General features: G+C 32.0%; 5 protein-coding genes across 5 annotated transcripts in view; 2 read left to right on the top strand and 3 right to left on the bottom strand.

The window, feature by feature from the left end:
- The window catches only part of LOC127711962 (solute carrier organic anion transporter family member 1A4-like), a 17,638-nt gene extending 11,311 nt beyond the window's left edge, over nt 1-6,327 (bottom strand). The window contains exons 1-3 of the mRNA XM_052218117.1: nt 6,300-6,327; nt 5,661-5,909; nt 4,519-4,626 (exon numbers count right to left, since the gene is read on the bottom strand). Of these exons, the coding sequence (XP_052074077.1) occupies nt 4,519-4,626; nt 5,661-5,909; nt 6,300-6,327 (385 nt within the window). The remainder of the gene's footprint in view (nt 1-4,518; nt 4,627-5,660; nt 5,910-6,299) is intronic.
- Nucleotides 6,328-8,574: 2,247 nt separating this feature from the next.
- LOC127710632 (zinc finger protein 431-like) lies at nt 8,575-16,127 on the bottom strand. The gene is made up of 2 exons (XM_052216571.1): nt 16,007-16,127; nt 8,575-11,723 (listed from the first exon to the last, which is right to left on the bottom strand). The coding sequence occupies exons 1-2, from the start codon at nt 16,062-16,064 to the stop codon at nt 9,112-9,114; spliced, it is 2,670 nt and encodes an 889-aa protein (XP_052072531.1). The 5' UTR covers nt 16,065-16,127; the 3' UTR covers nt 8,575-9,111.
- Nucleotides 16,128-16,131: 4 nt separating this feature from the next.
- LOC127710633 (selenoprotein M-like) lies at nt 16,132-22,479 on the top strand. The gene is made up of 4 exons (XM_052216572.1): nt 16,132-16,297; nt 19,063-19,133; nt 19,956-20,034; nt 21,221-22,479. The coding sequence occupies exons 1-4, from the start codon at nt 16,190-16,192 to the stop codon at nt 21,356-21,358; spliced, it is 396 nt and encodes a 131-aa protein (XP_052072532.1). The 5' UTR covers nt 16,132-16,189; the 3' UTR covers nt 21,359-22,479.
- A 2,018-nt stretch (nt 22,480-24,497) lies between these two features.
- LOC127712515 (eIF-2-alpha kinase activator GCN1-like) lies at nt 24,498-100,604 on the bottom strand. The gene is made up of 51 exons (XM_052218990.1): nt 100,373-100,604; nt 100,180-100,282; nt 98,249-98,447; nt 97,850-97,958; nt 95,853-95,951; nt 94,334-94,468; nt 93,144-93,212; nt 91,549-91,657; nt 89,794-89,868; nt 88,539-88,667; nt 87,866-88,018; nt 83,339-83,436; nt 81,588-81,663; nt 77,295-77,447; nt 76,774-76,866; nt 70,973-71,048; nt 70,208-70,367; nt 69,622-69,802; nt 67,427-67,551; nt 65,207-65,385; nt 63,837-63,933; nt 63,052-63,174; nt 61,239-61,431; nt 59,554-59,870; nt 52,976-53,328; nt 52,331-52,523; nt 50,848-51,084; nt 49,297-49,491; nt 48,535-48,781; nt 48,067-48,188; nt 47,629-47,743; nt 46,686-46,865; nt 45,931-46,151; nt 45,318-45,525; nt 44,419-44,615; nt 43,597-43,786; nt 43,179-43,249; nt 42,500-42,715; nt 41,818-41,982; nt 40,621-40,782; nt 39,664-39,756; nt 37,857-38,000; nt 37,044-37,313; nt 36,571-36,684; nt 35,941-36,171; nt 31,744-31,937; nt 31,065-31,276; nt 30,212-30,357; nt 29,187-29,288; nt 28,403-28,615; nt 24,498-26,350 (listed from the first exon to the last, which is right to left on the bottom strand). Exons 1-51 carry the CDS (start codon nt 100,394-100,396, stop codon nt 26,222-26,224), a joined length of 7,995 nt encoding a protein of 2,664 aa, XP_052074950.1. The 5' UTR covers nt 100,397-100,604; the 3' UTR covers nt 24,498-26,221.
- A 6,480-nt stretch (nt 100,605-107,084) lies between these two features.
- LOC127710870 (toll-like receptor 13) lies at nt 107,085-109,300 on the top strand. The gene has a single exon (XM_052216829.1). The coding sequence runs from the start codon at nt 107,106-107,108 to the stop codon at nt 109,179-109,181; it is 2,076 nt and encodes a 691-aa protein (XP_052072789.1). The 5' UTR covers nt 107,085-107,105; the 3' UTR covers nt 109,182-109,300.
- The last annotated feature ends 34,879 nt before the right edge of the window (nt 109,301-144,179 follow it).

The following is a 144,179-nucleotide window of genomic DNA, read 5'->3' on the forward strand; positions in this document are numbered from 1 at the left end:
CCTTGTTTTTTTGGCCCATTTTCTGCCCTTTATTATTAAACGGTTTGGGCCATGACCCCCAAAATCAATCCTAACTTTCCTTTTGAAGTATGGGACCTTAAGGTAAAATTTCATAGAGATCCATACTCTTATACTTAAATTATTGTCCTGAAACATGAAAAAGGTTTGGACCTTAATGTGAACCAGTTCGAAAAACGGGCTCAAAATCAAAAATTTACAACACTGTTAGAATGCACACATTAAAGATCACCAATAAGTTAATTTTTGATGAAATCAAACAAAGTTTAACTTTGGACCCCAATTTGGACCAACTTTAAAAACCAAACCCAAAATTAAAAATCTAAAACACTGTTGGATTGGGCATATCAAATAACACAATAATTCAATTTTTTTAATGAAATAAAACAAAGTAAAATTAAGACTCCAATTTGGACCAACTTGAATACTGTGCTCAAAATCAAAAATCTAAATACACGCTTAGATTCAGCATATCAAAGAACCCCAACCAATTAATTTTTTTTTCAAATCAAACAAAGGTTTAATTTTGGACCCTTTGGACCTTAATGCGGACCAATTTGAAGACAGGCCCCAAAATTAAAAATCTATATAAAGGTTAGATTCAGCATATCAAAGAAAACCGCTGATTCAATTTTTGAAGAAATCAAACAAAGTTTAATTTTGGACCCTTTGAACCTTAATATGGATCAATTCAAAAACAGACCAAAAATCCAAATAATAAATACCCAATTAGATTCAACATATTAAAGAACCCCAAGAATTCAAGACTTTGAATTAAACCCCATTGAAATTGCTAAAGAAATATGCAATTGATACAAAGTATTACAGAAGAATTATTTTTGGCCCCTTTAAACTGAACTGTTACGGTCATAACCCCTAAAATCAATCCCAACCTTCCTTTTATGGTAGAACACCTATTGGCACAATTAGATAGCAATCCATAGACTTATACTCAAGTTATTGTCCAGATACCAGAAAATCCTAGTTTTTTCGGCCCCTTTTCGGGCCCTAATTCCTAAACGGTTTGGGCAATGACCCGCAAAATCAAACTCAACTTTCCTTTTCAAGTATGGAACCTTGTGGTAAAATTTCACAGAGATCATGCATCTTACACACAACTTGTTGCCCTGAAACATGAAACATACTTGTTTTTACCCCCTTTTTGGCCCCTAATTACTAAACAGCTACGACAATAACCCCCAAAATAAATCTCAACCTTTCTATTAAGATAATGAACCTTATGCTAAAATTTAATAGAGATCCATGCACTTATACTCAAGTTATTGTCTGTGATCCAGAAAAATAATTGGTTTTGTTAACCCCTTTTTTGCATCTTTCTGGCCCCTAATTACAAAACAGCTACGACAATAACCCACAAAATCAATCCCAACCCTATTATTAATGTATGGAACATTAAATTTTATACAGATCCATACACTTTTACCAAAGTTATTGTCTGCGAACCAATTTATTTTCTATGAATCAGCAAAACTGACCTTTTTGGTCCCTAATTGCAAAACCGCTAGGACAATACCCCCCAAAAACAATCCCAACCAACCCTTAGTGGTATAGAACCTTGTGCTAAAATTTCAGAGATCCCTACACTTATACTCAAGTTATTGTCTGCGAACCAAAATGTTTTCGGACGCAGACGCAGACAACACCATAACATAATACGAACGCAAATAATTTTGCGGTCGTATAAAAACAAACAAAACAAAACAAAACAAATAAAGGTATTTACTGTCATCGTTAAACTTAATCTCCTTAAGGATGTTTGCTACTCTTGTTTCTGACTTTTTGTCAGATATTCGGAATCCTCTAGTTTTATCCATGTTAGTGCCAATAAAAAATTTGCCCGCTAACCCCTATTTTTCTTTTTATAATTTTATTACATATGGTTTAAATAGCCATATTTGAAAATGCTATAAAATCCTTGTTATTTTTTCATATCTTTTTAAAGAAAAAGGGTGCCAATGTTAAATGTATGAAAAGTCTAGAGAGAATTATTTCCCGCCAAATTTTCAATGGCCTATATCTCGAAAACAAGCACACGGACTCTTAATTTTTTTCTGCTTTTTTAGTTCCTTTATTTATATACTATCAATTTATAACAGTCTTTTAAAAAGCCTGTTATTTTGAAACAGAGTAGCGAACATCCTTAAATAAATACTAGAGATGTCGATAAACAATATTAGAGATAACCGATGAGAAATATTAGAGATACCGATAGAAAATATTAGAGAAACAGATGAAAAAAATATTAGAGATATAGATGAAAAATATCAGAGATAATGATGAAAAATATTAGAGATACTAATGAAACATAACTGAAATATCGAGACATTTAATTGTGACCATGCCTAGGACTGAAAACTATGTAATCTTTGAGTATCATTTGAGAAGATGGCTCTTTCATAAAACAGAGGGAAGAATCGCTTAATATATATTGCAGACTACTATTTTTTCTAAAAAATAAACTTATTTGAATTTTCCCTCTTATTATTCATGTATCAAAGTTATAAATCAAATATTTTGTCTAATTTGTAAATAAATATAATTACAATATAAATATAATCGTATTTGTCTTTTTATATAAAAAAAAAATGTTCTCAAGTAAATTAACATTCCGTACTAACATTTGCATGTTTCATGTTGCAAAGATGTTGGAATATTCTTGTACTTCCTTAATACAAGGTAATTACGATGTAGTCATACTAAATTTGAGAAACAAATTTATAAATAGTACAATGTAAGAAGTAGAATACAAATACCTTGAAGTGTAACATAAATACCTTGAAGTGTAACATGAATACCTTGAAGTGTAACATGAATACATTGTACCCTGAAGTGCAACATAAATACCTTGAAGTGTAACATAAATACCTTGAAGTGTAACATAAATACCTTGAAGTGTAACATAAATACATTGAAGTGTAACATGAATACATTGTACCCTGAAGTGCAACATAAATACCTTGAAGTGTAACATAAATACCTTGTACCTTGAAGTGAAACATAAATACATTGTACCCTGAAGTGCAACATAAATACCTTGAAGTGTAACATAAATACATTGTACCCTGAAGTGAAACATAAATACATTGTACCCTAAAGTGCAACATAAATACCTTGAAGTGTAACATGAATACCTTGAAGTGTAACATAAATACCTTGTACCTTGAAGTGAAACATAAATACATTGTACCCTGAAGTGCAACATAAATACCTTGAAGTGTAACATAAATACCTTGAAGTGTAACATAAATACATTGTACCCTGAGGTGCAACATAAATACCTTGAAGTGTAACACAAATACCTTGTACCTTGAAGTGAAACATAAATACTTTGTACCCTGAAGTGCAACATAAATACCTTGAGGTGTAACATAAATACCTTGAAGTGTAACATGAATACCTTGAAGTGTAACATGAATACCTTGAAGTGTAACATAAATACCTTGAAGTGTAACATGAATACCTTGAAGTGAAACATAAATACATTGTACCCTGAAGTGCAACATAAATACCTTGAAGTGTAACATAAATACATTGTACCCTGAAGTGCAACATAAATACCTTGAAGTGTAACATAAATACCTTGAAGTGTAATATAAATACCTTGAACTGTAACATAAATACATTGTACCCTGAAGTGCAACATAAATACCTTGAAATGTAACATAAATACCTTGAAGTGTAACATAAATACCTTGAAGTGTAACATAAATACCTTGAACTGTAACATAAATACCTTGAAGTGTAACATAAATACCTTGTACCTTGAAGTGTAACATAAATACATTGTACCTTGAAGTGTAACATAAATACCTTGAAGTGTAACATAAATACCTTGAAGTGAAACATATGAATACCTTGAAGTGTAACATAAATACCTTGAAGTGTAACATAAATACCTTGAAGTGTAATATAAATACCTTGAACTGTAACATAAATACATTGTACCCTGAAGTGCAACATAAATACCTTGAACTGTAACATAAATACCTTGAAGTGTAACATAAATACCTTGAAGTGTAACATAAATACCTTGAACTGTAACATAAATACCTTGAAGTGTAACATAAATACCTTGTACCTTGAAGTGTAACATAAATACATTGTACCTTGAAGTGTAACATAAATACCTTGAAGTGTAACATAAATACATTGAAGTGTAACATAAATACCTTGAAGTGTAACATAAATCCCTTAAAGTGTAACATAAATACCTTGAAGTGTAACATAAATACCTTGAAGTGTAACATAAATACCTTGTACCTTGAAGTGTTACATAAATACATTGTACCTTGAAGTGTAACATAAATACCTTGAAGTGTAACATAAATACCTTGAAGTGTAACATAAATACCTTGAAGTGTAACATAAATCCCTTAAAGTGTAACATAAATACCTTGAAGTGTAACATAAATACCTTGAAGTGTAACATAAATCCCTTAAAGTGTAACATAAATACCTTGAAGTGAAACATATGAATACCTTGAAGTGTAACATAAATACCTTGAAGTGTAACATGAATTTGGCTAAAATAACCTCCAAGACCATAACTAACAGCCGGTCCAAGTATAGCTAATGATGATATTACGCCTAAAGAGTAAGAAACTTCAATTGTAATAAAGGAGTAAATATGACAAAGACATTTGTTTTGTTTTTTTCTTAAGTTTTCTATTTTCTGTTTTGTTCGGGTTTTTTGTTTTGTTTGTTTGTTTGTTCAATCTGTATGTTTGTTTGCTTGGGTCTTTTATTTTTATTTGAACATTGATTATTGAATGATTGTGTTTCATTAAATATTTTGTCATAACGTTCTGAATAAATTGAATAGACAATCAAAGATCTACAATCAACTTACAATTGAACCAACTTTAAAATAGAAATATATTTTAATAATTTTTCAATAACAAAAGCAAAAACTGTCACATCATTTTTAGGTAGTATAGCAACTACAATGGAAGGCTAAAGATTGCTGCACAGTTATGCTAAACTGAAACTTCAGACATCTATTTTTCCTAAAACTGTAATGTCACAGTTAGTAATACGCATATTCACACCTCTTTATAATTTTACATCTTATTTCGTTATTAATTTCATGAGCCTACAGGAAAATGACTGGTTTGTAAAACGTAAATTCGTGTAATTTGCAAATTGAGATCTTATACTTTTTCGAATATCATATTCATTGATAATAATATTACTATGACCATCTTGAAATTAAAACTTCTCCATGTTTTACGTATTGTTATAACTCCCTGTATATGTACTTCAAGGGGATACAAGTTGGTTGTAGTGAATTTCTTCGACTGTGGTTCGAAGGACTTCCATTAACTGATACGATGAAGGGTCACAATAAAGCACTGTTCTATATGGTTCTTTGTCAGTATGACGTGAAAATACTGTCACATTTACCCCATATCCTTTCTTTTTCATGCAAACAAAATATGTTTTACTCGTTCCTTTTCTCCAAAAAATGGTTTTATGACTATTTTCACCAAGTTTCATTTTTGACTAATAGAAAATAATGCAATTGTTTTTTGTTCGTTTTTTTTTAATATAAATAAGACTTACTTTCTGATATAATAGATACTCGCATTATTACTTATCATTAAAACTGATCATTTTAATACCTAAATAAGCTGCAGTACTGGACTGTTTTACATTGGTGTCTATATAATCAATTAGGTATGGTTCAACTGGCGATCTCACTATTCCTTGTAGTATCATCCCGGAAGCTATGATTGCCATAGCAACAACTGTATAAGGTGTAGAACTTCCAACCCTTGTTGTTATGTCTGAATTATCCTCACACTGGTCCAGTCTATAGGATGTGTTTGTCTTTGACTGTAAACCTTCTAGGTTGTACGTATGACACAGGTCTTCAGAATGAACATCGATTAAAGAAACATTTCCGTGGGATGTTTTGTTTGATAATTTAAATTCGTATTTTAAAGGTGATGCAAAATATGATATAGAACAAAGATAGGCTGCCAGTCCAGCTAATACGTTGGAAATACACAGAGCACGTGGTTTGTGAACTTTCCCAGAAAAGAAACTAACAAATAATATAAAGGATAGAAACCCAATATCAAATGTACTTATTAATAAACCACTCTGAGTACTAGAGAATCCAAACTGTTTCTCTAAAGTTGTTATCTGTGTCGACACAAAAACTGTCAGAGTGTTCGCAAACAAGTTAGAAATGGCACAGAAGGCACAAAATACTTTCATACTGGCAAATCTTTGCAAAAACTGTGGGGAAAACCCACCTATTCCACATCTGGTTGTAGGTATCATTATGTGTGTCTTAATCTATAGCTGCCTCTTTCCAACCTGATTCACCAAGGCAATTTTATCTGGTGAAGAAATCAAAATTATTTCTTAGTTTAAAACATAATGTATGTTGACACGAATAGGCATGGCGTCACTGTAACGCAGACTGCGGTAAATTGACAACAAGATTATGAGATTTTTCAAGTTGAGACCTTTAATTTGCGTCAGGAATTCATTTATATAATAAGATGTACATTGATATATACAGTTTTTGGATATTTTCATCTTTGAAATTGTTTCGTGTTACAGATTAATAAACAGCTCCTTGTTTAATCCTATACAATGACGACCATCGTCTTTTCATTTCTACCGTAGTTGTAACATTTACGTGCGCACAAAGTACTGTAACATCAACTTTTGTAAAACGATGGTTAGAGGAAAACAAGATAATGTAAATTAATTACTGTCGATTTATTAATACATTTAATTAGCCGGATACTAATTTTCTTGAATTTCCTGAATATAATGAAGCCTTGGAATTTTTAAGTGTTCAAAAACTGCTATAAACTTGAAGGAAGAATTTCTCAAAACAACGAAATCGCGTATTCGGAAAAATACAAAATTTCCTCAATCCACGAAAATTGATACCCACGAAAATTAATGAATCCACAAGACTCGAACTAACCTCGATTAATACAATTAAAAGTAAAAATCATGAAATTAAGCATTCAAATAAATCTATCTTTTGTTTTTGAAATTGCTTTTTATTGTCTTTAAGCAAAACAATTCTCTGGTCGGGTAAGAAATGCCAGTATTGTATGCAGTGTATGTATCGTTGCTAAAAGAAATAGTCTTTTCATGTGTTGTAATCTGGTGGACTTAAGCTTTCCTGTATTGTAATCTTGTGGACTTAAGCTTACAGACGGTGCTGTCTAGTCTATGCCAATTTGGGTTTAATTCTCACAAGATTTTGTGTAATTGACCTCAAAAACTTTGTTTCGAGCGTATCTGATACAGGTTATTTTGGAAACACTTTTCGTTTCGTGTACAATGAAATCAATTTGTATACGTTTCTTTTTTCGTATACAATGCACCTGTAATATTTACCTGCACATCAACGTTAGGTTTAGGTACTGGTGAATGTCAAAAGGTACGATGATGGCTAATCTTATCCATCTGTAAGATGGATTGATTGATTTTTGTTTGTTTAATGTCCAGTGGCAAATATTTCATGGATATTCAGAACGAGAGCATTTCCTGAAAGAATTCCTAGTATCTTTCTGTAAGACTTCCTCAGCTGATCTTTAAACACCTTCAAAGAACTTTCAATCAGAAGCTTAAGACACCGTTATAAACGTTTTCTATTTTATACCTTGTTTTTCTGAATACATATTTGGAATGTCGATCGTCTCATTTACATCGCCAAATACCTTTTCCATCCCCTCGAGCGCCTCAAGTATCCCTAACCCCCCATTTTTATCCTCCATTCAACAGTCTCAATCAAAAAGAAATATAACATAAATCAAAATATTACTCACGTAGTCTCAAATATCTAGGTAAAGACTGAAGTAATGTGATAAAGACATAAAAGGTTGATAAATTTCTATATCATATATGCATAATGTAAATAAGAACGTGACGATAACAACATTTCATTGTTTTGAGTTTTTATCCTTATTTATTGACAAACACAAGACTTAGTGTACATGTAAGTTATATGTTATCATTTTCAAGATTATAGCCATAACTGCAAATAAAATAAAAAATCTTTTAGGGCAATAATTCCTGTTAGGAGTCAACTGATGATTGCATACAACGAAATCATGTTTGTAGATCGTCATTGAAAAGCAATACCTCGTAAAAGGGGTGGTCATTTCATGTTGGTCATGTTCATCTATCTATAGATCTTTTTCCTGTTAAATTTTGCTCTTCACAGTTTTCTCTATGTCTTCTCTAGTTTTTGCAAAATACAAATGGGTAAAGTTGTTTTTAACGGGCAATAACTCGTAAGAGGAGGAACTACCGATTACGGACTTGTTGTTTTTTATATCGTCTCTTGCTAGTCACGTTTACAATTAAAGAGTTTTTTCTTTATTTACTAGTTTTCAAGACGATAACCAAAAACTACTCACTTTGGTAAAATGGGACTTCCAGCATGAAAACCCTCTAATAAGTTGTCCAATGTCTCTGAAAATTTTAAGATGAACAGATCTTGACGTTATTATTTTTTAATCAAATATAAAAGTTAATGTGATAACAATGTCAAGAATATTCATTTGTAAACCTTTATTATTAAATATTAAAAAAAAAAATAATGTCAGGAAATTTAAAGGAAATATCTCAAGTTAATGTTACTCGTATTAACCTAATGAATTTTGTAGCAGTTCAAACGGGCAATCCTTTGAAATATATTTCTATGCGATCGGATACTTAATAAAAAGGGCCTGGATATAATTTACATGGTACACATTGAATTTGTCTTGATACCGACTCAGCACAATAAATCCTTCTATACTCAACATTTATATACAATCAATGGTCTATACATGTGCAGTTGCACATGTTATCCTATTTGTTTGCTGCTTGAAAATGCTCAGATTTTATCTTAATTAAATAATCGTTAGAATTAATTCTAAAACAATGAATTATCTTGTGATAAACATAAACAGATTTCATTTTCATATGATCTAATACAAACATCGAACATTCGCACGTTTCCAAGGTTCCATCCCTACACCTTGTTATTGCTCCATGCATTATACCACTGGTTTTTAATTCTTCTCCTTAAAGGATCTTAAACAATTTGTTCTATTCTCCTGTATGTAGTTTTCCGTGTTGCTTCAGATATTTTTTCTGCTTGAATATTTTGTTACATACGGGACATTCTAAAGATTCTCCGTTACCATGAGTCCGTTCGTGTGTCTTCAAATTAGCATTTAACCGGAACGTTTTCTTACACACAGAACACTTGTACGGTTTTCTGTCAGAGTGAATCATCAAATGTTTTCTTAGTGATGAATCGTCAATAAAAGCTTTCCCACAAATCTCACAAACATATGGTTTTTCACCAGTATGTGTCCGTTCATGAATTTTTAAACTGCTCTTAAAATTATATCCCCTCTGACAAACAGGGCAACTAAAAAGTTTTGTATCAGAATGAATACGTTCATGCACGTGTAGTGTTCCTACCAGATAGAAACCTTTATTACAAGTCGAACATTTGTGTGGTCGGTCACCCCTGTGAACTCTCAGGTGATTTTCAAATTCCCCTTTTGTGCAAAATCCCTTTTTACAGAGAGAGCAAATAAAAGGTTTCACTATACTGTGTGTAATCTCATGCTGTTTTAATTTATATTTTGTACAAAATCCTTTTTCACAAACGCTACATTGAAGTGGTTTATTCTTTACATGTACATATTTATGAGTATTCATTTCTATCTTGCTCTTAAAACTTTTATTGCATACTGGACAGATAAAAGGGCGTTCTCCGCTATGTATTCTCTCGTGAAGCTTACAGCTAAAGTTGTTAACAAACTTTTTCTGACATACAATGCACTCATAGCGTTTGTCTCCATTATGTATCTTTTCATGCCTTTTCATATTCGCTCTCCATGTGAATTCTTTATTACATATGGAGCATTGGAATGGTTTCACACCGGTATGTACTTTTTCGTGTTGTAACAACACATGCACTGAGGTGTAGCTCTTTTCACAAAAGGAACATTTTGTTGAAGTGCGCGTGTGCACAACTTCATGCTTTGTAAGTTGTGTTTTAGTGAGAAAACCTCTACTACATGACTTACATCGAAACGGTAGTACACTTTTGTGTATTTTTGTGTGTAAAATAAGAGTGCTCCGTAAGCTAAAAGATCTCGAACAAATAGAACAAGAAAAGGGTTTTTCGCCTGAATGTATTCTTTGGTGTGCTATCAATGTTGGTCTTGTGGCAAATGATTTTTCACAAACACCACAGGTATACGGTTTCTCACCTGTATGGATTCTTTCATGGTTTCTCAACTCACCTTTGGAACCAAAACTTTTGCTACATATCGCACAAGAATGAGGTTTCTCGCCAGAATGAATTCTCAAGTGACTGTTTAATTGTTCTTTAGATTTGAATGGTTTATGGCAGACGTGACATGGAAAAGGCCTGATGTCAGAATGTGTTGTCCCGTGTCGCTTTAATTTAGCTTTTGTTTTGAAACATTTATCACAATCAGAACATTGGAAAGGTCTTTCTCCAGTATGTACTAATTCATGGGCTTTCCTGCAGCTGGTACTACTAAAGGTTTTGTCACAAACATTACATTGAAATGGTTTTTCACCAGTATGTTTTCTGCAGTGAATTTTCAAGCTAGATTCATTTGGGAACTTTTTATCGCAAATAGTACAGCTATATACAATTTCACCAGAGCACATTCTTTCGTGAGATAGGCAATGGCTGTTATGGTTGAACCCCTTCTTGCACACCTTGCAAGAAAATGAAAAGCTGTCAGAATGGATTCTTGCGTGAATGTTCAGCTGATGTTTATCACGGAACGCCTTTTTACAGATTTGGCAATTGAACGGCTTGATATCCGTATGTGTTCTTTCGTGCACCTTGAACTCATTTCTCCTTGTAAAACGCTTAGCGCATGTGGAACATTCATAAGGTCTTTCTCCAGTATGAGTTCTTTGATGGTCTCGTCTTTGTTCTTGTGTTTTGCACGCTTTATCACAAAAATCACATTTAAATGGCTTTTCACCAGAATGAGTTCTTTCATGTGCTTTAAGTTTAGATGCACAAGTGAACATTTTACTGCAAGTGGAACACTTAAATCCACCTTTTCCAGAACACATCAGTTCATGAGCTTTATGATGACTTTTGACATTGAATCCTTTCTTGCATACCTTGCACACATATTGAAAAATTTTAGAATGAATACGTTCATGGTTACTTAATGAAGATTTATCAAGAAACGTTTTACTACATATCGGACACGAAAAAGGTTTAGTTTTACTATGTGTATCCTTGTGCCTCTTAGTTTCACTATGTGTATCCTTGTGCGTCTTAGTTTCACTATGTGTATCATTGTGCCTCTTAGTTTCACTATGTGTATCATTGTGCCTCTTAGTTTCACTATGTGTACCCTTGTTCCTCTTAGTTTCACTATGTGTATCCTTGTTCCTCTTAGTTTCACTATGTGTCTCCTTGTGACTCTTAGTTTCACTATGTGTCCCCTTGTTCCTCTTAGTTTCACTGTGTGTCTCCTTGTGCCTCTTAGTTTCACTATGTGTATCCATGTGTTTCTTCAAGTTCTCTTTTGAAGCAAACCATTTACCACAATCTAAACATTTGGCAAGGATTTTTCTACCATTTGCATGATTTGTAAATTTCTTTTCTTGACCAGAGACAGGCAAGTTTGTGTTTTTCGTCATCTCTGTAACAAAACAATAAGAATTAAGATAATATGCATGACTGATTTGCGGTTTGCTAAACGTCCAGCGGCAAATACTTCGTGCAGATTCAAAACCAGAATCAATTACAAAAAGAACCAATGATAGATTCTGATACAAAAAGGGGGCCTAGAGGATAGAATAAATTTAAATGTGTTTCTATTTGAAAAGTGAAGGAATGTTGACTGTATATAGTCAGTAACGTTTGCAACACTACATTTGGTCCATTCAGCAAGGCGTTATAATCAACTAATCTTACAACGTGACACTCGAACAGAATTCCACGCAAGTATTATACTGCTGGAATGCAGTATTGAATGTAAACCTCTTTGTAAAATGTAAAGCGGGTGTCCTCTCATATTTATTTGGATCACGTGATTTTTGTTGGAATGTGTATTTGTATGTTTATTTCTTACAGAGAAAGCGGTTGTTGGTGGTTGGTATTTTACTGCACACTTATCCTATTTATGTAATATATTACGTATTGCCGTTGTTTTGTGGAGATACTGAATATTTTCTTCACACTATAGTTCTGTTATTTTATCTATGTAGCTTGGGATAATTTATTTGAGAAATATAATTATTCTTGTCTGGGTCGCTGTCATTGGTAAGTGATTTTCTGTGAATGTTATATTGCCTTGATGTTGCATCATAACCTGTTTTGAAGCTGATGCAGCTGTTATTGGTTAGTATTTTTCAGCCATAAACACTATAGAAAGTTGAAATACATAATTATGTTCATAAACCTTTCCAAATCATGGTTTCCTGTCGTCAAAACTAGTGAGAAATGTACAGATTTAGTTAATCTCATCGAAGTATTATATTTAATAATTCGATGTTAATTTTAAGATAAGCGATTTAAATTTATACATTCTATGGATAATCATGTAAGTGAAATGAATTCCCACCCTTTTTACCGCTTTATCCCACATCCCAAAAGCTCTTTTCCCATATCACAATGAATTATAAATAAAATACCGAACTCCAGGGTAAATCCAAAAAGGAGAAGTAAAAAAAGCTGACAAAATCAAACGTTATATCAACGAACGGAACAAGTAAAAACAACTGTCATATTCCTGACTTGGTACAAACATTTTCCGAGAAAATGGTGGGTTAAACCTGATTTTATAGCTAGCTAAACCTCCCACTTGTATCACAGCTGTTCATATTAACAAAATTGGGTGAGCAACCCAAGCAGATAGAATAGGTTTATGTGACAATAATTGGGATCCAGCAGCCAAAACTGTGTTAACATACATCACAGACATACAACACAACTGACTACAAAAAATTAAACAAACATAGTCCTGAACTTAAGGTGGCTGGGGTGTTCTTCCTCCATCTTCGATTTTGAAGTAGCAGATAATAATTGGTCTAGATCTTTAATGAAATGTGCAAATTTAGAGAGTAGTATGTAATTCATGTGTAAGACTTTTCATATTTACATATAAAATTATGTGTTTTATCATATTTACGGTTGTATTTTCTAAAAAAACACAATATTTTTGTTTGATTGATTTTTTTTTCAACTTTGCCACATAAGGGGAGATAACTCAGATAAAGTAATTTTTATAATAGAAAGTGTTGTGAATTTACCTATTTTAATATGTAGCAAGAAAACAAGTCCGGTGACCCATTTTTTCTTTTTCTTATCTGAAAGCATTTTATAACAGCTATCTTCTCACATTTTATAAAATTCTATGGTGTAGTTTTCTTTTTATCACACAAAATTGGATTTTCCATGCATAATCTATTCAAAATCTGACAATTTTGCACAACCTGTAGCGTGAAAAAAAGTCCAGTAACCCATACTTTTTTATGACATATTTTGGAAAAAATCTTGATAAAAACTACATTTTGACAAATTATTAAAAATATCTATGGATTTTATTTAAGACACCCGATCCACCTTAACAGATTACACTTTTTTTGTGCAAAATACTTTTGAAAATACAATTTCTATATGGTACTTGATTCATTGTTTATAGGTACTGTTTGTTTACAGTCACTTTCTTTCATACCAAATCAAATTTTGGTAAAGCTCAATCTATATCATGACATATTTGTGGATAGAAACGTTATTTGAATCTATTTCTAACAATATGCAGTAAAATGTTTACTTACCTTAAAAGATAATCCAGACTGCTATAGATTAACAGATTTTTTTATGATAATTTACAGTATAATGAACTAAAAAAGATGAGCGATATTTAAATAGGAAACATGGATTTAACATGACAAGTGAATATTTTTACTCAGGGGAGTTGTTCTTTTTAATTAAAGTATTAATGAGCAATAGGACTGGTAAGATAAAAATAGACCTAATTAACTTTTATTCTAATTGTTCAAATCCATTGTTGAAAAGGAACATTGTATATCTAATTACATTTCCGTCTGTCTAAGCTGTTATAGCTTGTGAGACATTTTGAACTGTTCGATTGTGACAATTCTTATAACTCTTATAAAAACTATATATATATTTGTTCTTTTGTCACACTTTTTCATCTATTAGGCTTTTCCTGTCAATTTCATTACAGTTATTATAACATTTCAAACATATATTCTATTTTCCCTTTCTATACCATATTCCACCGTCCAGTTTCTATAAGTAATCTATAATGATTTGTGGTTCTGAACTTACAAAGTGTATAGATGGCCCGGGGACACAGTTATCGTCCTTTGATTTTCGTTGTCTACAAATAAAGTCCCTAGTGTGGACAGTGTATAACTTGCAAATTTTTTTCATATAACTTCCAAATTTATTTCTTTATATTTTATGCAAAAAATAGTAAGTAGGGGGATGAAATTACATGTAAAAAAATAAGAGTCCCTAGTGTGGACAGTGTATAATTAACTTGCAAATTTTTTTCATATACCTTCCAAATTTATTTCTTTATATTTTATGCAAAAAATAGTAAGTAGGGGGATGAAATTACATATAAAAAAAAATTTGGGGCATTAATTTTTAGGTAAAGTAGTGATTTGGTCCAGTTTGAAAAGGTCAAAAATTAGTATGTCTGACGCTGTCAAACTGAATTACAGATCCCCTTAACATAAAATTATCCATATTTTGAGTTAGGGCTGATAGACTTTTCTATAATTTTGAAATAATTTGTCCCAAAAGTAGTACACTACACTGTTAAAATCTTTTTAGGATAGAGCAGGTGAGATTTTTTAAATTTGTATTTTTTGTCTTAAAGAAATGCACTACGAAATAACAGTGTTCTCGGGCCAGATATCCAAGGGTTTGTATAGTGAGACCATCTCACTATACAAATACTTGAGATATTTTTTATCTTCCAATATATTTAAATAGTTTTCAAACTCAAATGTGTTTTTGAATAATCTATAATTTGTAGATTTTGGTGAATTTATAATAAGTGAATGTCATTCCTGTCTAAATTGATCATGTAGGCGCATCTTTATCGAATAAATAAGCCAAACTGAGCTAGGAAAAAGCTAATCTGAACAAATATAGGAATAGCCAGTATCATCAAATATTTTTCTTATGAACTTTAACCATGGCGATTCAAAATAATTGTCGACCGACAATTTGTATAGTAATTGATACGCTAAATAAGAAGGTTTTGGATCCTTTCCAGATAAAAGTTGTACCCAATAAACGTATTTACACTTTTGGTATTTAGCTATATTTTGCCTCCGAATGACCTTAGATCTACTCCGAATCACCTTTTGACGTCAGGCAACAATCACTTTTTAATTGTGACGTCAAATTTTTTGAATTATGATGTCAAAGTTTACGGGAACCTGTGTGATTTTACGTAATGGCGGACAAATTTGCATACAAGTGTAAATACGTCTATATGTAATCATTTTAGTTTGACATCTAGTTGAACAGGAAAAATGCCAACTTCACCATAAATCATATAGTTTGGGGTGGATGATTTCAAATTAAGTAAGTTTTCTCTAACTTTGCACATCAGAATGACAACTGAAAATGAAAAGTCTAACAACTTTCATTCATCTAGAAATTCTTATCAATATCAATGGACAGTCGTAAGAGGAGTAAAAAACAGTAGCCCAAATTAATGTTTAACTGAAACAGAGAAATGACACCTGACATCATAAACGATAAATCTACTTTTACAGGTAAATTTTATAATCTGTTTCATGTCCCTTAACTATTTATTTCAGACTCTGCAGAGTGGATTGTGTTCTTATATCGAAAAATCAATAAATGGAAAAATATCAATTCTTTTAAATAGACAGTGAAAAAAATAACAAAACACCTGTTATATTTATTTACCTGATGCTTGACCTAGTCTTTTAACCCAACCAAAGAAATTTATACACGTTTTGATCATACATATTTCTCGCGTCACTGCTTTCGTACACGTTTACACCGGATCTGGTTCCTTGTTCTAATACAATCGTTTGCTCACTTACAATACGAACCTTTACTGGTATCAGTATATAAACATACATCGAAATGGATTGGAAGCGAATGCTGGTGCTGCCGGCATTTTTGCTAATCCTGAATTTAGTTAATGCAGATGATGAAGTTGAAGACAAAGTAGTAGTGAAAGCAGTTGTTGAAGTAAGTTTTCTTTTATAAAAAACATCAAGTGTACATACTACAGGGGCAACAGGTCTACTGGAGAGTCTCATATCACGTCTTTAAAAGTTAAATAGGGGGACAAAGCCCATATAGGGCTTATAAATTAATCATAGTCCATAAAGATTAGATTTATACCCCTCGAAAAGACATTGTCAACCTTGGCTTCGCCTCAGTTGACAATGTTTTCTCGGTGTAACAATCTGCTCTATCACCCTCTAGCTATGTTCTGGTTCTGGTAAAGAAAATCCGTCCTTCAAAGGAGCACTTCACACAATGTCGAATAAAAAAGTTGTGTTATTTATATAAGACGTCTTGAAAGACTAATCTATATTAATGTTTTGCTTAAATAAAATTAAAACTACCCCTTACTCTGTACCTAACCATTGGGGGGAGGCACTTAATATTGAATGAGTGGTAGGGATGAGCTGCTGCAATAGGTCACTATTTCATGCTCCATGATATATGAAAAGGGTGAGAAATTCAAATTAAATATATCATTAGGTTGATGTTATCACTTGCTTGATTATATCATAAGTATCTGAAACTAATCAGATGTCCATATTTATTTTTGGTGGGTTAAACGAGGGTAGTAATGCCCTTTAACGTCAGGCGTCAAACAGTCATTTCGGCTACCGTTAGCTTCAAATTGGTTAAAATTTTACCGTGATTCGTAAAACATCCTGGTCGTGATTCGTCAGAGGTCTCAAATAATTATCGTTACCGTCATTTTTGGAAAAAAATTAACGTGATTCGTCAAAATCAGTCGATGTTTTTATCGTCTAAAAGAAAGTGTACATTTAATCGTCATACACCAAAAATTACCGTTAACGTCATTTGGCAAGAACTTTTACCGTTATTCGTCATGAAGGGACCCCCATTACGACCCTCTTAAACCACAGTCGTAAATGCATCAGCTATTTGTCAAAAACAATTAATCTCTATTTATCTTCCAATGTGGTATTTTCACTGATGACAGTAAAGCTATAAATTCGATTATTTTGACATTTGCACCTAATTAACATTCAAAGGTTTGTATACATGAACCATGATAACAATTATCAAAAGAAATTCCATAGTGTCAGTGTCTTTTAAGAGGGAACAGCAATGTAACTTTTTATCAGTTTTTCATTTATATAAAACTGAAATAGTGTAACTCTCTGGGTGTTACTATCATGACTATCTGACCAAACATATTTTATAAATATTGTCTATTGAAATTGAATTTTCTTCATAATGACAGACTTAGAAGGGGTAAATAGAGGGAAGTATTTAAGATGTGACGAATGTGAAGAGTTTATTGGAAAAGCAAGGTGTGACTGTAATGCTACTAAACATGAAGGTGATGATGAGCCAGACCAAAAAAAATTTTGCTATACTAATGTACCAGAAGATGAAAAATATCCAAATATATCTATAGGTCTCTTTTTTTGTTAATTGATATATGACAGGGTATATATTTTTGATAAACAAAATATATGAAAAGGGTGGGGTACTGGATGTCTCAGCTGCTCACCCCTACCAAAGGAAGATTGAAATGGCCCCCCAAGCCTAACCATAACACTAGCCTATAACCTTACTGGATCCCCTTTAAAAGTAAGATTGAACATATTCAATATTTTTACTTACTTTCCCTGCAATGAGGGGGAAATTAAATAAGTCATTAAAGACAATTATCTTATAAATGGGAATATTAAGTAGAAATATTTAAAGAAAATCGAATAAAACAATCTTGAACACAAAAACAGAGAATTGTAAAAGGGGGGTCTATGCACATGTGCATAGGGCAGCATTGATCCTTAATCCCGAGCGGCCAAACCAGAAAATCTCTCTGCACCATAGGCACTTGTCTCTGAAAAAAATTTACCTACCGGGTATATACTTTAATATTGTGTTATATTAAAGTATATAGGTAAATTTTTTTCAGAGACAAGTGCCTGTGCTCTGGACTTCAAAACCTTAAATATATTACAAGGACCCCCTTTCTTCTTGAAATTTTCAATTGAATTTTCTTAATATATTAACTAATTACTAGTATATTTAATAAAAAAAAGGGTGTCCTAAATGCAAATGTATGGTAGTAGTGTCTTCCAGTATTTGCCATTCCCTATTTTATTCTTCATTCAATATGAATACACTACCATGTGCATATGTCATGTATGTATGCATTACAAGTTTTTAAAAATGGTTTAGCAAAAGAAAACCTGGATGAAAAAGGATTTTAGATTCATATGTATCTAAACTTTCATCTAACCGTAACCAAGGACGTATAGTCATGATAGTAGTTATACATCCTTGCCGTAACCCATAAAACCATTGAATAAATTTATGAAATGTAAATAGTACATGTATGGTAATTTAAGTATGTATGTACTTGTAACTACAATTTACTTGATTTAGTTGCAATGAGAGGTAATGTAATACATAAAACACTGAACAGTTAAATGTGTATATATATATACAAATATACTGTAAACCAACTTATTTTCACGAATACTTTATTTTGCATTAAGTCCTTTCTAGCCCATTTCACGGCGATTTAATTTCACGATTTTCATATTTACTTGATGTAGTTAAATAAGAAAAGATCCAAGTTTTACATGTTTGCGACGATTTATATTCTCATTATTTTTCTACTCGCAAAAGTCACGAAAAAAAATTGCTCACGAAAACTAGTTGGTTTACAGTATACATAAGTGTTTGTCTGACAGGGATAACTTACTAAGAATCTTTATTGTTTATTGTAGAGTTGTGGTGGATGACGTTTGAACAGACTTCCAGAGGTCAAGAGATTCATCTATGATGATATCCCTCTGTTGTATCCTTCACTTCTATTCACTAACTTTATGTATTTAGTAATGACTTTGTTGCTTGAATTTAGCTCTTACTGGAACATTCTAATGTTTTCTGTGTAAGTTTCAGCTGAATTCAATGTTTGATAATTCTTTTAGAAAACAGAATAAATTTCCAAAGTATCTCATTCTGTTCTACATGTTCTATGTTTCTTCATCAGTTATGGCTGCCCAATTATTTTTTGGTTCTGTTATACATGATAATGTACACATGTACAACTCTAGAGGTAGTATTTAGAAATTCATTTTTTTCCCTTAAAAGATTCATTAGCAGATACACAATGAATTCTTGAAACAGTTGGTTAACATATGTTGTATTTAAAATTTGACACATGTAGACATGGTAGACATAAGGTCTACAAAATATTTAGTTAAAATTTTACAACAACTGTCATACATTCAACACTATGGAAAATAAAAAGATATCAGGCTTATATTTAGTACGCCAGACACACGTTTTGTCTACTAAAGACTCATCAGTGACTCTCAAATCAAATGTTTACCCAAATAATTTGTTATGACAACTTTGTGTAGCAACAAAAAGAATTAATATTGAAATATAGGAATGTTTATAATTTTCTGAATATTAAAATGTTATAAAATTCATATCTCTTCATGCCTTAAAACTTTTCCAGTTGCACAGGTTTTTGTTCACTCAGAATAAATATTGTGGTGTAAACATGGCCATATTTGCCAAAAGGTTATGCATGATAAAACCATTTGAGCCATACATACATGTTAAATCATTATGTATCTCCATTTAAGTTTTTTCCTTAACAAGGAACCAGTCACAATGTTGAATTCAAGAAGGTGCCTGGTGCTCCTCCAATACTCTGCTTGAAGAATGAAGCAGACCAAGATGTTGAGGTAGGTACAATACACGAGGGTCTGGAATGGGTTTACAGAATAGAGAATAATGGGCAAAAAGTGCAGAATATTATAAAGTGCTAAAAAGTAAAGAATAGAGAAAAAAAGACCATTAAAGAATAGAGAATAATGGGGTGTTAAAATATAAAGAGAATACTGGGCCAAATATATATAAAGAATAGAGAAAAATGGACTAAAAAAGAATACAGAAATGAAGGACCCCCATCACTGAAGTCTAGACACTAGACATATTGTAACTCAATTTACAGCCTATCAAAAATGGTTCAAAATTAAGATGTGGCCCATATACATAAAATGATGGAGTTATTGTTCAAAATTAAGACAGGGCCCATATACATAAAATGATGGAGTTATGGTTTAAAATAAAGACGGGGCCCATATACATAAAATGATGGAGTTATTGTTCAAAATTAAGACAGGGCCCATATACATAAAATGATGAAGTTATGCATGGTTCAAAATTAAGACGTGGCCCTCATACATAAAATGATGGAGTTATGGTTTAAAATTAAGACAGGGCCCATATACATAAAATGATGGAGTTATGGTTTAAAATAAAGACGGGGCCCATATACATAAAATGATGGAGTTATGGTTCAAAATTAAGACAGGGCCCATATACATTGAATGATGAAGTTATGGTTCAAAATTAAGATGGGGTTGATGTTCATAAAATGATGGAGTTATGGTTCAAAATTAAAACAGGGCCCACGTACATAAAATGATGAAGTTATTGTTCAGAACTGTTGGGTTAGAGCTCAAGCCTCATGGAAGTAGCAATAGGTAGAGAAGAATGCATAAACAAAATTGCTACAAATTCCCGATTTCAGAGGAAACACTGTCCTGTATATGTGGTCTTGTCCCATTAAATGATGATTGGAAATCTATTTTAGTAATATATTGGCTTTTATACTGTCAGCTTGATATTTCTGTTTGCAACAAAATACAAATTTAAGATACAGATACTATACAGGTTTTTATGACAATTTTTATTGAAAGATTGCTATTTTGTCAGAAGCGTCCATCTAATATTTAAAATTTTGAAGATAACACATCACAAATGTTATCCCATACTTGAATTGAAATGAAAGACATCGTGATTTTCTTAGATACATATTTTACATATAATAGTCTCTAATCTTGAAGTTAATATTTTTTTTTTCAGAGGATAGACTTGGAACCGCTAAAAAGAGATGAAATAAATGATTTATTAAAAAAATGGAATTTTTATAAAAAGAGTTCTGAAGATGAAGAGGTACCTGAAGGAGCAGATGGACCATACGAACTTAAAGAAGAATTATAAAACTCTCATTTTATGTTTTTTATGTTTTGTGCCATCATCAAATCTACACATCATGACAGTCATAATACAAACGGAAACAAACAGTTTAATAACTCAAAGGAATTTAGGTTGTTTTATTTTATTAAGTCAGATTAACTAGATAAGTTTAATTTTACAGTTATACAGATGGAAAAATTAATAATAATGTACAAATTTTTTTTTAAGTTACTTATGTTTTCATTTTTCTTTCACCACATAATTTTTCTATGCAAATATACATTATGAAATAATTGAGCTTTTGATATTCAATATAGTTAAAGGCAATACTTAAGATCTACACGTTTTACTCAAAAAAATCAGCAAACCAAATTCATCGAAAATCTATGAAGGTATGTGAGTAGTGGACTGCTGGAAATTATTATATCTGGTACAGTTTACATGTGGTAGTGTGATATTTATGTGTGCATTATTTTATATTTATGATTTTACAAAAGATGTGAAAGTGTGTCAAACCGATTCAGTATGTCTGACCATGAGAAAATTATTGTTTATCTAAAAAGAAGATATTTATTTGTTTTATCTGTAAAAACATCATTGAGAATTTCCTGTTCTCTGATTTTGAATATGTTTGTAGAAAAGTTTGACAAAGACAGTATTTAAGTAAAGTTATGAAAGCAAATTCTTAATTGTAAATATGAACTGCCCTTTAAAATTATATGAATTTCAGATGACGTATTTTAAATTTTCAAAATTTTATTGATGTTGTATCTTGTGTCTTCAAGTAAGTTTAATGTAATGAAAAGTTTATTTCCATGGAGGAGAGTTGTAACAGTGATTTTGTAAATGTGTGTGAAAGTTTAATGAAACATTGTGTAAGATTTCGTTGCATACATAACCTAATTCTACAGCTTTTTTGTGTGAAATATGATTATTGTATTTCATTTTGATGAAATTCACAGAGATTTTTGACTCTGACAAGTTGATTTTTCATTTTTCTTTAAGAATCAGTGTATATGAAGTTTCCGGTCAAAAGCTTCGACCAGGAATGGACGCTTTTACTGAACTTATGGGAAAAAGAAATTTGTAATTTCTTAGAGTCATTATGTTGTGAAATATATTTTATAATAAATTATTCCACTCATTTTTATGTAGACTGTTTTTCTTTATGCCAGATTGATTAATTGTTCTTGTTTAACTTGACTTTTACCTCCTTGGCTACATCATGGCAGACAGTTTTTATTGGTAGAGGAAGATAGCATACCAGGAGAGAATCACCATTCTTTGCAAGAACTTGAAGCCAAACTAAATCCTTTTAATTCTTCGGTTTAAACTTTTCTAAGAATGTTAAAATATCTGGGACTGTCATAAGTGAAATGTATACAAATTTATCTGACATATGGCAACATCATAAGGTTGATATATATTGATCTGATATACTTTGAATTATTTATGGGTGATGCTTAGCACGACAACCTGTGCAGTGTTCTCCTCAGGGCCTTTTAGCATCATGGTAATGTGATGCTATATTGCTTGAATGTGATGCTATTAAAATGTTTCCCTTATAGAAAGTGTTATGGATGTGATGCTATAAATTCTAGAAACAAGATGGTATTTCATGGGTTCTTTATTTACCAGGATGCTATATGAAATTTGTAGGGAGAACACTGCCTGTGCATTTTTGTTATCTATAAATCGAGCGTCACTGATGAGTCTTAAAGACGAACCGCCCATCTGTTGTAGAATATTTGAATCCTGGTATCTATGATGAGTTTATTTACTAGTCTATAAAGTCTCATTGACATATGAGGTATGACATGTATTGATAACCTTGCATATTTATATGTAGCACAAGATGACTTATTCTATTTAGAACCAACAATTATCTCCCCTTTACCACTAAAGTTCATTTTGTTGCATTTATAGTGGAGTATCTTTTTTTAACTCATCAGTGACCTATATTCTTTATTGAGTTACTCCACTTAGCTTGTTAAGTGAATTATTTAAGCACAGTCTTACTTCTGTGCAATCTCTTGAGTAATCCAGGACAATGCTGATAAGTGAAGCCAAGTATGCTATTTTTAATTTTTTTGAATTCATACAACTAAATATATATTGGAGACACTTGTATATGGTTGAAGACTGTATGTTAACCTCTGGATGACTTTTCTGTCGTTTGATTGCTGATTCAAATAAATATACCCCATATCTTTTTAATTTTTCTTTTTTAAATAAGACACCTCACAGCTATAACCCTATCCAGATCATATTCATACAAGATTTTTTAACATAGAGTGAGTCTGTGATTGGTTGATTGGCATGGATGGACTCACAGACCAACATAATCCCCCCTCTACTAATTGTAGGCTGGGCATTAAGAATACTTCTAACTAAATATTGGAGATTATTATATGGTACGAGTACCAGTTTACCTATACCAAATGGGCTTAACAAAACCATTCAGATGTGTCATTGCATATAGTCTTGCAAGACTTGCATTATATTTTTTTTCCCAGATATTCTAAAATTCAAATGTCCCATTTCAAGAAATGGAGTTAACACACCAATGGTTTCCACTGATACTTGATGAAAAAGAAAGGATCCGGTATACTGTGGATTCATTATTATTCGAGGGATACCAATTTTTGTGGAGTTTGTGGGTACAAGTGAATCACAAATTTAAACAAGCAACCAAGTACAAATTTTCTATAGACTTGTATACACACTTTTTTAAAACCACAAAATCAAATTTCCATGAAAATACAATTTTTCCTTAATCCATGAAAATTGGTAATCATGAAAAATAAATGAATCCACAGTATTAATTTATGACAAATTTTCTTCAATCATCTAACACTTACTGTCATCAAAGGTATATATATATCTCCAGGGTAACCTAATAAAGAACTATATTTGAAATACCTATTCATAACAGACATGGATCCAGGATTTGATGTTAGGGGTGGGCTAAAAAAATAGGCATATCTTGACAAAAAAGTTGACTAATTTTACCATTAAATTATACATTTTATCTTTTATTTTAGGAGGGTCATGCACCAAGTGCACTTCAGTCCCAATCTGTGCTTGCAGAGAATCAATCTGTGATCATTTGACAACTGTAGTTTCTGTCCAACAGATACATATTAATTATAACAAAAAACAGTTCAAATCAATTTCTTTAATACAGAACTTATCATGTTCTGATATAGGTATATTATAACTCAAAAACAATATCAAATAAACCAACTATTTAGAAAGTTAAATATTGAATGATCAAGAACTATAAGAGAAGTGTATTACATGTAGTATACAGTTTCAATTTTGAAGAAAAAAAAACCACCAAATTTTATAACTGAAACATTGCCAATTCCAAAAGCTCCACGTTTACTTCAAACCATATTAAATAATTTTTGACTTTCAGTTTTTCATATTATAAAATATTAATAATGAACAAAATTAAATCAACTCCATGGTTAAAGTTACTTCAATTACACCGACACAAACATGTTGCTTTTTAAATTATAATTGAATTTGTGGATACATGTATTTACATTCATGATACATTAGCAGAAATAAATAACAGTTAGTCTGTTTATAATCCAACTAACCAAAATAAAATGTACATGTATGGCATATTTAACATCTTGTTAGTTATATGAAGTCTTTCATTCAAAGTGTACTTTAGACAAGAACAATTAAATTGTACTTTTAATAAAAATTGATTGGGGTGGTTATTTTAGACAGATAGCCTTAACAATTATATGAAATAATCAATTTAAATTTTATTCATGGTGGGGGTTAAATAAAAAGTGCCTTTTGACCCCTCACTACGTTTATTTCTGGACAAGCCCATACAAAGACCTGGTTAATAGCTAGTTTTTGACCATGACATGAAGTTATCATAAATGTGGAGATTTTGCATGCAAATTTTTTTTTTATATATTCATTTAAAGCCAGCTAACAAATATGAAACATTTTTTGTTGGCAAATATCTCTAAATCTTTTGTGTTCCAACCAATAAAAAATACTACTGATGGCAAACTTACCCAGACAGGAATAAATACTGTTGATTTGTTAGAAGACTTTTATTGTATTAACAAAGCTTATTTATAAATTAACACTGACTCTGGTATTTGAGAGTCTGTTTAGAAACCTTAAACAATATAAATAATGTACATATAGCACTTATCTGTAATGAAACATATATTTATTCTTCAATTAGCTTTATAAAAATCAGGATTTAATTCCATTACACTTTTACTGGAAGTTCGGACTTTGAACTATAGATTTGGGAGATCATATAGTGTGCTACGTTTAGGCAAAACTTACCATGTTATTCAGGTATGGAATCAATATGGTACGCAATCTTTTCAATAAGTAAGTTTGAAATTTCCATATTTGTTTTATTGAAGACCCCCTGCAGAGGTCAGCAGTAGATTAACACTCCCACATTGTATATGCTATCACTCTTAAATTTCTATACCCAGAAAGCACTAGAAAATTTTTGGGGATAATGAAAGAGCTCCGTTTTACACAATTGGAAGAATACAGACATTTTAACCAAATAAAAGGTTGTATACTTCTAGTTATAACACCTCGAAAAAAGTCTACAAATTCTGAAATATTTATTAAAGCATATTCTGAAAAAAGAATGACTTTATTTTTAGATGACATCTTGTTGGTTTGATTCTAAGCATGCATAGTGAACTTTCCCCTTATTCTGTTAAATCAGAAATAATGAATGTTTGGCCAAGGTCTGCATAATTTCATATAATTTCAATTAAACATTATAAACTTAAAACAAATATGTAAGATATACAAACAATTTGTCAAATCACACAAATTTATAAAATTGTCAATAATCCTATTACACTGTAAAGCATTATGCTATTTGAGGACTGTGTCATCAATGGATTCCAGTGCTGGTTCTGGTTGTTTACATAATTTAACAAGAGATTTATAAACCAGTTCATTTAATGATTCTCTCATCCCTGCATCCAGGCTACCAGAAACACTCTGAAAGTAAAATTAATTTATTTCAATTTAAAGGGGTCTAAACAATTATTTTTTGTCTAAAGTGGAAAGTAACTACTAGAAATGATAAGCTATGTTTTATTATTTGGGGCTTTCCATAATTAAGCACACAGAGGGGTCATACAGCAAAACTTTTTAAATTGTTCTGTCAAGGAGACAAACAGATGTTCTGTCTTTAGATAGAAAAAGTTAATAATACAAAATAAAATGAATTTCTTTATTCAAGTAACTAGTCATAGATATAAGTAGCATTTCTGCATTGGAATTTGTCAGTTTCAGTAAGAATTTGAACGGATCATTTGTGATCCAAATGGCAGAATTCTCCAATGCTACTTTAATATGAAAAAGTGCCTTCTGCATTTAAGAATTGTATTCATACTAAAAATGTGCACATGATCAATGCTTTTACAACCTATAAAATTATACAAAGAAACATTCAATTCTTATAATTACATTTTCATGCTACAACCATAAAATTAAGAGTTATATGAAGCTTTTCGTTTGTTCGTCTATGCACTGTTTTAACATTGCCACGGAAAGCATGTGCAGTCATAGCTATTGTACCAATCAAAATAACATATTCTAATGAAACATATGTGTAATGTAATTATTTGTAAATAACATCCTTTCATCCTGATTCATATTTAATCCAACATTTAAATTTTAATTTTTTTAACTCTCTTCCTTTCTGCAGACAAAAATTTTCTTTGTTTTTTATTAATCATCTGATCTTTTTTTGAGTTACAATAGTTTTATAAGGGAAAATATTTCTCTAATTTGTTAGGGATCCAAAATGATAGAATACTCCCTTGCTCTTTTAATACGAAAATATGCTGTCTGCACATGGGAATAGTCCATTTCACCATGATTTACATTTACTCAATCATTCAAATTGTGAATCTTTTTTTCCCTTTATTCTTTATTGCAGATCAAAACTACATAAATGAAAGCTTACAGACTTTGACTTGTTTGTATTTTTCTTGTCTGATTTTTTTGAGGTACAATGAATTTAAACCTTAAAAACATCCACTTTAAAAACAATTTTGGTCAATATCATTCTCCAGTTTCTAAGCCTCAAATAAAGAATTCTATATTTTCTAAAATTAGGACCTAATATTATATACATGCATGTGTAATGTAGAAGGAATAACTTTGGACTATATTTACCTTTAGAACTGTTTGTATGTATGTGTAATGTAGAAGGAATAACTTTGGACTATATTTACCTTTAGAACTGTTTGTATGTATGTATGTATGTGTAATGTAGAAGGAATAACTTTGGACTATATTTACCTTTAGAACTGTTTGTATGTATGTATGTATGTATGTGTAATGTAGAAGGAATAACTTTGGACTATATTTACCTTTAGAACTGTTTGTATGTATGTGTAATGTAGAAGGAATAACTTTGGACTATATTTACCTTTAGAACTGTTTGTATGTATGTGTAATGTAGAAGGAATAACTTTGGACTATATTTACCTTTAGAACTGTTTGTATGTATGTGTAATGTAGAAGGAATAACTTTGGACTATATTTACCTTTAGAACTGTTTGTATGTATGTATGTATGTGTAATGTAGAAGGAATAACTTTGGACTATATTTACCTTTAGAACTGTTTGTATGTATGTATGTATGTATGTGTAATGTAGAAGGAATAACTTTGGACTATATTTACCTTTAGAACTGTTTGTATGTATGTGCTATGTAGAAGGAATAACTTTGGACTATATTTACCTTTAGAACTGTTTGTATGTATGTTTTATGTAGAAGGAATAACTTTAGACTATATTTACCTTTAGAACTGTTTGTATGTATGTGTAATGTAGAAGGAATAACTTTGGACTATATTTACCTTTAGAACTGTTTGTATGTATGTGTAATGTAGAAGGAATAACTTTAGACTATATTTACCTTTAGAACTGTTTGTATGTATGTGTAATGCAGAAGGAATAACTTTGGACTATATTTACCTTTAGAACTGTTTGTACGTATGTGTAATGTAGAAGGAATAACTTTGGGACTATATTTACCTTTAGAACGGTTTCATTTTTTCTAAGATGGAGTACAGCAACAACAGCAATTTCACTGTTAGTTTTTACAACAGTATTCTTTTCTTTAGTACCCATCACTAATGGTGGAATCAAAAGTTTGACATTATCATCTGTGAGATTTCCCCCACTGGATAAGTGTGGGATAATCTGTGTCACTAACTGTTTAACATCATTTGAATCATTTTTCATTCCCTGAAATAAAGAGCAATGATTTTAACTTTATAAGGGATACATATTAATCTTATTTGTGAGAGATTAGTGTTCCTCAATCTTTTCTTTTCTATTCCTTCAAAAGACTGGGTAACATGTTAAAATGCTGTTATTGTTTCACATGTAAATTGGTTAATGTATAGCAAAAAAAAAAGGTAAAACAACAGCAAGCACCTTTATTTCTAAGTATTCTTAGGTCTCTCAGAATTTTAGATCTTACTTTTCATTTTCACTGAATGCATTGTTTTTATTGATATTTGTTAGCTACATAAACTCTATGGATAATGAAAGAAAAATATAAAGAAATGTCATTGTGTATTCATGGTTATCTTTAAACAAAATAAATAAATATTCATATGTATCTATATCATTGCTTTACCCATTTTTAAGGGAATTAATAGTTGCAAGTGTTAAACACTATGAAAAAGTATCAAAAATTCATAAGCAGAAAAGACTGAATGTTGTTCACTTGTGAGTCAATTGTACTACACAAGGAAAGTGGTAGCTATAGTAACCTTTTTCCATCCATTACCTAATATTCAAAGTTGATTACCTTGATCAGACTAGTTAGTAGTTCTGTTTTCAGTTGACCTTTGGACTGTTGATATATCAGAAGATATCCCAAACATCTGTATCCACAGAGGCATAAGGGAATCTGTAATATGTAAGAATAATTAGAACCAGTACGTGGTCTCATCATTTTCAAATACTGTAAATTCAGAAATTATTGAATGCATTTATTATTGCGATTTTGAAGAAAGGACATAAATGCGAGATCAATTATTGCGATTTTATGAAAATCTGAATACAGATATGTGTAACAGATGTCAGAATGCAAGTTCTTATTATTGCGATTCTTACCCAGTTGCATTATTTGGAAAAATAAAAACCTTGCAATAATTTCTGAATTTACAGTACCTCTAACATAATAAAAGAATAAATTCATTTTTTAAGGCACATAATCTTAATATTGACTGACCCATTCAAACTATGATACCTGTCATGAATATGCAGGAAATGTTTGAAAAAAAATATTAAAGATACCAACTTATAATTTTGTAGGCTAAATGCATGTTTGTAACCGGACATCACATTGTTAAAAAATAAGTTGATTCATTTTTACTCATCTTACAGCTTTCCTGAACTCACAGAAATATTTCATCTTTAAAAAGTTTCTGGTCCTTACAAAATAGAAAGATTTATACCACTCTGAATGTTTGTGCCCTTACAAAACAGAAAGATTTATACCACTCTGAATATGTGCAGTCTGGAAATTTCATCTCATCATTAATTGTTCAAGAAAATTTATTTTTAAAAAGATACTGATATTTTCAATAACTGCACGCTCAACCCTATCCCTGATACATCAAGTTTTTTATTTCTCTAAATACTGATATTTAAATGCAATTTTCAAAGTCATAGGTCCATAAACATTAACAAATGGGTAAACACACAGGTATGCTGCCTTTGTAATACATTGGTAAACATTTCTTAAAATTGGGAGAGGGGCACTAAGAAATATCTTGTGAAGATCAGGAGTAAAGGTACCTGTGATCCCTTGAAATATCTTGTACTTACCCTATCAGATGTAGTTAAATCCAGTACTGTTTTAGTAATATTATCTTCAAACTGTTTACACAATCTGTCAGCTGATTCCTTTAAAGCTACACCTAATGCTATTCCTTGACCATGTTTTACCATCCAGTCTTGACTAGGATCTGAATCTAAATCAGAAATCAAAAACCACTTCCTGTTACTTGTATTACTGTGGACTCATTATAATTCGTGGGATACTAATTTTCGTGGATTTCGTGGGGAAAGATTAACCACAAATTCAAATGTTCAACAAAGTACCAATTTTCTATAGATTTGAATGCAGACTCTGGCAAACCACAAAATAAAACATCCTAGAAAAATCAATTAGTTCGCAATCCATGAAACTTGGTATCAACGAAAATAATTGAATCCACAGTATATCAATTGCTGCATGTAAGGTACATGTATTTCTAATTCAGAAATGACTAAAAACAGATGATATTTGTGGGATAGTTTTGCAACATAAATGTCAACATATTTTTAAACAATAGTTTACAATTTCATTTTGGAAAAAAGATAAGCAGGATTAAATGTTTGCAAGTAATTATATCTCTGCAATGCATGTTTCAAGAAGGTATGACTTGTAGTTCATGATACATGTAACAATGCGACCAATATGTAAAAACCAAAAAATTTGCAATGTTTTATTAAAGAATCATATATTCATATACTCTTCAAATTAAAGAAATTTTGACAAAACAAAATCATTTTATTTTAGGGCTAATGTTGTCCTAAATTAATCCTCCTACTTTGATATATCAGAACAATGACTTTTATAATACAGATATAAGTAATGTTTGTAAATAAGCATTATAATATATATATAATTCCATACCTAACAAATGGCTAATCATTACATCAGTAAGATCTACATCAGAGAGGGACCCACACATGGCCCCTAAACAGGCTGATGCTGCACTTCTGGTAGTTTCTTCCTGGCTACCGAGCATGCTCAGTAAAGCAGAGCTTGCTTGTTTCTTTAAAGGTTCAGCCATCTTAGAACCAGCACCCGTTAAACAAAATCTTAATGCCTGAAGCATTGTGTCTCTAAAAAACAAAGATAGCACTTCATGAATCTTGAATTGTTTCTTTCTCCATTAGAGCAACAAAATGTTAATTGAACTGCACAAGTCCTTTGCCATAAAAGCAGATTAGTTAAGCTTTTTGCCCTGAAATATATGTTCCACGTCAAGAATAAGAAGTTAAGTTTCTATGAATTTCAACTTTTTTATGTTCATTGTTTAACAAAAGTGAAGATGTAGTGATCATTGTGAGATGTCTTAGTTAAAGTTTTGTAGAATTTTTTTTTATAATGCCATTATTGATTTTTAATTTTATTTCAATTATCTATTGACTTGTGAGGTTTTCAAAGTTACAAAATGTTAGTTTTTTTCTCTTTTGCATAAGGCTGACTTATTGTATATACTGTGCATGTATAAACAGAAGGATATCAATATGCCTCAAATTTTTCCCTGTCCATGAACAGGTAAAAAATACTGGTAAAGAGGACCTACCTTACTCCACTTTCTGTAGCATTCTTAATACCATTGAGTAATTCTGTAAATAATGGATCCACTCGTACATGTATGATTATCAACTGTCCTAAAGCTGAAGCAGCTTTCAGTCTAACTGATCGCTGGGGGTCATTTAATGCCTTTAAGAATGTTGTCTGTAACTGTGGCAAAAATGGCTTTAACATCACACCAACCTGTCAAAATATAAAAAGCTTTAACTTTATATCACCCTACAAAAATATGAATGGCTCTAAATTGGTTTAACTCATCCAAATAAAAATCCAATTAACCTTTCTAGGTAAAAATTATCCTTATCAACAAAACTTCAAAACAGAACTTGAAAACTGCTGCTATGAATACACTGTTATTCATAGAGATATTTTTGTGTCCCATTTAACATTTCTAAATGAACAGACATGAGTAGAAATGACAGCTATTCAATACAAGTTTGATGTTTTAAATAATAACGGGACGAAATTCTGCAAAAAGAAGGAATCCAATGTATTTTATATCGTTTGATACAATGTTAAGATGAATAACGAAGGGACAAGGATCATGTGTTACACACCTTATTTATTTATACATTTTGACTAATAAGTAGTTAAACTTAAATTAGAAAAGAATCATTTTCTCAATCAATGTATATATTTTAGTAAATTCATTAAAGCTGCTACTTAGGGCTATTCCATCAAAATGTATGTGGGAGGGTAGGACAGTCAGGGGTACTACTTGTACAAGTAATTTTTATTTACTTGAAGAAGTAAATAAAATATACTTATACAAGTTAATTATATTGTTTGAATAATCTCCCCTTAATTTTCTAAAAAATTTACTTGTATAAGTAAATTTTTTTACAATCCCACAAAAATTCTCAAGTTTTGAGATGTAAAATCATGCCTTTAATAATTTTTCTCAGGTTAGCTCATAATTTTTGATAAGAGTTCAATGTTTCATCTCATTAATTTAACAAAGAAACTGATTGAGCAAAGATCTTAAGTATTTGCGCAAGGCCTTCAAAAATTGCTCCTTGGGGGCTTGTAAATGAGCAGTGTTCTAAAGATAAAAGACAAATGAGATTTTCATTGTCCATGAAATTACACTTAAATGAATAGTAAAGACATCTGCAAAGGACAGACAATTCAAAATTCTGTTAGAGCAAAGAAGTTCTAAGAATTCAAGAAAAGACGATAGGATGACTTTTTTACTTGTATAAGTAAAAAAATCTGAACGCCTAAGGGACATAACTAGGCCAAAAAATAATTTACTTATACAAGTAAATAAAATACACTTGTATAAGTATCCTACAAATTTACTTATATAAGTATATTATAATTACTTCTTCAAGTAAATAATAAAATGCTCCGCAGGGCGCAGCTTGATACGACCGCAGAGGTCGAACCCTGAACAGTTGGGGGAAGTATGGACACAACATTCAAGCTTGATACAGCTTTGGATTTGGATTGTGATTAAATATTTGACACAGCATAGGTTTCTAACACAGATTGAATGTGGTCTAAGAACTTAAAAATTTTAAATTGGACATTCACCTATTATGGTCCAATATCCAAAATCTAAATACATGGTTAGATTCAGCATATCAAAGAACCCCAAGAATTCAATTTTTGATGAAATCAAACAAAGTTTAATTTTGGACCCTTTTGACCTCAATGTGGACAAAGTTGATAACGGGGCCCAAAAATCAAAAATCTAAATACATGGTTAGATTCAGCATATCAAAGAACCCCATTTATTCAATTTTTGTTGAAATCAAACAAAGTTTAATTTTGGACCCCGATTTGGACCAACTTGAAAACTGGGCCCATAATCAAAAATCTAAATACATGTTTAGATTCAGCATATCAAAGAACCCTAAGAATTCAATTTTTGTTAAAATCAAACTAAGTTTAATTTTGGACCCTTTGGACCTTAATGTAGACCAATTTGAAAACGGAACCAAAAATTAAGAATCTAAATACACGGTTAGATTCGGCATATCAAAGAACCCCAATAATTCAATTTTTGATGAAATCAAACAAAGTTTAATTTTGGACCCTTTTGACCTCAATGTGGACAAAGTTGATAACGGGGCCAAAAATCAAAAATCTAAATACATGGTTAGATTCAGCATATCAAAGAACCCCATATATTCAATTTTTGTTGAAATCAAACAAAGTTTAATTTTGGACCCCGATTTGGACCAACTGGAAAACTGGGCCCATAATCAAAAATCTAAATACATGTTTAGATTAAGCATATCAAAGAACCCTAAGAATTCAATTTTTGTTAAAATCAAACTAAGTTTAATTTTGGACCCTTTGGACCTTAATGTAGACCAATTTGAAAACGGAACCAAAATTTAAGAATCTAAATACACAGTTAGATTCGGCATATCAAAGAACCCCAATAATTCAATTTTTGATGAAATCAAACAAAGTTTAATTTTGGACCCTTTGGACCTCAATGTGGACCAATTTAAAAACGGGGCCCAAAATCCAAAAACTAAATACACGGTTAGATTCAGCATATTAAAGAACCCCATGAAATCAAGAATAAAACCCCATTGAAATTGGTCAAGAAATAAGCAATTTATAGGAAGTATCTTCTTTTGCACAATCCTGTGCTATTAAATATTTCTTGCTATTGCGCAATACTGTACAATTGACAATTTCTTGCTATTGCGCAATATTGTGCTATTGGATATTTCTTGCTATTGCGCAATACTGTGCAATTGAAGATTTCTTGCTATTGCGCAATACTGTGCAATTGAAGATTTCTTGCTATTGTGCAATACTGTGCAATTGAAAATTTCTTGCTATTGCACAATACTTATTATATAATAATTTACACATCCTGTTTGGTGTGTATCTCCTACCATATCATTATTATTTGATTTTAAATATAAATCAGAAATAACCAACTTAAAATGGAAAATTTTAAAAGAAACAAAAAAGGAAAAAAAGAAAAAAAAGGGAAAAAAAATAAATCCCCCCCCAAAATTTTTTGAACCCCCATTATGATTCATCACCCCCAAACTCAATCCCAGCCTTCCCTTTGTGGTATGGTACCTTGCAGTACAATTTCAGAGAGATCCATACACTTGAACACAAGTTATTGTCTGGAAACTAGAAAAAAATGTGTTTTTTGGCCCCAAATTCCTAAACGTTTAGGGCAATTACCCCCAAACTCAAACCCAGCTTTCCCTTTGTGATATGGAACCTTGTACAAATGTAGTACAATTTCAGAAAGATCCATACACTTACACACAAGTTATTGTCATGAAACTAGAAAAATGCTTGTTTTTTGCCCCTTTTTTGGCCCCTAATTCCTAAAATTTGGAGGCAATTACCCCCAAAATCAATCCCAGCATTCCTTTAGTGATATGGAACCTTGTGGTACAATGTCAGAGAGATCCATACACTAACACACAAGTTATGTCTGGAAGTTACAAAAATGCTTATTTTTGGCCCCTTTTTGGCCCCTAATTCCTTTACTGTTATTACCATAACCCCCAAAATCAATCCCAACCTTCCTTTTGTGGTATTGAACCTTGTGGTAAAATTTCATAAAGATCCATTCACTTAAACTAAAGTTAGAGTGCGAAAACCAATGTGTCTTCGGACGACGCCGACGACGACGACGCCGGACGACGACGACGCCAACGTCATACCAATATACGACCACAAAAATTTGTTTGCGGTCGTATAAAAATTACTTGTACAAGTAGTACCCCTGACTGTAGGAAGGAACTTTCAAAATATCCCTACAACCAAGAACCATTTTTTAGATAATTTTGCATAATGGTAATAGACGCATACTGAAAAAAGACCCATGACCCACATTCAATAATTAAACTTCCCTTCCTACCCTCCCACATACATTTTAATGGAATAGCCCTTATACATCTTGATTCAATGATAGATGCATACAAAAGCTAATTTACAAACAACTTTGCATCAGACAATATGTTTAAGTCTACAAATGTCTTTATGACTAATTGTAAGGATAATTTTTTAAATACAAATTTGGAATTGGAACTTTTTTTATCTGACCTAGATATGGTTAAACATTCAAACAAATGGCACCCATTTCAATATATCAGCAAAATCTTTAATCAAAAATAATACAGAGCGCTTTTAAGATATACCAGTAATATGACCCATTTTATGCAACTGGTATCATGACTTTCTGAACACCTACCTTAGTCAGTAATTTAGTTAATGTGTCCAATACAGCAACTTTCAAACTCCATACAAATCTATCACCAAGAATACGAATCAGGGGACCAGTTATATTTAAAACAGAAACTTTTAGAGCTTCAGCATTGGTAACATCAATTAATTCTCCCAAACCAACAGCAGCCTGTTCCTTCAGTTCCTGTGTACCGCTTAAGATTCCTTCCCTAAATATTGGCAAGACTGGTGTGATTCCCTGTAAATATAGGAAGTCATTAAGGAGTTCATGAAAAAGAATGACACTTATTTCTATTAATTCAATCCTTTACATGAATAAATTCATTTCATTTGGCATGAGACCAAATACAAGAAATTAAATTTGTGAACATTAACACTTAAATAAACTGCAAGCATATTCAAGCACTTCCTTACATGTACTACTTTCCAAAAGATGTTGATAGTAAATTGTTGCTATGTTATTTATCAAGTTTTTATTTTTAATTGCATTTTATCTGACTCTTGCAAAAATTCACATCCTAATGATGAATACAATATTTTAATTCACCTAAATGGATGAAATTTCATAGTCCAAGAACAAGAATACCAATACTTTTACAAAATTATCTCCAATACAAAACATAAGACGTCTGTTTACCTTTTTAGGAATACTAAATCCTGGAAGTTCTGATCCCTCCATATCAGACACAGCATACTTAACAGCTTGTCTCACATCTGCTATGTATTGTAACATTTCTGTGGCTTCTATTTTCTGTAATAAAGTATAAATATACCTGATAAACTGTCAGAAATTTACTTATTAAGGGAGCAGCTTCTCAAATAATTCAGCCAGACCATATCAATTTGTTAAAAATGATTTAATAAAATTTGGAACTCTGTTGGAGAACTTTGGTAACAAAATTGCCAACTATATGGTAGACATAGTAACCTTTCATAAATCATTTAGATGTTATATTTTTGTCCAATGAATAAGGAACCATTACCGTAGTCACTAAGGACATACACAATCATGATGCGATCTACAAATGATCAATATAAAAATCTTGCCTTAGTTACTGCAGACGATACTCCCATGATGCTATTTACAAATTATCAATATAAAAATCTTACCTTAGTCACTGCAGACAGACACTCCCATGATGCCAGTAATATTTTGTTATTTTTTCTAATAAACAGTGCAATAAGTCCTCTGAATAATTGCACCATGTAATCTGAATAATCCACATCTGTGTATTCACAGAACTGATGAAGCACTGTAATGGCTGCCCAACACAGGTCTTCTTGTTTCTGACTAGAGGCTGATAAGAGTTCTGTAATTATGATTCTCACACCTGTATCATCTTTCACTGATAACACCACCCTTTTACAGTACTCCATCTCCTGTTAAATGAAACCATATATAAAGATACAAGGAAAACTGCCTCAACAAAACTGTGTACACCATAAAAACATGCTGTTTACCAACTTATTATTTCTCAGGTTTATTTGGTGCGGTTAACCTTTAAGTCCACTTTGTGATGATTTACCCATTTTGATGATGTATTCATATGAGAAAAGATAAACACCTAACCTATTTTTTTTATGATGCAACCTTAAACAGACATATATTTTTTTGGGGCCTAATGATAAAACGTTATCATACATGAACTGTTAGAACTTCCAGTTAAACTTTGACAACATAGTGTTCAGTCTTTTTTTTTTCTGTACTACACTTTTTGTTGACTTCTTGGAGGAAAAACCATTTTCTATCATCAGCAAAAATAGGACAATTACAATATTCCTTAGATTTAGATTTTTGTCAAAATCAAAGATAAGGAATATGTAAAAAATAAATAAATAAGACCTACTGAGGGTTCATGATCAGACACACATATTATTTTTCTTGGCAAACCTTAGATTAATTCTGTCATGGCATAAACAAACCTGAGCCTCCTCTGGTGTATCCCATTTCTCACTTAATGATGACAGTAATGCAGGAAGTATTTTAATCAGGTATTTAGTTAATGTTTCTCCAGCAACTGATGACAAAAATGACAAAGCTTTTGTATTCACTGGTGATGCTGTTAGCTGTAAAATAATAATCACTGTTTTCAATTTCTTCTTCAATTACAGCGAGTAAGTTGCCAAAATGCCAAAATTTACAGATAAGATGTGTATAAGACGAATTTAAATTGTGTTGGAAAGTTTAAAGAAAACCAAATGCAAACACTTTATGTGAAAGCACTTGTATTAAAAATACTTTCAACTTCATTGACTTCCTTTCCCCAGTGTCTGCACACTTTTATGCAACACACACTTTCATCTTTTATTTTTAATTGATAAAAGAAGTTCTTTTAACTGTATCTGCACATCTCTGGCAGTAAAAAAATCATTTCTTATTTGAAGCCTATTTTTCGAAAGATATGTATATTTAATATGTACTCGGTATTCTAGAATAGGTGATACTGCACAGATAAGGCAAATAATTATAAAAGTCTTAGGATTTGCGAAATGATACTAATAAAATCTTTTAGTAGTATCATTGAGCAAATCTTAAGACTTTAAATATAAATATATATGTATATATTACAGTGCCTCGTATTGTCCTTAATATCACATTTAACAACAGACAGTCATAAAATATAGTCTATAAATGCAGGTTTATACAAAACAATCTATTCATCACAAAAATATTAATGTTTATAATGAATAATTTTGAATTATCTCCCCTTTTGATCAATTTTTACCATAAATGTTAGTTTTGAACCATTAATCCTAAGATCGTGTCTGCTACATTGCAGATCTGTTCAAAACTTTGTTTTGAAGTTTAGAGTAAAGAATCAATGCACTTATATGTAAATCTTTGGTATTTTTTTGCATTTGCCAAGATAAATACAATACCTGATTTTATGAAACTACTCAAATTTGCTGATATATAAGTAATTAAAACATTAGAATAGCTATGGTGTGATGACAATGCTTGCTTTAGGGGTAACAAACAAGGCACTTGTTGCTAGTATTACCCTTGGGAAGGTCTGAGACATAGGTAATCAACCCTCTTGCAGGGGGTTCTCCTAATGGAGGAGTGAGTCAACAGAAACCAGGCTAAGCTGGGAGTTACAGCATGTGATGTCTGTAGACTGATGCAAAGCTTCCAGTTCTAGTTGAAAGAGACTCATTACCAGCAAAAGTAGTACAATTCGCAAGGTGGTCCAAGGGCCATAACTCAATTCAGACTACTCTGCCATCACACCTTTAACTTTTTAGATGTTCGATGCATGGTTTATAACACGGAAACAAAATAACTGTGGAATGTTGAATGGTAGAGATGTGTACATTTTAGAGAAAAATGAGCTTTAAATTGTGGAATTCAAGATCAAACAAATTAAAGGTAATAATTTAGACTGTACTGTAATAACTTTCAAGTCAGTCTCTTAATAGCAATGAGGACTAGTTAGTCATTCTGTTCAGGCGCACACCAATGATCTCAGAATTTGAGGTTTGGTTGGTGGGTGGGTGGGTGGTTGGTTGGTTGGTGAGCCTATTTATTTAGCATAGCAAAAGGACACAGATTTAAAAAAAAAAAATGTATGCCAAAATATTTTTTTCAAATGTAAGGAGGGGGGACATCATGCTAAACTGTAGCCTTAATCAACTCCTGCTTTTATCTGATCAATGCATCATCAATAATTACAGAATAATTCTGTGCTGTAAAAAAAAGGCTAAGAAGCTACCTGATATTAAGTTTTACCTGTGGTATCAAGTATGGTAGAACAACATAACTTTTAACTGTCATGACTTGTCGTAATCCATCCAAAGCTCTCTCTGCTAAGTCATCATCATCCTGTCAATACAATAAAAAAAAATTATTAAAGTGAATATATTCAATACAGAAAAAAATTTAAAAAATATAAAACACAAGATAGATTGTTATATTGTACTTACAGGTTACAGTTTCAATTTTGGTATTTGAAAAAAAAAACAACAACAAAAACAGAGTTTAAAAGTGTGGTTTTGCGAATTTCAAAATTATAATGGTGAACTCAGTATTTATTGTAATCTAAACAAATGAAACAATCTAATAACAGAATAATAATCACCAAAACAGTTCCTGGTCAACTTTCAGTGAGCACAACTCATGAAAGACAATACAGTCACTTTTACATGTACAGTTTGGTTAATTTGTGATGTCTCATTAACCCATATTTCCTTTGACGATATGACCTTTATGCCATTCCTGTATAAATATGACTGTTCATTTTTGTGTTGCTCACTAGGACCATTTTCTATTCCCAGTGCCATAGGTTGTGTTTTACAAATGAGATTTTTTTTAATGTATGATTTATACCTACCAGTTTTGACAGTAGATAAGGTAAGATCTCATCAAGTGCTCTAGGACCAATATTAGCATGGAGATTTTGAATGTATGATTTATACCTACCAGTTTTGACAGTAGACAAGGTAAGATATCATCAAGTGCTCTAGGACCAATATTAGCATGGAGATTTTTAATGTATGATTTATACCTACCAGTTTTGACAGTAGATAAGGTAAGATCTTGTCAAGTGCTCTAGGACCAATATTAGCATGGAGATTTTGAATGTATGATTTATACCTACCAGTTTTGACAGTAGATAAGGTAAGATCTCATCAAGTGCTCTAGGACCTATATTAGCATGAATATTTTTAATGTATGATTTATACCTACCAGTTTTGACAGTAGATAAGGTAAGATCTCATCAAGTGCTCTAGGACCAATATTAGCATGGAGATTTTCAAATGTATGAGCTGCTGCATCTCTCACTGCAGGTAATGGATCAATCAAGGCTTTCCTCACGGTAGGAATCAAGCTTTCAGCATACACAGCCACCTGAAAACAGTCAAAAAGATCAATACATAATCACTGAAAATTAGGGATCAGCATACATGAACATCAAACAGTAGGGGATCTGTAGACGTGTTAGTAACACATCCCAAGTGTATATATCTATACATATATATATCTTCAGATTTGTATAAGCTGGTAAACATAGTTGATAAATGACATATTCCTGATGTGTCTTTTATCATTCTGCACCCAATAGTTCGATAAGTACCTGTACATGTACTAATATATAGTTGTTTGACATTTTGAAGCTATTTACTACTCCGCACACATGGCTCATATCAGTGGCAATGTCTACTCACCTTTAGATGACCACTGAAAAGTCATGACATGCAAATAACTTTTTAGACCAGCTTGCAAATTGCAGAACCCAAAAATAATTTTTCAAGGCCACTCACTTTTTCTTTTTGATGACTTAGAGTATAAAGCAAGAATATGTGTTCATTGGACACCATGTCTTGCCCAAAAACATATAAGTTTCAAGTTGATGTGACCACAACATCATGGTAAAATACCTTAAACCAAAACCTATAAGATACAGGACTGACAGACAGAACAAACAGACCGGAAAACCATATCAAATACTTTTTTTATGACAGCTGATGGACTGCCTGAACCAGTCTTTTCAAGTTTTGCTACAGATGTTTAAAGCAACACACAACACCACTATTTCTTTGAACTATAAATTAAGTCTTGACTGACATTCTGCAATAATTGTAGATTCAAATATTGTTGTGGTTATTGAAATCTTTTAAAAGAAAATTTATTTACAGTATAACATCTTTGTTCCATTTACAGAACAAAAAATAAATGGGAAATTGTTTATACATGATCCTGGAGTCCAAAACTTACGACTAAGATTGATTATAAGTCATGAACAACTCAGTATACTTACGATCAATCTTAGTCATAAGTATTTTTGTGAAACCAACCCCTGAACTATGAAGTTACCAAATTATGAAATCAGTCCTAAATTAAGAGAAAGTTTCAGGTTGATTTAAGGATCAAGAAGTAACCTACATGATCTCTGCTGGTAGATGCCATGATTTCTGTCAGACCAATACAGACACCTTGCCTCTGGTCAGGTTGATCGGAGTCCAGCCCATGTTCTAAGATGGGTATAATCTCTGGTAATACTCTCTCACCTAACTTCTTAACTAAGTCTCCTAATGTTCTGGCAGCAACCTACAAGGAATTATAAGATAATACATACTATATATATCAAGGGATATTTACCCCTTTTTTAATTATATGCAAACATATATATAATAGTGATGAAAACATCCCTCAGCCCTCTCCAGTGTGAACATATTTCGTGTTAATTCATGAAAACAGTTTTGTCTTTTAAAAAGAAGTATTGTCCTAAGAAGGTTGTATATTACACATTGGAATGGTTCAGGACATTATTTTATATTGAATTTTCCTTGGAGTTCGGTATTTTTGTTGTTTTACTTTTTACATTTTGTCCTTTAATCCTTAATTGATTTTTTGTATTGACCATTGATGTTGTTTTAAAGGTTAAACAGTTTATTAGAAGTAAAAATATACCTACTGCAAAATTTGTGAAAATAAAAAAAGAATGTATACAGTACTCAGCCCTAAGATAGTAATTATCATACAGATTTAAAAAGTGAACTGATAATCATAAAATATAATACTGATATGAGATCCTACTCATGTTTGGAAGGTAGGAAGTGTTTACCTGTCTTTTGTCATGACTGGTACTTGCTAAACATCCAAGCAACAGAGTAAACAATGTTCCCAGGATCTCTCTCAATGTCTGTGGAGTGTGAGCCACAATGATCTTCCACACATGAAGTGCTGACTGGCGGACAAGTAGAGCTGTGTCAGATCGACCCATGTACAATCCTGCCAGTACACGAGCTCGTCTTTCCTTTCCTAAAGCCTTCATAATTGCCTGAAAAAAGCCACTTTCACAGTAAATTTAATGTTTTTTAAAACAATTCCTATTCAGTTATATGTGCATCACATAAGGGCTATTCCAGAAAAAAAAAAAACATTGTGAGGTTGGAAGGCACTTTTTTTATGACCATTACCCATACCATTGCATTTTACTTTGCATACATAACCACATAATTTGAACTTCGTGACCTGCCCCCAACCATACAAAAATAATTCAAGTGCCATCCATTTTTTTTCTCTGAAATAGCCCTTAGATAAAACTTTGAACTTATACACAAACAATTTTATATTCTGATTTTCTAAACTTCAACAGATTGCAGTATTTGATAAACTGCCTTTTCATGTATAAATATTATCGCTTACAACTATATTCCTAAATGTTACAATTCCTTCAAAGGATTCAAATTTGAAATACTTGAATATTTAAAAGTCTATGAAAATAGTTGTGGGAGTTTTACCTTTTGAGAAGTTTCTGTTCCAAAGTTGTCATCGTCATGAGCTGTTTCTGTAGTCATCTTACCAGTGACACCTATATGATAAACATACCGGTACGTAAAAATATCATAAGACTAGAAATTTTACGACCAAGACACCTTAAAAAATTAAATTCTAACAATAGATAAAATCAGGTTACTATTTCATTTTTCATTATTTTTAATTTTTTCTACTTTTTGATTATTTCTGAACTTTTCCAACATTTAGCAGCTTTGAAAGCCTATTCCAATCCACAAGTCTTGTCAGTGGTCGCCCTGTCACATCTTTTTTTTGTTATTTGGAGAATTTGGCAGATTTTTGGTAGTCTCTGTTAAATTTATTCACAACATTTCAAGACTTTTATACCTAGACGTATTATAATATACAATATATAAACTTTACCTGAAATACGATATAATAGATCTCCTAACAACTGTACAGAACTATATCTAATTCTCCAATTATCATCAAATAGTCCTTTTTCTAATTCTGGTAAGAGTAATTCTATAGATTGATCTGCATACAAGTTTATAATTCTCTGTCCAGCCAGTAGGGCAGTCTCTCTTACATATTCTGATTCATCTGCTAAAGCCTTCAAATATCACATTATAAGTTGTATAACAGGTTTCAAAAATTTTGACAAATATGTTTAACCCCACCACATTCTGTATGTCCCTGTCCCAAATCAGAGTCTGCTTTTTCCCTTAGCTGTGACAGTGTCTGATGACACATGAAAACCAGACATTATTTTCTATCTTCTTTATCAAATTTGAACAAATACACATATTTTAAGTATCCAGTATTTTTCCAATTATCTAAACCTCCTCAGTGGCATTGTACCCACCTAAAGTGGAAAGGTTGTGAGTTTTGATCCCCGGCTGTATAAAACTAAAGACTTCAAACTGGTATTTGCTGCTTTTACCCTGAGCATATGGCATTAAGGAGTATGAGCAGACTAGTCGGCTCAGTGTCAGAATAAAGTGTTTAGGTAGGATGACATGTCTTCCTGTGGACTGATAAATCACAAACTAGCATGTTAAAAACCTGGATTAGCTTGTTGGTCTAGAACAAAGCAGGGTTCATACTCATATTGCATCACATGTTCTCGCCTTGAATATGCATTTAATTTGCCACTGGACATCAAACAGCCATCATCATCGAAATTATAATGTATATCGACCAGTACTTGTAGTAAGGATGGATTGATTCAGAACCTGATCTCACCTGTAAAATGGAAGGAATAATGGGTCCAATGTACTCCATGAAATCATCTTTGAAGACAGAAGGTAAATATATGTACAACATGATGTAGCCATCCCTGACAAATGGAGGGATGTCTATTCTCTCAGCTGTCTGTATAATACCAGGCATCAAACGGTTCAACTCCTTCTGTCCTAAACCACCAATAACTTCAGCCAAACCTACGAACAAAATTAAAACATTTTAACAACTAGGCACTTCAACCATACCTAAAAAAAATAGAAGTTCTGTGCGCAAAGTTAAATAAAAAATATACACAAAGCCTCAAGCAAAGTCAAGGATTTTCTAGGGGAACCTCCCCACCCCAAATATAAATAAAAGATAAAAAAAAAAAAAAGGTGCACAGTGGGATTCTGATAAAGTTTTGATAAATTCTGATTTTGGGTTTAGCAAGAAAAGAATCTTGCCTTGCTGTTCATTTATGCTTATTAAAGTTTCTGTCTACCTATTATAGATTTCAAAAACCTAATAAGACAGGTTAAAATTGTCAATTAGGGGGAAAAACTCCAATAAGAAGTCATTTAATCAAAATGGACAATAGGTATATCTAGATATTCAGTACATTCTTGTTTCTGCCAGATTTTTTCTACCTATAAGCGTTTTGAAATTAAAAGACAATACTTTCATTTTACCCCCACATTCTATTTAAAGCAATGGCGGTCATGTTGGTTGGCAAGTGGGATCATCAGACATATCTTTAAACTAGACACCCAAAGGATGACTGTGGCCATGTTTGGTTTTAAATTGGTACAGCAGTTTAAGAGAAGATTTTTTGTAAAACTTATAAGACAGACGATTCATGCCAAGTGATGAGAAAAGCTCACTTGTCCCTTTGGATGACCAATACTGGATTGTTACTATACCTTGAGCAGCACCAGATCTGTCAACAGAGTTAGCCTCAGATTTCAGTGTGTCCATCAGCCATTTTAGTAATTCATCAAACTTAGCCCCACCAATACCTCGTACCATAGCACCAAGGGCCTTTGCAGATACAGTCCTTACTTCTGGGACAGGGTCCAATAAGGACTGCTTCAATCCTGGAATCAATTTCTCTATATAGGGATCCAAATCCTATCGAATAAATGAAATAATTTTTTTTGTGACAAATAATACAATAGTATATTGATTAAATGATTTTAATCAAGAACAGATAAATAACAGGTTGACATATCCTTAGCCAAAAGCCTTTTATACAGTGGTTGTTGGTGGTTGCTGTCTGGAATTGTTTACTTTTTAAATTGTTTAAGTATAAATCTGGCTGTTGATTTACTCTTTGTAAACTGTTTCACATTTTGTTATCCCAAAACCTTTTAAAGCTTACTATATACAGTACAAGTGTTGATCATTGTTAAAGACTGTATTGTGACCTGTAGTTGTTCAAAACCTTGTACTTTGGTCTTAGATGGATATTTTTTCATTGACAATCATACCACATCTCCTTATTTTCAAATAGACAGAAACGTGAATTTTATTGACCTTTTGATCTGTCAGTGATGACATATTCCCTATAATCTGAGCAGCCATTTTCCTTGTTTCTGTCTGTCTGTCCTGGAAAGCTCTCTCCACTACAGGCATGATCAAAGCTAGAGATGGAGCATCAATAAAATGTACAAACTTTGTCTCTAGTAGTGACTTGAGACATCTCAGCGTCTTCTTAGCAGGATCTTGTAAAGCATCTAGTAGCACTGGTACAATTACTGAAAATATAGAAAAATGTTCCAACAAAATGTAATTTACTTTTGAAGGTCTATTTTAATGATCTGAAAATCCTTCAGCTATTATCTTTGGTCTAATTTACAAATGGTGTTTCCCTGTTTGATTCTTTTTATCATTTCAGTCATAGTTATTAGCCTCAATAAAGATGAAGACTTTGAATAGAGAAAGCATCAATCTTTGATTGTTTTCTCAAAAATTTTCTTTAGATAAAGCTTTCTCTCCCCTTTAGCAATTTAAAAAGTTGACCACTATGAATAGAATACAAAAGAAACTGATCTGGAGTTGATCACAGGTCTTTGATAGTCCCTGTTAGATTTATTCACAAACTTTTCTCAGTGCTATTTATAGCTGACATATGCATATTGTATAAAGGTCTAATGTTAAAGATTGTATGTTTATCTCTAGATGTCCTTTTGTTTTTTATGCTGTTGGCTTATAGTAGCATCAATGTTTTCCCCATTTATCATTTTCTCCATACATTGTTTATAATACTATACATAGTTACATGATAATACCTTGAATTTCAGGATTTTTGATAACATCACCAATCTGTCTGAGAGCCTGAGCTCCTGCTTTCTGAACTTTAACATGAGAATCTGTCAATACTTCAGTTAACTTTGGTACAATATTGGGTAAACAGGCAGACAGTTGTTTCGGTGCACAGTAGGCCATAGCTCCCAGTAACTCTACAGCGCCTATAATTTATAGAAATACATTGAGAATTGTATGAATTTTCTTAAAATGTTTTTATTACATGTAAGCATAGTAGTATATCTATAGATAAATGATCACGTTCAATGGTATATTTCTAATTTGCTTTGAAAGCTGTCGATCGCACGTTTCAAATTAAATGCATGTAATTTTGCAAAAAGATGTATCTATGTTAAGGGCTATTCCATTAAAATGTATGTGGGAGGGTAGGAAGGGACTTTCAAAATATCCCTACAACCAAGAACCATTTTGTAGATAATTTTGCATAATGGTAATAGACGCATACTGAAAAAAGACCCATGACCCACATTAAACTTCCCTTCCTACCCTCCCACATACATTTTAATGGAATAGCCCTAATGAGCATGAAATTAAGATATCTTTTTTGTGACTCTTTTCACTGCTTATTGTCAAGTACTTGTACAACTACCAAAACATATTTATAAGATAAATGTTATTCACTTATTTCTAAATAAGTGTCCATTTTGATATTTTTCTTGTCTATTAAAACTAATATGTATGTATGCTCTGTATAAGCCTCTTTTTTAAGGAGCACCACCATGATATATGGTGTAAAGGAGGATATTTAAGAGACTGTATTAGCACAGTTTAATGTGAACATTTACTTATCAAGTTCACAAGCCTGGCCGTGTTTGGTCCTTCTACCAGAAAAGTATGTAATGAATAAAATGTTTTATAATTAATTTCTTCAATGACACCTTTACACAGTATTTCTTTAAATCTTACCTGCTTTCGTTCTCCATGCATCTTCTTCCAACCCTTTAAGTAAAGATGGTAGCACTAATTTAACACCATGTGCAGTGAGCATGCCCATTACACCTCTTGCTGTATCATCAGCTGCCTACAAACACACATCAAAAATAAACAACTATCCTGTAGCTATAGCAACAGTATAGATGAATAAAACCATAGATATTCACAATACAGATTGTTTCATCTAATTAAATACATGATAGAACATTTTCCATTCTGCAAGATAATATTAACTATTGTCATATAGAGTATCTGTTGAAACCTGTTTTAAAAACAAATTTTTTTTAATTGAATTTAACAAGTTAACAATTGAAAGTTCTATAGGTTTATATTCATAACTTAACATTTTGCCTGTACATCAGTTATGTTTAATGAAAATGAAAATATGTATGTATGAGTGGATGGCCTTACCTCTCTCACATACTGGCTACTATCTCCAAAACACAGCAGTAAATGTGGCAATATGTGGACAACATAAGGTTCAAATAACTTGCCTAACATAGTACATAACATCTCATAGGCAAACAAAGCACCTGAAAGTGTATCAAAGGTTTATTATTGACAAATATTTTACCTTTTCTGTCCAGTCAGCTCATAGAGAAGTATTTAACCAAGTTGTCAAACACAGGACACAACATTCACTTTCTTTTTATTAATCATTTGTCTTACTTGTGCTTGTATCACTAGGTTTAGCACTTTATAAGATCAAATATGCTTGACCTGCCAGACTTATCACTAACATCATAATGTTTGACCAGAACTGATTTTTTGTTTTGTTTTTTTTTTAAAGAAGGAAAACTTTTGTCTGAAGACAAAAAAAAAACCCACACAAATACAATCTGATAAATTGAAACAAAACCAGGATGGAACATCTTTTACCTTCTCGTTTTCTGGGATTCTTTTTATCCTTAACAGCATCTTCTAGCCTGGACATGATTTCTTGTTGTTTCAAAGCAGTAATACCAAGACCTCTGACCAGCCCAGCCAAACCATACGCTGCTCCCTTCCTTTCTCCATAATTATCAGAGTCTAGTAATAACTGCATCAGTCTCTGTACCAGTTCTGGAGCATCACTTCTAATTCCAGGGATAAGGGGAGGTAAACAGTTAGCAACAGATTGTTGTACCTAGAAAAAAGTTTATATTTCATACAGTCTTTAATACAGTTATATGTATAAGTGGCTTTTAAAATATTTGGTATAAATGGAGAATGTGTCCATGGGACGCAGATGATGCCACCGCTTGCATATAACGTTATAAAGGGACATATTGGTAAAAGTGACGTAACCCAAATTTGATCTGTGTTTTGTGGTCTTTAGGAAGACATGTAGCCGTTTCCAGACACCTTATTCTGACTCCATGCCAAACCAGTCTTTAATATTATTTCTTAATGCTGTGCTTGGCAGAGAAGAAACAAATATCAATTTTCAAAAAATTGGTTAAACCTGGACAGGGAACAAACCCTAAATTCCCTCACTCCAAGCGGTTCAGGATTAAAAATATAATACGCATAATTCAAAATATTTTAAGCCACTTGGATTTTCAAGTTTAGATTAACCAATTTATATTCACCTTCTCATCCGAACTAAAATTGTCACCTATTTAGCTACAAGCAATAATAAACCTTCTAACACTTTAATACCTCTTGTGAAGGGGTTGATAAAGCACCAATTAACTGAGCCACAATAGGTTTGATTTTCGGATTGTCTTTATCTAAATGTTTAGCCAGACATCCCATCAGGATGACAATACTCTGTCTGACTGCATCGTTACCAGCGGTATCTGGTGCACTACTCAGGAAATCTTCAAATACTGGTAACAATATGTTCACATTCTCCTACAAGTATAAATACTGGTAAAAATGTGTTCATGTTCTCCTACAAATACAAATACTGGTAATAATGTGTTCACGTTCTCCTACAAATACAAATACTGGTAATAATATGTTCACGATCTCCTACAAATACAAATACTGGTAATAATATGTTCACATTCTCCTACAAATACGAATAGGGTAAAAAATGCTTCATAATTAATTTTTTTCACAACAGTTAACAAATTGGTTTAAAATCACCACATCTTATGTGCCTATTCCAAATCAGAAACTGCATCAGTGAATGTTGTCGTTTTTGTTTTGTTTTGTCCATTTTAGAATTGGTGTTGTTGTCAATGCTTTTTTATGTTGAAATTCATTAGTAACTTGTTGACTCAAAAGTTATTTTGAGCTTGTTGTAAGATGTGCACACTTTGACTACTAATGAGAACGTGGACCTTAAATTGACTGTTTAATGGTGTACATATGTAGCTGAATTCATGACTCACTGCCATTTTTACTTGCTCTACTTTAAATATAGAAAAGAACATGAATTTTCCTTATTAGCATTATTACTTTCCTACCAACAGATCATTATATATTGGTTTCAAAAAGAAAAAAAAATAACTGATGGTTTTCAATTTAAATTGTGGAGATTGACTAATTGACTCATAAATGGTACACAACACACTGACACATGATCACTTAAGGTGGTACCTAACACTACAGGGAGATAACTCTGTAAAAATCAGCTAAACGTTTTAATTACGTTGTATTGTTAAGGAAATATTAAGCTTCTCAATGATCAAAATTAGTGTTTGTCAAACTGCTATATAACCAGTGAAATTTTTCTGATAAAGTGGTTGGTTCAAATTTTTTGAAATTTTTATATTTCTGTCAAAGGGTCAAAGTAAACATTTTGTCAAAATTTTATGAAAATTAAACGAGCCAAATTAATATTAGTCAAGGTGTTGGGTATCACTTAAGTGACTTTTTCAGTGGGTTACTTCTCACTTCAACATTCTGGATTGATAAATATTATGAAGTACTAAATCATACCTATTTGGATCTATTGAAGATTTATTATTTACCTTCTTATCAATTTCCGTAGATCCAGGAAAAATTGTGATTTCATGGATACTTCATTTTGTGGTTTTACTTTGAAGTACAAGGCTATTGGCAATTTGCACTTTGTTGAACATTTAAAATTTGTGGTTCAAGTATACCCACAAATTCCATGTAAATTTTTTTCCCATGAATAATAATGAATCCACAGTATAAATAGACACCTTCAAATGATGTCTAAATACTTAAAGTTCAGACAATTTAACATAAACCCAATGTAAGTATCAAATATTTTGGTGTATCTGTTAACCATACCTTTCCATGAGTATTTATAACAGCTAATGCAGCTTCCCTCATACGGGACCTCACTTCTGGTGCCCTGTCTGATAAGGCATCTGGTACATAGAAAGAAAACAACTCTTCTATTTGATCCTGGGGTACCAGTGGAGCTATACTCTCCATGGCATATGCAATACCACTTCTGGACTGATAATTATCTGGTGGTGGCTCTCCTATTACACGACCAAATGTGTCCAGTTCTGGTGGGGGAAGCTATTTGGAAATAAATACAAACATATTTATATATAAATAAGAACCATTTGAATCACTGAAAGGTATTCAGATAAAATGAGATTTTTTGTGATTAAAAATAGGGAATTAAGTATACCAGAGTTCTGCTAAGATTACAGAATATATACTTTGAATGGTGAGTCTTGGCATTGTAACCAAATTACACATAATTTGTATGGACATCTACTTTAATAATGTTATTGATATTTTAATTTGTATGGACATCTACTTTAATAATGTTATTGGAATTTTCCTAAATATGACTTTCATCTTTCTTTGTGATAATTTTCTATCTCATACTACTCTTCTGAGATAAGTTTTCATCAGTTTAGTAGAGTGAAAACATGATGACATCATTGACATTGCCTAGGAAAATTGTGACAAACAGATTATCTATGGTATTTCATACGCGAGGAAGTCTCTGGGCTGCATATCATCTAAGAGTTGTCTCCCTTCTATGAAATTGTAGTTGTGAAGCTCCCTCTACTTTTCATAACCATAGATAATTCAGTATTCAGATTACAGTATTGATGTACCACAGATAATGGTAAATGTTAGTATACTAGAAGAGAATTTGCTGTGATTTTTCATTTTTGAGTTCTGCTATGAAAGCAATGAGTTGTCAGCAATGAGAAGAGTAAATAATGTTATTGTAAATCAATGCTAGGCTTTGCCAATTTTAATGTATTTCAATGTTATCCTTAATGGATTGATAACCTGCTTCCAAATTTCTGACAAAGACATTCAATTTCTGTTCTCGTAGCTATGATGTATACATGATGGTGACCACAGTTTTGTGAATTGCATATAGTTTATGTTTATATTTGTGTCTAGTTTTTCTATACTGTGATTTACTAAGAACAGTTACTCAGAATGTTGTGACTCGTATAACTTATCCTGTGACTAACATAAAACCTATCTTGATATTTATCTTGGAGAGTTTTGCTGTACTGTGATTTACTCAGGTTGTGACTCAGCACTTTTTGACTCGTATAATATATCTAGTGACTTACATATAATTTTTCATTTTATTTATCTTTGAGTTCTGCTATTATAGCTTTTATGTACTCGGAGTTAGGACTCTTGGCTTAATGACTATAATTTATTCTGTGACTTACATATAATTTTTCATTGTATTTATCATTAGTTCTGCTATTGTAGCTGTTATGTACATGTACTCGGTGTTATGACTCTTGGTTTAATGACTATAATTTATTCTGTGACTTACATATAATTTTTCATTATATTTATCTTTGAGTTCTGCTATTGTAGCTGTGATGTACTCTGGGTGGTGACTCAGGGTTTTATGTAGTGCTTTAGCGGCTGCCCTCTGGATAGTTTCCTCAGGATAAACAACATCAGCAGCTAAGGGAGTACACATGTCTTCATAAGGTTCCTCTAACATCAGCTTCTCTCTCAGTCTAGAAAATGTCATCAATTAAGTTACAAGATTTGAAGGAAATACTGGACATTATACAGGGATAATAAAATGTCAACTGTTTTTTTTTCCATAGAAATTTCTTAAACATTAATATGTAACTAGCCTGTTATTTATACCAGTACTGTAAACTTGTAATATTATAGTGTATCAAAAACATAACTTTGTATATCATTGGTTAATAATGTGTGGTATATATCATCTTTACCAATTTATTTACTAAAATCTATTAAATGTTTCCAAATTCCCATATTTTCTCTTTAAAATTAAAATCAAATCTTCGTACTTAAAAAACTCTCAAGTCAGATGCTAATGACCACTAAAAATTTATCATTTTCAGAAACGACACTACCCATGATTTATTTCATGTGAAAAACTCTACCACTTAAATATAATATATCTATCTATTTTTCCAAATACAGTTCTCCTACTTACTCCTCTGCCAGTTTCTGAACATTTTCATCATTATCAAAACATGCCACCCACACTCTCTGTGCCACTTTCAATCCCAGTTCATAATTATCATCGATATTAGGCAGTGTTCCCGACAAACATTTCAAACTTTGAACAGCAGCATCCCTACCAGCTGTACACGGGGACATCAGTGCATCAAGTAATATGTTAATTTCCTCTGGAGTAGCCTTGGCACACCCATCCTCACCAGAAATACTCTCAGCAACTTCTGTTAGTCCTACACTTGCCATTTGTTGTAATTTTGATACACTTGTTGTAATGACTTGTAATAATAATTTCAACATTTGTTCTTGTGGTAGCAGAGATGGATCACTCTGAAATTAAAATGTGTCATAATTTCATAATGCTTCAAAGATAGCTTGTTATTTTCTTCTGTAAATACTAAAATTAAAGTAACATTTGGATTTCAACTTTTGCAGTTTGTTGAAAAATAATCGATTTGTGGATTTTTCAATTTTGTTAGATCTAGATGAGAATGCATTTCATTGGGTCATTTTATCTGTGTCATAAAAGAAAATCATTCCCAAAAAGAAATCTTCTTCATTTACAGTAGTTCTTACAGTGATATTTTAATTTGTGTCCTACTTTTCACATTTTGTCTGGCTGGATTGAAAGTCAAAGGGACATGCAGAATAAGTTTTTCAATCATTAAGAAACTGGCTGGACATAAATCTCTCTTTTTGACTGACTGTCTTACTTGTGTACAGGAACACTTTCTGGTCATAAAAATGACAGATCTGAGTTGTCCTCTGTTTATACCCAGAGATTTAAATTCCTACTGGGGATGCATACATTACAAAAGGGAAGTCCTGATTTATCTGGAGTTCTTTTATTTTCACAGCACACAGCAATCAATCTTTTTAAAACCTTATGGATGGCACTAAAAATTTCTGTATTCATATGAAAATTCTATTCTGCAATGTTTTGTATTTACTGGAATAGAGCACCATTATAAGTGCCAGTCCCAAGTTTTCCCATTTGAATGGTTTTACACTAGTAATTTTTGGGGGCCTTTATAGCTTGCTGTTCGGTGTGAGACAAGGCTCCATGTTAAAGACCGTACTTTGACCTATAATGGTTTACTTTTATAAATTTTGACTTGGATGGAGAGTTGTCTCATTGGCACTCATACCACATCTTCTTATATCTATGATTGACATTCAGGAATTATTCTACAGACGACAGTTTTCCAAAAGTTACCAGTGTACTGTAAATTCTGAAATTATTACAAGGTTTTTATTTATGTGAATAATGCGTCTGGATAGCAATAATCAGAAGTTGCATTATATTATCTGATACATAGATGTATGTCTGTAGACAGCTTTTCCAGAAATCGCAATAATAAATCTCGCATTTTTGTCCATTCTTCAAAAATTGCAATAATAAATGCATGCAATAATTTCTGAATTGACAGTATACATGGTATATGGATAGATCGATAACTTGTCTGTGTTTAATGCTACTTTCAGCACTCTTGGTTATACATGTATCAAGGCGGCCAGCTGTTTTGGAGGAGGCAGGCACAGTACCTTGAGAGAACCACAAACCTTTTGACAAACTGGTAATCCTAGTCAATCTAAATTGCAGTCGCACAAACCTTGCAACAAGCAGGGTTCAAACTAACAACCATAGAGTTGACACGCTAGTGATCACTGTAGACAAACTACTGTGGGTTCATTTATTTTCGTGGATTGAGGAGTATATTTGATTTCATGGTTTTGCCAATGTCTGCGTACAAGGCATTAGAACATTTATAATTCGTTGAACATTTAAATTCGTAGTTCAACTATTCTCACGAAGACCACGAAAAATTAGTATCCAATGCATAATAATGAATCTACAGTACTTAGACCATTTGTCCATCTATGCCCCATGTATATGATATTGAGTACATTAGATTTCAGTGTAAAAAGAATTCTCACTTTCCTTAATTAAAACACTTAGGAATCATAGATTTATTTTTAGGAGCAAGCTCCGAGCATACTCGGAGGATGCTCGGACCTTTTAAGTAGGCTCTTCTCAGCATTTAATGTGACAATAATTATCATGATCCATTAAGATGTCAATCAAATCTACACCACTTCTATGATAAGGAAAGTAGAGCATTATAGAGGAAGCTCCATAAACACCTGTGTAAACATCTGGTCTATTCAAATACATTTTGCATGAAATTTTACAAAACTATAAAATAGATTAGAAATTTTTCAACAGTGCTGTGTAATGCGTGGAAAGAAATCTCAAGTCTCCACAAAAAGTAAAAGTCATTTAAATATATTCTTATTATATTTAATAATCATTCCTTTTTTTATAATAAAAAAATTCTCAAATTTTATAATTATATGATATGATTTAATAAAATGCTCCGCAGGGCGCAGCTTGATACGACCGCAGAGGTCGAACCCTGAACAGTTGGGGCAAGTATGGACACAACATTCAAGCTTGATACAGCTCTGAATTTGGATTGTGATTAAATATTTGACACAGCATAGGTTTCTGACACAGAATGAATGTGGTCTAAGAACTTAAAAATTTTAAATTGGACATTCACCTATTATGGTCCAATATCCAAAATCTAAATACATGGTTAGATTCAGCATATCAAAGAACCCCAAGAATTCAATTTTTGATGAAATCAAACAAAGTTTAATTTTGGACCCCGATTTGGAACAACTTGAAAACTGGGCCCATAATCAAAAATCTAAATACATGTTTAGATTCAGCATATCAAAGAACCCTAAAAATTCAATTTTTGTTAAAATCAAACTAAGTTTAATTTTGGACCCTTTGGACCTTAATGTAGACCAATTTGAAAACGGAACCAAAAATTAAGAATCTAAATACACGGTTAGATTCGGCATATCAAAGAACCCCAATAATTCAATTTTTGATGAAATCAAACAAAGTTAAATTTTGGACCCTTTTGACCTCAATGTGGACAAAGTTGATAACAGGGCCCAAAAATCAAAAATCTAAATACATGGTTAGATTCAGCATATCAAAGAACCCCATATATTCAATTTTTGTTGAAATCAAACAAAGTTTAATTTTGGACCCCGATTTGGACCAACTTGAAAACTGGGCCCATAATCAAAAATCTAAATACATGTTTAGATTCAGCATATCAAAGAACCCTAAAAATTCAATTTTTGTTAAAATCAAACTAAGTTTAATTTTGGACCCTTTGGACCTTAATGTAGACCAATTTGAAAACGGAACCAAAAATTAAGAATCTAAATACACGGTTAGATTCAGCATATCAAAGAACCCCAATAATTCAATTTTTGATGAAATCAAACAAAGTTAAATTTTGGACCCTTTGGACCTCAATGTGGACCAATTTAAAAACGGGGCCCAAAATCCAAAAACTTAATACACGGTTAGATTCAGCATATTAAAGAACCCCAAGAATTCAAGAATAAAACCCCATTGAAATTGATCAAGAAATAAGCAATTTATACGAAGTATCTTCTTTTGCACAATACTGTGCAATTGAATATTTCTTGCTATTGCGCAATACTGTGCAATTGACAATTTCTTGCTATTGCGCAATATTGTGCTATTGGATATTTCTTGCTATTGCGCAATACTGTGCAATTGAAGATTTCTTGCTATTGCACAATACTGTGCAATTGAAGATTTCTTGCTATTGTGCAATACTGTGCAATTGAAAATTTCTTGCTATTGCACAATACTTATTAGATAATAATTTACACATCCTGTTTGGTGTGTATCTCCTACCATATCATTATTATTTGCTTTTAAATATTAATCAGAAATAACCAACTTAAAATGGAAAATTTTAAAAGAAAAAAAAAAGGAAAAAAAGAAAAAAAAAGAAAAAAAAAAAATCCCCCCCCAAATTTTTTGAACCCCCTTATGATTCATCACCCCCAAACTCAATCCCAGCCTTCCCTTTGTGGTATGGTACCTTGAAGTACAATTTCAGAGAGATCCATACACTTGAACACAAGTTATTGTCTGGAAACTAGAAAAATGCTTATTTTTGGCCCCTTTTTGGCCCCCAATTCCTTAATGTTTCGGGCAATTACCCCCAAACTCAATTCCAGCTTTCCCTTTGTGATATTGAACCTTGTAGTACAATTTCAGAAATATCCAAACACTTACACACAAGTTATTGTCATGAAACTAGAAAAATGCTTGTTTTTTGCCCCTTTTTTGGCCCCTAATTCCTAAAATTTTGAGGCAATTACCCCCAAAATCAATTACAGCCTTTCCTTTATGATATGGAACCTTGTGGTACAATGTCAGAGAGATCCATACACTTACACACAAGTTATTGTCTGGAAGTTACAAAAATGCTTATTTTTGGCCCCTTTTTGGCCCCTAATTCCTTAACTGTTGGTACCATAACCCCCAAAATCAATCCCAACCTTCCTTTTGTGGTATTGAACCTTATGGTAAAATTTCATGGAGATCCATTCACTTAAACTAAAGTTAGAGTGCGAAAACCAATGTGTCTTCGGACGACGACGACGACGACGACGACGCCAACGTCATACCAATATACGACCAAAAAATTTTTAATTTTTGCGGTCGTATAAAAATAGTTTATATTATATAATATGCTACATAAAAGTTATCAAGACACAAACAACAGTCAGGTGGCAATACTAAACAAGTAATTTTTTTTTAGTCACTTTTATAAGTATTTTTTGTTTTTAAATTTTTTTTAATAACTCAATAGTTATTTTAAATGTCAAATAAAGCATGGACTAAATGTAGTTTTTAAGAATTTTTATATCATTTCATTAAATAAAATTAAGTATTTATCCAATTTTAGGTGAGTATAGAGAGGTTACTTTAAAAAATAATGACAAAAATATTACTTTAATAAATTATTTTATACAACTTTAAAAAACTTAGTACTTACAATTATTTAAGGAATATATGTAATTGCTTTTGATTTAGATTCAAATTATATATAACTTCAAGTCTTAATTAAAGGTTCCATATCTAGTTATAACTGTCTTTCTCTAAGATTTTAAGGGGAAATGATATCTTAATAGCCCCAAGGGGCCAATCTTTGACCAAGAAGTGTGGCATCAGAAAAGCAATTAGTGCTTGTTGAGGATTTAAATAGTTTTACCAGTATATTTCATGGGGAAAATAACCAGATGTCTGTGAAAATTTGTTAAAGCTAGTAAAACCTGTATGAATGGACACCTATAAAAATAAAATTAACAGAAGTTACTTATTCATGATATAGAAGTAATATTTGAAACAGCCTTGTTTTCAACATAACTTGTATAGGTAATTTTGAAAATTACTTGTTTAAGTAATGCCTCTAACTAAACAATGGTAATATGGTTTTTTTTTAAATAGCAAACTAAGTTCTTTTATAGAAAATTATGGCTACTTTAAGAAAAGTTGTAATTCATTACTGGAAGCCTGGTTTGAGGGGGTAATACCACCATTGTTTTCCCTCTAGTACGTCTCTCTTTACTTGGCTTTTTTTTTAATTGTGCAGATTTAGCTTTGTTTTAAATAAAGAAATATTTGGCATGAGTAAAATTATTTTCCCCCTATAAGTCTTTGTTTAATTGTCATGATTGTTATATTTCCAAAAAAATGTGCAGAATTTATCTATGTTTTAAATAAAGAAATACTTGACATAAATAAATGTCCTGTACTACAGTGAAAATATAGCATAACTTTTCAGTGCATATAAGAAAGTAAACATCACCAGAAGTTAACCAATCAAATTCTCTCCCCCTTTTTTCCCTGTAGAATATAGTATATTTTTATTGCTTTGAAACACCCAAGAAATATGTTTACGACTCAAAAAAACTTTTCTGCAATGAAATGGAGGGTTAATTTCAAACAACTGTCAAATTAAATGGAATATAAAAAAAGATCAACCCTTTTTCGCATGAAACTGAATGTACTATGTTTTGGTAGTATGGTTATAAATCAATAACCATAGTTTGTGTCTTTGATGACATTTATATTTCATTTTATATAGTATAAACTTAAAATATATTTGTATTTCAAATATAAAATTTGAGTGTTCTTTTGTATCATGTGTATTGAAAAAGAATAATTATTAAGAAAATGTTTTAAAATCATTTTCTTTCTGTGAAGACTTGATACCAAGCATTGTACAGTAATATTGAAGAATTTCTCATCTATTTTATAGTTTGTAAAATTAATGCAAGATTTGTTTGATTACACCAGATGTTTACACAGGTGTTAATGAAGCTTCCTCTATAATGCTCTACTTTCCTTATTATAAAAGTGCTAAAGATTTGATTGACATCTTAATGGATCATGATAATTATTGTCACATAAACTGCTGAGAAGAGCCTACTTAAAAAGCTCTGAGCATCCTCCGAGCATGCTCGGAGCTTCCTCGTAAGAATAAATCTATGATCCCTAATATTTTAACATATTAAAATCAAAATAGTAGTCTACATGTTCCTTCTATTTTCATGCAACAGAATTTTCAAATTTATTTTTCTGTTAGCCTGTAAAATTTCATTAGAAGTCAAACTAAAAAATACTTGTAATCCTATACTCACATCAGAACCATCTGTACTTCTCATTTCTGAGTGAGCCGAGATCAGTACTATTGCTTTTGACTGTGGTTCTATGTCCTTTGCAACCACTTCACCGCCACTTCTTAGTACACAACTTAATAAATAGTAAAAGAATGTAAAAGTGAATGCTGGGAAAAGTTTGTTTTCATCATCATTATCATCATTATCAGATATGGACAAGGCATATAAACAGTTGACAACTCTGGTTCCTTGTTCGGCTGGTGATTCTTTTGTCCATTCAGAGTTTACTTCTGATTCTGGTTTCTGTAATCTCAATGTCACATTACTGACCAAATTTCCTAAAATTTAAATAGATTTCTCAATTCAATAGTAAGTTTTTAAAAGAATTTAACTTCTGAATTCAAAGACTAAAGTTTACAGATGAAATTCTGACTAAATTGTTTTTCTCATGATCTATTTGTGAAATAAAACTAAAATACATGCAATTTTTTTTTTCTATTCACGAACCTAGTATTTATTGTTACATGCCTCAGTTTTTATAATCTACAGATATCTGTATGATGTGTAGCATGAACACCTACATTGTAGATTTTTTTATCATGTTTATAAAATGCATATACTGCTGCACTTTTAACTTTCAGAATACAATTTGTTCTAATTACATATATTAATTAATGCATATTAATGATGACTACCAATTATACAACAAAACAATTAGGAAATTTCTGAGAAGTAGATGGTCCAGGAGGGGGGGACTAATACTCCCTCTGATGAGATGCAGAAAGACTTCTTTAACATAGAACAACCAAAAGCAGTTGAGTCATTTTTTTCAATTAAAGAACCTTTGTGAGCACGCTCACATACCCCACATTGTCACTGGACAAACAAAATCTCACCAGATTCCTAAGTTCAAAGACTCATAACTCTACAAAAGTCAACTGATGAAAATTTTCTTGTGGATATGCACAGGAGTTGCGATGACAAACTGTTGCAGTAGTATATTGAGGCCAATAATTTCAAAGGGGCACAAGTCCTTGAAAAAAAATTAAATCATAATTTCCTGTCGATATGCACATTTACATAGTATGTCCTTATTATCTACAAAGTTTCATGAAATTCTGTTGTGTGGTTTCAGAGGAGTTGCGATGACAAGAACAGGACTGACGGACGGACGTACAGACAGACGGACGGGTCAAAAACATTATACCCTCCGCAACTTCGTTGCGTGGGGTATAATTACTCAATAGGAGGCCAATTAATTGGAACATAATTTTTTAAACCATCAAAATAAAATTCTTAGCTCACATGTCTAATAAACATAACATACAATATTTAACAGTGTATTATTAACAAAGGATGTCTGTCATAGAAATGTGAAAGACAATATTTGTCCTTAAGCATTGCTAAGTGTGCCTTTAATCAGAAACTTCTGATCAGATTTGTTCAGTATCTGTATTTGCTGTTTTGTTATTAAACCATGCTATCCATTATACAGCCTTTCAAGATATGTAAGCTTGCTATAAAATGCTACGGATGGTAATGTGCAACTTTTAATAATTTTTTAAATGATCAATTTCCATCTTATTCTAAAAAGACAACTCATTCAAGATTAATTATCATTCGGCATATTTGAAATCACTGATTCTTGCTCCACTTTGAGTAAAGAGCGTGTCTGACAACACATGGTCAAAGTTAGTGTATCTTACCTAACTGTTTGTCATCAAATGAGGCCTGACCTAAGTCTAGGAATACCTGGCTGACCTGGGGAGCAGCTAGGGGGGATTGTAACAAGGGTACAATGAGTTTACATAAGTCCTTCATGTATCTACAAAGTGACTGTTTGTCACCGGTTAAAGCTGCCTCTAATATCTGACATCCACAGCACAACTCTTGGTTCAGCTGAAAAAAACAAATGATTATAATATTTACTCTAATCGTCATGAATACAGCCATACCATATTCATATTTTTATCATTTAATCTTTTCAAATCATTGTTCCTACCTACCAAATTGTTTTCAAGTAACAGTCTAAATTTCCAACTCTTCATCCCTACTGTCTCATCTTGTAGAACCTACCTATTGTATTTATTGTTAATAGTTTCTCGTCCAGAATATGCATGAAATAATTGCCACTGGACATTATGCAAGCAAACAATCAATTGATCAGTCAAATCCTTGAAGGAACAATTAATATTATTATACCTTACATATATTTCAAACAATTCTATTGGGTAAAACGTTATCACGTGACATGGAATAATTCAGTTAATTTTCATTCAATTGCAAGGAAGAACAAATAACCCTAAAAATTTACACCAGCATTGAATAACCCTATTATTCACCAGCGAATAACCTTTTTAGTTTGTTGATTTGTACCCATGAAAATGACGTCACAGACGTAAATAAACAAAATGGCAACGTTCAAGTTACAGGAAGACTATTGATCGAGAGAAGAGGAAATAAGGCTTTTGACGTGAATCTTGTACCAATGATATCTCTAATAACGGTCCTTTTCAGGGCCATCAATATTTTACAAAAAGAATCTCCCTTTGTTGTACATACGAGAATTCTAAGACACAAATGATATGTATTTTTGAACGTCAACTTGTGTTTGTTACTGACTCAAGTAAGGGTAAGTGCTTTTACAATGATTCAAAATGCCCTTCCACTGTTAGTTCGGTATAATAAAACAATTGTGGCCCCTTAGAAGCGATGAATATCCAAAATTGTCAACCCTTAAAAGTTATTTCACTTGGGCTGCGCCCTCAGTGAAATAACCTTCTCGTGTTGACAATTTTGGATATTCACCTTTTCATAATATTGTGAACAAATGACCAAAATAAATTTTCAGCAAATTTTCATTCCAACAAATAGTTCCTGTAGCAATTTAAAAGATTTGATCATTTGGCCATATCTAAGATTTAACAAATATAACCTTTGCTAGAGGTTAATTTGCCACTGTAACTGCAAATTAATATTTGGGGTACATATCTAAAATGTTTGAAAGTTAGGATTTATAAGTCAAAAAGCTCTGAAAATTGCAGGTATTATTTTGGATGCATATCCTAAGAAGTCAATAAAATCTTAAAATGAATTCCTAACTTCCAAAGAAGATTTATACATTAGAATTTTATCAAATGGACAAAAATACATGTAGGTGTTATGTTTCTTTTGGCACTCAGTACATCAATAATTCCAATTTCATAATTTAAATTTTTGAAGTACTTAATACTAAAAGTAAATATTATACCCAAGAATTAAATGTAAAATGGCTCTAAGCTATAATTAAATGCAATTTAAGTTGCCTTCCCTGGGTCCCATAAATTTTTTTATGGAACAGCCCTTAGTATGAAAACTCTTCAATGATCACATGAAAGTAATGTTGACGTCAGGTGATAACTGTGAAATTGACACGTACACCTTACACATTTTAAATAACAATTAAATAATTTTATCACAAAAACTGAACCTGATCACTATACCATGACTACACAACTAAACAATAAATAGTATCCATACCTCTGTTAGCCTGGATCTGATCTTTGATTCCTTTTCTCTCTGAGCCTCTAACATTTCTTCTTGCTTCTTAGTTAACTTTGGTTTAGTTTCCTTTACAGATTTTCCTTTCTTCTTGTCAAGTTCCTAATTAAAAAATCAGAATAGAAAATTACTAGATATCATAGTTCAATAAATAATCAAGCAGAAAGACATGTTGAATATGTTAACTCATCTAGAGGAAAAAATATGATTGTCTCTTTTAATATCTTAGTATTTTTGGTTCTTTGAGTAATTAAGGGCTGTTCTAGAACTAAATGCATGTGGGGATAGGAGGCGCTTTTTTAAGACACCAACCTCCCATAATAAAAAAAAAAATATTCATTTTATGTTACTTATAATTCTTACAAAATTCAAAGGAAAATGCAACCACCCATATTTAATTAATTTGAGTGCCTCCCATCCTCCCCACTGTTTTATTTTGGAACAACCCTAAGTGGTAATGACATAACAATGGTAGTTGCTGTTCAATCTATATGCAATTTGTCTAGACTAGTAGTGATTTAGAACTAGACATATGGAATACACATTTAACTATTGCTGAGTACCATAAGTTGACACCTAGATGTCACTTTTGCTTTTATTGTGTTGCTTTCTCACTGACATTAACATAATATCTCCTTCTATCCATCATAAATTTTGTATCAAGCAACCCAGGTAAAAAAATAAATGTTACACAATGTGCACTTACTTAAATCCTCTGAAAACATTAAATGAATTTGTTCATATTGTTAACTTCTCTGACTTACTTTTCTTAGTTCTATTTCAGCCATTTGTTCAGCATAGGAGTACAGTTTATTTTCTCTTTTAATATTTGCCTGCTTGCTATCATCATTTTTCTCAAATCTGTAAAACAAATTGTACAATATGACAAGATTTATTACAAGTCATTTTTTAAAACTAAAGTATGGTTTGATGATGATTGAATGCCATAGTGCATCAAAATGACTTTTATTATCTGTTCCTTATATACATGTATGTGAAACTTACAAGACAGACTGGCAAATCTATACAGTAATATCTCTTTGAAAAAACAATATCTCCATTGGAACAGGGCCTAATCTTTAAAAAAGTCTTAGAAGTCACTTCTTTCTTTTCCCCTCCAAAATCCAAGGTTAGGCCCTGCCTTGAAAATGATTTGGACTTTTACTTTTGCACAAATTTTTGTTATTCTCAGTGTGTATTAGTTTTCAATGTTTATAGTAAGATATATTATCTACTATAAAACAGTGCACGTTTTAATCTTTTTGTAGGTATTGGCAAAACAGTAAAAATTACATGTAATACACTGTGAAAATTATGGCTGTTCTGTAAAACATACTAAGGACCCAGCTAAGGAAACTTGAATTTGCTACCAAGGTTGGATAAGAAATATGGGTAGTTACCGTATATCGGGTTTTTTTTCGCGTCCGCTTTTTTTCGCGATTTAATGACAAAATGGGCAAGTTAAATTTTCATTGTGTATAATTTCGCTGAATGGGAAAAAACACGCGAAAAAATCACCATATTGAATTGTTAAAGATGTAAACTTGATTGACTGAGAGAAAATTGATAACAAGTAAATACGAGTACTACACACTTAAATACATGTAATGTTTGGGTTATGACAACACTCAATTGGTCATCGCTAGCTACCGTAACATATTTGAACATGTCACTGATTGCTGTGTTGTCTAAAGGGATGACATGTATGATTAGTCAATTTAATTATTATGAAAACAGAGATCTTAATGAATGATGTACACTTTTGTGATCTGCCGATAAACACAAAAGACTGATTTTAAAGATAATGTAATTTCACTTTTAGAGTGATATGAGTTTGCATATCAATTTCGTGTAAACTCGACAATTAATAGTATAATGTATGAAATGTTTAGACAGCGATCAATCTAGGAATATGCAGGGAAATTTACGCGGGGTCAAATTTTCGCGTTTCTTTAGGTGCTGCGAACAAAGCGAAAGTTAAACACACGCGAAAAAAACTCGATATACGGTATTCTATTTTCAAAGTGCTTGTTGCCATGTATGTTTATTGGAACAGCCCTTCATAATTTACAGAACTTATTGAAATTGGATATTTATTAAATATTACAAGTCATTTAACATATTTTAGACTTACTTTTCTAACATAGATTTATCAAATAGCTCTCCATCAGGAGTTAGAAAAATACCATATTCCTCTCTTGTGATTACTGTCAGTTCTGCATTGCCTAATAACCGTGATACATACTGGATCATAGGTGGCAGCACTATATCTGGAGCTATTCTAACTAAACACGAGAAGGCATTTTTGCTACTCTGAAATAAAACAAAACTACAACATATTTTCATACTTTTAAAGGAGAGTAATATGTTGACTGAGTTGGCTAAACCAACAATACAATTTAACATAATAAGCACTCCTTTTATTGACAAGAACAAGTTGCAATTCAATCAACTGAAACTGTCATAAGAGCCTGAAATTCACAAACATACAGGAAATGTTATAATACTTGAAATTTGACCTGGAAAACGTTAAGGTGATTATGAGTATAGGTGTATTCAGGAAGTGCCCACGATAATTATAAGGTTGATTAAAGGTGTAAGTGTATCAATTTTTATCCATCAGGTTAAAAACCAAACATTAAACTTCTATGTCATTTGGTCTCTGGTGGAGAGCTTTTGTGAGCCAAAATTTGTTCCTGTGATAAAAGTTCCAGTGGAACAAATATCACATGAAATATATTCTGGGAGAACTTTTTTCACAGACAATTTCTATTTAATTTGTTCCATCTCTATAAAATAAGTTCCACACTTTACCTGGTGAAATAAGTTCTGGGTTTATGAAATTTGTTCCTTACATTGTGAAATAAGTTCCTATTCTATGAAATTTGTTCCTTACCTGGTGAAATAAGTTCCTAATCTGTGAAATATGTTCCACTGGTTATACAACTTATCTTTAATAATGAGCATTGTCATTAGTGAGTTTAAAGTTATCATTCAAGTACATTATAAAACAAGCATTACATTGATAATATATAATAATAAAAAGTGTAAACATCCAATATGGATCCTTTGGAGTATAGGAAAATATTTAATTACATTCTTGAAAAAAAATATCCAAATGAAACAAATGATGCAGAAAAAAGAAGAATTCGAAAAATCACACAGAAAAATTTCATAGTTGAAGATGAACATTTGTATTATATTGAGAAGGACAAAACTACTGGTTAGTTAACCAAAAGACTTGTAGTTACAAAAGACAAAGTCCAAAGTATTTTAAACTTGTGCCATGACCATAGTGGGCACCAAGGTCTTAATAAAACTGTCAATAAGATAACAGAAAGATATTACTGGAAAGGTATTGTGAGTGATACAAAGCAGTATGTTCAACAATGTGAAAATTGCCAAAAACAAAACAAGAAGGCTAAAACTGCAAAAATTAAATAGTCACGGTGTTTAAATTTTTTATCACCGTTGTTAATCTTAATTTTAATCTTAATTGTGCATTTGTTTTTTAATCATATTATCTACTTACAACAGATATGCTGACTTAATTTGATATTTCAAAAATTTTTAACTCTTATAACGGGAATTTATCGGACTTTTTTTTAAACAATTTATATCGGAATGAAATTCATGGAGCTGTGATATTTGTTCCGGAACTTATTTCACATTTGGTTTCAAAATTAGTTCCGGAACAAATTTTACAGGGCTGGAACTTATTTTCTGTGATATAAGTTCTGGTGGAACATATTTTCTATGAAATAAGTTCCGGCGGAACAAATGTCATGCCGGAACAAATTTTTTGTTACACTTTCTGATTGGCAACCATACCACATCTTCTTACTTTTATATTGAAACATGAAACATTGCTTTACCCATAAAACATACATTTTAAACTGGTATTCTATGAATTAAAAAAATAAAATAAAAATGTATACAGATGTACATCATTTAATCTTGAAACAGTTGCTTGAACTTTTTTATAAACTTTATATCTTTTTTATCACAAAAATTGACAAAGATTTATAATATATAACAACTCCATTGATAGTGTATCCAAACACTGTTGAAATCCTTAAAACACTTAAGAGATGTTTAACTTCCCAAGCACCTGAAATCACGCAGTTCGTGTTGCCCTGTATTCAGTTTTCTATGTTGTATTTTTGTGAACTTTTTTGTCTTCTTGTCTTTCTTTTTTTGCCCTGAGTTGTCAGTTTCTCTCGCCTTATGAGTTTTGACTGTCCCTTTGGTGTCTTCTGCCTCTTTTATAATAAGTTTTATGTGTAGAAATCTCAATCGTCTCTGATTTCCCGTTATTTAAAATCAGATTCATCCAAATTTTTAAAGATTTTACCTCTGATAGTTCCTTTCCTGTCATCACAAATTTAAGACAATCTGACAAATGTTTCCTGACAAAATTTTTGGCATCTAATTTTAATTTGGCTACAATCTCTGTCCATGTGTCTTTGTTCTCGTAAACTAAAAAAGAAAGACAATCTTTTCAATTTATGTTAGCAATACAAATACATACAAATGCGAAAGTCTTTTTGGGGGATTTGGCCAAAATATCAATACAAATCAATTTCAGGAAAAGCTGCATATACATATATGTATCAGATATTTTAATGTGATTTCTTATAATTGGGGATTAAACTCACCCAGACACATTATTGGCATTTATAAAAGCCTCACAATAATTTCAGAATTTACAGTATGAGTTCTTAAAGGTCTTTTTACAGGAAACACAACATATACATAACTTGAAACAAAAAGCATAAGGATAATAAGATCAAGCGGCACAGAGAGAGGACATGTTTTATATTTTTCTAAATTATCTTAATATTTTTCTTTTTCATAATTGCTTAATTCAAGGGAGCACTAGTTTTCTGACAGCAAAACAAAACAATTCCAAGTTGAATATTTGTTGGATTGCTGTCTCATTCACTGAAAAATGTCTTCTAAATGTAAATGAGTGACTTAAAAAATAAAAACATTAAGGATGTTCACCAGTCTGCTTCAAACAAACAAGCTCTTTAAAAGACTGTTATAAATTGAAAGTATATGAATAAAGGAACTCAAAAAGCTGAAAAAATTGAAGGGACTGTGTGCTTGTTTTCGAGATATAAGCCATTAAAAATTTGGCGGGAATTTATTCTCTCTAGATTTTTCATTCATTTAACATTGGCACCTTTTTTCTTTCTAAAACTATGAAAACAAGCATTCTGAGAGTATTGCATGGCAATACATAGTCCACTACCGGTTAAAAATTCATTGTACTCGAACAAACTGCTAACTAGATCTATAACTTGTCATGGTGATAACTATATAACAAATATCAAGTCAATATCTGCAAACATGAAGAAAAAAGGTGTGGAAAAATGATTATTTAAGTGAATTTTCTATGTCCAAGGGCTATTACCTCTGCACAAAATCATCAGACCGGAACAAAATTCGAATTTGATCTGTTACTTGTCATGATAAAACTATATACCAATTATCAAATCAATATCTTCAAGCATGACGAAAAAAAGTGCTGAAAACTGATTATTTGAGTGAATTTTCTAAGTCCAAGGACCATTACTCTGCACAAAATCATCTGACCGGAACAAAATTCAAACTTGATCTGTAACTTGTCATGATAAAACTGTATACAAAGTAACAAATCAATATCTTAAAGCATGACGAAAAAAAGTGCGGAAAACTGATTATTTGAGTTAATTTTCTAAGTCCAAGGACCACAACTCTGCACAAAATCATCGGACCGGAACAAAATTCGAACTTGATCTGTAACTTGTCATGATAAAACAATACACCACATATCAAATCAATATCTTCAAGGAAGAAGAAAAAAAGTGTGGAAAACTGATTTGCCGGACTGACGGATGGGCAGACAGACAGACAGACAGACAGATGGACGGAGTGCAAACCTAAAGTCTCCATTCGACTTCGTCGGGAGGGGACTAAAAAGAAGGATTTTATAAGATTTTCAAACATGGCTTTTTACACTCTATGTAAAAAAATTATAAAAAGAAAAGTAGGGGTTTACGGGCAAAATATTTATTGGCATTTATACATGGATATAACTAGAGGATTCCGAATATCTGACAAAATCTCAAAAACAAGAGGAGCGAACATCCTTTAATCAATATACTATGAATCCAGAAATTTTTGGCAATGTTTTTATTATTACAAAAATTGGGACAGAATAGATTTCGCAAAAATTAAAAATCGCATTTTAAAATTTTGATAGCATTATTTGTATGAACCATTTTCTGAAAGTGCAATAATAAATCTTGCAATTTGTCCATTTTTTAAATGCCCCAATAAAGGCACAGAAATAACTCTAAAATTACAGCAAATGGCCAGACTAGAAACTATAACATAAACTTTCTGAAAATTTAGCTAGCATGTGTACTGTCTTGAAACAGGAAATGAAAACTTTACATTTGAAATAGGTTCATGTTATTAATTACAATATGTAAGGATATGCTAAACATAACATTGAGTAGGATTGGTACCTGCTAAAATCTTTCTACATACTCTTCTTACCTATACATGGATGATGTGCAGGGACCAGAGAAGCCTTAGCTATAGCTTCTGCATCTTTACCATCTGCATTCTCTACATAACTAACAGTCATGACGGCTCTAGCTAGTATGATTGGTTTAATATACTTCAGTTGTTCCAGAGAGCTTTCTTTCTCTGTATCAAATAATTCTGGTTCTATGAACTATAAAGAAAAAAGCAAACATATAGTTATCTACCTCTGGTTTAATCTTAGTTAAAATAGCACTCATTTGTATTTTTATGACATTATGTGGAAATTTAAAAATTTAATTTGAGCTACAACCTCTTGTACAAAATTTCTCATTTCATATATATTCATTTACAGATGATTTGTTTCAAAATTTCAGATGCAGATTGACAATTTTCAGCCAGAGGACTGTATGAAAATCTATCATATTTATGTAATTCATTGTAGTTACTATTTAACAAGATGAATAAAGACTCCTCTACTTATCAACATAAATTTTTGATCCTAGGCTACAAAAATTGTAATTTAAAAAAAAAAATAAAGTGGTATGAAGTGGTTTTCAATACAGGCTGCATTCAATCAAAAATAAATTTGACCCACCTTTTGATTGGATAATAATTCTTCACATTCTGCTATAAGAGCTAATGAGATGGATGTTCCTCCCAGAAGAGACAGCAGACGCTTAGTTGTTAATTCTGTATGGTGTCTCACTGGTCGTGATTTGTGGGTCAGACAGTAGATGATAGCTGCATAGTATGGTCTGAAAATGGAAAGATTTGCATATATGTTCTTAAACCTTTCCATGTTACTGTACACAAATAAAACAAAAATAGTATTGAAATTAAGGTCTGTAATTTTGAAGAATTTTCTTTCCAATTAAATCTACTCCAAAGAGCAATTTTAGTATCTTGGCAATAAGAACATTTTTTTTTTATGAAATAATAGATATTGTAAACCAAGTTTAGTTTTTGAAAGTCATTTTCAGTCAAGGTTCATAAAAACACCATCAAAATCTGCACAATGCACTGACATAAAGGTGGAGCCAAACTTTTTAAATTACACAAACTTTAAATATGAGTGTATTAAAATACAAACAAGAATATCTTCCGTGAGTATTTGAAGCCTATTAACTCATCTCATCTTTTTGAATAACCCAAACAATGAAGCCTTAACAACAGTTGATATAAGACAGGTTCAACAATCTAGTTTCCAATAATTATTTAACCCAAACAATTCTATTACAACTTATATATCATCATCTTTAACATATCAAGTGTGAATATTATGGGTGATGGGGTAGAAAAAGTTATCCATCCACCACCTCTCTTACATTTTCTGGAATAGCCCTAACTATAATGAACGTACTTTGATATTGTTTCTGTCATTTTCTGTGGATATTCCAAGATCAGCCTCTCAGACAAGGTTACAACATTCATCAATACTGTAATATATAAATGTTTTTCAATCTAAAAATATTTCAGCAAACCTTGTATATACCAAATTTCATTGTGACTGACACGTGTTCAGATAAACATGTTTTGCTATAAGGGCCAATTTGGCACCAAGTCTTACCTTCTCCTTTTATCTGAAAGTTTATTATTGTCCAATAGTGATTTATCATTTTTATTTATTTATTAATGGAAAACTAATAAGAGGTAAAAATAATGAAATAAATTTCATGAATGACATTTTTAAAAGTACTAAGAATCTATTTTAAAAAGTAAAAAGCTGGCACAGCCAACCGATGCTCCCAGAACAGATTCTTTACTGAGAGAAAACATTTATTATTTCAAGGGTTCAAAATATTAGTATGGACAGAGGGAAAATAATAAACAGCTGTGCCATGAGCGCATGATACGCCCGTCGTCTTGTGTGTGAATTTTTATGCAATAAGCATAAATAGTTTCTGACATACGGCGTGACATGCGAAAACCCCCTTTTTTTTTTACAAAAAACTCAATATCTCTAAAATAAAATTTTGAATCAAAACCAAAAAGTATACAGATCTTTAGATTAATATAACTAAGAAGTGTGTAAAATTTTAAGCAATAATCATAAATCGTTTTTGAGATACGGCGCGACATGTGAAAACCCCCCTTTAAAAAAAAAAAAAAATCAATATCTCAAAAAATAAAATTTTGAATCAAAACCAAAAAGTATACAGATCTTTAGATTAATATAACTAAGAAGTGTGTAAAATTTTAAGCAATAATCATAAATCGTTTTTGAGATACGGCGCGACATGTGAAAAACCCCTCCCCAATAACTCAAAAATAAAATTTTGAATCATCACCAAAAAGTATACAGATCTTAAGGTTAATATAACTAAGAAGTGTGTAAAGTTTTAAGCAATAATCATAAACTGTTTTTGAGATACGGTGTGACATGTGAAAAACCCCTCCCCCTTTTTTGACAAAATACTCAATATCTCTAAAATAAAATTTTGAATCATCACCAAAAAGTATGCAGATCTTAAGATTAATATAACTAAGAAGTGTTTTAAGTTTTAAGCAATAATCATAAATTGTTTTTGAGATACGGCGCGACATGTGAAAAAAAACACACACCTGTTTTAGTTACTAAGTCCTGTAACTCAAAAAGTTTTAATCTTATTTTCACCAAAAAGTATACAGATCGTTTGACCATCATAAGAAACAACTATGTTAAGTTTCATGAAATTTGGATAAGTCATTCTCAAGTTACGGTGCGACATGTTTACGCCGGACAGACAGACGGACAGACACTGGACATTTGTATACCATAATACGTCCTGTCAAAAATTGACGGGCGTATAAAAATGTATTATTGTAGCTATTTTATAATTTATAGTGGGACACCAATCCACAAACCATCTTTTAAATAATTAAAAAATCTAATATTAGTACCAATGGCCTTGAACCTATTTACCCGAAAATCAAAAGGCTTCTTCCCCTTCATTGTTTCTTCCGCTTATATGTGTTTCTTTCCAATCAAGCAAGGGAAACTCAAGTAACCATCTGGAAAACATTTTTCCAATTTTTTTCTTTTTCTAATAACACTGACCTTTACCTTTGTTCTATTTACCCCCAAATCAAGTAGCTTTTTCACCTTTTTTAAATATTCCATCTGTATAAGATTATTTCAATAAAGGAAGGGAAACTCAAGCTACCATCTGGTAATCCTTTTCCTAATTTTTATCCATTTCTAGCAACAGTGACCTTGACCTTTGACACGAAATTCATAAGGCTTCTTCCCCTTTATCATATCTTCAATTTGCACATGTTTCATTTCAATCAGACAAGGGAAACTAAAGTTACCATCTAGAAACCTTTTTTAATAAACTGCCTAGCTAAGCGCAGCTGGATACGCCCGCAGAGGTCCAACCCTGAACAGTTGGGGCAAAAATGGACACAATATTCAAGCTTGATACAGGTCTGAATTTGGATTGTAATTAAATATTTGACATATTAAAGGTTTCTGAATAAATGTAGTCAAAGAACTTGAAATTGGTTATATGAATTGAATTTTATTCAATTAAAGATTTCTTGCTGTTGTGCAATACACTGTGCTGTTGCGCAATACTAAGTAAATTTGTTGTCAAGACTATAAACAAATAAAGTTCAATTTCTTCTCAATGTCATATTTGAAATTTACTATTTTTAATCTATTTTTTAGTTAAATAGCTTTAAATAATTCACCAAAGTTTCATGAGAAGTAATGAAAGCATTTTTGAGTTATTGTCGAAAAACTGGAAAATCCCCCCTTTTTTAATGAATAAAACCCTATAACTCAGAAATGTAAAATCTAAAATTTATAAAATTCTAAAGGGAGCTTACATCAACAGATATAAACAATTCACCAAAGTTTCATGAGAACTGCTGAAAGCATTTTTTAGTTATTGTCAGAAAACTGGAAAATCACCCTTTTTTATGAATAAAACCCTGTAACTCAGAAACGTAAAATCTAAAATTCATAAAAATTGAAAGGGAGCTCATGTCAATAGATATAAACAATTCACCAAAATTTCTTGCAAGTTGGTGAAAGCATTCTTGATTTATTGTCGGAAAACTGGAAAATCCCCCCTTTTTTAATGAATAAAACCCAAAAACTCGGAAACGGTAAATCTGAAATTTATAAAAAACGAAAGGGAGCTCACGTCAATAGATATAAACAATTCAATAAAGTTTCATGCATATTAATTTAACCGTTTTTGAGTTAATGTCCGACATATTGACGACGGATGGACGGACGGACGGGCAGACGGTCAACGGTATACCATAATACATCCCGTAAACGGGTGTATAAAAAGTAGACAAAGTGATGCCCCTGCACTCCACTCTGAAATAACTGTATTATAACAAAGTCAATGTAGGACTTTCTTTCAGATATTATTGTGCTTGGGAGACACAAATGATGCCCCTGCAGATGCAAAGTTTAAAATACACAAAGTTGAGCATGGGAGCACATAGGTCTATGGTTCACTGTAGGAGGAGTTATCCAAAAACGCTATGCACCTCTTATGCAAGTATATACTACAAAAATGACAAAGTTAAACTATCTCCCAAAAGAGCAAATATTAATAAAAAATCAAAACCCTGACCACACGCACACCTGCAATATATGTACAAACAGCCAGCAAAGTGAAAACTTACTAGCATTCAAACTGTAGGAGCTATCCAGAAACGCTATGCACCTCTTATGCAAGTATATACTCCAATAAACTGCTTCGCTGAGCGCAGCTGGATACGCCCGAAGAGGTCCAACCCTGAACAGTTGGGGCAAAAAAAGACACAATATTCAAGCTTGATACAGGTCTCAATTTGGATTGTAATTAAATATTTGACATATTATAGGTTTTCTGAATAAATCTAGTCAAAGAACTTGAAATTGGTTATATGAATTGAATTTATATTCAATTAAAGATATCTTGCTGTTGTGTAATACACTGTGCTGTTGCGCAATACTTAGTAAATCTGTTTTCAGACTATAAACAAATGAAGTTCAATTAATTCTCAATGTCATATTAGAAATTTATGAAAATCAAAAGGGAGCTTACATCAATAGATATAAACAATTTACCAAAGTTTCATGAGAATTGCTGACAGCATTTTTGAGTTATTGTCCGAAAACTGGAAAATCCCCCCTTTTTTAATGAATAAAACCACCATAACTCAGAAATGTAAAATGTAAATTTTATAAAATTCTAAAGGGAGCTTACATCAATAGATATAAACAATTCACCAAAGTTTCATAAGAACTGCTGAAAGCATTTTTGAGTTTTTGTCCAAAAACTGGAAAATCCCCCTTTTTTTATGAATAAAACCTGGAACTCGGAAACGTAAAATCTAAAATTTATAAAAATCGAAAGGGAGCTCAGGTCAATAGATATAAACAATTCACTACAATTTCTTGCAAGTTGGTGAAAGCATTCATGAGGTATTGTCCAAAAACTGGAAAATCCCCCTTTTTTTAATGAATAAAACCCCATAACTCGGAAACGTAAAATCTAAAATTTATAAAAAACGAAAGGGAGCTCATGTCAATAGATATAAACAATTCACCAAAGTTTTATGCAAATTGGTTAAAGCGTTTTTGAGTTAATGTCCGACATGTTGACGACGGACGGACAGACGGACGGACGGACGGACGGACGGACAGACTGACAGACGGACAACGGTATACCATAATACGTCCCGTAAACGGGCGTATAAAAATGACAAAGTTCAACCATCTCCCAAAATAGCCAATATCAATAACAAGAGTGCACACGCTGAAATGTCTCACCTTCTTTACTAATCATTGATATTATGTTGATAGTCCTAAATATAAAGCTTTACTACAACTATCACATAAACTTAACATGATCCCAGAAAATGAGGTCAAGGTCATATAAACCAAACAAGAAATACATGTACACCTTACAATTATTCAATACACTAAATATAGTTGACCTATTGCTTATAGTTACTAAGATACAGACTTAACAAAGAAAACTAAACATTAACCAATGAACCATGAAAATGAGGTCAAGGTCAGATGAACCATGCTAGGCAGACATGTACAGCTTGCAATCCTTCCATACAACAAATATAGTTGACCTATTGCTTATAATTATAGTATTAGAAAAACAGACAAAAACACAAAAACTTAACACTGAGCAATGAACCTTGAAAATGAGGTCAAGGTCAAATAAAACCTGCAAGACTGACATGTACATCATAAAATATTTCCATACACCAAATATAGTTGACCTATTGCATATAGTATTAGAAAAAAAGACCAAGACTCAAAAACTTAACTTTGACCACTGAACCATGAAAATGAGGCCAAGGTCAGAAGACACCTGCCAGCTAGACATGTACACCTTACAATCATTCCATACACCAAATATAGTAGGCCTATTGCATACAGTATAAGAAAAACAGACCAAAACACAAAAACTTAACTATAACCACTGAACCAAAAAAATGAGGCCAAGGTCAGATGACACCTGCCAGTTGGACATGTACACCTTACAGTCCTTCCATACACCGAATATGCTAGACCTATTGCTTCTAGTATCTGAGATATGGACTTGACCACCAAAACTTAACCTTGTTCACTAATCCATGATATGAGGTGACGAGTAAAAACTGTCTGACGAGCATGAGGACCTTGCAAGGTACGCACATACCAAATATAGTTATCCTATTACTCATATAAATAAGAGAGAAATTAACATTACAAAAAAATCTTAACTTTTTTTTCAAGTAGTCACTGAACCATGAAAATGAGGTCAAGGACAATGGACATGTGACAGATGGAAACTTCGTAACATAAGGCATCTATATACAAAGTATGAAGCATCCAGGTCTTCTAGCTTCTAAAATATAAAGCTTTTAAGAAGTTAGCTAACGCCACCACTGCCGTAGCCGCCGGATCACTATCCCTATGACGAGAATCAAAACACTGACCACATGCACATGCAAACCTTCAATATATGTACAACAGCCAGCAAAGTGAAAATTTCCTAGCATTCGAACTGTAGGAGGAATTATCTGGAATAACTACATGTATATACCCATAATGGGACGGACAGACAGAAGGACAATACGACAGACGGACAACGGTATACCATAATACGTCCCGTAAACAGGCGTATAAAAAAGATTTAAAATGTAATTTGTCTCTTTAAAATAATAGCATACCATCATCTCCAGCCTGAGACAGGAATTTGTCATTAATGAACAGCTGTTTTTGTGCATCTAACACTACACTCCAAAATGGACCCAATTTAGTTTCTGAAAAAGAGACCACATCTTACAGAGCTAACTTTATTTTCTAATATAATTAAAATATATAATGAATGTTTGATAACTGAGAATAACTAAACTTATGCTACTCACATAAAGAAATAAGACAAATTAAATGTTCAATCAATGAATATATTTTTTGTCGCAATGAAATATTCCTTGTAAAACATAACCATAAATTAGCCTAATTATTTCCTGGTAATGCTAAAATCACTTGATAAGAATGATGCTGCTAAAAACACATTTTGTTTTTACTATTCAGAAAGTTTCTGTTGTATTTTCAGTACTTGTAAATCAGGAGTCAAAACTCATCAAGATTATTGCAAATATAAACTAGGAAATATGTATATAAATTACAAGAAAATTGAATAGAACTGTTATTTATTTGGCTTTGTCCAGAGAATGTTAATGTTTACCAGCTTGAATATCCACCAATGAGAGCTTGACTAACAAACAAGATGCTGTCACACCTTCAGCTACTATATTTGATTGGTTGGCTTGTCCACTGGCCTTGGTTACAGTCTGGATTAACATAGGAATTAAATCTACAGCCTGGGGTATTGTATCTCCTACAAAACAATCAAGTTTAATATAGAAATATATATTTTTTACTTTTCTAATTGAATTCTTCCACATTTTCATATCCAAGGAGCTTTATTAACTTACTATATGGTATAATCATTGTTGAAAGTCATACAGTTATCCTTAGTTTTTCACATGAAAAATACAAATCACTTTATAATTTTGCTTTGTCACCAGGAATGCTCTTTTAAACCAAAATCTCTGAAAGACAAGGATGCATAATTACTTGTACAGTCAAACCTGCCTTTACAGTCACCTCGTTTCAGTGGTCACCTGCCTCTAACGATCACTTTCAGACCCTCCCAAGCATTTTCTCTATATAATATAACTCATTTCAGCGATCACCTGTCAAACACGGTCAGCAGTCACCTAATTTATGCACAAAATTGTTATTTCAACCTTTAACAGTCATCAAAATGATTTTCATATTTTTAACAACCAAAATATAATCATAAAGAAAAATATATGTGTTCAGTATCGAGGTAAAAATGAGAATCCGATAAGGAGATGAATTTGTGAATTTCTCATGTTCCACTCCTTTTAGTTTCCATTGAAAACTGTATCATCGACTTATTACTCCACGAATATTAACTATTTTTAATGTTTTCTTCAATTTCAGAGCGCAGGAATTCACCATTTTTTATTTGTCTGCTCGCAAGAACGATAACTCTACTGCTTGAAAACACTAAAACAATATGCCCCGATCCCCTCCACAGGGGATATCTGAATCAGATTTTTTTTCTGAACCTCATTTAAAGGTCACCTTTGTTGAGCAGTCACCATGAGTGTTAATACAGGTTTGACTGTAAATATGAGGAGCTATATGACCAAAAGGGGCCTAAAAGAATCAGCAAATCCATCTAAGGTCTACTTTACCCGAAGGAGTAGTAGTAAGGGATCATAGATTTATTCTTACGAGGAAGCTCCGAGCATGCTCGGAGGATGCTCGGAGCTTTTTCAGTAGGCTCTTCTCTGCAGTTTATGTGAAAATAATTATCATGATCCATTAAGATGTCAATCAAATCTACACCACTTCTATAATAAGGAAAGTTGAGCATTATAGAGGAAGCTCAATTAACACCTGTGTAAACAACTGATCTATTCAAATACATTTTGCATGACATTTTACAAATTATAGAAAGGATAAGAAATTCTTCAACAGTACTGTGTAATGCTTGGAAAGAAATCTCAAGTCTCCACAAAAAAGTGAAAGTCATTTAACAAAAAATATACAATATTATTATATTTAATAATCATTTCATTTTTTATAATAAAAAAAATTCTCAAATTTATAATTAGATGATACCATTTAAATATAGTTTATATTATATAATATGCTACATAAAAGATATCAAGACACAAACAACAGTCAGGGGGAGATACTAAACGAGTTATTTTTTTTAAGTTACTTATATTAATAGGTATTTTTTGTTTTTTTAAATTATTTGATATAATCTCAATTGTTATTTTAAATGTCAAAAGTGGACTAATTGTTGTTTTTAAGAATTTTTATATCATTTCATTAAGTAAAATTAAGTATTTATCCAACTTGAGATGAGTATAGAGAGATTACTTGAAAAATAATGACAAAAATATTACTTTTATAAATTATTTTATACATCTTCGAAAAACTAAGTATACTTACAATTATTTAAGGAACATATGTAATTGTTTTTGATAAATATTTCAAATTATAAATAACTTCAAGTCTTAATTAAATCACAAGGTTCCATCCATTTATATTTGTTCATCTCTAAGATTTTGAAGGAAAATGTTATTTTAATAGCCTCAAGAGACCAATCTATGACCAAGAAGTGTGGCATCAGAAAGGCAATTAGTGTTTCAGGAGGATTTAAATAGTTTTATACTGCATGGGGAAAATAACCAGATGTGAAAATTTGTTAAAGCTTGTAAAACCTGTATGAATGGACACCTATAGAAATAATATTAACAGAAGTTACTTATTTATGATATATAAGTAATATTTGAAACAACCTTGTTTTCAATATAACTTGTATAAGTAATTTTGAAAATTACTTGTTTAAGTAATGCCCCTAACTATTAAAACAATGGTAATTTTTTTTTTTATAAAATAGCAAAGTTAAGTTTTTTATAAAAAAAATTATGGCTACTCTAAGAAAAAATGAGGAGGTAATACCACCATTGTTTTCCCTCTAGTACGTCTCACTTTAATTGTCATTTTTTTTTATAATTGTGCAGATTTGGTTTTATTCTAAATAAAGAAATACTTGGCATAATTATATAAGTGAAGTTTTATCCTGACCTGTACTTGAATGAAAATCTAATATAAAATTGTTTCCCCCTATCAGTCTTTGTTTAATTGGTATTTTTCCAAAAATATGTGCAGAATTTATCTATGTTTTAAATAAAGAAATACTTGACATGAGTAAAGTTTTTTCATGTCCTGTACTATAGTAATAAAACAACATAATTTTTCAGTGCATATAAGAAAGAAGACATCACCAGAATTAACCAACCAAATTCTATCCCCCCTTTATTTTCTCTGTTTACAAGCTCTAGTAGCCATGCCCCCTAAAACTGCAAAAATATTTTATATAAAAAACTAACTTTGCTATTTTATAAAAAAAAAAAATACCATTGTATAGTTAAGGGCATTACTTAAACTAGTAATTTTCAAAATTACCAATACAAGTTATATTGAAAACAAGGTTGTTTCAAATATTACTTATATATCATAAATAAGTAACTTCTGTTAATATTATTTCTATAGGTGTCCATTCATACAGGTTTTACAAGCTTTAACAAATTTTCACATCTGGTTATTTTCCCCATGCAGTATAAAACTATTTAAATCCCCCTGAAACACTAATTGCCTTTCTGATGCCACACTTCTTGGTCATAGATTGGTCTCTTGAGGCTATTAAAATAACATTTTCCTTCAAAATCTTAGAGATGAACAAATATAAATGGATGGAACCTTGTGATTTAATTAAGACTTGAAGTTATTTATAATTTGAAATATTTATCAAAAACAATTACATATGTTCCTTAAATAATTGTAAGTATACTTAGTTTTTCGAAGATGTATAAAATAATTTATAAAAGTAATATTTTTGTCATTATTTTTAAAGTAATCTCTCTATACTCATCTCAAGTTGGATAAATACTTAATTTTACTTAATGAAATGATATAAAATTCTTAAAAACTACATTTAGTCCACTTTTGACATTTAAAATAACAATTGAGATTATATCAAATAATTTAAAAAAACAAAAAATACCTATTAATATAAGTAACTAAAAAAAAATAACTCGTTTAGTATCACCCCCTGACTGTTGTTTCTGTCTTGATAACTTTTATGTAGCATATTATATAATATAAACTATATTTAAATCATATCATCTAATTATAAAATTTGAGAATTTTTTTTATTATAAAAAAAGAAATGATTATTAAATATAATAATTGTATATTTTTTGATAAATGACTTTCACTTTTTGTGGAGACTTGAGATTTCTTTCCAAGCATTACACAGTACTGTTGAAGAATTTCTAATCTATTCTATAGTTTTGTAAAATTTCAGGCAAAATGTATTCGAATAGATTAGATGTTTACACAGGTGTTAATTGAGCTTCCTCTATAATGCTCTACTTTCCTTATTGTAGAAGTGGTGTAGATTTGATTGACATCTTAATGGATCATGATAATTATTTTCACATAAACTGCAGAGAAGAGCCTACTGAAAAAGCTCTGAGCATCCTCCGAGCATGCTCGGAGCTTCCTCCTAAGAATAAATCTATGATCCCTAAATACAAGAAAACTTTAAGTGTAATACAATGATTGGCAATCATTCTGCATCAGCCATCCATTATGATATAGATATCAGTCTCTGTAACAAAGGCTTGATCAAACCCCTAATCTGTATTACATAATTTCAGAAGAGAACCATTTATTTTAAGTATATATGTAAAAAAAGTGTCTATGGATGGTATGGCCTTTTCAGTATCACACACCATATCAACCCTCAACCAATAGAAATCCATTAGAAAAGCTGTTAGGATTATATTGGTATCTAGGGTTGATACAGTGTTGATATAATATTTGGTATTAACTGTTGAGGATTATATCATCTTTTAACGATTACCTTGGAAAGCAGCATTCATACATTGTAGATAAGCATTCCTTACAGCTGATGTTGATGTCTTCAAGGATAATCCTTTCTGTTAAAAAATAGCATACATTTATGTAACATTTAACACTATATAAAGAAAAATGTGGATATGAATGCTCAATTAGCATCATATCATATAAGGGCTATTCCATTAAAAAGGAGGTACTAGGGTCGGAAGGCAATTTTTAAGTACCCCCATGACCAAGAGGAATGTACCATGTATCTTAACACCAACCAACAGGAAGTTGTTTCATGATAATACAAGAACCAACTGGAATATATCTAACTTATTTTTTACTGGTCCTTCAAAATTGAGAAGAAATTACCTCTTGTAATTGTAGATATATGTATACTCTGTAAAAACATATACATGTAATATCAACATTTATTAATGATAAAGAAAATTACTGTCACATTTCATTGGATTTTGACATGAAAATTTGTGTTTCTGTATAAAATATTTCATGCTTTTTCTTTCTTTTCCATATATCTTTTGGTTTTCAATTCGAGTGTTTATATTTCATCATCATAGATGTATTTTGTCATCTGCCTGGAATTATTTTTTTTTATTGTATTTGATCGGCAAACCCGGAATTACCCTTATCCGACCCCGGAATCTGATCCGGTATTGTAATCGTCTTCATTTCCGGTTTATGGCAACCATTGTTCTTCAATGTTGTTTTTGTCAGTCAGATACAATTTTACTCGTATTTACACATTACTTGTTGGCGATTTTCAGTATAAAGCTAGCGGTTGAACAAAATGAGCATCGCTGTCATGAATAATAAAGATAAAAATAAATTTTGAGATCGTTTGGAAGTTTTTGTCCCAAATTGAAAACTGGGAAAAACGTAGGGTATTTGCCATTGCCAATAGGAATGGGTCCGGTATTTGGACCCTGTGGAATACTAGAAAAATCCCAGGAGGGATATACGATCTCAATAGTAATATGGCTTTAAAATGACCATACTGATGGTTAAAAAGGTCGGCAAAATTAATTTTTATTTTCTTTCAAATCGAAGGTTCTTTCATTAGAATTTGACATAGTTCGTCATGTGTTTGTCATTTAAGGGAAGTAACTATTGCACTTCCGGAACTGGTACCATAGGTAGAATACAACGTTGCGCCTGCCGCTGCGTAAATCGCGGGAACAGTTATGTTTTCCAAAATATCACGATATGAGCAGGAGACAAAAACAATCGGTTATATAAGTCCTTGCAAAAACAAATAATAATAAATAACGAAAAATAACACAATGAAACCGACAGTCACAAAAACTGACTGTCAAAGAAGACCAACAACCAACAATACTTAGTTTCTCTAACCACCAAGGACCACTGGCCATAAACGCTTCAACACATCAACAACCATCAGGATTTTTTATAATTGCCGTCCGACCCTGGTACATTCTTTTTAATGGAATAGCCCTAATGGTTTTCTTAACATTTTTGAAACAATTTTAAGAAATTTTTCGCGAAATCACAATAATTTATTTCACATATTTGTCCGATATTTACCAATAGCAATAATAAATGCACACAGGAATATCTAAAATAACATTTTTTCAGTACATAATCAAATCTGTTCAAATACCAACTAGTACCATGCCTCTGTTCACTTGACCTTTTTTCTGACTCCTTTTCACATATTGCTTAAAGCATACATAGGCAATCATACCAAATATCATTATTTTTATATAAACTTTTACTACATCATGTACTTACTTTAAACCACAGGATCAGTTTATCTGGTACACATGTGTAGAACTTTGTACACCATAGAGAAAGCATCTGTAATGCATGGACCAATGTACCTTCATGGACTGTAAAGTAAAAAATAAAAAAAAACCAATATAGCACGTTTGAAATGCAAATTTTTCTAGAAGTCTAACTTTTGAAAGGAAAAGGTCCTGTAAGGGCTAATTTTGGCCTAAAATTTGAAGTACATCTGATGAAAGATTTTTGACATTTTTTAAATACTTAATACTGGTTCTCTGTAACTATTTAAACTTTTATATAGGGAGTGTGGCACGCATGGTCATGGATTTTCTTCAAACTTCACACACTTACTAGTCTTGATGAAACAAACAAAAAATGGCAAAATTTTGGTTGCAAAGCATATCGGTTGCCATAGCAACTGAGGACCAGTTTTACCTCTTCTGGATATCTTTGATTTTAAGCTGAAAATTTTTCATAATAAATGATTAAAAGAAAGAATATTTTTTTATGATTTTATTAAATATATGCATTTTATCAATGTAATTTAATAACTGATATTTTCATATTCATTTTCAATCATAATCACATATACCCCCCTTTTTATGTGGTTTGCATTAGGTAAAAAATACCCTTTTGAGGTCATTTTTGAATGCTCACCATAATTTTTTGCGGACACCTGAGTTAAAGTCAACCATCAATTCATAAATACCATAGTCTTATCTTATCAATGATGCGAAAAAGTAATGGGGAAGTATGTCTCATTTTTTTGTTACCATGGATACAAAATGCTTAGTTTTCATTTTTTCAGAAAAATTTTTTTTTGAAAATTTTTGAAAAAAAATGTTTTAAAACCTAATTCTGCAGTCAGAAAAAAATAAATAAATAAACAATTTGTAGAAATGATTGTAATCATTAAAATTTGAAACATATTCATACATAACGTTATTAATAGTTTTAACTGTGTTGCTATGGAAACAATTTCATGATGATACACAAGTTTAAAACAATTTTGAAAAAGTTTCAGTTAGTTTCTTAAATGTCCACAAAAGTAGGAAAACGAAAACACTTATTAAGTTTCACTGTATACACACATGTGTATATATAAATAATTTTGCTGGTATAGTATATCGATAATGGTGTTACCACTTGAATGAAACAAATACAATTTCTCTAATCTGGATAAAAGTGCGGATTATGATGAAATTTCAGTCTGTTTTCATGATCATGATCATGAAAAATGTACAAGAAAAACAATGACTAAATCTAGAAAAAACAAATAAAATCATTTAATTGTATATTCAATTATGCAATATTTGCCATTGAATGTGTTGCCATGGAAACAAGCAGTCCATTTGCAAAAATACTGATAAGTGCGAATTTTTACAAATTCGTTTAATGAACTTCGATACATATAGCAAAGAGTGTATACAATTTTGTAAAAAAAAGAAATGATCGATTAGTTTTGGTTTTCTTTATGTCCAGTGTCAAACATCTCATGCATATTTCAGAAGAGAACAAAACCAATAAATTTAATGGGAACATTGTAGGTCCTGTGCTAGTCTACTGACCAAAAATTAATTAAAGTCAATAATTTGAAACAATTCAACACAATAAAAAATAGAACAAAAAGAGTCAGACGTTGATCCTCTAAATAAATGATAATTGACCATCTAACCTTTCTATAAAGGAAAAAATACCTTTATTATGAGCTGTTTATTTTTCTTATTCATTCTTAAACTCTATGTTGAAATGGCAAAGCATGTGTACATGTAGCTATACATTTTGAATAATATTGTATTATTGGATGATGAGTATCTACATGAAGATCATTTTTATAAAAGTTATAAAAAATCAAAAAAATCAAAAAGGTCCTTCAATAGGTGTAAGCTGGGATGACGGCAGACAATTTGAAATATCACTAGAAATTGGGATCAATTGGACAAGGACAGACATTTCAATAGATCAACTAGGGAGCCCCTAAAAAAAAGGGCGTAACAAGCAAGGGCGGGTACGATCAGCTGTCGACCCGATGGTCCCTGCTATTCATCCGACACCTTTCTTGTTTGACATTCTGGCCGGGGAGGAATTTTCGAGATTTTCCAAAAGTTCCTTTTCCCTAAGAGGACCCACGGAAAATCGGTCAGCTGGTGACTGCTGGTCTTACAACGAGCAGCAGGGGGAAAATACACCATCTAGACAATTGTCATATCAGGGGTACCACTGACTGCCTTAAGAGATGCCCGCTACATTCATGCTTCAGTGATTCCATATGTAATCAACCAAATGTTTCCAATGAAAGGAGGGGGCGGGCCCTCATGGCCCCCTGGATCCGCCTTTGGTAGCACTATATTTACATTAGTAAAAGGCATTGGATTATTGAAATTTGAGAAAATAACAGTAATCTTAATGGATTTTTAGCAGCAAATTAAAAAATATTGACAATATGATAACTCTTTACACAGGGTAACTTTAAAAGAATTATATGCATGTACATATACTTTGATTTCCACTGAAAGCCCATTACAGAAAGATGTTTCCTCAAAATTAGTATATAATTGTCTTTCTTTAAACAAAAAAAATTTAGATTTTACTTTGAAGCACAAGTCTATGTTTGTAAAATATTATACATGTGACTTTTTAATTGTCCGCAACTTTTTGTCTGTGACTTTCTGTCCTACATTCTGACCATTATCACGACCAGGAAAAATGACTTTATACCTATTTAAATGTAATAGGCTTTGCATCAAATTTTTAGAAACACTTAGATTGAATCATTAATTTTATCAAATTAGAAAATATAAAATGCTTTACAAACTTTCGGGAACATTTAAAACTAAGACAAGGCTCTGGTAACCCTCAAATTAGGTCCACGAATATGTTTACTTATATTTTATGAAAATATTTTAAACTACAAAGATATCGTGCATGCAGGGGCTCGGGCATACCTCAAGCAGTCTGCGAAATGTGTATTTGTTTTATGAAAATATTAAAAACTGCCAAGATATCCTGCACAAGGCTCGCACATGCCTTAAGTAGTACGTGGAAATAACTATTTACTGTTAGAAAATATTAAAAAACAAACTATATTGGATTTATTAACTTACATATATGTATGGCCTACTTCAAACACACCTTTTGAGTTACTTTATATTTGTGATCAAACGTGTCAAATTATAACCGGTAATATACAACATAATTTACAACACAGCTAAATACAATATACTACTCAATACCATAAAAAGTTTAAATAATTCGGTGCTCGTCATAGTACCCTAAACTGTTCTTCCCAGTTTTTTACCATTCAATCTTAATTTTTTTTTTTATATAAATTTAAAGAAAATCCAATAAGATATAAATAAGTATTAGGTAGTACAACGACCAGGACACAGTCAACGTTGGTCAGGTCAAGTTTTTTTCACCAAAAACATATATTTTTCCTGTTTTTTTTTAATAATATAAAATAACACAGAAATTTTCATCGGCCAGGTCATTGCTACTGTTGGTCAGTTTTATTGTCAACATTAGAAAGGTCACGTTATCTGAATATTTTATATTTTTTTCTATATTTTTTTATTAATTTCTATATTAAATGATTAAACTTTATTATATTTCAAATTTAACATAAACCCTTTAAGAAGTAAAAAAGTTATTAGCATTTTCATTTGGTCCTGGCATTGTCAGCTTTGGTCAGGTCACGTTTAATGAAGATTTAAAAAAGTTTTCTATATTTTTTTCTCTCATATTTATGTATTGAATGGTCTAAATTTATAACAATTCAAATTTGACATAAATCCTTTGAGAAATAAAAAAGTTATTAGCGTTTTCGTTTTTGTCCAGTCATTAGTGTAACCCATCAAAGGGAGATAATTCGTATTGTGAGGAAAATTGCACAATGATCATTTTTTAGAAATTAATTTCGCATGTTTCTAGGTAGATTCCCCATAACTTTTTTTGAATTTGGAATAAAACAAGAATGAAATTAATTGTTTTTGTGTTTCCTTTTAATAGATGTAGCCGCATAATTTCCCAACACTACACCAAATAATGTATTTTTCTCAAAAATCCCAACTTTCTCTGCTGTTACCATGGTAACCAACCAATATATATATCGGTTGACATTATTTTTTTGACTAGTCTAATAGGATCTACATATCAGCCAATTTTCAGAAAGATCGGTGACTATGTGTGCCGAAAAAGTTTAAAAGTGGTTACAGAGAATGAGTATTAAGTGTCTACTTCAGTTGATTCAAATAGTTTATGTAAAAGATTTGAACTGATTTTGGTCATTGAAATTATATATACATTATATTCTGCATTATACTTAACATCTTATAACATTAAAGTATAATGTATACAAGCTGAAGCCCCGCCTATCTATTGATTGCAGATGTCAATCTTAATTACAAAGCTTGAGCAAACATTTATACAAACAAAGCAGCAAGCCAACCAAACCTTTAAACTACAAGCATTAGGAAAATAGCTCTAAGAAATCTACAGTCTTGAGAGTAGTGAATATACTTTCATGTTTCATACCTTCTGACTGAAGTAAGGTAAGAAAATTCTCCGATACATTGGTACTCAGGTTCTGTAGAGTATTAGCACCACTGACTGCATTCTTGCTTACATTTCCAATGGCCTGGAGGACACTGATTCTCTGGTCAGCCATGCTTAGTTTTCCTTCTGAACCTACATTATAAGAATATTATGTGTATCTTCATAAACTACATAATAAGAATTATTAAAGACATTACATGTATCATCAAATTTTAAAAATTTTAAAATTAAACGAGCCAAAATAATTTTAGTCAAGGTGTTTGGTACCACCTTAATAAAGACATTATGTATGTCAATCAAGACATTTTGTGTTTTAATAAAGACATATATCAATACAGCCATTTCCATAGAAGAAATTTTAGATTTAAGGAGGGAGATAAAGTTTCAAGACATTACATTTGGTCAATCTTTAAATTTTAAGATAAAATATTGAATGCTTTAAAATCTTAAAATATGAAAGACTACCTTAAAACGAATGCTATTCTATACAATAAATATATGCACTTAGTATTTGTTTTTTCTAATTTTGAATTCTGTATTGGTATAATGGGCTTCTGCTTCAGGCATATTTTAACCACAAGTTTAATTTTCAACATTATAGCAATTTTCCTAGAGATTCTGTTTAAGTGTTTATCCAGCAAAAAGAACCTACCATTCAAGACAGCAAACAAATGTGTAACAATCTTTTCTACAGCTTCATGATCACTACATTGTTCAGCTAAGCTCTTGAATGCATGTGCAGCCTCTTGTCTGGTATTCTCCTCCTTGGATCCAAATTGTGCTGCAAAAAAAAATAGTTTTGCTGTTTTAATCAACTTTTGTCATTTACACTGATCTGAAATAAAAGAAAAACTTTTACATTTCAAGCATCTCTGATAAAAAATAAATCTAGATTAATTTAAAGTTGGTTTATCTCTACAAGTCACATGGATTATTCTTAATTATCGCTATTTTACCAAATATTCCTTTGATCTTGCTGACTGATAATTTCCTTTCTCAGCGGAGTCGAGTGATATGAAAAATTATCGCTAGAAACTAAGAGGGCACGTGGCGTTGCTAATGAAATTGACAACGTCGTCAAAGGTAAAATAGCGATAAACAGATTATCATTGGTCATACCGGGTCAAGCGAGAAAATCAATCTCGTTGAGATGATCAACGATAATCTATAATTATACATTTCAGTGCTAAAACTCATACAGCTTGTTTCTGTCATCTTCCAATCTCTGCTAAGAAAATAATTTCATGAACATTTTCAAATCAAGTACTTAATAAATTTATCTTATCAGAACTTTTGTCTGTTACAAATATAATATATAAGAGAATGTCAATAGCCAGGTCTGTACATCTCTATTCATGTTTTAGATACACTATGGATTCAATAGTATTTGTGGGGTACAATTTTTTGTGGATTTTGCGGGTATATATAGTTAGACCACAAATTTAAATATCCAATGAAAGTGGAGACTTTGCTGATACAAAAGAGATGGAGGTGGCTTGGTCATGTTCTACGCAAACCATCTGAAGACATGACCAAGGTAGCCCTTAGAGGGACACCAGAAGGAAAAAGAAAAAGAGGAAGACCTAAAACAACATGGATACGCACTATAGAAAATGAATTAAAGGAAAGAGGATATACCTGGGGCACAGTGGAAAAAAAGCAAACAACAGAGAAGAGTGGAGGAAACTTGTCCTTGCCCTATGTGCCATAAGGCATAGCAAGGACTAAGTAAGTAATGAAAGTGTAAATTAGCTGTAGGCTTGAAGAAAATACACTTTAGCAATTCCACAAAATCAAATATCAAAGAAAATACAATTTTTCCTCATTACATGAAAATTGGTATCCACCAAAATAAATGTATTCTTAGAAAGTTTAACTAATGTATGATCTTTTTATAAACAACTTACTACCAATAATCTTGGACAGATCAGTAACATATTGACCTAAATCTAGAGACAGTCCTGACATCAGGTAATCAATACCTATAAAATAAAATATTAATTATATAAAATATGATAAAAAACAATTTCTCACTGATCTTTCTAGCTAGAAACATACAATCAAGAATAATGGCTGCCTTTTCCCAGAGATATATGCATGTCTGCTCTTATGTTCCTAAGCAGCATAAATAGTTTTTTCTTCTTCAAAACTGAATGTGCATTTTTTGTTCAATTTCTTCCTTGCAGAGATCTCTGCATGTACCATTTGTGTCCAATTCATATAAAATAGTTATATATAAAAATTATATATATCAACTGTTTTCTTTTCTGTTGGTCATAATCTTAGATTTCTGATCAGAATTTAAATATACCTTTTTGTTTTTTTGAGAGGAAAAGATAGTTTCTTATCAGAATAAACAAATGTATGTATAGTAAAATGCAAGTCTATAGACTAGCAACTGATCTTTTTACAAGTTGGTTATATTCTATTCTTTTAAAATATAATAAAATGCTCCGCTGGGGCGCAGCTTGATACGACCGCAGAGGTCGAACCCTGAACAGTTGGGGCAAGAATGGACACAACATTCAAGCTTGATACAACACTGAATTTGGATTGTAATTAAATATTTGACACAGCATAGGTTTCTGACACAGAATGAAAGTGGTCTAAGAACTTAAAAAATTTTAATTTACCTATTCAAACCATATCATTATTATTTGCATTAATATATAAATCAGAAATAACCAATTTAAAATGGAAAATTTTAAAGAAAAAAAAGGAAAAAAAAATCCCCCCCCCCCCCAAATTTTTTGAACCCCCTTATGATTCATCACCCCAAACTCAATCCCAGCCTTCCCTTTGTGGTATGGTACCTTGCAGTACAATTTCAGAGAGATCCATACACTTGAACACAAGTTATTGTCTGGAAACTAGAAAAATGCTTGTTTTTTGGCCCCAAATTCCTAAACGTTTAGGGCAATTACCCCAAAACTCAAACCCAGCTTTCCCTTTGTGATATGGAACCTTGCAGTACAATTTCATAAAGATCCATACACTTACACACAAGTTATTGTCCTGAAACTAGAAAAATGCTTGTTTTTTTGCCCTTTTATGGCCCCTAATTCCTAAAATTTTGAGACAATTACCCCAAAAATCAATCCCAGCCTTCCCTTTGTGGTATGGTACCTTGCAGTACAATTTCAGAGAGGTCCATACACTTGAACACAAGTTATTGTCTGGAAACTAGAAAAATTCTTATTTTTGGCCCCTTTTTGGCCCCTTATTCCTAAAATTTTGAGGCAATTACCCCCAAAATCAATTCCAGCATTCCCTTTGTGATATGGAACCTTGTGGTACAATGTCAGAGAGACCCATACACTTACACACAAGTTATGTCTGGAAGTTACCAAAATGCTTATTTTTGGCCCCTAATTCCTTAACTGTTGGTACCATAACCCCCAAAGTCATTCCCCACCTTCCTTTTGTGGTATTGAACCTTATGATAAAATTTCATTGAGATCCATTCACTTAAACTAAAGTTAGAGTGTGAAAACTAATGTGTCTTCGGACGACGACTACGCCAACGTCATACCAATATACGACCACAAAATTTTTTTTGCGGTGGTATAAAAAATTACAAAACTGTTTTCTTTACCAGGTTCTAAACAATCTATTGTTTTTACAAGAAAAAGAACTGAAATTTGTAAAACAAATATTCATACTCTCTAATATAACTTCAGGATTCCTTAGCATAGATTTCTGTGCTGCTGGTAGAATTTGTCCTTTCATGTCCTCATGACTGCAGTGTCTTAAAATATCCTTACAACTGACCTATAACAGATACCATAAAAAAAGGTTATGTTAGACATTGTAAAATATGTGAATCTTCCAAGGAAGATATGTGCTGTATACCCTCTCCAAATAATATAAGCAGAAATGGTGAAGTCCATGTTTTAAATGGGAAACAAAATCACTAAGAACAAAAATTAAAACAGCATGTGCACAACTTCCTGTTCTGTAGAAGCTATGCAAGTTTGGTTGAATTCTGTCATCAAGGCATTTTCAAGGAGTTGTTGATTAACAAAGTTTGATGAGGACTACAACGAAAGATGATAGAAAAGATCCTTATACATATAAATAAGGAGATGTGGTATAAGTGCCAATGAGAAAACTCTCCATCCAAGTCACAATTTGTAAAAAGTTAACAATTATAGGTCAAAGTACGGACTTCAACACAGAGAATTGGCTCACACCGAACAGCAAGCTATAAAGGGCCCCAAAATGACTAGTGTAAAACCATTCAAACAGGAAAACCAAAGGTCTAATCTATATAAAAAAACGAGAAACGAGCATGTATGTATAATATTTTGCTACATCCTCCCTGTTATGTGACACAATAATTTGTACTCAGTTGAATTTTAAGGATAGCTTAATTGACTAATGGCTCTATGCATTAATCCTATATAGAATTATTACAACAGAAACTGTATGTTTCTCTTCAACAGGAAATAGACATGATTCTACATTGGCTAGAGGTATGGGGGAGGGTTGAGATCTCACAAAACATGTTTAACCCGCCGCATTTTTGCGCCTGTCCCAAGTCAGGAGCCTCTGGCCTTTTTTTATCTTGTATGTTTTTTTATTTTAGTTCATTTATATGTTTTGGAGTTACAGCTCTTTTCATAATGCTAGCAAGGCAAAGGTTTGTTTGGCTTGCTTGCTTTGTTTGTATTAATGTTTGCTCAAGCATTGTTATTAAGATTGACATCTGAAAACAACATAAAAAGGAGGATTTAAACTTGTATACATTATATTTAAATTTGATTGGACATTATCAAATTATCAAATAATCAAATTTACCTTTACAGAGATTTAACTCCGCCTACTTTTATTGTTTGCAGATGTCAATCTTAATTACAATGCTTGAGCAAACATTGATACAAACAAAGCAAGCAAGCCAAACAAACCTTTGTCTTGCTAGCATTATGAAAAGAGCTGTAAGTGTGACGTCTATTTTCATTGAACTAGTACACATTTTTGTTTTGGGGCCGGCCTAAGGGTGCAGGATTTTCTCGCCGTGTTGGAGACCCATTGGTGGCCTTCAGCTAATTTCTGCTCTTTGGTAGGGTTGTTGTCTCTTTGGCACGTTCCCCGTTTCCATTCTCAATTTTATGATGAACACAAGCTGTATTTATAAACCCTTTATTTTTATTATCTTCATTTTTTAGTTTAACAAAAAAGGATGGCAAATCAAACATTAGTATTTATACTGGTGCAGAGTAATAGGTAGAAACAGGACAAAAATCATGTAACTTACAAGTAACTGTATTTGTGGCTTAGTTCTACTTCCAAGTAACTGCTTCACAAAAATCTCCAGGAATGGACCCTATAACAGAATAAAATGCTGCGACTACTTTAAAGGCATACAAAATGTTGTAAAAAATGTAAAATTATGTTCAAACTATTCTTATTTAAAAGAAAAATAAATGAAGAATGTGTCCCCATGGACACAGAAGATGCCCCCACTTGCATACAACATTATAAAGGGACACAACTCAAGAACAATAAAAGTGACGCTACCCAAATTTGTACTTGATCTGAGTTTTGTGGTAATAAGTATTGTGTAAAGGTTTCATAATGTTTGGTTGGGGCAAACTTAAGTTACAGAACAGGAACTAAAAATTTTGCAATTTTTTCGATTTATAAAGGGGCATAACTCAATAATGATTAAAGTGACTCCACCAAAATTCAACTTGATCTGTGTTTTGTGTTAAAAAGCATTGTGTATAAGTTTCATAATATTTGGTTGAGACAAACTTAAGTTAAAGAACGGAAACTAAAAATTTTGCAATTTCTCCATTTATAAAGGGGCATAACTCTAGAACAGTTAAAGTGACGCCACAAAAATTCAAAATTGATCTGTGCTTTGTGGTAATAAGCATTGTGTGTAAGTTTCATAATATTTGGTTGAGGCTAACTTAAGTTAGAGAAAGGAAACTAAAAATTTTGTAATTTTTCCATTTATAAAGGGGCATAACTCTAGAACAGTTAGAGTGACGCTACCAAAATTCAAACTTGATCTGTATTTTGTGGTAATAAGCATTGTGTATAAGTTTCATAACATTTGGTTGAGGCAAACTCAAGTTAGAGAACGGAAACCAATTTTGGTATGTACAGACGTACATGTACGTATGCACAAACGAACGTACGTACAGACGGACAAGGGTAAAACTTAATGCCCCCTCCGCTACAGCGGGGGCATAAAAATTAGTCAAATAAAATTGAAAAGAGGTTTATCATGTTTTCTGGCTATTATTGTCAATAAAATAAAGGAAGAGATTGTTTATACATGTATACTCAAGTTCAGTGGAAACAGAAATCCAGTTATCTTTCTCTGCCCAGATTTTAAATCAGATAGTTTTAAGTGTCTTTTTAATTTTGCAAGCAGAGATAACTGACTATGACCTGTTTGCTATATGTCCATCCAACATCATTCCCAATGTTTACCTTGAACTTAGTAATCAAGTCCTGATTTCTTTTGTTGTAGAAATATTTCATGAGTACACTGGCTGCAGACAAAATAAACATAGAGGGTTCAACATTCTGTAACATCTGTCCATACTCTTCTGGCACCTTATCATCCTGTACAAAGGAAGTATAAATTATGTACAAAGTTCTCCATTAAAATCCTTAAACACATAATGCTTGAGTCTAGCATGTCTAGCAGACAACTGAATTTATCTTTTTACATGACAACCAGGATAGAGTCCAGCCATTAGACCTAAATATACCAATATACCTCTCTAGTATAGAGATTTCTTAAGATATCTATGAAACTAGTGCAGTCGACTCCACTTAATCGCATACCGCTTAATTGCATAATTCGGTTAATTGCATAATTTTCTCCTGCACAAAACCATTTCCCATTCAACTAATGTTAAATTCTCCAGGTATCTGCATAACCTAACAAGTGGCCTTTTGGTTAATTTCATAGAAAAAAATCGCCAGCTAGATATGCTTCCTTAGTTAAAACTGACGAGATTTTTGACATGAAACAGCAATTTGGTAATATATTTTTCTTGAATGCATTCTTATTTTTCGTTACTATTTCATATTCACTTTTGTGTTATTTAAATAAAGTTTTATAACAGTTTCTTTCTTGTATATTTTATGGGATATTGATTTGTACACAGGTAAAGTTTCCTTTATTCTATTTTAAGCCTCGACGTCATAATATGACCAATCTCTCTCAAAAGGTGTCAATTATTGATTGGATTTCAAACATGTCCATAGATTACATTTGGGTATATTTTGAATACAATGACTCCTGGTATTTCACTTTGAAAGACCATCCAATGTGTACACTTGTAATTCAGCTTGGGGTGAATTGCATTCAGGTTAAACATTACAGGGCATTTATATTATATGGTTTTCAATTTTTATATGCCAAACATTTACTTTTGTAATTGTTGAAAAGAGCATTTACTTCTTATTATCATATTTTCTGAAGTTCAACACTTGCGTCAAGCAAATAACCCGTAAAGGGCCCCTTCACTGCTTTGCATAAACGGAAACTATCGAGTGTTACATTACTGTGCCAGTGGTACGTACTGCATAAAAAGTGTGATAATCTACTTTGATATCAATACACATCTTGTACCAAATTTTATTCAATTACTTTCACAAGAATAAGATACTGATAACATACTTTCATAATTTCTATCAACTGCTTAAATTTGATATCTTACCTTTTCACATTAATTCATAATAGCAATATTTAACAAATTTTGATTTACAAAGGAAACTATACGCTAGTGTATGTCTAAAATTGTGTCTTTTTTTTTTAATTCAAAGGCAAACTATATATCAAAAGTGGTAGTAAATGATTAAAATGATGTTAAAACTTTCAGCAAGTCATAAAACACATCATTAATTTATAATCAGTCTTCAATTAAGAATTTTGCACCATCTTAAAATCTGGGGTGATCATAGAGTTTGGCTGGACCAAAAATACATAAGTACTTACACTTTTGAACACATGAACCATCTTCTTGTACACAGCACCGCTGATGGTCTTGTTTCCTGCTGCTAGAGCTCCATATACAAATCCACACTGAACTGAAACCTAAAATCCAATAATCTTAATCATTCATATCTTTTTATAACTCATCGTGAAATTCACTCTTTCATTCGAGCCGCATTGGATAGAAATCGACCCTTATGCAAGTGCACATATACATGTACATGCATAAGACTTAGAGTGATTTTAGAACATTCAGATAGGATATAAAAGATAAACTTTGGTCAGTTTTGTAGGGTTCTTCTATCTCAACTCAATTTTCAAACAGTTACAGACTTTGCATAGAGATTATTTTCAACTGAAAATAGGTTAACAGATGTATTGATATCATTTGCATAAGGTCCATTTCTATCCGACGCAGCTCATTTAAAACTAACTACAAGTATAAAAGTTACATTAAGTACAGCAATCAAATAACACCCTACAGATGATAGGTATAACTTAAAAAGTAATCTGAAAACCTAAACAATCTGAACTACTGACTAAATTAAAAGTGAATTAATGAACCATGAAAATTAGGTCAAACTAAGGTGACTTTAAACTTTAAAATGTGGATCAATTTACTGCTACATTGACAATCTAAATCACATATAAAATTTTTTTAATTTCAAAGCACTTCAAATAAGACAACTTTTAAAAGATCTATGTCAGGTAATTAGAGGAAAAAGCTGTTTATCTGTACTGTACTTGACTGTGTGCCAACTTATTAACAATATTATGACAGAGTTTCTAATTGAAGCTATTTTAATACAAATATGCCCCTAATGCCACATTGTCACTCGAAAAATGAACAGGTGTTAGGGACAATAGTCTAGCCAAAAAGTCTATTAAAATGCTTTGTTCGTCACGATCAATGTTGGTTTTTGTGGATATTTACATGAAATAAATGTGGATAGTGTCCACATGTGGACACAGATTATGCCCCCGATTGCATATCATATAGTTATAAAGGGACATAACTGAAGAACGGTAAAAATGACGCTACACAAATTTGAACTTGATCTGAGTTTTGTGGTAATAAGCATTGTGTGTAAGTCTCATAACATTTGGTTGAGGCTAACTTAAGTAGAGAACAGAAACTAAAAATTCAGCAATTTTTTCTATTTGGTTGAGGCAAACTAAAGTTAGAAACGGAAACAAAAAATTTGTACTTGATCTTAGTTTTGTGGTAATGAATATTGTGTATAGGTTTCATAATGTTTGGTTGGGGCAAACTTAGGTTACAGAATGGAAACTAAAAATTTTGCAACCTTTCGATTTATAAAGGGGCATAACTCAATAATGGTTAAAGTGACACTACCCAACTTCAACTTGATCTGTGTTTTATCAGTGGAAGTCAAAATTAAACATTGCATTGTATAAAGCATTGATTGTAAGTGCTTCAACTATAATCATGGACAAAGGAAGATAACTCCAATTTTAAAAATAACTTGATATTTAGAAGAAAATAAAAATTTTGCAATTTTTCCATTTATAAAAGGGGCATAACTCTAGAACTGTGAAAGTGACGCCACCAAAATTCAAACTTGATCTGTGTTTTGTGGTAATAAGCATTGTGTATAAGTTTCATAACATTTGGTTGAGGCAAATTTAAGTTAGAGAACGGAAACTAAAAATTTAGCAATTTTTCCATTTATAAAGGGGCATTACTCTAGAACGGTTAAAGTGACACCACCAAAATTCAAACTTGGTCTGTGTTTTGTGGTAATAAGCATTGTCTATAAGTTTTATAACATTTGGTTGAGGCAAACTCAAGTTAGAGAGCGGAAACCAATTTTGGGACGTACGTACGTACAGACGGACAAGGGTAAAACTTAATGCCCCCACCGCTACGGCGGGGGCATAAAAACTGTAAAGATAAGCAGATATATATTTGTCTGTTTTACAAAGTCAAACGAACCCCAAATGAAGTTGACTATTTCATTTAATACTTATCCACGTACAAGTTGTTTAATGTCATCTGATGATACTTGAGCTTTGTTACGGTAGATTTCTTTCAACACAACACAGACCCATGCCAATGCAAACAAGGACTCTCCTGACAAACTGTGGCTGCAAAGATAATATTTTCTTTAAATACAGAAAACACATACATGTGCATGTAAAGTTTGTAACAACATAGGATTTCTTACAATTTTTCTTCCATCTCAAAACAAATAAATATAAAATATTAAAAAGAGATGTATTATGATTGCCAATGAGACAATTTTTGATCAGTCCAAATGACTCGGGTGTATATTCATGATATTTTACACTTTGTTTTTTCTCTTTAGCCTTAAAGAGTGCTTCATATGTTGGTGTCATTTCATCTGGAGCATTAGTTTATTACTGTAAGTTTTTACCTTGCATTTACAACATTAGTCTGCAGAGAAGACTTTGAACTAAGTACAATAGCTGTATTCTTAACAACCACTGCAGGAAAGGCTTTTGTTAATATCTGTATTATCTTCAGAACAGCTCTCCTAGACTTGGCATCTTGATATGCTCCTATTGCCTGGACAAGATACTTCAGAATTCCTTTCACTGCATTCTCTGGTAAATCTGAAAATATGGTTCAACATGTTTAAGATTTATTAATAAATGCTAATTTTAACTTTCTCAAAGAAATCATATCCTAATATATAAGATGGTCAGTCAAATATTATATTGGATGTGGTTAATAAAATTCTTAAGACGTATCTCCAATGTACATGATGTATGAAGTGTAAGCAGAACAAGCAGGTTACATGTGATGTCGTGCAAAGTATATACTCCAACATCTAACCAAAAATTTCAATGATCAGTGGATACATAAATAAATAGGGAACATGTCAATGGGACATAGATGATGCCCAGGCTTGCATATAATGTTATAAAGGGACATAACTCAAGAAAGGTATAAGTGACGCCACCCAGATTCCTATTTGATCTGAGTTTTGTGGTAATAAGCATTGTGTATAAGTTTCATAACATTTGGTTGAGGCAAACTTCAGTAAGAGAACGGAAATGAAAAATTAAGCAATTTTTCCATTTGTAAAGTGGCATAACTCTAGAAACAGTTAAAGCAACGCCACTAAAATACCAAACTCGGAGAGACACGATTTAAAAACACTGATCATAAAAATGGCGGTGCACCTAGCGAAAAGAGGAACATTCATAACATACATACATCAAACATTATGCATCCGTCGCCGGAATAGTCTGTGAAAATGAAAGTAAGATGGGTTGATATATTGTATTAAAATTGTTAAACAAAATTTGCAAAAATAAAGATACCAGAAAGCTTCATTCTCCGGTGACAGTTTTCATGATTTTTCTTGTTGCCCAGCCCTAAAACAACCTGATGACCTAACAAATAAATTGCAAAGTTTTATGTTGCCCAGCAGAACTTAGTATCATCTATGACGAACGGACTACACCTTTTTTTGAGACCAGAAACATGTAAAATCAACTTGTAAAACACCAATAACCTCAGAAGCCCATCCTATAGCACCTCCCTCTTATCAATGTTAACATGCTGCTTGTTTGATTATGATATTATCTTATCGTATTTGATCAGGTCAGGAATAACCATCAATTGCTGGATAGACCAATTGAGGTATAATGCAGTTTTTATCACAATTTTTTTTTAAAGAGATATTGGAGCATCTTTTTGCATATACAATCTTAGGCGGTGATGAGTACTCATTAGTGACATGTAATTACTTCTGACTTCCTGTGCTGCGTTTTGTGAAAATGTGGATCATACTTCAATTGAGGTATAATCGACCAATTGATTGATATTCTGGACTGGATTCATTAAGTTTCATCAATTCCAACTTTTAAGATTTGTTAGTCAAAATGGACAGGAAGAGACTACAGAACAAAAATAATAATTAATAGATGTGTTTAACAGTAGGAAAATGAGGGTCATATTAGTTTTTAGGTTTCTCTAACAAATTGCAGCTCGAAGTGTTGGAATCAATTACATGTCATCACTAGGCGGTCATCAAAGCTTGTTATGGTAAATGCGAAAAGATGCTCCAATATATCTTAAATTGTTTTGGGGACTAAAAACTGCAATAAACCTCAATTGGTGTAACCCATTTTATGTCAAATGGTGGATTATACCTTATTTGAGGTATAATCAACCAATTAATGGTTATTCCTGACCTGTTGATAGTAGAAAAAGGGGGAGTATGTCATATGTCTGTATCATGTAGTTGAATTGTTTTCAAGATAAAAATATGTGAAAATGTGATGGAATAACTGTTAATTCTTGTTTACTTCACTTAAAACATGCCTGACTTATTACCTTGTTTGCTTGAACATATTGCCACATCATTCAGACTTTCCAGTCGCTCTTTGGTGCTCGGATTGGTAACATTTTGAGCAAACTTCTTTAAAATATCAGCACTCTACAAAGAAATTAATATATCATTAATTTGATGGCAAATATGCAATAACTCTGATTCATTTAAAATTCTTCGCTAGTTTTATATTTTTACCGAAATTCCCGCATGTTCCGCCATGCTGGATGGTTGTGCAATGCCCGGTGCGGCAAATTCTGTGTATTTTTCAGTCAATGGAATGTATGATAAGGTGTTGGACGTTGAGTTTTGGTTGAATGTTGCCTTAAAGACTTATTTCTCGGAAAATATATCAATGTTTATCTGGTTTCTTAGTGGAAATCTATTTTTTTCATAACATCGTGTAAGGAACTCTTTTTAATTAAAGATACAAAAGTGTAATCGAAGAATAAGAAAATAAACAATTTCGGATTATTATCCGGAAAGAACTAGGGAAATCTGTATCTAGCAACACTGGACAGTCAGAAAGCTTTTTATGTGGTATATCATATGATTTCATTGAAGAAAATAACGTTCTACGAGTTCACCTGATATATTGAGAGTAATTGAAGATCTATACACAAATATATCAGCAGAAGCTAAATGACAGAAATGCGCTTAGACTTTAGCTTTGTCGGTTTAATTTTAAGTTGTACTTCAGTTTTAGTTATGGTTAGAATATCAGTTGTGTTTTGTATGTTATTCTATATGACTTTGCTGTATTTATGAGTTTTAACATGTGCTTAATTCTTTATCTGTATGCTTTTTGTTTTGTGCTGTGTTGTTTTGTGTCTGGGACTAACAGATAAATTCAATGTATTAGGATACCAGGATGTGTTAAAAGTGAAGTGTATATGTACTTGATCTGACCAGGAACATATATATTAGATGTACTGTTCCCAGATCTTGCCTAATTTTTTTCTTGGTAATTAATTTGGAAAATATTACTTTATTGTAATATTATTTGAAAGGTAATTGTTGTCCTACAATCTCCCAAATTACAATATTGTCCAGTAAAATAATATTCCGATTAAGTGTCGTTTTTGTCCAGAATATAAAAGAAATGTTTTTCCTTAAATGACACTTTATTGTAATATTATTTGAAGGTATTTTTTTGTTGTCCTACAATCTCTTAAATTACAATTTAATATTGTTCAGTAAAATGATATTCCGATAAAGTGTCGTTTATGTCCAGTGGCGGATCCAGAAATTTTCATAAGTGGGGGCCCACTGACTGCCTAAGAGGGGACCCGCTCCAGGCATGTTTCAGTGATTCCCTATATAATCAACCAAAATTTCCCACAAAAAAAGGGGGGGGGGGTCCGGGCCCCCTGACCCCCTAAATCCGCCTCTGATGTCCAGAATAAAAAAAAACTCTTCCTTAAACGACACTTTATTGTAATATTATTTGAAAGGTTATTAATTGTCCTACAATCTTCCAAATTACAATATTGCCCAGTAATATAATATTCCGATAAAATATCGTTTTTGTGCAGAATAAAAAACAATTTTTTTTCCGTAAACGACACTTTATGGTAACATTATTTGATAGGTAATTGTAGTACTCCAAACTCCCAAATTATAATATTGATCGGTAAAATATTATTCTGATAAAGTGAAGAATACCCAGCTCCTGATGGTGTTAATACTAGTCTTCCACTTGGTATAAGTTCATGTCTGCAAGAGAATGCTTTTTATACATAATAAGAAAGAACAATTATTTGATGACTGTCCCTCTGGTAACAAATCTAGTATCTAGTCCGTAACAACGACAATATCTTTACCAGCGACAAAAAAAAAAGAAATTACTTCGACGATTGTGGTATATGGGATACCAAAAAAAGCCGCATCCATCCACAAGACTACTTGCTAAGTGACAATTTAGGACAATTTAAAAAAAAATGTCAGTATTGTTTAAAGCAACGCCAAAAAAGTCAAATGGTATGGACACCTTTAGAACCTCAATCATCGCAATCTGATGTCGTCACTATTCATCGCTATTAAACAGTTTTAAAATCAAATAGTTTATTAAAGAAACATGTGTCCTGGTTATCGTCAACTACAGATGCAACCTTGCAAGATATTGCTTTGTACGAGTATCAGGGAACCTACATTATTAACTTCCAGAATAAGGTCCGTACTCATCCCAACATTATCCGCCAAGTACAAACCGAATTCGGCCACAAAAAGCCGAAAGAGATCTTCCTGCAATTGAATAAAGACAATTCGTTGAACGCTCCTCATGACACAAAACAAATAAAAAAATGCAAAATACCAGCAAAAGCAAGCAAACCAACCATCCAATTCAATAGAAACAACATAGCCGACGAAATATTCGAAGTTTTGAGTATGCTAAACGACCATCCATTTGTTCAACAGGTCATTCATAAAAAAGGACAAGTGCTATCTATCCTCTGTTATGCAGAAAACCAAATGACTGACTTAAGATGTTTCTTGCGAGTTCTGATGGTGCTGTTGGTGTAGACAGAACATTTAATTTGGGAAGCTTTTTTGTGACTATGCCTTAGTCTACAACCATCACAGAGTTGTCAAAAAGATACAAAAGACCACCCAATATTTATTGGTCCGCTGCTCTTGCACAAAGACGCATCCTATAAAACGTATTATGCATTTTTGTCTCATCTGGCGTCCGAGTTTAAAATAAACAGTTTTGATTTACGCATTCCAGAGGAACTTGTCTTCGGTTCGGACGACAAGAAGGCGACGACTAAAGCCATTTCATCAGCAACCAGACTCCTGTGGACAAAACAATTTAAAACATTACTTGCAGAAAAAATTGGTGTGGAAGTAAAAGAACGCATTCAACTAATAGATATCATTTCTGGCAAAGACGGGGAAGTTAATGCAAACAGCACTAGCTGTAGATTTTGAAGTCAAGAATCTTCAAGGAGCAAATTGACTAGTATCCGAAGCTTGCCCAATACTGAATTGACAACTCCAAACCACGAATAAAAACATTTGTTAATGAACCTAGTCGACACAAGACAGATCCGAAAAATTATGGACAAACAACAATGCTGAAGGCATAAACCATGTCTTCAAAGTTGCAATCAATTGTAAACCACAGTCTACTCCAGATTTAATAAAAAAAAACTTTACGACTGTGTGCTGGTATAATTTGTACACATGAGAGGTTGCCTTCATGGACACGGTGGCTACGAATTAATCCCCAGTGAGGGCCATTATTTGATCTCTGATCAACTCTGGTGGTGCAATACCGAAGAAGAAAAATGCACATTATTGGACAATCATTTACTAGACAGAAAAGAAAAAGGAAACAGCCAAGATATGTTCATCAGATGGGAGTTTTCTGGTTTAAATAAGGAGACAACAATATGCTAACAAACCTTTGCCAAAGGAAAAGACAAAAAAAATGAAAGCACAGAAAAAAGATAGACACTCTGTTTTGAACGTGTAGTAAAATATTTAATATGTATAGTCATTGAAGTAATAAAAAATTCATGTATGAAAATATTAGTCACTTGCATTTGTTTGTGAAAAGCTAACAAGGAAGGAGAAGGTGAAATTGACAGAATGGCAATGCAGACCCAAAATAAAAAATATGATTGTAAAAGAAAAAAGAAAAATATGATAGAAAGAAAAAATCTACAGAAAAAAGGCTGCCTTTAATCACATATACACATATTAAAGCTCATTGACCAATAGATAAATAGTTTAATTTAGACATCGATCAACACTTGAACACATTTACATAAAATTTTACAAATGGGATACACACAAGTCTGGAGCTGGCATGTCAGTAACTGCTAGTAGTCTGTTGTTATTTATGTATTATTGTCATTTTGTTTATTTTCTTTTGTTTCCTATTCTGACATCGGACTCGGACTTCTCTTAAACTGAGTTTTACTGTACGTACTGTTGAGCGTTTGTTTTTTCTACATTGGCTAGAGGTATAGGGGGAGGGTTGAGATCTCAAAAAACATATTTAACCCCGCCGCATTTTTGCGCCTGCCCCAAGTCAGGAGCCTCTGGCCTTTGTTAGTCTTGTATCATTTTTAATTTTAGTTTCTTGTGTTTAATTTGGAGTTAAGTATGACGTCCATTATCACTGAACTAGTATACCTATTTGTTTGGGGGCCGGCCGAAGGACGCCTCCGGGTGCGGGAGTTTCTCGCTGCATTGAAGACCCATTGGTGGCCTTCGGCTGTTGTCTGCTCTATGGTCGGGTTGTTGTCTCTTTGACACATTCCCCATTTCCATTCTCAATTTTACATATGAAATTACGATAATAGTTCAACCTATTTTAATCCTTTTTATAGTTTATTGAGTTTTATTGAGTCAAAGTACTGCATTTTCAAGTTTGACTTGGCTTTTGGGGTGGTCGGTGGTGTTCGGTGGTGTTCGGCGGTGTAATTATTTTGTATTCAGTTAAAAGCTCTTCGAAGAGCCATTGTTTGTATTGTTATGACAATCGAATCAAAATAAAACTCTTGTATCGTAAAACAGTCATATATTATACGTAATTCGTTCTCAATACAACAAGGAGTAAGACAAGATGGAGTACTGTCTATAAAATCTGCATCAATGAACTAACCATGTTAAGTTAAACCTTTTAAAACAAGTCGCAAATACTCGGCAACGTTACCTTTTGGTACTCAAACTAGAACTCATAAACCCTCATGCATGATGAACACCTAACTATTCACAAAAAGGCATAGTATAAAAGATGTTGCAGAAACCTGATATAATCACGGTTACGTCCGAAGCGAACAGACGAATGCATGGGCTAACTTACAAACAAATGCACGACGATCACCATGACTATTCCATATGCTTCACTGTCGCTAACAAGGGTACAATTGTAAAGAAATACATCTGAATTACAGAAGACATTCAAAGTTATGATGTTATAATTACGTATGATATGTGCCAGTTTACGAAAATGAAGAAATTCCTAATTATATGCAGTTTTCTTTGTGGGGAACATTTTACACAGCCATAAAACAATCAGATGATTTTATAGAAGTTCTAATAGCTTTTTTTTAACTTGTCAAAATTTAAAGTGTTTCTCGGTGTACAGATACTTTTCGAATCCAAATACCCTCAGTCGATATAAAACTTAAAAAATTTAAGACACGTAACAAAATATATCATTTTCGACATGGTTTGTTGCTATGCTAACTCATTTAATGTAAAAGTATGATTCTAATTTATTCATGAACACCTCTTACCTTAGGCATTCAGAGCAGATTTAGTATTTTTTTGTATTTGTTTGATTTAGTTTTTTAGAGGATAAATCTCCGATGAATCTTTCGTAAACGTTTTTACTTGTTACAATATTTCCAACTTTCTAACAAATATTATTGAATAGTTTATTGTTCACATGACGTCACTTTCTAATTAATTCGCTATAAATGCTAAAGTGCCAAAACAAGGGAATAGATTGTGCAATTCATTTTAAATTTCTTTTATTAGAACGTAAGATAAAGACAATTTATTAGATGCAATATATACTACAAAACAATAATTTAAAGTCCATTTTTTAAATTTATTTTGTTTCGATTGCTAAAATGAATGTCTTCTAATGAAAAAAATACGCTAGCAATTACATATACACTTTTTAATGTTACAGATAAATAACAATTCCTATCGTCAAAGACAAAATTATCTCTCATAAATGATACGAACACGGACACAAATACAACGTATTGGGAATTCATTGAAAAAGGAAATTAATATTTGACTGAATGCTGGACGTCTTATTATTTCCGGTTTGGTTAATTTAAAATCGAAATCGCGTCATAAAGTGAAGTTGACGACGGTTCATAAATATAGAACTGAATATTATCAGCAAGTAAGTCTTTTTTTCAATTATCATTTTCGAAAACTAATATCATTCAAAATGTAACAACTAGAATGACGTTGTTGTATAGTATATATTAAAGAATTACATGTGTTAAGGATCGACGTTTCTTCTTTAAAAGTCATATGAAACTAGTTTCCTGTAATCATAATGCTATCGAAACTTTTGAACCAATGCATGCATATACTATATAGTTACTAAACAAAGTCCTGTATGCACGTGTTTACAATTATTACGAATCTTTAACGTATTATCGACACATAATATTTCATTCAGTGATTGCTTTTGGGTTTGTTGCCGAAGTTTACCGAATCGTGACATTGATAAACAATTAACACAGAGCATGTGGAGCACGTGAAAATTAAGTGAATTGATAGAGTCGTGATATTTAGGTTATATATTTTCCATGCGCTCCCATTTGTTAATTAAACTTTTCCTTAACAGTTGCTAAATGATTTGGTGTATTTTATTTGTTTTAAAAAAACATCAGTTATTACTTTTTACCTTCCCGTGCGCGTTTGTTTTAATTATTCCATCACTGTCCCCTCGCACTTGCGCTATGTAATGGCCGAAATTCCAACAAGAGGTCTCGTACATTACGTCACGATAAACGAGAAAATATCGGCGAATTAGAGTACAGGAAGGACAACAATTAAATAGCAGTACATTAAATTAAATGACATAAAGGATTTTCTTTTAAAAGAAAGTTCACCTACGATTGTTTTTTTTTTGTAAAACTTAGCCATTCAAGTTTATATTTTAAAACATATTCAACTTTTTTTTAAGTTTTGAGTTTCATATGACTATTGTTGTCACTGTTGACAAACCCGATAAAGTCTAAATGGTATAATTGTTTCTTTCGACTTTGTTCAGCTTGCATCAATTTATATTTACTATAAGATATTGTTAATTATTTAGCAAGACATACATTTGCATACGAGTTGCTGAAAAACTATATAAATCTATAAAAAAAAATTCTATGATTGAATGACATAAAATGATTCAATATTTGTATTTCAGATGAATGATTGCATATAAACCTGATAAATGATGCGGAACATATTTTTTATTATATCGATTCTTGGCAAGGTTTATACTGAATCGTGTCCAAACTACTGTGAATGCGTCTATGAAAACCAAACCAGTCGATATACTGGAGAGTGTACAGGAGAGCAACTGACTTATATACCAAAATTTCCTAAATATATTACGGATATTGTGTTCATCAATAATTATTTATACACTTTATCCAGAATAACATTTAGAAATATATCAAGTCTGAATATAACTCATTTAAATCTGAAGGAAAATAGGATAACAGTTATTGAAAGAAATGCGTTTCAAGATTTGAAATTCTTGGTGCGATTGGATATATCTGGAAACAATGGAACTACCCTGATAGATGTTAGGGTGAGCCTGCACAACTTACCGAAGTCAAGCATCCAGGAACTGGGACTTAACCATATGCTCTGGATTCCACTTAAAAATATGTCTGGTATTTTCAGCGGATTAATTGGAAGCAAAATTAACAGGATAGAATTAAGTCATAGTTACTTATATCCCTTTGATGGTACATGGTTCGCCAATCTTCCTTCCTTGCAGCAGCTGGACATTTCATGGAATTCTATAACTGATGATTTACAATTGTCTGGACTTTCGAATCTGACACGTTTAAACTTAATAGGGAACTACTTCAATTTTGTTCCAAACTTTTGTGAATACAAGTTATACAAGTTAAAGACATTACTTCTATCTAACACTAAATTGGGTACTTTAAAGCATTTAAAAAACCATACTCGATGTTTAAACAAACTGGAAAGACTTTTTTTGAACGGAATATCAGTACCAAGAATACCAAATAATGCTTTTTCTGATATTACATCTTTGAAAGAGCTGAAACTGAGGAAATTGTCAACACAAATGAAAAAGATTGACCCGCTTGCGTTTAACAGCTCTTCTCTCATAAATCTAAGGTTTTCAAAATGTAATGGATTCCTTTTCTTTCGAGGGTCTATCAGTCATGGACTATTTGATCCAGCAAATATTTTCAAATACTGTCCAAATATTGAAGATCTAGATCTGTCTCACAACGTATTAGAATTTACACTTGAAAAGATCAGAAATATGTTCACGCCATTAAAAAAGTTGAGAGTGATACGGCTGCGATTTTTAAATTTGGCAACTCTGCCAGGCAACTTCTTTTACCGTTTTCCAGATTTACAAGAAATACACATAGACCATAACATATTATTGCCATGGAAAGACGGTAACTCTATTTTTCATGGGTTAACACATCTTACAGAACTGCATTTACAAAACAATAAAATTGGGATGATAAAACCTACATCTTTACCTGCTAATGTAACTAAAAGTCTCCGTGTATTAAATCTTACAAACAATCAGTTCATTTGTACTTGTGATCTTATGTGGTTTCGAAATTGGATGAAAAATACCCGCGTGGATATAATTGGAAATGAAAAGTATAGATGTGATGATAGAACGAGACTCATAGATTATAACCCAACTGAGATTGAATGTAGAAACATCATACTAATCAGCACGGCTGTCATTGGAAGTAGTTTTTGTTTATTTTTATTCACTACTATTCTCGTCTACTGTTGCAGATGGCGTATTCGATTCCAAATTTATAAAATGCGGTCACGAGCACGTTATTATCAGCAAATTAATGACGAAGATTTCAAATATAGTGCTTACGTTATATATTGTTACGAGGACATCAAATGGGTCAAAACTAATCTCATACCTAAAATGGAAGAAGCGATAGGAGTTAAGCTTTGTATTCCTCACAGGGATTTTGAAGTAGGAAAAGTGTTTATTGACAATATTGTTGATAACATGAATTTAAGTAAAACTGTCGTACCAGTACTTTCAATTAACTTCACTAAAAATGAATGGTGTTTATTTCAACTAAATGTAGCTCGTAGCAAGTTATCAAAAGATGGTACTGTGTCAATTTTGCCAATTATGCTTGAAGAAATTCATTTTAGAAATATGAATGCAGCTTTATACTCTTTGATAAAATTGTCAAGTTATGCTGCATGGAGTGAAGACGAAAATGCCTTGGAACTTTTTTGGGATCAGATAAAAAGTCATGTACAATAATTATTTTGATAATTAATCAAACATTGAGCCTTATGATTTACCCACACATTGTATATTCATTCCCGCCGGTAATTTATTAACGTAAAATAAATATAAGAACAGAGTTCAAATGTTCTCCCTTGCACATAATTTATCTGTAAAAGTTTTTTTTGTTTGTTCTTAAAGCTTTTAATAAATGTCTTAATCGAGAAATGTAGGCTTTAGAGCGCTTACCATGCAAATTTCCATTTAATTGATATTTCCAAGGACATAACGCTTTTAAAAATAGTTGATCGGCACTGATTTGCAAACTTGGCCGAGACATTGCTGATATAAACCTTTGATATACATTTCATAATTATCTAGCAAGAATTGTACATGTGGGAGCCCTTACTATACAATTTTCTATAGAATTAAGATTTCTGTGGGTCACAACTCCTGAAAAAAAAACCCAATTGATTAGCGCTGGTCCTCGAACTTGTTCCAGACATTGCTGATATAAACCTTTGATATATATTTGATAAAAATCTTGCAAAAAGCGTACACATGAGAGCGCTTACAACTCAATTTGAAATTTTCCGTTTACAAATTAAAACAAACATTAAGAAACTAAATGTTCCCAACTCCCTGGGTCAAAGTTGACCTTAGATGAATTTGACTATTTTAGGTCCCTTGTGGTCTTATAGCTCTTCACGTGTTTAGATCTTATATATCACTGGTATTCAAGATGTTTGGGTTTGATCGTTACTGATGAATGAGAATATATCCTCGATTATAATAAATTGTTATTTTCATTTCATATAAAAGGCCCCGTCATGGCAAATGTATAACGAAAGAGAAAACCAATGGCATAATTTATATCAAAACAATAAACGAAAAGCAATTAAGACATACAGCAACAAACGACAACCATTAAATATTACAGATGAGACTGACACATGCAGAATGTGTGCGATGTTAAAAATGTTTGCGAGTCCCTCCCCCTTAATCCTGGGACAGTGGTGTAACAGCACAATATAAGAACAACTATACAAGTCAGTTGAAAAAGGCTTGGACATACGTAAAAATGTTAAACCCAACCATATTCTGTATGTGCCTGTCCCAAGTCGGGAGGTTGTAATTCAGTTGTTGTCGTTTGTTTCTGTATATCATATCTATTTTTCGTTTATAGGTTTAATTCTACATACATCGTTTAAATTAGTTTTCCCGTTTAAATTGTTTCACATTTGTCATTTTGAGTTCTCTTATAACTTGCTATGCGGTATGGGTTTGTTCATTGTTGAAGGTCGTATAGTGACCTATAGTTGCTAACTTCTACGTCATTTGGTCTCTGGTGGAGAGTAATCATACCACATTTTTCTTATTTTTATATTGACTAATCAGATAGACACAAACCACACCAAAAACCCAACAACTAACAAAAAGACTTAAGAAACAAAGTACCGATCTTAGAGTATACTTACAGTTACTGATAGCTAGTTCAAAGCCAATGAAAACCAATAAAAAATCATGATTCCAAGACAATCAATACACATCCAACGGATTTAATGTAAAGAAGTCGTGAACAGTTAGAGAAAAGCATGATCTTGTGCAAAGGAAATAATATAAGTATCGACAGAATGACCGTAAATGTGCATAGCTATACTATTAAATTATGTTTTAATCTATTGACATAAAAATCAATCTTTGTACCGATAAAAACAATATTCAAAGATCTTATTACAGTGGTAAATTAATAAATTTTACGAAAAAGTTTATTTAAAGGATCGACAAGTTTACACGGATCGTCTCTTTTATGGTTGGCTGTTTTAATAACATCACCATAAAATATAGGATGTGATATTCCATTTATAAACTTTTAAACCAATCTTTGTAACATGAAATAATTAATTAAATGTTTCAAGTAATTTGTGGTAAAGAAATCCCTAACTTAACACTCTACCAGTGATACATAGATTGCATTCATTGGAATCTAGAACATCACTACTGACACGGGCATAGCGAACGAGTTGGGATATATAAAATTCGTAAGATTGGAAGCAATACGAAACGAAAAATCGTCCCTTTTGTGGTAAATATTTGTATTAAGAGTTTCTAGTGTGAAACTGATTTTAATAAATCTAGTCAATGCATGTATATATACTGAACTAAGTCCTCTGTGTCATTAAAAAAATCAATAACATATTAATCTTCAGATATTTCCTTCGGTGATTGTTGATCGAAAACTTTGACTGCTTAATGATTTTCGGGTCTTGGTGCCAAAGTTTACCGATCTTTATCTTTTGCGATGTTAAATATCCTATATTTTTGGTTCAATATATTCAGAAATAAACATTTGAACACAACGGTGGATTTGTGAAGTTTTAAAACATTAATTTACATATGTATTTTTAGATTACTTCAATTATGTTAGATGAACTACGTAGAAATCTAAGCGAAAAAGTGCGTTTCTATCATTTCCATTTCGTTCTTAAACATATAACTTGTGGAGCAGGATCTGCTTACCCTTCCGGAACCCGCGATCACCCCCAGTTTTCTATGTTGTGTTTTATGTACTGTTGTTTGTCTGTTTGTCTTTTTCTTTTTTAGCCATGGCGTTGTCAGTTTATTTTTGACTTGTGAGTTTGGATATCTCTTTGGTATCTTTCGCCTCTCTTTTATGTCAGTTGTTAATTGAACATTTGACTGACAATCCCTATTCTCATAATTTTGTTAAATCATAATTCAATTCAATTCAATATTTTATTTTAGTCTGATCTCTCAATAATGTATAATACAACATTACATTAAGTGTAAAATATAGAGCCATTCTGTACAGAATAATAAGAGACTATAACATTAAACCATTATAGAAAATTCGTCTATTATAAAACATATTTATAAGTACAATATCCACAGTATAAAACATTTCTACGTCTATTTAAAATAAGAGAACAGGCTTTGGCACAGTTACGAATTATATTAATATCTGTGAATAAAACACTAATTTCTGTTTATCACCAAAGACATAACATCCCTATTGAAATGTTTTGCTTCACAACTATTTTTTTTCTAAAATCGTCATATAATGGACACGATAAAATAACATGAGCATCATCTTCTAAAATATTTTTACAAATTGAGTTATCACAGACTCGCTCCTCTAAAAGTATAATTTTTCAAATCTCCCTGTTTCAATTCTTAATGGTGCCACTCCACATCAAAATTTGGCAAAAGAACTCCTTTGTGGAAATGGCACTGGAATTGTTAAATATGTTTCAGTTTCAAAACTGCTCTAAAATAAATTATATTTTGTTCTTAGTTATTGTCAACTTTACCAGATAGAGCTTTCTCCGACTTTAATTGTGTGTTTTTATAATATTACTTGATAAACACACTTCACATGAGTATAATTATGTTAACAATAGTGGCGCACATTTCAGCAGGATTCTCGTTAAGGTACGTACAAGCCGAGTCTTGTCATTCATTTAGGAGACATCTTTTTGCGCCAAAAATGCGTTCCTTTGCACCACAACTAATTTGCGCCAAAGATACGTTTGCGCCATAGTTTTTAAATACATAGTTTCATTTGCGCCAGAAGTTAAGTATACGATTTCGCCATTATTGAATAAAATATTATTTTATATCATTTATGGTGCCTCTCTTTTACAGACCATTCGAACTATTGGATGCTTTTACTTCTGTGAATTATCTCATTTAGATATGACAGGTATCAAAACAAAGCAGTAATTAGATATAAGAAGATGTGGTATGAGTGCCAATGAGACAACTTTCCATCCAAGTAAAAATTATATAAAAGTAAACCATTATAGGTCAAAGTACGGTCTTGGCTCACACCGAACAGCAAGCTATAAAGGGCCCCAAAAGTTACTAGTGTAAAACCATTCAAACGGGAAAACCAACAGTCTAATCTATATAAAAACGAGAAACGAGAAACACCTATGAACCACATCAACAAACGACAACTACTGAACATCAGATTCCTGACTTAGGACAGGTGCAAACAATTGAAGCGGATTTAAACGTTTTAATGGTACCAAACCATCACCCTTATCTGAAACAATAGTGTAACATCACAACATAGAAAGACACACTATAAAATATCAATTGAAATGGCTTAACTAAATCAAAAGACATATTGACACCAGTGAAGATACACTGAACAAATACATTTGATCTATGCTACAATGTAAATACAAAATAAATAAACTAAGGGAAGAATAATTAAAGTAACATGTTATACCGCTGTGAAATGTTAAACAATTTAAGAAAAACAATATGCTTGAACAAAAATAACAGCCATTTGCAATTACTTTAAACACAGGTAAATGAAAATAATTTTGTTATTAGGTATGCGATAACAGTTCAAATGGAGAAAGGAAATATTTTTACAAAATAAATAATTTTGATGTTCATAGTACGAAGAAGTGAAAATTAATGCATTGCTCGTCTGTATATACTCTTGCAGTATAGTCTCTTGTTGTACAACACCACCTTATTAATCACCTCTCTTCTGTATGCAAAAGTAGTCTAATTTATTCTATAAAGTAATGTATTTAAGGTACCACAATTTGCTGAAGACGGAGATCTATCAGTTCACATAGATAATTTTATCCTGCAATCAGCCAACTTTTGTACAAATAACAGGTACACAAATAATGTTTTGCTTTATTTGTACTTGTACAAATATAGTCTCGTCTACTCCGCTTCCATATTGAGCAAACGGTAATTTGAATATTTCTTTTTGCAAAACAGTTCATTTTCGGTTCCCCCTTCGCGGTCCGCGTTTAAACTATGTCGATCTCTAAACCTCATTTTTAAGTGTCGGGTGTCAATTACAGGATAAACACAATATATGTACATTTTTTTAAAAAATATAAAATTTATTTGTACTCGCTGCGAATCAAGAGTTTCTAAAGATCGTACAAATAATTTTTATATTTTCCCACAATGTACATATATTGTATATTTATAAATATGCATACAGGTACAATGTATCTTGGACGCAAATGAACTCCGTATTCTGACGCAATTGATACCTTATGGCCTATATCTGTACTCGACTGTACTGATTTTTACCCGACCAGTCTGAATTGGTCTGAAATTTACCTGGTATTACTCGACTGTAGTCTGAACCATACTTAACAGTTTGAACTTGTACTCGACCTTTACTCGACCAGTACTAGTCTGAACCGGTAAACGGAAAAAAGTCACAGGAAAAAAGGTCACAGGAAAAAAATCACAAAATCCCTAGGAAAACAAGTCACAGGAAAAAAAGTGACAAGAAAAAAAGTCACAGGAAAAAAGTCACAATATACGATTGAGTAAAATTATTTATAAGAAGTATGTTGGATTGCACATGGAAAGTCACTATGTACATGTATGAAATAAACAATAAAAATGGAGTTTTTGAATCCATAGTAAAAAGTCATAATAAAGTTGTATCAGATCAATTATTTTAAGTGGTAGATTTTTAAACGTATATGGGAAAAGGTCACATTATAGCACAATTTCATCAATAAATTTCATGATTTTTTTAGGAATTAAAGTAAAAATTACTATTTTTTTTTTATTTATTGTTTTATAAATGAATGAATAAATGAATAAATAAATATTAACAAATAAAATTATGATGTATATATATAGATTTTAAAACTGCATCAAGTGTGATACGATATTTATCCACTCGAGACAGTTAAATTTTCGCCTTTTTTCATGACGTCACAATAGGAAATTCAGAGGAAAGCAAGAAAATTTGACGTCATAATCGAGATTTGACCTATGAAGAACTGAGATCAAACGAACCACACGTTGATTAAATATAGATTCCACCACTGCAACAAGTGTGTTACGATATTTTTCCACTCGAGACAGTTAAATTTTAATATTTAAAGCGCGAGGCTTGCCGAGCTTTTTAAACAATTAAAATTTTACTGTTGAGAGTGGAGAAATATCGTAATACACGCGTTATAGTGGTGTAATTTGTTTCTCTAATGATTTTTATCCTTCCTTTTCAAAGATTTGCAGAAATTGTGTTCTTTATATGTGACGTCATCAGGCATGGTCGCCTTTTTTCATGACGCCACGATAGGAAATTGAGGAGAAACCAAGAAAAATTGACGTCATAATTAAATTTCGACCAATCATATGCCGAGAACAGTTATTTCACTAGTGAGGAGAACAATTTTGTCACAATCGGTTGGGAAATGTGAAAAAAGTGAAAAAATTAGAGAAATAAAAATGATCAACAGGTCAGAAAAAAGATAAATCGACAAAGAATTAGAGAAAGGAAAAGGTCACATTATAGCACAATTTTATCAACAGATTTCATGATTTGATTTACGAGTTAAAGTCAAAATTGATATTTTTTCTCATTTTTTTCATAAATGAATAAAAAATAAGTAATTAATTAAATATTATCAAATAAAAGTGTAATACAATATGTTCTTTTTTCAAAACTGACTCTTAAACAAACAGGAAAAGCTTATTGTTTCCTTTTCTTTAATAATGAGCCCAAGTTGTATTTCATCAGTTATGCTTCCTACCAATACAGGGAGTGAAAGGTCTACAAAAAAGGGAAATGTGCCACAAGAAGCCACTAATTAATCTCAACAGTCCTTAATAATTGTTGTTATTACTAAACTATTATTAATGGGGATGATTTGTTTGTTTAACACTAAACTGAAGGATTCTCATATTATTGGTAAAAACACAGCTATATAGAAAAAAATCAAAATAACTTATGGTCAAGCCATATTATAGAATTTATTAACTTTGACTCAAATTAAAGTAAAATGTTGAGCTGTCTACCTCACATCTCCTTCAAAAGAGATATGAAACAAAATTAATTACAGCTAAACATGTATCAGTACACCAGCTTGTACAAGTTTCTTCTGCTTTGCGATTTGTATCTTTTCCAAAGCTAAAGAGCATAACACTTGAATAAAAATATGCCCATTTCCATACAAAATATATATTGGGAATTTTTTTCCTATATATATATATGAGGCCATATGACCATTTTCATACAAAACATATATATTGGGAATTTCTTTCCTATATATATATACATGTATGTGACCTTATGACCTTTTATCATACAAAATATATATTGACCAATATTGTGACTTTTTCATATATTTATATATATGTGCAGACCATATGACAATTTTCATATAAAATATAATGTGACTTTTTTTCCTGTGACTCTTTTTCTTGAGTTTTTTTCCTGTGACTTTTTTCCCTACATTACTCGACCAAGTCTGAACCATACACGACCAAGTCTTAACCAACCTAGATCTTTTTCTTCATCTATCTATTGTATTTCATCAATTTAGGAACTATTTTTAACAACAGCTATTTCCCTTAGCTAGAAATTTTAACAACAATTTGAAATCCAAAATGTATTTAATATAGCATTGAAACCAAAACTTCACAATAAAAATACTATAATCATCATCAAAACTTACACATATATATATAAGTACCAAGCCACGTTCAACTAGTTAACCTTAGTCAAAATTTATTATCATATTTTAACGGCCGTTATACGCAGACTCTGTTGTAACTACTCTACCGTTGTCAAATTTGAAATATTTACAAATTTTGATCGTTCAGTGCTGTTTATTTGGAATTCTTATTGACGCAATCGTTGTTCGGTTTGACTTTTTTATTGTATAAATTTCAAGATTGTTATAGTTTAATTTAAGTAGACTGATATATGATTCATTCAACATCACAATCATATTTACTGATGAAGGATATCTGTTATCCGAAATCTTTATAAATAATTACATTTATAGTTCCTTTTTTTGTAATTGGTGTTGTTGTGTACACTTTTTAGGCGTTTATATAATTTATTTATTGTGTACATGTATATATCGTTACTCGTAACGATCCAGCACCCTCGTGGGAAAAATCGTTGACTATTATTCAGACGTTTTATATATTTTTATTCTTAGTCTGTATCGAGTGATTTATCACGCGATCCGATTTTTCTTACAGCCTTACCACCAGGCAAACTATGTCTTTTCTAAAAAAAGCTTAGAGCTTTGAGTCTTAAAATAGTTAAAACCGAACATCATGTATCAAATTTAAAAACTTATCTGTCTCAGGGTATTGTTCCGATGGGGCTTATTTTGAAAGCTTCACCCCTTACCACCGGTGAACAATCTATCAGATTTATGGATAGATGGAATAATATTCTCCACAGTAGTTCCGTGAAATTGATGGATCTATTACACGCTGAAGCGTCTCATAAACATTTAAATTTACAAACTAGTTATAACCATCTTTACAACAAATCATGCCAAGAACTTTCCGGTCCTGAATTGCTCACCATCAACGAGCGCCTCCATGACATCTTGCGCATTGAATCCCGGAAATTACACAAAAAACAAATTAACAAATTTAAACGAGACGGCGTACTTTTAGATACTGTTGTAAGAGAGCAGACCACCTTAACTCTCAATCGTACCATCATAACAGGAAAAAATCCCGGAATCGCCGATTCAGGAGGAAAAAACAAAGTTGTATGAACTCTACAAACACTGTAGTCAATTTATCTTCAGTTGCTTTGTCGGAGACCGAGACTAAGGTACTGTCAAAAGGTCTTAATTTTTGTCCCACGGCGGGCAAAATAGATTCTATACTTTTGGAAGATGACCTAGACAATTTAGCAAGATCCCTCAGAATCAAGGAATATTTTTCCAAGGACACCACACAAAGTACCACTGATAGTGACACAAGTGATCTCGACTCAGATGACGACCAAGAAGATGTCGATATTCCCAGATTCAGGAAAAAAAGTTCATGGATTCCTAAACCCAGTAAATGTGCTACTTTAGAACATATTATTGACAAAATTAAATCCGACGTAACACATCTGTCCACTGCCACTTCCCAAACATTCAACAATTTATCGTCTGAAGAAAATGAAGCTGTGCGGCTACTTAAAAACAGAGACGATATTATAATAAAACCAGCAGATAAAGGTAGCGCTGTTGTCGTCATGGACAAATGTGACTACATTCAAGAGGCAGAACGTCAACTCTCTGATGAGAGATTTTATAAGAAATTAGACTCCGACCCACCCCTCAATTCAGCAAAGAGATCACCACAAACCTAAAAAACATGTGTGAACAGGGACATATTGATGAAAACACATTTGAATATCTAAAACCTGAAAAATCAAAGCCGGGGCGTTTCTATCTTCTGCCCAAAATACATAAAGTCAATAATCCAGGTAGACCAATTGTTTCCGCCAATGACCACCCTACAGAGAAAATATCAGAATTTATTGACTTTCATCTGAGACCACATGTGGAAAATGTACCATCCTATATACAAGACACAACACATTATCTTAAGAAAATGGAATCTTTGAACCCTCTCCCACCTGAAACGATCCTTGTCTCGCTTGATGTTATCTACCTCTATACTAACATCCCCCATGATGATGGTATTGAAGCCTGTAGGGAAGTCTGGAACTCTCGTAACACCTTACATCCACCGACTGAATGTCTCATACAGCTTCTAACTTTGGTATTACAATGCAATAATTTCACATTCAATGGTGAACACTTTCTCCAAGTTAATGGAACAGCAATGGGAACAAAGATGGCCCCGTCTTATGCCAATATTTTTATGGGGAAATTAGAACAGAGAATTCTCAATTCTTCTCTTTATCTACCCCTCTCTTGGTTCCGATTTATCGATGATATTGACATGAAGTGGGATAATACTGAACGAGAACTAAATTTGTTCATTCAACATGACAACGATGCCCATCCCTCAATAAAATTCACATATGAAATCTCTGACTCTAAGATCACATTTCTTGACACTACAACGCAAGTGAGGGATGGAAACATGTTTACAGATCTGTATTGCAAGCCCACAGACAAACATCAATATCTATCTCCTTTGAGTTGTCACCCTAAACATTGCACCAAGAGCATTCCCTACAGCCAGGCCATACGAATAAAAAGGATTTGCTCCACCAACGATATTGCAAAAAAACGACTACAAGAACTTCGCGGTCACCTAAAACATCGGGGCTACAAAAGAAAAGACATTGATTTTTCTCGTGCTAACAACATCAGCCGAGATGAACTTTTACAATATAAAGTCAAAAAGGTCAACAGGAGGGTGCCTTTTGTGTTGACTTACCATCCAAAATTTGACAACTTATCTCACCTAATCCGCGAAAATTGGAAAGAAATCGAAAAACATCCTAAACTATCCAAGATCTTTCCCGAGCCACCTGTACTGGCTTTCCGTAGGCCCAAAAGCCTTAAAGACTTGCTGGTGAGAGCTGATTTATCCTCTCAAGCAGGCTCTTCGTCTGTGGGCTCTTGCAAGGGTTGCGGGAACAAACGATGTCTGACTTGCAAACAAATACTGGTTACCCAGACTTTTAACAGTCACTCCACTGGTACAGACTACACCATATTTTGCAATGTTAATTGCAAGACTACAAATGTTGTGTATCTCCTACAGTGTAAATGTGGTAAACAGTATGTTGGCGAGTCAGAACAGCCGTTTCACAAACGAATGAACGGTCATCGTAGTGACTACCAATGCAAGCCAGACCTCCCTCTCAGTCGACATTTGAGATCCCCTGGCCACACTAAGGCAGATCTCAATCGACTGACCATTACAATCATTGACCACAACTCTGCTTGGTCTAGGGAGGATAGACTCACTCGGGAAAGATTTTGGATAAGAAAATTAACAACTTTGGCACCAAATGGGATAAATGAAAAGATGTAGTTCGACTCCATGCAGTACTTCACATTTGGGTTATATTACTTATTATTACAGTCTCTGTTTCTATTTCTTTACTTTACTCATCTCTAAAATCTGTTCAATATACCAATTTAAATTGCTTAATTTTTTGAGGGATGTAAAAGTACCAAGCCACGTTCAATTAGTTAACCTTAGTCAAAATTTATTATCATATTTTAACGGCCGTTATACGCAGACTCTGTTGTAACTACTCTACTGTTGTCAAATTTGAAATATTTACAAATTTAGATCGTTCAGTGCTGTTTATTTGGAATTCTTATTGACGCAATCGTTCTTGTAACATCATAACTGTCGTCACCGTTAAAGCTTTAGAATTGTGCTAGTTCATATCGCACATTATTATTTTTATTTAAAGCATATATTTGAACTCTCTGCTGTAATTAGTCATATAACCTATGTCGTGTTTAACACATATTTAGAATTGTGCAAGCGTCTTACCTGATGGTCGGTTTGACTTTTTTATTGTATAAATTTCAAGATTGTTATAGTTTAAATTAAGTAGACTGATATATGATTCATTCAACATCACAATCATATTTACTGATGAAGGATATCTGTTATCCGAAATATTTATAAATAATTACATTTATAGTTCCTTTTTTTGTTATTGGTGTTGTTGTGTACACTTTTTAGGCGTTTATATAATTTACTTATTGTGTACATGTATCGTTACTCGTAACGATCCAGCGCCCTCGTGGGAAAAATCGTTGACTATTATTCAGACGTTTTATTTATATATATATATGCATATATACAATGTATATCACCTTTAAAATAAAAAATAAAACAAGATGATCAAAGGAAGTAATTTCTGGTCCGATTAAAAAAATATAATGTAAAAAATTTATTTTCGATTAAATGAATTTTTAATTACATGATATCATGTTCACATTGCATTATGTACATAAAAAATACTAGAACTTTCGACCATTATTCAAATATCTTAAATGGTATTCAAAATGTTTTGAATGTTTCAGATATATTTTATGGTTACTGGAAAATTTTCAACACCAACTTAGGCCTGGTATACATTTATGGTGTCAGTTTAGTTTAGTTGATAATGCAGTGAACATTTTTATTTATTGTATATAAAGTAACTAAATAACACCTTTGTTTTGTAAAACCAAGAATTTAATATTATAGAACTTCGATAGCAATCCTTGATAACCTTTTAATTGCAGTAAAAATTTAGGTTAATTAATTAAGTTTTGTCAAAATTAAAGACATGGCATATAAGAAGCACTTTAATAAGGTTTAATTACCTCAGTACAGGTGTGTTTTACAGGTAAAAAGAAAATCCAATTTTTCTTAAACTCGTGTATCATTTATCTAGTTAATTCAATAGGCCTTGTGATTTAAGTTTTACAGGATGTTGTTTAATTCTCAATGGATGTTATTTAAACTTATTACTATCTGACCAGGTGTGATCTTTTTGAGTGTGCACCAAGGAGGAGGTATTACTTTATAGTGTACCCCTAATCAAAAGAACAATTTTAAGCATTTCTTTATTTTTTTTCCCTTTTAGATATGTATATATATAAAGCTTTATTATTGCAAAGCCTAGGTGGTCGAGTGGTCTAGCGCGTCGGATACAGTGCAGGCGATTTGGTGTCACGATATCTCAGTAGCATGAGTTCGAATCCCGGCGAGGGAAGAACAAAAAATTTGCAAAAGCAAATTTACAGATCTAACATTGTTGGGCTGATGTTCAGACGAGTTGTATATACAGAATGTACACAGCCATGTATCACCATCACTGCTGGTGATCCGATGGAGAAATCTGTTGTAGAGTTGTCTCTAGTTCAGATGTACTTATAAATATAATTATTTCTGTGACTGTATTTTGCATTAATTTGTAGGATCCTTTACAATAGATATTTTAGCTGATCTGTAACAATTCCATCTTCATGCCTTATATATTATGTACTGTATTACGACGCTAGATTAAAACTGACGAGGAAAGGTAACACCCGGCCACCGAAAGCTTTATTATTGTGAAGCCTAGGTGGTCGAGTGGTCTAGCGCGTCGGATACAGTGCAGGCGATTTGGTGTCACGATATCTCAGTAGCATGAGTTCGAATCCCGGCAAGGGAAGAACAAAAAATTTGCGAAAGCAAATTTACAGATCTAACATTGTTGGGCTGATGTTTAGACGATTTGTATATAAAGAATGTACACAGCCATGTATCACCATCACTGCTGGTGATCCGATGGATAGATCTGTTGTAGAGTTGTCACTGGTTCAGTCGTACTTAATTCGTCTAAATATATGTATATCCCAAATTATAATAAGAATAGATATATATCTGATATAAGGTTAAACAATTTCAGTGATTTTGTTGGCTGTTGTTAGCTCATTTAAAAAGATAGTTATATAACTATTGTATGTAACCATGAAACCTATGTAGTTTTTATTCAAGAATTTAGGTTAATTAAGTTTTGTTTACAATAGAAACACATGCCAAACGAAAAGCACCTTATTAAGGTTTTATTACCCTCAGTACAGGGATGTTTTTCAGGTAAAAGAAAATCTTTTTTTTTAAAAAGACTAAGACTTTAACATTAGATAATTTCACTATGTCGATTTGATAAATCTGATAATCATGTAAGGATGTAAAAATCTGTTTTTATATATCTTTACTTTATTGTGGCTGTTGTCATGTCAGTTAAAAAGATAGTTATTTAAACAGTTAAAATTAAAAAAAAGTAGAGGTTATTTGGTCAAGTATGGTTCAGACTGGTCGAGTATTGTTCAGACCTTTGGTCGAGTATGGTTCAGACTGAAAAAATAGGTCGAGAACTGGTCAAGTATTGGTCGAGTACAGGTCAAGAATGGTTTAAGACTGTTTCAGACTAGTTCAGACTTTTTTCAATGGCAAAGATAAGGGTCAAGTACAAATCAGGACAGTCAAGTATGGTTAAGATTGGGGTCGAGTAATATCGAGTAAAATTCAGACCAATTCAGACTGGTCGAGTACAAATCAGTACAGTCGAGTACAGATATAGACCATTTCAGACTTTAAGTGGTTTGTAGTGAATGTTACTGATATATTTTAATTGTTGTGTAAATTTTTTTTTATTTACATCATCGGATCAATTATCATTATGACCCTTCTAAAGAAAATTATTGTCATTATCTCTATGGAAGTAATAATTTTATATTCTAATCTTTAAGAAGTAATAAAATAGTGATTATAATAAATCTTCCTGGTGCTTAAGTTCTTTTTAAAACAAAACTAATAGTTTCGTAGTTTCTTCGAGGTCAAAAGGTACCACTTCCTGTTTCAGTGTAATTAAGCATCGATGTTCTGTGTTGCTCGCTATAAAAGTAGCTTTCTAACAGTTATTGGCGATCAAAGAAACTTTTTCTTACACATATTGAAATTTCATAAGCATGCTGTTTCATTGAATAAAGGCATAACAAAATGCGTTTGTATAAAAGGGGGTACATATAACTTAAGGGACATATTTTTAAACCGGCGATAAAAAAAGAGTAATGCTTTCGATTTTTTTTTGGCGAAACTTTGGAGGCCTGCGTAGTCCCTGAATGTAAGAAATTGTAGGCGAATAAAAGGTTAGTTCTAGTTTGGTGCAGTGAAATAGTACTGTTTATGGTAATGCAGAGATCTGTTTAATGTCACAAATTTTTGTTGACTGTAGGAATTTGCCAAGTTTAAGAAGTTTTTAAATGCACAGGAAGAGTTTATGACAAATACATACGAGAAGTAAAATGTCACACTATGGAAACTAGTTAGATGAAGTCCACAAAAATCATGAAGCAATACATAGAAATCCTACTTACCGTTCCATTTAAGGTTCAGTCTCATGTTAAAGTTTTAAATACACTTATAATCTTGTCAAACGTTCATTGAATGTCACAAAACTTGGACTTTTCAAGAGAATCTTTAAATAAATCTCTTATTTTCATAAAGTTTTTTTTTGTTTGACTGATAATTGTTTTACTGAGATCAGTTGTAATGAAATTATTTTGTGACTTGAAATTAAGGGTTACATTTTGTACTTGTTAAAAAGGGAAGGAACGCTAGAACGTATGCATATTAGAAGTAAATAAAAGCAAACGAAACATTCTATTTGTTTGTAAACGTTTTAAATTTCAAAACTCAACTGTCAATAGTATTTTCTGAATAGGATCATTATAGTCTCCTGTCGGCTGTTCTTCTTTTACATAACGATTACAACTGGAAGTCACTAAAAAATAAACAAGATCTCCAGCGATTTGATTATTTTATTTTGCATGCGTCCCCATTTGTCATATCAGTTGTTAAATGATTTGGATATATTTTTTTCTTTCAGAATCGATTAAAACTATCTTCCTTTTACGTTTGGTAACTTATATTTTCATCAGGGGTTTTCCATTTGCACTTACGCCGTGCGGTTGACGAATTTGAAACGCGAGGAGTTACTTTTAAGGTTAATGAATACGAAATAGACAACATTTCTATAGCATCTTGTACATTTCTGAAGAATTGATAAAATAAAGATGTTTTGTTGAAAAAAAAGTCTATGTACACTTGTTTTAAATGCTAAAAATTATCCATTCAAGTATATAAACATGTTTTATAGTGTGTCCTTTTATGTTGTATTGTTACACCACTGTCTCAGGTTAGGGTGAAGGTTGGCGCCAGATACAACGTTCAAACCCGCTGCATTTGTTTGCACCTGTCCTAAGTCAGGAACCTGATGTTCTGTTGTTGTCGTTTGTTGATGTGGTTCATAAGTGTTTCTCTTTTCTGGTTTTTTATATAGATTTGACCGTTTGTTTTCCTGTTTGAATGGTTTAACACTAGTCATTTTTGGGACCCTTTATACCAAGGCTCCGTGTTGAAGGCCGTACTTTGACCTATAATGGCTTACTTTTACAAATTGTGACTTGGATGGAGAGTTGTCTCATTGGCACTCATACCATATCTTCTTATATCTATATTCATCTATTTTTTTGGTTAAATTTGAAAGATCATATGAATAATTTTGATTTCGAAGAAAATGTGGTAAATTTTGGGTTAAATTTTAGTCGTATTAAAATGCTGAAATACTTATACTAAACATACTTAAATATTTTCCACTTTCGTTATATGAACTGTATTCTAAGTACTATTACAACCACCAACAAAGACCGCAATAATTTTATTTTTCATGTTAAAGATTCCCCGTAAACTACGGTATCTGGGGGTACCCTGTAAAAACACGAAATTTAGAAAATCGTGACCACAGGAAGTTACGACGACAATCTTAATTGTAAAATATAATGATTTTCCTATAATTTGCAAAAACATTTAGCCGTATGTTATTCTGTTAACTTAAACTCGTTAACTAGAGGCTTTATTTAACACTGGGCACCCTACTATTAAAACAATTAGTTGATTTATAAAATGGTTTTGTCACTGTTTGAATTAACAAAAGGCAATCCCATCAACAATTTCTACAGTAAAATAAATAAAAACAAATAGAAAGGGAATTACATATGTTTGCAATGAATTTGTTTTACATTTGGATAACTTGTTAGAATTTATTTCAAGTCAATTTCATAGACATATTCTGGCTTTATACAGCTGTTTAATATTTGCAGATTAAATCAACCGTAAGATTAGAGGCTTGGAACTAATAAATATATATATATTTCTCATTTTACAAAGACAAATGTAAAGGTTACTGATTATTTCCCCACGCGCGACGTTTTGCTGGGGTTATAAAAAATACCAGTCGTTCGTCCTTCCGTCTAGTGTCCTGTTTTGTAAGCGCTCTCACGTGTACAATTCTTGCCAGATAGTTTGAAAATTTATATCAAAGGTTTATATCAGCAAAGTCTCGGACACATTAGCAAATCAGCGCTAATCAATTGTTTTTTTTTCAGGAATTATGTCCCTTAGGAATGTTATTTCTATAGAAGTTTGCAAATCAGTGCCGATCTACTATTTTTAAAAGAATTATATTACTTGAAGCCTACATTTCTCTAAGATATTTATTAAAACTTTTAAGAACAAAATAAAAAGTTTTCAGTTATTGCCCTTGGAAAGATAAAATATGTGCAACACGGGACAATGGAACTCTGTTCTTTTATCTATTTTTCGTTTAAAGAGTTTATAAACTACATAAAGTAACAATAATATACAATGTAAAGGTATACTCATAAGGCTCAATGTTTGACTATTTATCAAAATAATTATTGTACATGACTTTTCAGTTTATCCCAGAAAAGTTCCAAGGCATTTTCGTCTTCACTCCAGGCTGCATAACTTGACAATTTTATCAAAGAGTATAAAGCTGCATTCATATTCTTAAAATAAATTTCTTCAAGCATAACTGCCAAAATAGACACAGTTCCATCTTTTGATAACTTACTACGAGCTACATTTAGTTGAAATAAACACCATTCATTTTAGTGAAGTTATTTGAAAGTACTGGTACGACATTTCTACTTAAATTCATGTTTATCAACAATATTGTCAATAAACACTTTTCCCACTTCAAAATCCCTGTGAAGAATACAGAGCTTAACTCCTATCTCTCCTTCCATTTTAGGTATAAGATTCGTTTTAATCCATTTGAAGTCCTCGTAACAATATATAACATAAGCACTATATTTAAAATCTTCTTCATTAATTTGCTGATAATAACGTGTTCGTGACCGAATTTTATAAATTTGGAATCGAATACTCCATCTGCAACAGTAGACGATAATAGTAGTGAATAGAAATATACAAAAACTACTTGCAATTACAGACGTGCTGATAAGTATGATATTTTTACATTCAGTCTCAGTTGGATTATAATCTATTAGCCTCGTACTATCGTCACATCTGTACTTTTTATTTCCAGTTATTTCCACATGGGTATTTTTCATCCAATTTCTAAACCACATAAGGTCACACGTACAAATGAACTGATTGTTTGTAAGATCTAATACACGGAGACTTTTAGTTACATTAGCAGGTAAAGATGTAGGATGTATCATCCCAATGTTATTGTTTTGTAAATGCAGTTCCTTAAGATTTGTTAACCCATGAAAAATAGAGTTACCGTCTTTCCATGGCAATAATATGTTATGGTCTATGTGTATTTCTTGTAAATCTGGAAAACGGTAAAAGAAGTCTCCTGGCATAGTTGCTAAATTTAAAAATTGCAGCCATATCTCTCTCAGCTTTTTCAATGGCGTAAACATATTTCTGATCTTTTCCACTGTAAATTGTATTGCGTTGTGAGATAGATCTAGATATTCAATATTTGGACAGTATTTGAAAATATTTTCTGGATCAAATTTTCTCTGAAATATAGACCATTGCAAGAAAGGAAACCCCTCACATTTTGAAAAGCTTAATTTTCTCAAAGAAGAGCTGTTAAAAGCTAGTGGGTTAATTTTCTTCAGTTGTGTTGACAATTTCATCAAGAATGTGCACTAGAAGTAAAATAGTAATAACTGATTCTCAAAGAACAAATTAAATACACCAAATGATTAGACAACTGCATGTCAAGGACAAGTTTAATTAACAAATGGGAACGCATGCAACATATAGAAAAAAATTATCATGGCTCTATCATTCACTTTTTTTTCACGTGCTCCTCCTGCTCTGTGTTGATTGTTTATCAATATCAATGTCACGATCCGGTAAACATCAGCAACAAACTCGAAAATTAATTGGCTTGCAATCAACAATCACTGAAAGAGGTATCGTTAGATTGGTAATAAATGTAAAAAACGTGCATACAGGACTTAGTTGAGTATATATGAATGCATTGGTTCAATAATTTTGATGATTCTATAATTACAAGAATCTCGTTTCATATGACTTTAAAAGAAAGAAAAAAACACAGCATCGATCCTTAGCGCATTTATTTCTTTAATACTATACAACAACATCATTTCACGTTTTACATTTTGAATGATATTAGTATTTTTTGAAAATAATGATTGAACAAAAAACTTACTTGCAGATAACATTCAGTTTTATTTTTATGAACCGTCGTCAATTTCACTTTATGACGCGATTTTGATTTTGATTAACCACACCGGAAATAATTAGTCGATCCAGCATTTTCATTATTCATTTCCTTTTCAATGAATGCAGAATACATTGTATTTGAGTCCGTGTTCGTATCATTTTATAAAATATAATAGATTTTTATTTAATTTATTTATAATATTAAAAAGTGTATATAACCTATATTGTTAGCGTAATTCTTTTATCAAAGGACATGATCAATCGAGAGAAAAAAATTGGACGGTGAATCATTGTCGTATTTCATATAATAAGTTGTCTTAATCTTACTTTCTGATAAAAAAATGAAATGGATAGCACAATCTAATTTCCTTGTTTTGTGTAAACAAGTTCTTAGGCACTTTAGAATATATAGCGTTTTAGAAAGTGACGTACGTCATGTGAACAATAAAATATTCAATAATATTTGTCAAATGTTAGTCCGTGCATCTTCATTCGAACGTAACTCCATGATTGTATCAGGTTTCAGCAACATCTTTTGAACTGATACATGTTTTAAGTTAAATATATAATATGTATTTTGTGAATAGTTAGGTGTTCATTATGTATAAGGGTTTAAAATTCTATTCTAGTTTTAGGACCAATAGGAAACGTCGCCGTATATTTGTGATTGATCAAGGTCTCATTGGTCACTATACGAAAACTTTCTTTTCTACTTTCACTTTCAATAATTTTTTTTTACCTGATTTTACTTATTTCTATATATATATATATATATATATATATATCTGATATCAAAAACCTTACCATCACTATCATAGACCACAACGAGGGTTGGTCGAGGGCCGACAGACTTGCTCGTGAAAGTTTTTGGTTGAGAAAGTTAAGGACAGTTTCCCCAGAGGTCATTAATGAAAAAAACATAAAATGAGTCCTACCATCACTTTTTTCCTGTAACTCAGGCTTCAGTACAGGACTCTCACAGTTTTAAGGAATTTATTCCTCCTCCCAAACATCAATATTGAAAAAATTTACCAGCGTATGAATTCGTGATAATTTGTATAACGTTCAATATTATTATTTCAGTTTGACTACCACATGTCAAGATAAGAATCATTTGATATCTTACTCATGAAGGATATTAGTTTTCCGAAAGATTTAAGATTTGTTCATGATTTTACTAATTTTTTTGTAATGTTGTACCCTTTTAGACTTGCTATATATATATTCATAACTACTCTAAATATCAGCACAACAATGTTAAATCTGCAAATTTGCGGAAGCAAATTTTTGTTCTTCCCTCACGGGATTCAAACTCATGCTATTGGGATATCGAGACAACACCGCCTGCACTGTGTCCATCGCTCTAGACCACTCGGCCACCTAGACTGAACAAAATAATTCAGCTTTCGGTGGCCGAGTGTTACTATTCCTCGTCAGTAGAATTTAGAGTTGTAACACAGTACATGATATATTAGGCATAAAGATGGAATTGATTGCAGATAAGCAAAATATCTATCGTAAAGTATCGTAAGATACAGTCACAGAAATAATTAAGTCTAAACAAGTGACAACTCTACGACAGATCCATCCATTGGATCATCAGTGAAGGTGATACACGGCTTAAAACACATTTTATATTCATAACTACTGTAAATATCAGCACAACAATGTTAAATCTGCAAATTAGCGGAAGCAAATTTTTGTTCTTCCCTCGCCGGGATGCGAACTCATTCTATTGGGATATCGAGACAACACCGCCTGCACTGTGTCCAGCGCTCAAGACCTTTCAGATCAGCTATTTTGTCTGTCGTAAAGGATAATAATGTAAATTACCATGCCGCCACATCAAATCTTAATTTTATTATACACGTCTAATGTGACAACTTTATGATAGACATTCTCCATCGGATAACACGTGGTTATACAGGGCTAACACCATAATATATATATAACTCGTCTCAAATTTAGCCCAACAATGTTAGATCTTCAAATTTGCGTTAGTAAATTTTTGTTCTTCCCTCAGCGGTATTCGAACCCTTGCTTGTGTGACATCGTGTCAACACCGCCTGCACCGTGTCAAGCGCCCTAGACCACTCGACCACCTAGGCTACATTAAAATATAGCTTTCGGTGGTCGATGTAATGCATTTCCTTGTCGGCTTTATCTAGGGTTGTAACACAGTACATGATGTATAGTGGCAAGTAGATGGTGTACCTTTCAGATAAGCTATTTTGTCTGTCGTAAAGGATGATAATGTAAATTTACATGCCGCCACATCAAATTTTAATTTTATTATCATATATATATATATATGACATATTGGACTACTTAAATAGATGACTCTCAAAACAGAAGCAAGCAAAATCCGGATAAAATACACCAAATAATACTTGGGAACTTTATTTTAGAACACGAACAGAAAGAAATAATTATGGTCTGAAGCATTATTGTTAACAAACAGAGATAAATTCGCCTGACCGAGTCTGTCCTTCTAGAACAAAATTTCCAAAGGAGATAATTTCGTTGTTTTAGAGAGTGGCTGTTAGTGCTATTGTTGCAGTTTTCTTAAAAGCAATGCTCTTTTTAACGCGACTTTGTTTCGAAATGAGTTTTGGCTGTGCAAATCGTGTTCTTTCCAGTCTTTTGAGGTTTTTGCTATTGTTATTGCTTGAAGGTTGTTTTTTTGATGTTTTTGCTGCTGCTTATTGGTTTTGTGGCGGTATTTTGGTTTTTTTTATTTAGCAAGTGTCCAGTTTAAAGTATGGAGTGGAAGTGAGAAGAGAGGTTGGGTAGCAATCTTTTTTTTTTGCCATAATATCGTCGCTTTTGCTTCAAACTGTGACTTTTATTGGCCCTCGGTATCCTCCTACAATATTCACAGAGCAAGGATATCAATACCAAACAATTGCGTTTGCAATGATTTAAGGTGTAATTTCGCACAATTTCAAAACATAAACTCATCAGTACTTTTACCATGATTCGACAAACAACAAACAATAAGACAATTGTCAAAAAGACTAAGTGCACAAAACATTAAAAAAAAAAAAACAAACTCGGAGGTGAATTTAGTCATCTTGCAAGGTATAAAACCACTTATTCAGGTCAGGTCATGGAGATAGTCCTACCTAGTTCCTATGCATATCTGTAATATTCAAAATATTTTAGATATTTGGGTAATTTGGTATGTAATAAAAGCTTAAGGACTGGTGATCACTGTTGATCCCTCGTTGAATGTTTAATTTTGAATAACAAAAAGTTGTATGAAATTTTAATAGAAGGCCCAATTTGCCTATTTTAAAGATAATACGTGCATGTTTCTGTATTTCCTTACTTCCGACAACCAGTGAGCTATTATATGCAATTAAAGGCATGTTCAATGTTTCAGCATACACGTCTCGTTGCTCATTACAAATAAGAATTCGGTTATTAATCTCATACAGTGATGTTATGATAAAGAAAAAAGACAAAGGGATTGTTATCTATGAATAAGGTGTTTCATAAAGGTCAAACCAATAATGATGGCCTCTGTTAAAGAACCTTTGGTTCAATAGTTTCCTTGTGAGCACCAATCTTTTAATCAGGGAAATCATAATAATAATGAATTAGTATTGCCAAAATTATGTTTGTCAGCTAATATATGCATATAGCTTCGAGATGAAATGTGTTTTTGGGGTTATTCATGTACCTTAAAATTTTGACATTTTGAAGGAGTAAGTTCGGTTAGGGCCATATTTGGACCCGATTATCAAGCTCAATGTTTCAAGATAAAAGATGTTTTAAGTTGATGAAAAGACATGTGAAAAAGTTAAACAGAACTTCTTTTGTCAAAGTTTTATTCAACACCATTGACTTTTACATCCAAAATAGGTCACAAATAACGATTTTTGCAAAATTTGACAAAATCTTCAAAATTTCAGCCAAATTAAGGCCTAGAAACTAGAGCGCAGGCGTCGACAAACTAAATATTAAAGTCAGATATGTAAAATGTCATAACAAATATTCTATTAAAATATCTTGTTTGTCGACGCATACGCTCTACGTTGCCTGTCCAAAAAATCAATGAAAATTTACCCGTTTTCATAGAATTTTCGTAGAAAATCAAAATGAGTGCTATTTATGACGTCATGTATAGAACGCAAGTACGTTAAATTTCAACAAAAAGGCATATTTCCTATCTTGTCTTTGTAGTAGCCATGATTCATTGTGATGTTGGTCAATAAATCCCAATTTGAAATTTTGGCAAGAAATAGGGGCCATTTAAGTGCCTTATCGAACCTACTCCTTATTTGTTAGACATATTATTAGGTGAGAATGCAGTAAACATTTAATAAACTTTATTTAATACTCGGAGGTGCAATGGGCACGCTGCAGTGCGATGGTCACGCTGAAGTGCGATGGTCCGAGTCTAGTGTAATGGCCCTTTCGCTGATGTGCAATTGTCTATTAGACGCTTGACGGGAAGTTTAAAATCTACTGATGTGCAACTATCATGAAAATTTGATTTATGTTTTAATCAATATGAGAGGTGAAATATACCAAATGGATATTCAAACTCATAAGTCGAACACAAACTGACTGCAATGGCAAAAAATTAAAAACGACGAAAAGACTAACAAAAGTAAACAAATTACAACATTGAAAACTGTTAACCGTATAATAATGCCAATCATTTAATATGCTTTCCAGTTGCAGTAAAAATCATGTACGGAGCTCTTATTCCTAGGTGCTATAACTCAATTATAATTTTCTAAAAATAACTCACACGTGTTTCAAAGGTTAATGCCGATGTTACAAAAGTACAATTAAAACATTCCGTCCTATTAAATTGAATAGTTGAGATTAATAGTATGCCATTTAAATATAGAAACTATTTACATTTAAACACTTCAAGTTCTATAAGTTTGGGATATATTTTGAGACAAAACAATGAAATTATTTTCATTCACATGAACAAATATTTTATGGTTTATCAAGTAGCTAAAATAGAGCAGTAGTAGTTTACTGATATTAGAATATCATAAATCGATTAAGAGCACAAATCAATGTAACAAACAAAAACGGAGGAAATCCCTTGAACTCCAATAAAAGCAATCCAAAATGCATTGACAGGCATATGGTGAGCGTCTCCTGCTACGTATGCATCAACCGCACTGCAAATCCATTTAAGAGTCGATATGATTTTGCGTAAATTGTTGAGACCATTATTCGAGCCCCCTTAATAGTCTTCTTAAAAACTACCGTACAAGTGCAAGTGACACAATATACAGAAAACGAAAGATGTTTGAGCTTTAGATACATTACAGAATAAACACATGTAAGTATGTGTGCGCATAACATGTTGTCATTTCATTTGCATGTTCCTAACCAACGTTTGGTGAATTGTAGCATGACTTAACTTTCTTAAAGGTTTTTAAATGTCTCCTGAAATTTAGATTTTGAACAGATGAGGAGTGCACTTATGGAATAAAACCACAAATGCATATCCCATTGCTTTCTATGTTAAATTCTGCAATTTTAAGCAATAATGGCTACCTTGTTTTAAATTGAAATAAGTGGCAGTCATTTCATGTCAATACTATACCGGTTCCCAGAAGTTTGGTGGTACAAAAAAGGGTACTTCTGATCTGAACAAATGTGCCCACCCTATTATAATTTCATACATTTTTCTTATTATTCAACAGAAACTTTCAACAAGGGTTATACAGTGATCCCAAGTCCTCAAGCTTTTATTTGATATAAAAATTACCCAAATATTTGACTTATTGAAAAAGTAACAGCTATGCGTAGGAACTATTTTGTGTAAAATATTTACTACTTTCTTGTATGTTCTTTCTGACCGGTTCTGAATAAGTGGTTCTATTATACCTATAACATAACCAAACTTGTCATGTTGACATCTGCTTTACTTACATTCCTTCTATGATCTATATCTAGCATAGAAAAATACATAAAGCTTTTATCGAAACACTATATCACTGAATTCGAGCTCAAATTGGACTGGTAGTAACATATACGTTTTACAAGGAAAACCTGCAAAATGATAATAATAGTGACCTATATGAGATTGTTTTAATTATTACCAGTTATTATTTGTTGGTATCTACTCATATAACAATGTTCTCACCTATATGTCCTATTTTATCATAGATTATTTATTGAATATGAATATAGAGGTCCAAACATAAAATATAATTGATAATTTTGTCCCCTTTTTTCTTGGAAATGGAGTGTGTTTTGGTAAAGACCATACTTTTATATAAAACATGGACGATCAAGAGCAATTTATGTATCTCCCAGCTAGGCAACTTGCAAAACTAGTTGAACATTTCCTTTCAGGTCAGATTTTGGAATTCCTCTATAAGTATTTACCAATTTCCTTAAAAAGAAATGTTACACTAAGAAAGCCAATAAAACGTAAAAACTCACTCGATCATTTGACCAAAAGCTATATCCAGTCATAATGTACATGTTTCATTGATTTCAGTCTTAAATGATGCAAAAGTTTGAACTTCAGGGTACGTCTTAACTGTATGCATGCTAAATGACAAAAAAAAAAAAGGTCAAGATACCCTATTGTAGCAGTTTTGGGGGCTGTAATTTGAAACCTACATAATATTACATAAACAATTAAAGAAATATGATAACTGACAAAAAATGTGACCAATTATCATTGTAATGGCTATGATTTCTAAAATTTTAATTTAACATGCGTTTCAGTAATAGGAATAAAACCACTTATTCATAGCCCCATTGCTTTCTATGTTAAATTCTGCAATTTCAAGCATAAATGGCTACTTTGTTTTAAGATAAAATAAAGTGGCAGTCATTTTATGTAAAAACTATACCTTATCCTGACTTCTGCTGACAAATTCAGACATTATCACGGATTTTCAAATCATGATGAAAGGGATAAAGCTCATTAATAAAGTTAATTAAATCATTATGAAGCTGCATTAATTTCACTTTACAAGGTTTCATAGTACATACATTTTATTGTACAAAGTAATTGCATGGATGATTAATTTCCACAATTATAAGATAGCGTTGTTCTCTAATGAAGGTATCTGGGCTCAAGTTTGTTTTTATTCTAGTTAAATGATGGTTTAAATGTCAAAAACGTTTTTAAAATGGAAAATTGTAATTGCATGATATATAGAAATTAATGTGAAAACTAATTACAATTTTTTTTAATTTGGTACTGTAACACAGCATTTTATTTCAAAATAGCTAGTGTCAAATCTTGATTACGAAACAATGAAATTTTCCCTTATGTTCATCTATGCATAGATTCTGAGTGCACGGAAAAAAGTATGTACTATGAAACTTAGAAGGCAAAATTCAAGCAATTTGATTAGACGAGAAGTCGTAAGTATGTGCTAAAAAGGTGTCAATTACTGAACGATTTTATAAACGTTGGATTATTTTTGTCCAGGTGAATGAAAGCGATACAATAATGACTGGGAATGCAATGAATATTTAGCGTGACTATTTCAAATTGAACCGATAATACTATCGATGATTAACTAATATAAACATAAAAGCTGCACCTAACAAACACATTGACTTCTACATGAAGATTTGAACATGAAAAACATTGAAAATATGGTATATTTATCTCTCTCTAGCTTTACCAATAATACACTACGGCGTAGTTATCCACAAGATAGCGTCATAATGCCTCTATCGCACTTTAGCATGATAAAAATGCTCTCCAGCGTCAAACAATCGTACTTCAATGCGCACGACTGTCACGGCTGGAAGTACCATCGCGGTTCATGGTACTATTTACCACATAAAACATTGCATATGCTAAAAAAAAATGACTTTAAAGCATTGATATATGGCAAAATAAAAGCGAACAAGAACAATGAAAAATTAAAAAAAAATTCATCCATCCATCTTTAAGAAATACTTCTTCTTTTTAAAAAAAATTATTTAATATATTTTTCGTAATCTCATATTTTGACACGTCAAGGTTTTTTATTCAAAACGTTAAAATTTAAACGTTGTACTAAGTGACATAATTCAATAATCATTTTCTAAAAAATAGCGCACACTTGTTTCAAAGGTCCATTTCGATGTTACATAAATACAATAAAAACATTCCGCTCTATAAAGTTGAGAGATTAATGACATGGCATTCAAACATAGAAACATATGACAAATGTTGATATATGAACACAAAACGATTTAAATCCTTTTCATTCACATGAACACTATATTGTTTATCACTGTGTTAAAATAAAGCAACAGTAGTTTACTGATGTTAAAATATTATAGATCGATTAAGAAGACAAATCAATGTAACGAACACAAACTGAGGGTATCCATAAACTCCGATAGGAGCTAGCCAATGTGCATTACAGGCAAATGGTAAGCGTATCCTGCTATGCATGCAATGGTCTACATGACGCTTGATGGTAAGTTTAAAATCTACAGATGAACAATTATTATGAGCATTGGATGTTTTGAACATTATTTAGTTTAGATTCAAACAATCTTACTTCAGCGAGACCATCACGGTTCGAATTCCATCGCGGTACATAGTGCTACACAAATATCTAATAACACTTTGCATATGCTGAAGCATTTATTTTAAAGCATTGGTATATGGCAGAATCATAGCGAAAAAAGAAGTTCACTCCTTCCATTTTTAAGAAATATTTCATATTTGTAACAAACATAACAAAACTAAATTAATTTATTTTTCATAATCTCATTTTTTGACACGTGAATTTTTTTTTATTGAAAACGTTTAAATCTAAAAGTTGTACTAAGTGACATAATTCAATAATCATTTTCTAAAAATAAAACACACTTGTTTGAAAGGTCAAATTCGATGTTACATAAATACTATAAAAACATTCCGCTCTATAAAATCGAATAAGTGAGATTAATGATATGACATTCAAGCATAGAAATATATGACAAATGTTGACATTTAAGCACAATATCCTTTTCATTCACATGAACAAATATATGGTTAATCACTGAGTTAAAATAAAGCAACAATAGTTTACCGATGTTTAAATCTCATAATTTGATTAAGATGACAAATCAATGTAACAAAAAAAAAACTGATGGCATCCATGAAATCAGATAGGAGCGAGCCATGAAATCAAATAGGAGCGAGCCATGAAATCAAATAGGAACGATCCATGAAATAAAATAGGAGCGAGCCAATGTGCATTGGTAGGCAAATGGTAAGCGTCTCCAGCTATGCATGCATCACCCGCACTGCAAATCCATTTAAGTGTCGATTTACATACTGTCTAAATAGTTGATAAAATTATTCGAGCTCCCTTAATGATAAAATTGAGAATAGTCTTCTTAAAACACTACTGTTCAAGTGCAGGTAACACTATATACAGAAAATTATTGGTGTTTGAGCTTGAGTTACATTGCAGAATAAACACATGTGAGTATGCGTGTGTATAACATGCATTCATTTCATTGCATGTTCCTAGAAAAAGTTTGATAATTGAGTATAAAGGTCCTTTCGCTAATATGCGATGATATGTATGACGATTGATAGCTAGTGTAAAATATACAGATGTAAAATTATTATGAGAATTGGATTTTTAAAAATTAACTTGTATAGCGTCAATTTTTCGTACTTCAGCGAGACCATCACGGTTCGGGGTATCATCGCGGTATATAGTGCTACATATATATTTGATAAAACTTTACATATGCTGAAGCATTTATTTTGAAGCATTGATATATGGCAGACAAGATCAATGATAAAAAAAGTTCACCTTTCCACCTTTAGGAAATATTTAATCTTTGTAAAGGAATTTACTATAATAATCATTTTCTAAAAATACCTCACACCTGATTTAAAAGTCAATTTTTATGCTACATAAATAGAATAAAAAAACATTCCGCCCTATAAAATTGAATAGTTGAGATTAATGATATGACATTCAAACATAGTAATGTATGACACATGTTGACATTTAAACACATGAAATGCTGTAAGTGCGTGGCATATTTTGGAGAGAAAAAAATAAACCATTTTCATGCACATGAACAAATATTTTAGGTTTATCACTGAGTTGGAATAAGTAGCAGTAGTTTACTGATGTTAAAATCTCATAATTTGACTAAGAAGACAAATCAATGTAATAAACAAACTCCAATAGGAGCGAGCCAATGTGCACTGGCAGACCTAGGGTAGGCGTCTCCTTCTACGCATGCACCACACGCATTGCAAATCCATTTAAGTGTAGATTTACATTTTGCCTAAATTGTTGATAAAATTATTTAAGCTCCCTTCATAGTCTTCTTGAAATACTACTGTACAAGTGCATGTGACATCGTATACAAAAAACGAATGATCTATAAGCTTTATTTACATGGCAGAATAAACACATCAATCCAAATTGACGGCAGCAACTCTTTAACTACAGTACTTTTATTTCTATTGTAATGTATCACGAAAAGAAATAGTACATCGGATCTTGCAAAAATGCTAAATTTAAGATACAAAAAATTTGTGAAACTTTATGAATGATTTTGGCGCATAAATCGCATGGAAAAACATGACGTAAAATGACATCATACAAATGAAAACGCCCAAAAACGAATGATATTTCGTTACTAGTACGATTCAGATTTTGATAAAATTTCATTGATTAAAAAGGGCAGTTTTGAAATATCTTATGTTTTATTTTCGGTTATATTGTGTTAATCGAAACATTTGTGAATATATTAAGCAATTCAAAATGGTGGCCCAAGGCTTGTCAATTTCGGATTTGACGGTAGATTTTAGCCAACGAAAAAAGTTGTTACACAAATATTGCATTATAATTCAATTTTGTCCTTCTGTGTTATTAAAATTAAAATGTACAAAAACATATCTTGAACCTCTAACTTAAGTTAAAACACAAAGAAACATGCTACGTAAATCGCTACGTAGCAGTTATACAGGATATATGCTTATATGGGTGAATACTGCAAAGTCATTAAATGACATCATACTATATCTGTAGTGAAACTTAAACGTCCTGTTTAATCATTTCTTCCCTGTAAATGCTGAAAGTACAGGAAATTTAACAGTTAATCTTCTGAGTGTATATCAAGGTAACAATAAATTAGCAAGTTAGAACATTAATAATTAAATACAAGAAACAGTTCGATCGATGATAACCAAAGCATATTGAAGCAAGTATTCACTCTTTATAAACTTGACACTGGCTTGTAATTTACATGCATATATTTATTGAGGTGCAACTAATATGAACAAATACGGGGCACTCTAGTAAAACAATCCAACTCCAGTACTTCAGTATTTTATCTTGTACGGTCGAATATTGTATAGTTATCAAATGACGTCAAAAGAGCGAGTAGTAAAAGGTTAAGTTAAAATAACTTTTCTAAAATTGATTGAAATCATGCATTAGTATGACAATGAACAGTGAAAATAACAATGGTTGCATCATACAGTTGTTTCCAGTATTGCATTCATCAGTTTTGAGTGCTTACTCTTTCAGACAAATGTTAAACGGTAAACATTTCAAAAACTCTGTTGCATCCTGTTAGTGATCTTTGAAACAGTAACTGTCTCAACAAACATTATAAATAGTGTTCCCCGATAAACTCTTTAAGTAGTAGGCTCCTTAGGAAACGTTACAGCAAATGATGTTTGTAACTGATATGTGTTTCTGAAAAAAAAAACCTTTATTTGTGTCTCTAAATAGATATAAGAAGATGTGGTATGAGTGCCAATGAGACAACTCTCCATCCAAGTCACAATTTGTAAAAGTAAACCATTAAGTACTGCCTTAAACACGGAGCCTTGGCTCACACCGAACAGCAAGCTATAAAGGGCCCCAAAATGACTAGTGTAAAACCATTCAAACAGGAAAACCAACGGTCTAATCTCTATAAAAAAAAACGAGAAACGAGAAACACATATGAACCACATCTACAAATGAAAACCACTGAACATCAGGTTCCTGATTTAGGACAGGTGCAAACAAATGGAGCGGGTTTAAACGTTTAAACAGGCGCCAACCTTCACCCTAACCTGAAACAATAGTGTAACATCACAACATAAAAAGACACACTATAAAATATCAATTGAAATGGCTTAACTCAATCAAAAGACATATTAACAAAAACAAATGAACATACACTGAACGAATACATTTGATCTATAACAGAATGTACATACAAAATTAATAAAACAAGGGGGTTAGATGTAAAACAATATCAGAAAGACAACCATAGCCTTGGACAAAATGCCGCCAAATAAAATAACGTTCACAGGTAAATAAAAACAATTTTGTTGCAAGGTATACGTGGAGTACGTAAAATACGAAAAAAAAAACTTTTTACAAAATAAATAATTTTGTTGTTCATAGTACGAGAACAGAAGTGAAAATTTATCGTAAACATTAGATAACAAAAATGCATTACAAATTGTATCAACAGGTCAAATTAACACGAAAGTACGATTTGAGAGTACTCGCAGTTACTGAAAACTAATTAAAAACCAAAAACAATTAATAAAAAAAAAAAAAAATGCACCAGAGACTAAAATCAACTAAAACACATCCCAGGGATTTAGTGTTTTAACGTCATGCACAGTCAAAGAGTCATGACTTGTGCAATGCCAAAATAAAAGTATCGACAGGCAGTCTTAAGTCTGATTTTGCCTATAATGATAAAAATATATTCAAATTAAAAAACAAGTGAAAACATTTACAAAAAAGAGTTGATAAATTATACGTACAAAAACAACACAAAACTAGATATACAGTTAGCAAAGCTCATAAAATGATAACACCAGCCCCTTGCAAAGTTCGTACTTGGGTAGGGGAAACCCCTCAGCTGATTCGGGCCAGAAAACAAAATTGGAGGTGCGCAATAGCATAATATGTTTTAGATTATGAAAAGAAAAATAAATTGTAATAAGGGGTCGATATACAAAATGGGTACCTCGAAAGAAGGCCATTGCAAAGTCCATGCATTCGCATAGGAAACCCAAAAAACTATTCGGATACAAAATCAAAATAAGTGATGCAAAATAGCATTACATGGTTAAGATTATGTGTAAGAGTAAATCAATTTTAATAAGGAGTTTAGGATACAAAATGGATGCCCCAAATATTTACCATAGTGTGCGGAGATGACTGAGTTAATGTCATCCAGAAGTAAATATCCCTCAGAAATATGCAGAAGAAGAAAAAGAAAGGAGGCGCAAAAGAACATTATGTGATGAAACTGCTGTAAAAGTTTCGCATAAGTATCCTTTGAGGAAATGACAATGTCAACAGCGCAACAACATATGCATCCTTCCAATTTCCCCTGGAAAAACTGCATTTAAAATTTATCTTAGTCACTTTTGAGGAATGGCATTTGAATCAGTAAAATTTTGAACTATCATTAATGTATCCTGTTTATTTTCCAAGGATACACTTATTTATTCTTGGCAAAACTTATAGTTTAATGACATTTTTAAACTAGTGAACATTTGAACAACCACTATTGAAACTGTCAGTTTTACCAGATAACACTTCTTTTAGACATTTCCAAGGAAATCTTTTGAGGGAAAGGCGTTTGAAACAGTAAACATTTATTTCAATAAACACTATTGTATCACCCTGTCAGTTTCCCCTAGAAAAATCTATATATAGCACAGTAATCTTTTTCATCAAGCACTCATGTATCCTGAGAGTAACCAAAGATAATACAAAGACGTTTATAAGTTTATCATTTCAACAAACATCATTGTATCCTGTCAGTTAACTAAGAATGCCTTAATGATGAAGTTTCCAATGAAAGGATTATTTTGAGGAATTGACGTTTGAAAAAGAATTTCCAGCAAACTCTTATATATTCTCCCAAAGACACATTTCATTTAGAAAAAGTTTGGAAGAAATTATATATGAAACAGTTATTATTTCAACAGTTTCGTCAATAAACACTTCATTTACAGTTTCAAAGGAGAACTTCCAAGTAGATCCAACCAACACTTATGTTTCGTGTCAGTTTCCCCAAAACACTTTTTTTTTTAGGAAAACCTGAAGGGAGTGACATTTGAAACAGTTAACAGTTCAACCAATAGCTATAACACTGTTAGTTTCCCTAGGTATCACTTTCTTCAGAAGTTTAAAAAAGAAACTTTGACAAAATGAAGCAGAAAAAATTACAACGAACAATATTGTATTCTGCTAGTTTTCCAAGGAAATCATTTTTTAAAAAGTTTCCAAGGGAAAAAAAATAAGGAAATAAACTTAATAAAGATACTTGGCTTATAACTATTTACGTCAAAGTCCCATTTAGTCTTCAAAAGACTCATAATAGTGACACTCGAATAAACAACGATTGAAGGTCAAATAAAGTACGAAGTTGAAGAGCATTCAGATCCAAAAAACAGTTAATTTACACATATACAAATATCAATGATAATTCACGCCAACACAGAAGTGCTGACAACGGGGCTGATGATGGTTTCGGGCAGCGGCATCGATCCAGTGGCTTTAAAAAAAAACTCACCAAAGATACCAGCCTTATAATTTGTTTTACTTCAGATGCTTTTACCAGTAACCATTCCAAAAGCCTGAAAAAGGTCCTGGTAAACATTCCAACAGTTCCCCATGAAACACTTCATTTAACATTTTTATTGGAAACTTTTGAAGAAATGACGTTTGAGAATAAGTAAACACGAAATCAGGATTGTCACTGTCATTTTCTCCAGAAAAGCATTCATGAAATGTCCAAGTGATATTTTAAGGAAAACTCGTTCCTTAAGGAAACTGTCGGATGTTTATATATATGAATAGGTAATGTCTATACATCACTAGATTTACATATGGTTTCCAATTACGATTTCGTGTAAAAAAGTCCGGTTACGTAACGTTTAAGCTTCGAAAGAAAAGCCTTATTGGCATAAGATCGCAATCATAGTTATCATTGTTTACGATGCGTTTATTCGAAAATGTAAAATTAAATAATACACATGGCACATATTCAGGCGTTAATCAAATTCACCTGCTGATAAACGATTATCATTTTAATACAATATGAATATCCCACCAAAATCCACCTCTACTTTATCTCTTGGGGGACCGGAAAACATCAAAAGGGCATTTTCCCCCCTACTTTTACGTTCAATAATAAATCTTTCTACATGTTTTATTCATTTATATATATATATATCTATATATATATATCTATATATATATATCTATATATACAAGTCTAAATTGAAAACAACGTTCAAACCTATGATTGCGTTGGATAAAAACCGCAATTTTTATACGTGTGCATGCAAAACAAATTTCTTTGTAGAGGGGTCTAAATACAGCACAAACAACATTTTCCATAAGACCAAAAAAGTGAAAAAGTATATTTTAACAAAACGAATTTGACTAGCAGGTCGAACAACGACTGTTCTTAAACCCTGCTGACTGCCATTGGCGATTGCCAAATAAACGGATCACCAGATGTAACAAGATGGATCTTAACTATTAATTTAATACCAAACAGGAAACAATAAACTTGCGGAAAAGATGGTATACCGCAAACAAAAGGTGCAAAAATAAGTACACCATATCCGGATTTCAACAATTATTGTCTCTTCAGTGATGTTAGGAATCGAAACAGTATTTGCCGTTATATATATAGCTGATCTGAAAGGTACATCATCTACTTGCCACTATACATCATGTACTGTGCTACAACCCTAGATATAGCCGATGTGGAAAGGCATTAAATCGACCACAGAAAGCTATATTTTTATGTAGCCTAGGTGGTCGAGTGGTCTAGGGCGCTGGACACGGTACAGGCGGTGTTGCCACGATGTGACAGAAGTAAGGGTTCGAATCCCTCCGAGTGAAGAACAAATATTTGCCAACGCATATTTGAAGATCTAACATTGTTTGGATAAATTTGAGACGAATTATATATGTATTATGGTGTTAGCCCTGTATAACCACGTGTTATCCGATGTAGAATGTCTGTCATAAAGTTGTCATATACAACTAATAGTACCACTAGTCAATGGATAGTTGACTCTCGAAACAAACAGTAGCACAAAAAATCTGGAAGAAAACTGGGGAACTATATTCGTAGACCGCGAACAAAAGAAATTAATCATGGTCTGGCACTTGAATGTTAACAAAGGGAGACATTCACATTACCTGGTTTGTCTTTTCTTGAACACACTTTCTTAAGGAGGAAATTATATTTGCGTTGTTTTGGAGAGAGTGATTGTAAGTGCCATTTTAGCAAATGTCTTGA

This window comes from Mytilus californianus, unplaced genomic scaffold (genome assembly GCF_021869535.1).
Source record: "Mytilus californianus isolate M0D057914Y unplaced genomic scaffold, xbMytCali1.0.p SCAF_8, whole genome shotgun sequence".
Lineage (NCBI taxonomy): Eukaryota > Metazoa > Mollusca > Bivalvia > Mytilida > Mytilidae > Mytilus > Mytilus californianus.

Coding starts and splice junctions, on each gene's coding strand:
- LOC127710632 (XM_052216571.1), bottom strand. CDS start 16,064: ATGATCAAAACGTGTATAAATTTCTTTGGTTGGGTTAAAAGACTAGGT. Junction 11,724..16,006: donor AAGACTAGGTCAAGCATCAG/GTAAATAAATAT, acceptor GTTTTGTTACAG/AGATGACGAAAAACACAAAC.
- LOC127712515 (XM_052218990.1), bottom strand. CDS start 100,396: ATGGCGGAACATGCGGGAATTTCG. Junction 89,869..91,548: donor TCCTGAAGTTATATTAGAGA/GTATGAATATTT, acceptor TTTATTTTATAG/GTATTGATTACCTGATGTCA. Junction 29,289..30,211: donor ATTTAACTACATCTGATAGG/GTAAGTACAAGA, acceptor TACATATTACAG/ATTCCCTTATGCCTCTGTGG.
- LOC127710870 (XM_052216829.1), top strand. CDS start 107,106: ATGATGCGGAACATATTTTTTATTATATCGATTCTTGGCAAGGTTTAT.